Below are 108,927 nucleotides of genomic sequence, written 5' to 3'. Positions count from 1 at the left end.
CCTGCACAACATAGTAACTAAAGCTGCAAATGTAGTAAGTACAAGGAGTTAAGGCCCATTAAATTCATAGAATAGTACAAACTCAGTTTTTTCTTCATCATTTTTGTTGCCCCAAAGGACTATGGGGTGTAACTGGGAACCAGCACACTGCAGACTCCAGAAGTCTAGTAAAGCTAAGTTGGCTGAATTTAAGAAAACTGATGATGAGACAGCATCTTAGACACAAAAAATAGTTTGTCTTCATACTATAATTGGTACTTAACTGTGAAAATTGGTATTTAATTAAATTATATGTTTTGAACCTTTGTATAAACATTGGATAATTCCCATCAGGCTTCATATCACAGATAGTAGTCAGTTAAAAAGTATGTTTGTCAATAGCACATCTGTCAGGAATGTTGTACTCAACTTGGAAGAATTTCACCCTTATCACACATCCGGAGTTTTGTTTAGTGACTCAGATCTTGTCAAGTATAAGCTATTTGTGTGGCCCAGCAATCATTTATGCATCTTGTTAAATGTTAAAATAGATTTCAGTGTTGACATTATGATAGATCAACATCATGACCTTACTTGATTGACAGCGGTTCACAGGTTACACCGTTCTGTTGTTAGATGCCTTATGAAAGCGCATCCTCTGACCGGAACATTAGTGTCAGCTGTTAAACAGCATTGATTTACTGTGTCCTGTGAAAGTCAAACTGAAAAAGATACAAAAAGATGTTGATGACAACATCAGTGAAAATTTCCCCAGCTAGCTCACATCTTCCCTGGATAATGCTGATTTCTTTGATTATTGGCATGTTTACAGGTAACTAGGTTTACACATTTCATGGCAGAGATTTAACCAAGGGAAAATAGATAGGCAAAACAAAGTTCACCTCGTTTATTAGATGTGTGTGCTCAGTTTTGTGTGTCTTACTGTGCTTGAAAATGTGTGTATATGCAGAACTCCTCTTGACCAGTCATTGAAACAATTCCTTTTTCATCTTGTTTCAATGGTGGAGTGCTATCAACATGTTAGTGTAATCAGTCTACATGGACAATGATCAGTTTTGGTATGTGTTATTTCTTTATCTATTTATTGTTCTGTTCAATCATTGTCCATTGATTAAAAAACAACAACACTAATCCCTAATGTATGAGCTGCATTTATTTACTCACAGTCTCACTATGTTCTCTTGTAATAACTACTTTATGGTGCCATGAAGTGTGGACAAGGCAGCAACACATTAAAAAATGAGACTTCAGTAAGTCAAGACTGTGTGTGATTGGAATTTTTCCCACATGCCTGCTCAGAGAGTGATGCAGGATCTTTGTCATTTTTAAAGTGCAATATTTTTAGAGGGTGGTGGTTGTCCAAATCTAGTGTTTTTGATGTGTTTCTGTAAGTGTGTAAGTGTTACAATTCTAATATTTGCTTATTCATTATGTTTTATGACTTCACTATTTATTTGTAGACTAATATTTTTCATTTTGCTGGATTTTAGTCATAAACCAAATTATGGGACTAATTAAAGTTTTGACTTGATAGTTCTAGATGATATGTCATTATGGTTCCTCCCATGGACATTACAGTGTCTGGGTGGTTAACACTGTTGCTGGGTTCGCAACCTGGCCTTTCTGTGTGGAGTTTGCATGTTCTCCCTGTGCTTGTGTGGGTTTTCTCCAGGTAGTCTGGTTTCCTCCCACAGTCCAAAAACATGTATGTCAGGTTGATTGGTGACTCTAAATTGCCCATAGGAGTGAGTGTGAGTGTGTGAGGTTGTTTGTCTCTATGTGGCCCTGTGATGGACTGGTGACCTGTCCAGGGTGGACCCCTGCCTTTCACCCAGAGAGAGCTGGGATAGGCTCCAGCAGATCCCTGTGACCCTGGTTAAGGAATAAGCGAATATAGATAATGGATGGATGGATGGATGGATGGATGGATGGATGGATGGATGGATGGGTTCCTCCCATGACGAACATGAATATCTGTACAAAATTTCATGGCAAACTGTCCAATAGAACGGTGTTTCTAGTATGGCTATAAATTAATTTAATCTCCTGTGTCTTAAACAGTCCTTTTCCTGAATTTTTCTGTATGGGAGTCCTTTGTGTAAACAATAAAAACCACTAACTGAACACAGCAGTTCCATGGATGAGAGGACTTGGGTGTGTATGTGTGTGAGTGTGCATACATCGTTTATGGTACATTCAAGGAAGTAACCAGACTACTTCAGGGCTTTAAGTTCCTCCCTCTTCCGGCTGGTTTGACAGCTGAAAGCATTTTCTTTGATACTGAGCAGGTGATGACACTGACAGAGAAAAGCAGTGTGCAGTAAAATGAGGAGAAAAACAAAGGGAGGTAGAAAGAGAGACAGAGCAGGGACAGATCATTGTGGTGAAAGAGAAAAATGAAGACAAGAGGGAGGAGGGAGAGATTACGGAAATAGGGAGGATACTCTGGAGGGCTTTGGTTATATAGGTAGAGAATACAAAGAGGAAGGAAAGGTCACTTTAGCCAAAGAGACATGAGAATCACTGTCACAGGTGACACTAAAAAGAGGTGTAACAGATAAAGGACTGAGAATTTATACTCTGAAAAAAGGAGCCCTTCCCTAGTAACAAGATGAGAAATGATCTTACACGTTGAAATTTTTATGTAGATCCCAAAGTGCTGGATCTTCCTTTTTTTTTTTTTTTTTTTTTTTTTTGCTTTTGCTAGAAATTGCATATTTTCCTGTGCACCATGAGATTTTATAAAGCCCACGAGATGAGCTTGATGTTGTAACGGCAGGTGCACCCTTGTGTGTAGCTACAAGTTAGTACTGTGAAGTCTTATCAAGGGTTTGGCTTGTGCTTGTTTTCACTGCATCTGTGCTCATAGTGGAAACAGAAACTACGAGCAGCTTGTCCAGTATGACTTTCCACAGTACTGAGCCTTCAAAATGTAAAGGGGCTCCTTTAAATAACAATAGGCCCATTGGTTGGTCAAGTTTTTGTATCTCACACATTTGAATCAGCTTAAGTGTGAACTTGAATGGAGACATAGAACAAGTTCTTTTAGCTGCACAGAAGATAAAAGGAAAGTAGAAAACATAGCAGGTGACAGCTTCAATGGGGAAGAGGAGTGTAAAAGACATGTTTCTGGGTCGTGTGTGGTGTCCTCTGACTACCAGTCACATCCTCAGGGCACAGGAGGTGTTGAGAGGGCAAAGGTCAAGGCTATCTGTCAGGCTTGGGTGAAACTCATTCACCTTCATCTGTAAGCCTTAATCTGATACTGTTCAGTGATTCACAATGACACCCTGGTTAACATTTTACCACCTTTGATGTCCTCTGAAAACAACCCTTTCACTTACACTAGGTTTTAAGTTTTTTTCCTCTCAATCAGTCACTACAGATAGAACCATTTTAATAAAGGAGGAAAATCTCACCAGAAGAAGTCTGATGATGGGGTGTGTAGTCTTATTTTTCTTCTTTGTAGACAGTGTTAATACAATACATACTCAAAGCAAACCACACAGATGAACTTTACTGTGTATCATAGACACCTTTCTCAGAAGTGTTGACTTTACACTTATGTTTGTGGCAGGGCCTTAAACACAAATATAAAGAATCATTCATCTGTTGCCAGACAATTATGGGGTAAACATTCCTGATGTGGTTTGACGTCGACTGTACAAGCTGAGTGTGTCCATATTCACATTACAATTCTTTAACTGATGAAACTTCCCAAACTGAGTGACAATGACACTGTGTACATAGAAGAAATGGCTGGATGACAGACAGAAGATATTGTCAAGCATAAGATCCTCCGGGGGTATAGTACAAAACAATCCTGACATCCAGAATGTGCATATAGACATACGCTACATATACATATGAATAAACACACACATTCAATCGACATGCTTGCATAGACATACAGAGGCATGCACACCTACACACAAACTCTAACAGAGGACTGTTACCTTTCACTGCTGTTGTTTTGTGAGATTGTCACAGCTTGTAAGATGAGATGTGCTGATTTTGGATTTTTTCCAAGAAAAATTGTGTGTGTGTGAGTGTGTGTTCCTACAGAATGTGTGTGCTTCCTTCTATGAACATTTTGGCATTGTGAGGACATTTTTACTGGTTCTCACAACTTCAAAGGCCCAAGACTTGGTTTTAGGGTTAAGTTTAGAATTCTATTTAGGTTAGAGTTTGGGTCAGGCTTAGGGTAAGGGGCTATGCCAATTAGTGTCCTCACAACTACAAAAGATCAGAGTATGAGTGTGTTACCTGTTCGTGTCATCCTGCCTGTTGCAGAGTATATGGTTTCCAGTGTGGATGATCTGCCATAGGAAACCAATGAGACCCATCTGTCTGGGGAGGCCCTGAGGCATTAAACCAGAGAAAGGTTCCAGTCACAACGTTGAGCTGTTGTGCCTCTGGGGAGGATTAATGAGGTTGCACCAGCCAAAGGCAGATATCACGTCTGTGATATCAGATACAACTTGTGTGTAATTTTCAGTCATTAGATTTAGCTGTTTCTCTGTCTGTCTGTCTGAACATCCTGTTTGTGATGTTTGTTGGTAATAAGACTGGAAACTCAACAGGTAGTTAACACAAATACTAATTTCACACAGAAACCTTTGAGATATTTTGGAGCCTTTTTAAGTGGTTTTCATGTTTAGCTCAACATATAATGCTTTTTTTTGCACTTTAGTTTTTTAATGTTTTAAGCAGTATTTGTTGTTTTGTGGTAACAACTGCAAACATTAGCATTTTAAAACAGAATACTTTTATTTAAAGGCAAACATGTTACCAAACTGGCTACTTGAGCTTTTAGTAGTAGACTAAACATTAGCATTTAATTGCAGTGTTGGGCAGTAATAATTACTATTATGTGTTACATTAATAGTATTATTTTATAACTACTGTTATACAAATAGTGTCCTAAGTGGGCAATCTCATGACATATGCTTGTGCGCAGGTTGATGTCATCCAAGATTTAAAAAGTATAATGAAGTCTGAATTTCAGTCTCACAGCTGAGAGATGTTGGGCAGGTAGCATGTGTGGGTTTAATGGGATAAAGTCACAGGCCATGACACTAAAATAAAGCTGAAAGACACTCAAATGTTGTGCTATAGACTGTAGCTGGGTGATAATTCCTTTGCATGCATTTATCACAAGTGACAACTTTCACATCATACACAGTCATTTGATTGTTCATATGAAAAAGTTGATTTATGCAGCTTTAATTTTTCTGCCACTTAACAGATTTGTGTATTTACTATAGTATCTCTAAACATGTCACTACAAATATGTGCAGTGAAACACCAGCACAGTCACATTTGCACCATGAATACAGTGTCATAGTTTAATATAAATGGGTGTGTTTAGGAAATTAGGTGTGTTTTACTATATGCTGCAGCAACCCAAACAAGAATGTCGATGTTGGATAATTGTTAAACCCTGGGTTATAATTCAGTGCCAGCTTTTCTCACGATTCTCGCTTTCCTCTGTATCTTCATGGCAACTATGTTATGGTTACAGCTGTTTGGTTAATTGCGTCAATCCAGCTTTAACACATAACTGTGGATGGATTCGTCATCAGTAGGAACATATTCCATGATGACATCGATCATAATTACTACCGCTATAAAACCTGCCTATGTAATATCTGCTTTCTTCTGCCTATGTGGAATGTTTGTAATTGAGCCTGTCCCAGGATGTGTTGAATGAGAGGCAGGGAAACATGCTGGACAGGTCACCAGTCACAAGTTAACATACCAGCAAACACTATCACCACTCACATTCACAGCTAGAAGCATTTTAAAATCGGCCCTACCTTCAAGGCGGTAAAAGGAAACAGAGAAATGGCAGTACCTTCCTTATGTGAGCCGGCATTACTAACCGCTGAGTCACACTTCTGGCCCTGCTGTACACTACTGCATATCTAAACTAACAGTCATCTATTAAGACTAAAACACAGGGCTTACATTTACTTTCAACATCAAGGACTCATTTTTGTTTCTTCTGTAAAGATATGAAACAGAAACTCAAAAAAACCCCAGAACCTTTCCAGTACCAGCAGCTTGTATAAAAGTAAACAAAACGAAAGCACAGTAAGAACAAAAATAAAAGTAAAACCTAAAATATGTCATGATGATGAACACATGAATGTCTGTTTTCTCCCAGAGACTGAGCCTTAGCAGATTAAAATGTAAAATGGTAAAAATAAATTTTTTTGCAATTTGCATTTTCTGACATTTCATTGCTGGCCCCCTTGCCCCTCGGTAGATCCGCCCCTGCCCACCCCTTCCCATAGTCCAGTTTCAGTGCAGTTGTGTGACAGTGATTAATCGTTTTCAGGTGTATCTGATTTATACAGTAGGATGGAAGTGGAAATCTTCACATTTAGCAAGAACAGTCATGTTTTGCTTTTTTCTTTGACTGAAATGTTTATCTTCACTGTGGAGTTTCCTTGTCTCGAATGACTCATCACTGACAGATGACATGAAAGAGAAGCTCTAATATGCACAAAACTGCTGTTGTTAATATAAAATATTTTATTTTCCTTTTCTTCTTTGTTCTTTTGAAAAGGGTTTATATTTCAGCACTCAAAATGACAGTGAGGCGAGGATAGACATAGCCAAAATAATGTTAGTGAAGTAGTAATGCCAAGTATGCCAAAGTGACTCACTTTTAATGGCAGATCTTTTGCTCTTTTGTCTATTGGCCTTTTCTCTGACACTTGATTTCTGCACCACCCAATAGTTTTGGAACAAAAAAAGTGTCTTTTTGTTACCGCTGTACATTCTGTACAGTTGTAATGTAATAATTGAAAACAGTAAAAGCAGTTTCGATTGGCTTGTACATTGCACCTTTTGTGCATTGACTTTATGGTGCATGCCTTTGAACTAGCTCACACCGTCACCCATCCTACAAAAGTCAACTTAAAGCTTGTTTTAATGGACAGTAAAGTGTCAGTTGCACAGTTAGTGATGGTAGTTTTAGACGGTGTCTGTCATTAACATGACTATGATTACATCAGAGGATGGTTGCTTTAAATACACGAACCTCTATAGTTATTTGTGCAGGTGCCTATAAATGCGATATCTGTGCCAGCCGCTTCGTGCTAGTCTGTCATGACCCTGTAGACTTAATTAAGTGTTTACCCAGTGGCTGTGAATGCTGTCATCTGCGCTCTAACACTAATAGTGTAAGTGACTTGTGGGTTTTTTTCTTCATGTGGTGGCAGTGAGCGATGCTATCTGAAAACCACGGACGCCATTTCTGGACTCAACCAATAAAAAGGAAGAAAACTAAATTCGCTATTTTGTTTTATGGCAAAATGTGTGTTCTGTTAGTGTAACAATCATAATGTATTGTAGTGGACTCTGGAGCGGTGCCTTTTGCTGTAAGTTTGTGGGTATGTAACATAGATCAGATAGAACAGTACTCAAACATTATCACTGAGCTTCAGTCTCTAACATTAAAGTTACTCTACCTAACACAAACTACAAACACATGGTTGTGAGAAACTTCAAAATTCAACCTACTGTTAGTTGAGTAAATTTGGCAACCGACTAGAAAGCTCTACTGTTGTTGTGACACATCGGCTTTTAACTCTCCAGGTAAACCGATGCCAATCCTGCTTTTTTACGGATCATATCATGTCCAGTCCTCAGATCTTGGCATTGGCATTTTTTTAATTTTAAACTTCTGCTGTTTATTAGATTCTGAATTTTCTATTCTGCTACTTCATTATGAACAATCCAGGTCTCTCAGGTGGACTGGGTGAGACAAAATTTGTTTATTTTATTTATTTACCTTTATTTAACCAGGAAAATCCTGTCGAGATTAAGATCCTCTTTTTCAACGGAGTCCTGGCCAAGATAGGCAGCGGCAGTTACAAAACCCAGTTACATAATTAGCACAGTTAAAAAACAAGCAGTAGACCAAAATAAAAGGAAAAAGACAAGTAAGTTATAAAAAAAAAACAAGTATTTTATCGAGTCGAGCTCAAGAACTCAGTTTGGATTTAAAAGTGCTCAAAGAAATTAACTCAGGTAGTTTCCAGTTTTTCTGCAACATATTCCATACATAAGGTGCAGAGTGGACAAAAGCCTTTTCACCCAGTTCAGTACAGGCACATGGAAGAAAAAGCCACACGTGATCTTTAGATTAGATTAGATTAGATTAGATTCAACTTTATTGTCATTTAGCAGAGTACAGGTACAGAGCAAATGAAATGCAGTAGATATCCAACCAGAAGTGCAAAGAAGCATTAAGTACTAAGTGCAGGTAGAGTATGGTTGTGTAGACAGTAGAGATGATCTTGTGAATGGAGAGAATATGGAACAGCGGTTCTCTGCGCAAATAAGGTACAAATGTAGGTAGGCAGGAGTCCAAGTAGTGCTTTATGTATGAAGGTATAGCGGTGACTGATCCTTCAGGTGGCCAGAGAAGGCCATCACATGCAAAAGTATTACACAATGTGGTGTGTCATCACTTCACAGTTAGACATGAACGTCAGAGAAGCATGATAAGCAGTGTCAACCATGCGAAGACAATGAGCAGAAGCATTCATATACAAAAAATCTTCATAATCACACACAGATAAGACAGTCACAGCAACAAGCTTCTAAAATAGGTTAATAATGTGCTTTACACTATTGTGTCATAACTAATTTGTTGGTCTTTTAGCAAAGATTAGGATTTATAGCTGTTACTTAGATTGATTAATGTAAATGGGTTTGTTCATTCAAATGCAAATAGTTTTATTTTCATTGCAGATAAATGATCCAGAACTAAAGTATTAAAATAGTGTTGGTTCAAGTGTACTTCTGTTCCTGCTGCAAGTTGATTTTATTAATGGTGTTGGTATAAAACATGATGTTGAATAATCATCAAGCCAAGAGTTTTATCGCCCTTTATAACAAATATAATGAGGTATCAAAGACTGCAGAATAGATCTGTTATATAACATTGTTTCATCTGGAACATCACTATGCAAGTACGCCTATGAATACAATCATGCTGCATCATTAACCACAAACATTTGACTCAACCGTGGTAACTACAGTACATGTGTAGCCAAAACAATTAAGCTTGACAAGCAGATACTGCAGTTTCTATCAACAAACATATAATGTTTTTTTAATGAGGCAACACCAAAAGCACTGTTTAAACAGGACTTACCATGTTCTACCTGGTTGTGTGGGAATCACATGGAAAATTGTGCACCGCCAACGTCAACATGATTCCTTTACAGCTCTTATTCTATCTTATCACATCACACTCTTTCTTTTAATAAGAACACATTTGCACATGAGCTGCTATTTCCTCATGCTCTCTGTGATGGTGCATTAATTGAAATAGTTAATTAAATAGTTTACAAAATAAAACCTGTAGGCTGGTTAAGCAGTCAGTTTGAGGCCACACCTGTGCCCAACTCAGCCATTTCATTATGACAGTGTACCTGCTAGCCCCAAAATAAATGGTCAGGTATTTCCTACTGGTGTTTCTACTCAGGGTCAATGCAAATCAAGTTTACACTGGTACGTTTTGCCTCCGGGAAACAACCGTGACACTGACAAAAGCTTTGCATTTTATATATTTCAATAAACTAACTACTAGCCTTATTAGCAAGAGCAATACAGTATATAAATAAATAAATAAATATTGTCCATAAATATAAATATGACTCCAGTAATGGCATATCGTAGTCATGACCAGTTATGGCTTACAAACACAACAATTATCAATTCATTGGTAAATTCTTTAAAAGCATCATATGTCTATATCTACATGCCCATTTAGTTTGAATGCAGTTTATGTTGGTCTTGGAGTCAGATTTCATGAGCGATAAAAGACATCTCACAGGAAGCTCTAGCTGCAACAAGCCAAGTTCTAATTGTTTTTTGTAAAAGTAAAAACAGAAGGATAAAACATCTGAAAGCAGAAGATCCAGAGCTGAACAAAAAGGAACAGAAATGAAATGTACATAAAGAAAAGTAGAAATTCAATAACCAAATGAATGAATTTTTAAAAGTAGATCTAAATGTGCTCTCCACCTATCTGTGGTGGACAGGTCAGAGAAGCTAGAAGGCTAGTTAAGATAGCAGCTTTGTTCTAACGGAAATGCAAGAGGTCAGAGTCTGATAAGAACTGTGTGAACTTGTCTAGCCCTTGCATGCAGTACATGGATGATGTGATAACACTGATCAACACACAGGACTCTTACAAAACATGATGCCAAAGCCTCATGTGCTGATATGCACCAACCCCCTCGCCTATAGGCTGCAGCTATAGAAAACATTGTGTGGATATTTATTTGCTGTTTTCTATTGAACCTAAAAGAGTATGTTGATCAGGAACATTGACAAACTGACCATACATGAGGAAGAAATATCTGAAGCTTGCAAAGTTGACTAAAGATGTAACTTACATACTGAAAATGAACTCAGAGTGTGCCGACAAGCAGAAAAAAACAGGGAAGAAATATGTCAAACAGAAAAATATACTACTATCACAGACGATGAGCTCAGAAACACAGTGTGAAAAATGTTGGTTGTTAAAGGAAATTACTTGAGCTGCTTCCAAGAGTCTGACAGAAGTGAGTGTGAGTATGTGAGCGATAGCATCCACAAATGTGAGGTTTTTAAAAGCATGTTTCACTTATGGGAAAAAAAAGGCTTAAGTGATGATGAGAATTCTGTTTTCCTTGGATTAAGGGTAGGTCAGCTTTCCCACCAGTGTAAAAGTATTTCATTTTCTCAGTGTCTTTCTCTCATCTCCAAATTAGTCATCCTATGTTTCAATGACATGGTACTTAACCTCAAATTAATAATCACAAATTTGCACAAAATAATTTACAACATATGATACTATCAAAAATCTTGAGTAGAAATATAGAAGTAAGAAACTTTAGGAAAGCCAACAGAGGAGGGCTCTGTCTAACAGACAGATATGCAATAGACCTTAAATGTTTAATGTAGTGAGAAATAATTACAATAAAGTATGGACATGGCGATAACAACAGAGCCTGGGAGTGGACCACTACCTGCATCACAAAATGCAACAAAATTAGGGAAAACACTTAATAAATCAAACTAACTCCATTTTTTGTGCCAAATATTTATATATCAGGTGAACTGTTTGTTCAATGCTTAACCGAAATATGAGGCGATTTTTTGCATGACTCAAAAACTAGAAATACTTCATCAGTGTTTGTGTAAATAATTTATTTGGAACAAATGAGAAGTTGCCAGCAAATGGCAAGCCGTGTTATTACAGGAAAGAGGTGAAAATGTGTCAGTAAGTATATGCATATGTGTCTCTGTGTGGATTTCCATCTTGGTGTGTGCAGCTATGTGGTAGTGCAGTGCACATTACCTCTTTGACCATATTTGTTTTTGGTGCTCTGCTTGTTGAAGCAGACTATTAAAGGCTGGAGACAGACTTGGTCAAACAACAGTTATCTGAAGTGGACTCCATTAGCTCTCCAGAGGGGGCCTGAGTATTTAGCAAAGTCAGTAAGCACATATGATGACAAATTAGGGGTGAGAAAACTTGTCGACCTGATTTGAAAAGCCAAAAGATGAATGCATGTCAGCTAAACCTTGTGCAAAACATCTAAAGACCGCCTCAGGGTTTTCATAGAGGCTTACACAGCAGAGAGGTATTAGCCTGTCAATGTTATATAATTACATCACTAGCCATAAATAATGACAAATTAAAACTAATATGCTAGCTTTGCTGAGAAAAACAAACAGAATAATAAATGGTCCTAAGATACCCCAAGATGAGTCCACAAAGTAAATCTCCCTTTCATTATCAGTGAAGCAGCTACATGGTTTCTCTTGATGACAGTGCAGATAAAAGTCTTAGTTGTCTACTTCCTTGAGAGAGTGGAGAGCATACCCAGACTGAAAACGTAGCTTACAAAACAAACAAAAACGCTGTACTTTTTAAATTCCTTTCAGCCATGTCTCCACCTCCCACAAATATAGTGTTGGGAGGAAACAAACATACATGTATTTTATCATAAAAACACACTTAATATCAGTCATAGGAAGTTGTGCCCCCAAACAGGTAATCTTCAAAATGAACATTTTAGCAACCACAGTAATCCTGATGAGAGGGTAATCGCTTGCATTTTCCTTCTGAATACATGTTCCATGGAAATATACCACTGTCCATTGTCAATGTCCTGTAAAAAAAATACCTCCAAAACATAAAACCTCTAACGAAATAATAAATACAGCCAGCATATCCACTGCAGATTATCCAGCAGGTTTTATAAGTATTTAGTTATCTTAAAAGGAAGGATGGCTCTAAAATCAACATGCATTCTGTATGAACAAAGTGTAGGTATACTGAATTTGCATGTATTATAGGTCTAGCCAGAACAGTTAGGTTTGAGATTGTTTGAGAATCTAACGCTGGCACTTGCCTTCTTCAAAAGAGGCCCTGCAGCTGTGCAGGCAGTTAATTTCAGAGGCCTGGCAGGATTAATGCAGTGTATGCCACAGTGCATTATGACAGCACAACAAACACACTACAGAACAGGTTATGAAACATCATACCTCAGCAAAAAAAAAAAAAAAAAAACTAAATTAAGCAGTAGGCCTAATTATGCAGTATTTGCTGAATAAATGTAGTGGAGTAGAAAGTACAATAATGTCACCTGAATTGTAGTGCAGATTTATAAATAGCAGAAAATGAAAATAAGTCAGGTGCAAGTATGTCAAAACTGCATTAAGCACAACCATACAGGACTTGAATAAAAGCAATGAGTTATTTTCCCAAAATGGAGTATTCACAGATGAAAACTCTTGAAGTGAGAGCTAGAACTCTGAGCAGCTGTTGAGGTAACAGTGTGAGTGACACTGATGAGCAACACTTGAGAAAGCATGCGGCATCACGGTGGCTGGGGTGGCATCATTAGCTGACATTACATCTGAGACACTGTCTTCTTCCACACATATATTTCTCTGCCTTGTGACTGTCATTGCCATTTTCTTTTTGGTTTCGTTTATTTCACTGATGTGTTTGCATATTTAGAGTTGTGCTTGTGTACCATTAGCAAGCTCCTGTTCTGCTGCACCAGTTTGAATCCATTTCTTAGTTGAGTGTGAGTCTGACAGTATTATTGGAGTTCAATACCAAATCAGCTGAGTGGAGTATAGTGCAGTTTATCCCTGCAGACAGGGATTTTTCTTAGGGTGGTACAGGACGCACTGCTTTGAAGGCCAAAGAAAAAGGTAGTTCATTCTGTAGGTTAAATAAAAGACTGTAACATGTAGGGCTACAGCCTCACTCTGTAAGATACAATACAGTAGCTATTATTAGGTGTAAGGTAAATCCTCAGGTATACCCACCAGTGTCATCCAGAGGTGGGTATACGTGTGTACGCAAACCACCACATCACTGTACTGCATATGCAGAACAAGCAGTATTTCCAATATGCCTGCCTGACTGACATGGATTTCTTGCAAAATTACAAAAGAGATTACAAAAGAAATGATCTCTTAAGTAACTGAATAAAGCAATACCGATCAGTTCAACTTTACAACATAGACATAGTGATTTATTGCTTGTTTCCATGCTTCTAATCATGTTGTCATTCTGTACAATCTCATTACATTTTTATTAGATATGGATCATAGCATTTTAATAACTGGCAGGTGTTGCAAAACGAACCAAAACAACCAAATTAACTGGAATGTTGCTTACATCAGTATTCAAGAGTCAACAGGTAAAAGATGGAAAATTATAGCACCAGGCCAAAGATTTTGCATGATAGGATTTTTAATTTGTATCTGCCACACGTAAGGGCTTAAATGAGTGTCCTTAAGTACGCTCCTTCTATGGTTGTGTACGCAAATTGTAGTTTGATTGTGAGGACACTGCAGCGATTTTGGCCTGTCCTCACAATGTCCAGGGGGCTGTCTGAGCATTAAGACTTGGTTTCAGGCAGGCGTCCCTGTGTGTCATATGAATGTGCCCATTAGATCAAATGCAGCAGACTTTCTGCAGGTTTTGATGTTCAGTGTGAGAATATTCACACACTTTCACTGGCGTTACCACATGCATTCCACAGAGGAGGAATCTGGGTTCTCTGCCAGAATTTGGGTTAAAACCACATAATGTGATGTGATACCAGCAGACACCTGCAGCAATACCTGCGTGTGTATAAAGCCTCCCAGTGGCTGTGTTTGTGACTATGTCTGAACCTGTTCACACACCTGAAGGCACAGAGGAATGTCGTTTTACCAAAACCAGCCAGGACACCATAAATGACAAATATCCTGATTGTGTTTTACTAAATAACTAAAGCAACTATAATTCTATAAAATATATTAACTGATGAATGTAGTTAATGCTGATTTTCATTTCCTTGCATCTACACATGGAAAAACATAGTCTTCACATGACTACAGAAAGTCTTTCTTTTCCTCTTCCCAAACACACTCCTCACCCCTCCTCCACTAATGAGGAAGCTCCCAGTCTGGTCCCAGTCACTCATCCCGCTCTGCTGCCCTTTGTCTCTGCTGGGGGTGGGGGTTAAAGGGTGTAATTGGCTAAGCCTGCTCAGGTGAAAGCAGACCTCTTGTCTGGGGACACAAAACTGTCTCTCTGTCTCTCTCTCTCTCTGTCTACAGTGCAGGGCAGGTCAAAAGGACATGCCGTGTTCGGACACAAAAACGCATAGAGCCCCCTTCACTCATCCTTCACCCCCAACAATCAGTGCAGCTACCTGGGAAAGGTCATTATTTGTTCTCCTTTCTGTCTTCTAGCTTTTAGAGCTCTCAGCTCCCAGGTCTGAGAAGAAACAGAGGCAGAGAAAAGACTGCACAGTGCTTTCTCTTTCATGTTCACTACCTGATTGTCTCTTTTCTGAAAGTATCTGATGAGATTTCAGTCTTTCCTGGATTGTCAAAACCTTGTACTTGAATATATAATGTGTTGGCATGTTCAATATGTCCTGTGCAGCTTTGTATCCTGTAGCCGCTCCCCATGCTGTGTTCAACAAAACACGCGTTCAGCAGGATGCACGTGTTCCCACATTGTGTTCTCTGTAGAACAGAGCATGATGTAAAATATGCAGTCAGCTGACAGAGGTGTAGTTTCACCTGTATAAACATGATCTGAAGGCAAAGCTGGTCTAAGGGCAGAGTTAAAGCCAGTAGGTTAAATCTAACCACAACTACTAAAGGTACTCCAGTTACTGTAGTAAAAATATGATTGTGACTGGCCTCTTTTCTTTATAATTACAGCCCCAGAAAAAGTTTAGGGTAGAGATTAGTGTTTAGATTTTTTTGTCTTAAATTTTAAAAACCCAAACACAAATCAAACGTGTTAATAGTTAAATACTCTGGATGAGAAAGTTAAAGTTCTACAGTCTGTTGTTCTTTTTAAATGAGTAGTTCCAGTTGTTTATTATAGTTTTGCATTATAAGGTAGCTTGGATATGTCCAAATGTTTAAAAATAACACTAAGTTTCAGGTTTATAGGGGTTCTATGCCAATCCCAAAGCTTTTTGTGAAAAATATAGTCAGTGCTTGATTTGTTTTGGTTCTAAACAGTCACTACCGGTAATTCTTTTATTCTAAAAAATTTGGTAGTCTCCTCAGCCAACATTAACATTTATAGTTACTGGGCTCTGCCATGCAGCTAGACTAAATGTCAGATGTGGTGGAAAATTATGTAAAGCTGTTTTTCTATTTTCATGCTGCATTCTGCATGTTTCCATCGTTGCACTTTGTCCCTGGCATCAACCTTTTTCAGTAGCTTGTGAAACCTGGTGTTTCCATTGTTCTATCTGGCATCATGTTTTTTGCCATAAAACGTGAAATTGCATTCATGCTGCTACTTGTTTCTGAGCTCTTATCATACTGGGAAATAACTTAAAAGGCAGACAGGACCAACTGCTGCTGTAGTTCAAACTAATGTTGTGTACCTGGCTGCTAGTGCTGCATTTTGGGAGTGGAGATGTCATATTCGTCAGCACAGGCCACCTGCATATTTTTCAGCAGGTATCACGCCAATGTTTATCCAAACCATTTCGAAAGCCTTGATGTTCTGTGACCTCTCTTTGCTACAGTATCATTGTCCTATGCAGGCAGCTCACTCTCCTCATGGTCAATCATTTTTATGTTTCCAGCTGCATGTATGTTCTTAACCAAGATGCAGATACATACATTTATCGATCAAAAATGAGTCAACTCATTGTAAATCCTTTACAACCCAGCCTTACACAATAGTCATTTCATAGGAGGTTTACTATTAACACTTTGTTAACCAAATAATATCTTGTCTTAACTGCAATAGTGTGCAGCAAATACCTACCAGGATCCTGCATATTTCAGTGATATCCTCATAGATATACAGTGGGTACGGAAAGTATTCAGACCCCTTTAAATTTTTCACTCTTTGTGTCATTGCAGCCATTTGCCAAAATCAAAAAAGTTCATTTTATTTCTCATTAATGTACACTCAGCACCCCATCTTGACAGAAAAAAACAGAAATGTAAAAATTTTTGCAAATTTATTAAAAAAGAAAAACTGAAATATCACATGGTCATAAGTATTCAGACCCTGTGCTCAGTATTGAGTAGAAGCACCCTTTTGAGCTAGTACAGCCATGAGTCTTCTTGGGAATGATGCAACAAGTTTTTCACACCTGGATTTGGGGATCCTCTGCCATTCTTCCTTGCAGATCCTCTCCAGTTCTGTCAGGTTGGATGGTGAACGTTGGTGGACAGCCATTTTCAGGTCTCTCCAGAGATGCTCAATTGGGTTTAGGTCAGGGCTCTGGCTGGGCCAGTCAAGAACGGTCACAGAGTTGTTCCGAAGCCACTCCTTTGTTATTTTAGCTGTGTGCTTAGGGTCATTGTCCTGTTGAAAGGTGAACCTTCGGCCCAGTCTGAGGTCCTGAGCACTCTGGAAGAGGTTTTCTTCCAGGATATCTCTGTACTTGGCCGCATTCATCTTTCCTTCAATTGCAACCAGTCGTCCTGTCCCTGCAGTTGAAAAACACCCCCACAACATGATGCTCCCACCACCATGTTTCACTGTAGGGATTGTATTGGGCAGGTGATGAGCAGTGCCTGGTTTTCTCCACACATACCGCTTAGAATTAACGCCAAAAAGTTCAATCTTGGTCTCATCAGACCAGAGAATCTTATTTCTCATAGTCTGGGAGTCCTTCATGTGTTTTTTGGCAAAGTCTATGCAGGCTTTCATGTGTCTTGCACTGAGGAGAGGCTTCCCTCAGGCCCCTCTCCCATAAAGCCCCGACTGGTGGAGGGCTGCAGTGATAGTTGACTTTGTGGAACTTTCTCCCATCTCCCTACTGCATCTCTGGAGCTCAGCCACAGTGATCTTTGGGTTCTTCTTTACCTCTCTCACCAAGGCTCTTCTCCCACGATTGCTCAGTTTGGCTGGACGGCCAGGTCTAGGAAGAGTTCTGGTCGTCCCAAACTTTTTCCATTTGAGGATTATGGAGGCCACTGTGCTCTTAGGAACCTTGAGTGCTGCAGAAATTCTTTTGTAACCTTGGCCAGATCTGTGCCTTGCCACAATTCTGTCTCTGAGCTCCTTGGACATTTTTCCTTCGACCTCATGATTCTCATTTGCTCTGACATGCACTGTGAGCTGTAAGGTCTTATATAGACAGGTGTGTGCCTTTCCTAATCAAGTCCAATCAGTTTAATTAAACACAGCTGGACTCCAATGAAGGAGCAGAACCATCTCAAGGAGGATCAGAAGAAATGGACAGCATGTGAGTTAAATATGAGTGTCACTGCAAAGGGTCTGAATACTTATGACCATGTGATATTTCAGTTTTTCTTTTTTAATAAATTTGCAAAAATTTCTACATTTCTGTTTTTTTCTGTCAAGATGGGGTGCTGAGTGTACATTAATGAGAAATAAAATGAACTTTTTTGATTTTGGCAAATGGCTGCAATGACACAAAGAGTGAAAAATTTAAAGGGGTCTGAATACTTTCCGTACCCACTGTATGGTCTGCATGGGTGGCCCTTTTGGAAATTGCACTTCCTACCTGGCCATGAGACACCATATTGACACAGTACGTTATACACAATACAACACACCACGGCCTCTCATTCACCCAAACTGCACACAAACTTTCTTTAGTTTCCCTATGGCCCATGACAGAAGGCAAAGAAGCATTATGTCATTTGACATCTATCAAAGATATTTGATTTTCCCTTGATTACTATGCTTGCGACTTTCTTAAAGTTGAGCAGGTTGGCTGAATTATTATCAAAGAAATTATGGACTTGGTTTTGAAATACTCCCGAGAGTTGGTTTCTGGTATATCGTGCCCCGACATAACATGTTGTTCATTGGTCCCATCGTTACACGTTTTGCTCCATGGCTGAAACTGGTCCACGTAGGGTAGAAGAGAAAGAGAAAGAGAATGCATGTGTAATGTGATATGCAGAGATGCAGAAATGAATACTAGTATGTGACAAACACTAACCAAAAAATGTCAAGCATCATGTGTTTTTGTTATGCCTCCTACAAAAAGCACAACAATGGGTGTGATTTTGTCCCTTTGTCATGTGTCTATCTGGAGAATAATAACTGGTTAGGACAGTAATGCACTCAGCCGCTGAAAGATGAGCTAAGTAGAGCAGCCAAGATGGATGAAGTGGTCCCCCTTACTGCCCAAGAGCACAAAGATTGCTCCTACACAGATCATAAAGACATTATGCTGCAAGAGCAACCCTAAACCTTCCCCCTGTTTTAGAACACAATATTTCTTTCCATTACCTATTGTCAGGTGTTTTCTTTAAAAAGAAACCCACTTGTAATGATAGCTGCTTATTCAAGGCACAAAGTTGGATGACTTACAATGGTGTCAGGTCCCAGAGTTTATGACAAGACCTCCTGCGTTTCCTGACATTTAAAGATTAAATGAGAATAGAAAGACTACTGTTTCTTTTTATTCTGCTTTGTTTAGTTCAAATTTGTCCGTCACTATGACCTTTAAAGTCGATGTGAACCTGTAGTCTACTTTGATATGAAATTGTATATTGTTTGTTTGTTTGGACAAATTTTATTGACGTCAGTGTTCATAGGCCTGTGCAATATGACATGCTCTAGTTGGTCCTTGCATCACTGGGCTTCTGATGTCATTCAAACACTGCCATGAAACCACCCAGAGGATTGACAGACAGACACTGTTTCCAGAAATATGTGGAAAAATGGTAAATGGAAAATAAATACCAGTGTATTTACATGAAATCAAGGTACATACAAGTATCTTAAAAAAAATAAATAAATAACAACAACAACAACAACAAAGGAGGGAGAATGTGTTTTTGGCACTTCCGTACCACCTCATGTCTATAAACTACAACAACAATCATATCTGTTTAAAAAAGCACCTTTCTGTAAGTTTTCCAAACATTTTTTTTTTTTATCATGTGGGATAAAGATCCCGTGTTGTGATAAGTGTGGGTACACTGCAATGGCAAGCACACACACAAAAGAAATCTCAACAAGTGGAACAGGTAAATGGCTTTTCAGGTGAGGTGGTAGCCAGAACCTGGCAGACTTTCAGCTGCTGCTACAGGCTAAAGCTGAAACTGAGGCAGAAAGAAGTGAGACCAGTTTTCAGTACACGTGTCACTAGCCTTTCAGTAAATTTGTTACTCAAACTCAGGTCCTCTGCGCTATAATTTTTGATGGTAATCCTAATGTCATGTGCTAAATGTTGGATCCCAACACGTTTTTATTAAAAAAAGAACCCCTACAAACTATTTTGCCATAGTACTTATTAAGGATAGTGTCTTTATAATTGATTGACATTATTCAGTAATATAACATTTGAACAGCATTATCCAAACAGACTGACGTATGAAATGCCAAATCAACACGTTTTGGTGCAAAAACTGAGAAATCTAATGCCAAAGAACATTAACAAATCTTACTGAAATGAAATCTGACCTTTAGAAGTGACTGTTACCATAAAATTGGCTCTTCCTGCCAAGGATGAATCATAAAACAAGCCAAACAATTCTAGAGAAACCAGAGAGAGATTGTTTTGGAGATTATTCAAAATCAATACATGACTCTTAGGTTTTCCTAGATGTTTATCTGTATCCTCAGGACGTGCATGCATGCAACTGGTTGAAATCTGAGTTGATTTGGTTTTACAATAACATTTTCACTTAGACTGTGTTCACATCTTTAAAACTGCCAGATATTAAAATTAAGGACTGCAGTAAAATCGGTTTTAATCCATGTGACACATAAGAAGGGACTAATTATAGGTTAAGGCTACTAAAATGAATGAATATCTATGTCTGTATCACTCTACTGAGCGGGCTGTCGTTAACACTCTAGAGTCACTTTTAATCCCGATCTCACACACACCAGATATGTAAATCACCCAACATTCAGCTAAGAACTGCTAAGTACATAGCACCCTGATCTCATTAGGCTAACAGTTAGCTGCTAATGGCTTCATTAGTGCTGAATGCTACTAAACCAGCTTGACATCATGAGCTTTATTTACTGGAATGACAGTAAACCTTTCAGCATTGTTGGTAGTTAAATGCTGGGTCAATTATGTTTTGTTTGATATAACACGCACCTTGATTTGCATTTGGGATTATGAAAAATTTTTGTCTTTATGCCAAATTCAAACTAATTCTCTGTCACTGTTTATAATATTAGATATATATGAGTAGGTGTAATATTTTGTTTATATTAAATACACCCAATATTAATTCAGTCTGGTCAGACAGCAGTCTTCCCTTGCAGTCAGACTGTTTGACCCAACAGGCGTCAAACTCTGGCCTCAGGAAGAGCCGAATTACTGATTACAGGCCTCAGGCCGATTTTGTTGCTATTCTTCTTTCCCATGATTCTTCCTGTCGGTTTGCATTTGCGCTTATTTCCTCTACTCCCCATCTCCTTTTGATAGCTTTCTAGAAGGTAACCAGCCAGTCTCTACACTGTTGGACTTTATTTTTTTTTTATCTTTGATTACTTTGTTGCTTTTTCATGCCATGCAAGACGGCGTATTTATCAAAGATAACAGCTGGATTTCCCCTTACTTTGAGGGTGATGGAAGATAATTGCTTGTGTGTGTGTGTGTGTGTGTGTGTGTGTGTGTGTGTGTGTGTGTGTGTGTGTGTGTCTGGTATTGCTCATATTATGAGGACCAAAACCTGTTTATAATCTCACGTTGTGGCATTTGGGGGACTCACCTTCATTGTGGTCTCCCACATGTAAATATCTGAATTTTAGGGTGATCATTTGGTTAAGGTTAGGGTTAGAGTAGGTCTCCAGGAAATGAATGTAAGTAAGCTATACATTGCATTACATTGATATAATATCATCACAAGCAATGAAAACAAATGTGCATTGTCTACCCACAGCACTTGTAGATGAACTCAAGAACCCCTTGATGCAGATGACTGAGAAAGTTATGTTTAAATAACAGACTTAAAACTTAGAAACACAAACATTTAAGCAAGTTAAAGTGTCTTTTTTGTCTTCACTTGAAATGCAAGCCATAGCTTTGTCTGGCTGTAATCTTAAGTAATTGTGTTAAGAAAACATTCGTACTGGGAGACTTCCTCTCTTTCAGAAAAGAAAGTCACAAAAGGAGAAACCTGAGCTGGAGGTGACTTTATCTCTGTCTATCTGTTCTTGACTAGTTGGTTTTTACATGACCTGAGTTTGATAATGCCTTTAGTGGAACAAGATAGAGAAGAGCTTTGATTTTGTTTCTAAATTCTATTTCAATAAGTGAATTTATCAAGGACACAGAAACTCTCCGGTTTGTTATTACACCATAAACTCACACAGTGCACATATTACCCTAAACACAAATTTGTCCTAAATACATATTAGCTTCGGTCATGAAAAACGTCAGTGTTAGGCGATGCAAAAAAAAAAAAGAGCTGCTCCATGTCTGCATCCTTAGTGATTACAGCTAAAGGTGACTGCTGCAGAGTGAAAGTAGAGGAAGCAAGTGCCTCGTTTTTCCTCAGGAAAGAGAGTCCATTTCCACTTGGCTCATATACAGTACCGGAATTTGTTTTGCGTAAGCCATGGCTGGTTAAAAATAACAGAGTATAAAGGCAGAAAGCTGCGAGGCACATGCCTCTCACAACACCTGTAGGAGCAGAGAGAGAACGAAAGGAAAGATTAGTCCATGTGCCTTTGTTGCAGTTTGAAGGGTCTATGTGTAAATCAAACCAGCTTTAATATGTTTTAGGCTTAGGGCCTGGCAAACCCAGTTTATGCGACTCTTTATGTGGGGAAATAAAAATGTACATAAAGTATAAAGTGAATAAATAAAATATGACAAACCCAAATATCTAAAGAGCTGTTTTCTGTGTAAAACATATTTGGAGAAATACAAAGCAGTTCTGGCTATAGTCCTGCTATTTTATAACTCTGCATGAAAAGCTTAATAAAACGTTGCCCAAGCAAAACCAATACCAACATTTTATTTAAGTCTTTCTGTTTTCCCTCTTATCTTTTTTCATAGTCATATCCTGCCAACTGCTCTCACTTCTCCACTATCGACACCCATCCACCTGTACATTACCATAGCAATGACTTCAGGGAGCGTTACAGGGCATTTAGAAACATGTAGTCCTTTGTTGACATCCAGATTAACAGGTTGTTTCGATGGGCCCGGGAATGAGCCGCAGCTTCACACGTTTGTGTTTGTGCAAGCATGCAGGGATTAAATCAATGATGTGTGTGTGTCCTGGTACTTCTGTCTTCTTGAGGACCGTTTTGAGAATTATTCTATTGCAGTGAGGACATTTTGGTCTGTCCTCGCGTTGTCTGAAAACTGCAGTTTAGGTATTAAGCCTTGGCTTTAGGGTTAAGGTTGGAGTCAGGCTGGGGTTGGGGGCTGGGGTCAGAGGGTTGGGGTTAGGTGCCAGATGTAATAGAGAGGGTAGAAATAGCCCATGTGTGTTTGAAAACTGGGGCGAAACTTAGGGGGCATTTTTTGTTTTAACAACCCCCGTAAACACAGCACGCTCCTGCGTCTTGAACGATCCTTTACGGCGTGAAGTTTTGACTCTCCGGGACTTTGTGGCTCTTGCCAAGTTTAGTGTCGCCCCCTGTGTCCGCCTCAAGGGAAATGTCTGGAGGGAAATGAGATTAATTCCTGCAGCGGCGGTGAATTTCATACCCTCACACTTCAGCCGCGTTTTCCCTAAACTTGCCTAAAACTGTAGGACTTTGGAAATAATCCTCCGGAAGAGGGGAAATAAGTAGATGTGTTTGAAAATACGCGTCTTTAATTTCAAATGCCCCATTTAAATAAGATTTATTGATTCGTTTAAATGAGATTTATTCTTTAATTCTTATAAAGTGGGAAATATCTTGGTGATATCTGCACTAATTTACTTGCTGGACTCACCTCAGAGCCTTCTTATGTTTGTTTGCGCTTTTGGCCGAAGTGGGGGAGGTGCGTGTGTGTGCGTGTGTGCGCGTGCGTGTGTGTGTGTGTGTGTGCGTGTGTGTGTGTGTGTGCTGGAGGGGGAAGTAGAGGCCACACCTCCCGGTATGAGTACAGGACCTATAAGAAGGTCCGTAATTTCTGTTGACACTCACATCCTGAATCCTGGAATACTCCAGAGTTAACGCCAGGCGCTATATGGACAGAGAGGACAGTGTCTGTTCGCTTTCACTGTTTTAAATTTTCGCCTTTTTATTTTGTGTTTGATCGGCACCATGGCTGTGGCTGAAGCAGTGATGCCTGTCATGACATCGTTTCCTAGTGTCCCAGCGATGGAAGGAAAGCAGTTCGACAATGTAAGTAGATGGTTTTTAATGTGGGTGGTGTAAAAAGGAAATAGTTTCTTTCTGGTGAATATTTATTTGGTTTTAGTTCAAGTCGTTTGTTCACATTAGGCTCATGCGGTTTTTCGTTTGTTCTCCCGCACAGCTGTGCAAGGTGGATGAGCGTGGAAGGAGCAGCGCAACAGGTGGAGCAGACAATCCGCTCATCGAAGTGGAGTTCAGCATCGTACAGTCTCCTGCGTTGATTCCCAAAGACGACGACGAGCTGGGGAAATTCTTGGACCTCGAGTTCATTTTGTCAAACACAATCGGCTCCGATGTTGTAAGCAACAGCAACAACCCCGGCAGCATTTCTCCGGCTCAGCAGCAACACTGTGCGTATTCCCTGCCGGAGTCTCCCGAGAGCTGCAGCGGTGGTTCTGTGCCAGACTGCAGCGATAACCCCTCCCCTCACCTGACCGCACAGAGCTACCACGGCACCGCGAGCTTCACAGAGTCCAGTCCAGTCCGCAGTCTCATGGCGGAGCTTCTCACTCCTGAGATAAGCTACCCGGGGGACGGTTCACCGGAAAGCGCAGGCAAGGCGAGAGACAGACGGGAGTACACCGAGCTGCGAGCGTTGAATCCGGTCACAATTTCAACTCCGCCTGGCCATCACCGGGCGGCCGCATCACCTTCACCGCTTGGATACAAAATTAAGACCGAGCCTGCGGGCCAGTCTTGTATGATGGCTGCCTCTGGTGGGGACTTTATGGGACAGATGTTTGAGAAACACCAAATGCGCTCCGTGCATCCGGCAGCTTTTACGCACCATCAGGCTCAAAGTGCGTTGTTCGGTGGGCACCCATTGCAGCACCATGCGCATCAGGGACGCACAGACTGTCATTTGGCACAACTTAACTCTACCATGAGCTCTCACTCTAATCAAAGCCAGCTCCAAAACCAGTACATGAACACACCCTACCAGACGCACTACGCACATCAGACTGTGCAACAGTTTCAAGGACAGTACAGCATGCACAGAGAGCCGGTGCGCGTTCACCAGCAGCATCACGCAGCTTCCATGCAGGGCCTGATGCTCACCCCTCCCTCATCGCCGTCGTTGCTGGAGTTTTACGCTCAAGATGAACTCGGGAGCATCAAGCAGAAGCGAGGCCGCAGGTCGTGGGCCAGAAAACGCGCGGCTACACACAACTGCGAGTTCCCCGGCTGTGGGAAAACCTACACTAAGAGCTCCCACCTCAAAGCACACATGAGGACACACACAGGTAAGCATATTTTACCTGGGGTTTTCAATCAATTACCCGTCTTGGCTTTAGAAGTTGTTGTTCCTGGACTGAAAAGCCTTATTCTAAACATGTCTTTCCATTTATTTTTTCTCAGGTGAGAAGCCATACCACTGTAACTGGGAAGGCTGCGGCTGGAAGTTCGCCAGGTCAGACGAGCTGACCCGTCACTTCAGAAAACACACTGGACATCGACCTTTCCAGTGTCATCTCTGTGACCGTGCCTTCTCCCGCTCGGATCACCTAGCGCTCCACATGAAGAGGCACATGTAGAACACACTTATGGACACATCAAAATCAATCATGGGATTATGGCCAGAGTATCCCAGAATAAGCAGGCGCTGGTGCCATTTAACTCAAACAAAGTGTTACTCATGTACGGTGCCTTAGTTCATGTGTGGTGCCTTGACAGAGAACAGCAGCTATATCATGCTTCATGGTGTTGGATTTCCTGAAGTGCCACAGATGTATTCCTAGTTGTGGTGTTTCCTGAAAGTGCATCACGTAACACAAATTGAAGTGCCTCTCTGGTGTTTTTGTACATATCTGTGCATATATGAATAGTCTAAATTATACTAGTCTGATATTTAAGACATTTTCTCACCATGTCTTTCAACTAAATTATTGACTGTTGGCAAGCCTGTGTTTGCTTCCCAAATGACAACACTGACTGTGGGCAGGACCCATTGTACATATGTAAACTGTATTTTTGTAATGTTTACATCTAATACCTTTGATACTACTCAAATCAGGTCTGGGTTTTTTAATGGACAGTTGTTTATTCTATTTTCTCAAGATTTTGTTTGTATACAAATAGATGTTATAGGTTTGCTAAGCATTGGAGTCTATGTGCTCAGATTTATGACTTCTTTGGTTTTGGTAAAGTTTGCAGTGCCAATAAATTCAGGTTCTAAAACTCCTTTTCAGAATTATCCATTCAGTGTTTTATAGAGAGAACATGGTTTGACTATGAAAAAGACAATTTTTGAAATGCTGTACTTGAAACAAAACCTCCACTCAGCTGTAACATTCTCCAGAAATGCTATTGTTTTCATAAGGGCTCAAAAATAAAAGTGCTTTTATAAAAATGATTGTCATTGCCCCTTTTTTTACACAGCCCACAGCTCTGCCTTGAGTTGGTTTGCAGGTTTGTCTCCTGCGGATGACATGCTACTGATTTTATTTTTTGGCACAGCCAAATCCCACATTAAAAACATAGTTGTAAAGCATCAAAGTACAAAGAGGTTCAAGATGAAGGGTTGAAATTGGTAACATAAATATGGTGACAGTATATCTTAGAATCTAGAGGTCATTCATTCATCTAATAAAACATGAATGTTATTTGTGGTTTCATCTTACTTGAAATCTCACATCTTCAGTAATTTACACAATTTGAGCATTTTACTGCAGAATATGAACTAAACTAACAGATGACAGAAACTGAGCTGCTCTTTTATAACTGCAGAGGGTTTAGATAAACAACTTTTAGATTAAGGCTATTTGACAGAGTATATACAATACTGAATTGAAGACTTTTCACATCATTACAAGTATTGTTATGACAATATTCAAAGTTGTTAATTCCCATTGAGTAGGTTTGTTTGTTAATGAAAGACTGCCCTCTAACGTTCATCCATATAATTACATTTACCTAATCAGCAGTGTTTACCAGTTTGAAAGGATGAGAACATGTCAAGTATATACTGTTATATTTGCACTATAGATATAGTTTAATTGCATTTTATAATTAATTATTTACGATTCATCCCACTGTATAAATCATTCAAATTCTTCCCAAACTCATTATCTCTTCTCGCAGGAATGACAAGCTCAGAAACTTCAAGCTGCATCAAAACGCACACACACACACACACACACACACACACACACACACACACACACACACTGTTGAAAACTGTTGTTTCTTATTTAAAAGTCATTTAATAAAAAAAGAGCACAAACACAGACTAAAGCAGTTTACTGCACAACAGGAACTGAATAAAAACTACTTCCCCAAACTGAAGCACTGATAAGCATTTATGGAAAATACACTGAGAAAGACTCACTGTATAATATCCAAATATTGTAAGAGTGCTAGAGTTATGAATTTAATTTATTAAAGTGTAAATTTACATTAGTCATTCCTGCCACTAAGTACATTTCTAAAGGTATCTGAAATGATTAATTCGTTAAAAAATAAAGTAAATATATCAATTATTAATATTAGTCAGATATTAAAATATTTATAATTTAGGTAAACTGAACAGATTGCTAATTGTTTTAACCTGGATACGTTAGATGCTCAAACAGTTTTTCCTGTATTTCTCTGAATACTTTTGTTTGAGCTTATTTTCTTGTCATTCCTGATTTTCTCCACTAGATGTCCTCTTTGTTTTATTTTCCAGTGATGGTCTTCAGTTTGTGTTTTCAGTGGAAACACTTGTCACTTGTGCTCAGGATGTTACCTCTATTTGTTAACCTTAGATGTTGTCATTGGTCTGGTTACAGCTATCTGTTTTCTCCAAACAACCAAACAGGCAACCACGTTGGTCTGTTTTTCTTTCTTTTTGAAGTATCTTTTCTAGGTGAGAACAAATCTTCTGCAATACAGTTACACACGATGATTTTTAAATTCCTTTCAACAAAATGAATGTGAATAAAATATGTTGGGGACTTTGAGGGAATTGCAGCAAAATTAGGAATCTAATCACTGGTGTTTGATACAGGTAAATCATTGTACCTTTAATGAGCTGTGTTTGACTTGTCTTCTGACTTCATCAGTTGCCTTTATTCCAGTCAGTATATTTTTTGAAACCCATGATGTGAAAAACAGGAGCTTTTGTAGTAGCAAGAATAGTCACCACAATAGTTATCAGTAATTTTCCACACAGGCAGAACATTGACTTCAAACTGGACACTAATGAGAGGCTGGTTTAACTTAGTGGTGAAAGAGTGAGACTTCTACTAAACTGTGATCTGTGAGCAGGACACTCAATGAAGTGACATGGCAAATAAGCCAGTTGAAGGTTAAAGTAAAAATAGCCCTGCTGTAAAGCAGAAGATGTCCATTTGGAATATTCAGAAATACACAATTACAGGGTGTGATTTATACTTTAATCCAAAAGTCCCACCAACAGCATTTCATATCTAATCTGGCTCCGACTAAAAGAGAAGTGTGCCTGAAAATGAGCGTTCTAAGGAATACTGCATTATCATGACTCCTTTATCTACTAGCATGTAGTATCAACTTTGATAGACATAGTTGTTCAGTACATGATTATTTTAAACAGGCTGTTGTATTGCAGTATGAAGAAAAACAAACACATTCCGCAGCTACAAAATGAGGTAGGATGTACCTTAACTATTTACCTGCTCTCATTCCATATCTGTAATATTTTCTTTGTCTGCCACCTTATGTATCTGCTCAATGCATTATGCCTGTGATCCTGTGAAGTACTTTTGACAAGTCGCAGTTGGGAACAACTTTCAGCTCATCAAGCTTGATCGATGCATTATAAAACAAGTTCCAGATTTGGAGTACAAATCTCCAGTCTTCCAAGGACAAGTCCAAGTCAAGTCACTGTGTTTGTGACTTGGGTGCGACTTGAGTCCAAATCCCAAGTCCGAGTCCCCATCTCTGATTTCCACGTGTGTTAAATACCAGGTGAATCAGTATGGGAGATTTAGAGGCACCTGACGAAGCTGAGGAAAGTCATTAAAATGAAGTGATGAGTAATACATGCTCTAAACAATCTGTAAAGTGATGACAGTTTGAGACTTACTTATCCACACTATACATCTTCCTTAAATGTATTAATTATTTATTGTAAATACTCCTCTTTTTCCTAAAGTGCTAAAAGGTACAAGCCAAAAGGAGTATTTTTCATAAGTATTTTTGTGCAAAATCTTTTGTAACAATGTGACACCCACACAATGCCAGTTGCGTCATTAGAAGCATGCGGGTTAGCACCCAAGCTTTGATGGAGTTTTGATACAGCACTTAACAGATAAGATTTATGGGTGCTGCAGTTAGTGAGGGAGCTAGAAGGAGCCAAAGTTAACACCAGAAGTGGTGTTTGTCTCCCCATTACTCCATCTTGGGTTGTTGGACTGATACCAAGTGACACCATGATAAATCAGTACAAGGTTATTTGAAAAGAAATTCTCCAAACGATGTCCCGGATCTGTATCAAGCCCTGAGAGGTCAACAGTATACAATAAACTTTACACCATTCATTCTTTCATCTCATATAAAACAACCCACTACTACAGTAATTCATCTGGTAACTACAGTTTTTTGTATGTGCTAAACTGCAAATGATCTGGCTCATAAAGTACATGTGCATATACTCTTAAAGCAGAAGGGGACAAATGAGTATTATAACTATAGACCTGATTGACTGATTAAATAATATCAGAAAGCATACTACATGTAATACAGCAGAGATATGGAAATGTACCAGTCATTAAGTTGCTGAAACGCATAATTATTATAGTTTGAACATAAATAATTGGCAATGTGTATAATACATTGTATATAAAAATGTAATATTTAAATATAGTTTACATACTGTGAAATACATTTTAAAAATAATTATTTTCCAACTGTTTATTGCTCTTGCAGTGTGAATGATTTCCCACACATAATGGATGGAAGGGTAAAATATTTTTAATTGAGGTATTTGTTTTTGAAAGCTCAAACTAGCTGGCACCCATGCACCTCCTCATCCATCCTCCTTATGTGTTGCAAGAAAATCTGACAGCCTTTGGAGAAATTCCAAATTAAATTTCAGAGTGAGTGTGCAATACATGGACAAGGACAAGAATGGAAGAACATTCAGACAATAGCAAGGAGCAAAAAATGAACAGCTCTTAAGTATATGCCTTGATCTTAGTTATTGGCAACATAGACAAAGAAATGAAAAATGGACTGTTACCTCATCAAAAGCCTGCATTATAGCCAAGTTTTGATTGTTTGTGCTTGGTAGTGTTATCGGTGCTGGAATGTCTGAGTGATGGTCCAGGGGTGCACAGCTGGAAAAGTTAGTACTCAATTTAGTACTCTATTTAGTTCTTCACCTTCCCAAGGGTTTCCTTTTCTTGCCACTGTCGCAGTGAATCACTTTTTGTCTTATTTGTACAACTTTCTGCAGATGATTTTTTTCCTATATCAAAAAAGGATTTGAGGGTAGCCAGACAAACTGCTGAACAATAAAGAGACTGTAATGCCGACTCCCAAAACAGATGGCATAAATCAAGAATAGCACAATGTGATAGTCTTATAGAGCTATACAGTCTGCAGAGGGACAGTGTCAAGGTGGAAAGATTGGTCCAGAAAATGTTAGCTTTTAGAAGAAAAAAGTTTCTGTGATGGAAAATAGCAATAAATTGCCACTTGATGCCCATCCATCCATTATCTATATCACTTTTCCTGTATGGAGGCTGTAGTCAATCTCTTTTGACATTGAGTGAGAAGCAGGGTACACCATGGACAGATCTCCAGTCTATCACAGGACTGACACATAGATAGAAATAAAACGTTGTAATTTAGAGTTGCCAGTCAACCTAACATGCATGTGTTTGGACTGTGGGAGGAAGTTCGAGTGCCCAGTAAAAACCCACGCAGACATGGGGGGAACATGCAAACTCCACACAGAAAGGCCTTTGGTCTGCCATGCACTCAAACCCAGAACGTTCATGATGTGAGGCAGCAGTGGTGACCACTACCACAATACTATCATGCTGCCCACCAGTAGATACAACTTTTGTTTCTATATGTGTCAACCTAGTGTAAAACTGGTGGCCTGTCCATGGTGTACCAGTGCATGCTGTCCCAGCTTCGTAATGTTTTAAGGTGGAAATGTAATTCTTTATTTGTGCTTGACAAGTACGAGACAGCAGATGCAGCCATTTGTAACTTTGTGTTTCTAAATAGCCACCAAACTGGATGACAAAGATTCTTTAGAGGCTTGCTTTGTGCCATTGTCTTTGCATAATTTATAACCACAAGCTATACCAAAGACACACACACTCACACAGTTGTAAAACTGACGTGTAACTAACACAACGCTAAGTGATATACAAGGAAGCCTAGTATCTGTTGTAGGTCCATCTGAAAAGTTGTCTGTAGATGACAGCAGTGTGCTTGAAAACACAATGTATTGAGAATATGACATAAAGACTATCTGTACTTACACTGACGATCAACACTGTGTACTGAGGGACACTGTTATAACTGGTCATTCCCTTTAGTACTAGTGGCAGATTAGTGTGTGTGCTGTCAACAAGCTAAACTCCTGTAGCCTTGTTTACCTAACCAACCGGATTCTGGGTTTTATCAACTGTTTCTAGGTCAGAAGTCGTACTCCACATACAGCAGATCTCAGCACAAATTAAGGCAAACATTTTTTTTTAATTATTGAACTTAAATTGCCAGTATACATTCATGACATTCTCACTCAAATCTTTATTTTTACAGGGTGCTGCAGACCAATAATGTAACACAGGTGATGAGTCTCTTCTCAGTCAAAAAGGATGTTGTTTTGAGCAACAGCTCTTCATAAAGACAGCAATGGAAACTAATCCTTTTTATCTAAATCTACTGCCATCTTGAATTCTGATTTTCTTTTGCTATATGACAATCATTATCCTGAATATAGTTTATAAAGTAATGTATTGCATAAATGTGTTTTTTTTTTTCATTGCACCATTACTGTGTCTGGCAGTTGTGAGCAGACATAGGCTGAATGAAGTAGATTTGTGGTTTTGTCATAGATAAATGGAAGAGACAGAAACTAAAGCATTTGGAGGACAGTATGAGTCACTTCCTTGCTACCCCTCAGTGTGATTTGAAGGGAACCAAAGGCACGAGGTCGTTTTGACTCACAGTAGTTTTGACTGACTTTGTTTTACAGGAATCCATTCTGTTCATGATGCTGCAGTGGCAATCCTGAGATGAAACTATGTCCTATACAATTCTGAAGTTCACAGAGGAGCCCAGATTTGAACAAACTACATTTTTACCTGCATTACAATTGCTCCAAGAATATTGGGTTTTGAGAGAAGTCTGCAGCCTGAAAGCCTTACAGATCTAGTTACATTATGTCCAAAAGTCAATCCCAGTTATACTGTGGTTCTAAGACATTGCCACATAGATACATATCATTTTGTTGAGTGCTAAATTACAACTGGCTTTATAGGAAAAATATTAGATTTAAAATATCTCACAGAACTTATCTTGAAAAATCACACTGCATACCAGATTTCTATTAAGGTAAACACTAATCTTTTGTATTAACGAAGGATGTATCCCTTGTTTGAGAAAGGACACTGTTGGATGTAAATCCAATCCAGAAATAGCTTTTAAGTGTTGTTCAAAGGGCATACAAACAAACAGACGTACTGTAAACCTACTGTATGCTACCAGCATGGGAAACAAGAAAAAGGTAATGACCAGCTGATGAATTATAGCAAAATTCTGCCCGTAAGTACATGACAGTTGTTGGAAATAGCTACAAAGGTATCAAAACGATCAGGTGGTCAATGAGCCTCTCTCCGAGCACCATGTGCTTTTGGAAATCTATATCTTAGTTGCAGCTATCTGAAAAATGCCAACTGTGTCCAGGTTTCTGACATTCAGGTATGCAACAAGTACATTTACTGGAATATGTTTCTTCAGGGCAACAGAAAAATCCCCAGCTCCATTTGGCTGTAACAGGAACAGATGAAATCAAACTATTCTAAAACTAAGGTTGACTGAGGAGCCAGCATGATGACACTGACACATGGAAAGAAGCGCCCACAGCTTCTGAAACCTGAGAAAGTTTCTGGGCAGATCTACCCACAGAACTCTGAGGCATGAGGTCTCTTTCTGTTGCAAGCAACAAGCACAAAGTGCTTTCATCTCTGCATATTCTTGCCTCTTTGATGGCATTTGATTCTCTTTACATTTGGGTTATGCATCCGTTGTACACATGGTTCTGCCTGCTAGATGTGTACTTGTGATATGTACTTCATTGTAAGGAAGTGGTGTTTTTGATGTTTGGCATTGGTTTGTTCATTTATATGTTCAAGAATTTGGTTTGTTTTGCTAAACATGGGATGAATTATGTTTTCTGATAGAAATTAAGGAGACAGTGCTGCAATAAATATTCAGACCCTTTCCTTTAGTGAAAGTACCACTATAACTATACGTTTTTCAAAGTAAAAGTCTTGCATGTACCACCCTAATCTCTACTTCCTATGAACAAAATTAACTTTGTAAAAGAAACATGGAGTTGCTGTAAAGAATACACTACATTTTACCATTGTTTCAGGGCTGCCAGGATCATGGTAACAGCCTGTTCATTTCCGATCTTGTTGTATTAGGCTGTTACTTCATAGAAATAACCTCCCATAGTGCTCAAGACAACAGGCAAAGTAATTTACATAAAATTACTTTAGTTTTTCATTTTAAAACAACTAAAGAGAGATCAGAAAATCCACAAACGTGTTGTTTTTGTGGAGTAACTGAGCCTTACATGCTGTGCATTGTTTTGCCGTCCTTACCTCCCTCCTCTCACCCCAGCCTCTGACCACCACCCCGCCTGCATGCGTGTCTCCTCCTCGGCTTTCCCAACAGCCTTACAACCTGATCGCTCCAAAAACCAAGGTAAAGCCTGCATCTGCATGCCTAAACCTCCGGAGTGCTATTACGGATCTTCAGCTCCATCTACCATCCTTCACACATCCACTATTCTCACATAACTGGTCGCCCCGAAGCTGCCATCTGTCACCGGTGGCACATACTGTAGGCTCGGCTCCCACACCTGTCTGGATCATCGCGTTGACTCACTACCTCCGCCTTTACATTAATTCGCATTATCATCAAAATACACACAGCACAGCGGATCGGATTAAATCACACCAGACTGCACACACACACACACACACATCACAAAGCATCACAAGGGCTCCTGTGAGGGATCCTTACCGCGACACAACCATGAGCAACACATCCATCCATCCATCCATCCATCCATTCATCCATTCATTCATTCATTGCGCTGAGCACGTGTTGCCAGGTAGAGACACTAAAATTCACCACGTCGACATTTAATCCAGCTTCATAATATCCACAGCCTCGTGCTGTTTATGCTGTTTATGTTTTTATATTAAAAAGAAAACACTGAATTAGTCAGGAGTAACATCTAATTGCTTTTCCAAATAATCAAGTAGCAACCGAGAGCATCGAAAGCAAAAGCCAAACACTGTGTAGGCCAGCAGGGAGCGGGCAGCGTTAACAGACAGGCTGACAGGCTGCAGCGCCTGATAGGTAGTGTGTGTGTGTGTGTGTGTGTGTGTGTGTGTGTGTGTGTGTGGACGGACAGCCCTCACATGTTACTGCCCCGGGCCCGGGGTACGAAAAGTGGGCGGGGTCATAAGCTGTGACCGAAGAAGGAAGGAAAGACCAAGGTGATGCAACTTCCACTTAAACTAATTCTGGCGGAAAACAACCATATATGTAGAAGAGAGCCGAGCCAAAAGAGAAGAGTTCACCCTCACGGTAAGACGATGCCCTGATAAAACACACTCACAACATATTGATAGTTAATTGGTTTGAACTGAATATCAGCGGGAAAATGAACTTTGCTTCAGGTTTTCGCTGTGAATGAGCGTGTAGCTAAAACACTCAGCATGTGTCCTAATGAAGGTGGCTGAGTCATTTTAAAAGGCAGTGTGCGAGGTCATGTAACTAATGTTAGACCTGTGGAAACAACCAGCGGGCTGCTGCTGCTGTCAGTGTGAGCAGGGACAAGTGGCTGCAGGTGAAGATGAAGGGCTCTACGAAGGGTGCTTGGCTTTCACTGTCCAGAAACTGTACGATACATCCGTAACAATTCACCACAAACTGTGTTTCTAAAAAAAGTCAGAGTAGCTGTAATATGAACTAGCCGTAGGTGGACTGTAGTGCAGCCCACAGCACAAAGGCTGCCCCTTTACCTTTAAATACCATTTTGCTAAGCACAAAGAAAAACCAAGAAGACAGATATTGCTGTTTATTGCCACATGAACATTACCACAATAAGCATGTTACAACATGTAACCCAAGGTGCACTTTGTGTCATTACACTCACCGCAAACTTTTAAAGGACTGAAACAAGTCACCAGTGACTGCAGGCTTAGAAATAACTACCATCTGTTGCTTGACATGAGAGTTGTATCACCAGTACTACACTGTACTTCATGTACCCATGCTGATAAGCTCAGTGAGTTGAGGTCTGCTAGTAATCGAAGAAAGTCAGCTGTGATGGGCTCTGGAGGAAAGTGCATCCATAGTACCTGGGCTGTGATGGCGGTCTGTAGGGATGTCTTTATTAAAATGGGGCTCCTAAACCACACTAGAAATAATGAATTACCTTTAACAGCGATAAGGCCATCTTATTGAGACAATAGCAGAGAAGTGAAAGGAGAGGAAACCTTTGCCAATGCAGAAGTGAAGTGCCTCACTTCCACCGTGAGGTGGCTAGAGCTGTCATCAGCTGTTAGTACACACAGTGGATCAAATTATAATGTGCACTGTTGTAGATGACAAACCAAGAAAACAGCTAAAACTGCTATTGTCTCCAGCTTAATAGAGCATTGTACTGTCTTTCTGTTTTTGTTTTGGTTTCTGATGTACTGTTTCAGTTCTTGCTATTTTTACTAACCTTGTTATCAGCAGCAGAAAGCAGCTGTTTTCAACCCCCACCCCCCAAAAAAACAAACAAACAAAAAAAAAAAAAGACAAACCAATTGCATGCTACCCGCCCAGCACCAAACAGCAGCCTGACAAAGTTATCAGCCAGCTGATGATGGTGATATGTAAATCTTGTGCTTACAGCTTGTTTTGCTGCCCTATTGTCTAAACGTGTTCAAGATTAGGCAACACCAATACTTAAACTCAAAGGACACGGTTGTGATTGTGGTCATTGTTGAATATAGCCAGAGTTAGTTTTTGGCCTGGGTTGTGAAAAGAATTTGGTTCCCCAGCATGAAATTTGAATATGGTTCTTGTCCATTCATCCTCCCAAACTCTATACTGAAACTTCAGATACAGTATTACCTATAATTGGAGCCTGGGACACAAATCATGTGGACTAGCAAATTGAAATACCTGTGGTATCAAAGATGATTTATTACTTAACCAGCTGTTTCAGACAGGAAGTATATATGATTAGGAATGTGATGCATTTACACTGCAGCATATTGCATTTATAATAGCATCAGATATTTGTTTGGGTGGAATTTTCCCATGGCCTGTATCAGACAGTTTGTACAACAGGGTCTCAGATATTTCATTGTTATTTTTGTGAAGCATTAGTTCAGACATGTCTGGACATCTGGAATGTCCAAATGCTGTGGGGCTCGGGCAGAGGAGCTGAGGGGCTTAGGCAAAACACACTGAAAGCGTGGATGGAAAAAGAAAAGGACATGGAAGAAATAATATAGCTGTATGTAGAGTATAGATATAAGATATATTATGGTGTCAAAGATCTCTTTCATTAATAGACATTTTTTAGTTAACACATCTTCAGAGTTGAACACAATATTGGTGTTGCTGTTATGCATAAAGGCCTTTTGTTTAACCCAGTGTAAGGAGAACAGGAGACTGGAGAATGGTCATAAAGGAACAAGATGAAGTGTCTCTTTATGTTTTTAACCGCTTGGGGGCCCCATAGCATAGTTAAGTAGTTTCTGTATGTTGTAGAGCTTCAGTTTCAATTATGAAACCTCAGGAATGTTTTGTATACTGTCTAAACAGACTGCTGCCTGCTACAGCATCAGAGCATAAATATTTTACGTTGCCAGCAGAAGCAGACCAGTTAGAAAACCACCCAGTCCTTGTCCTTCATCTTCACAGAGTAAGACATATGGCATTGAAGTAAAAGCTTCCTCATGTCATTCAGAAGAAAAATAATGAAGGTAAAGTCAATTATGGTAAATTTGTTTTCTCTCCTCTTTCTCCCTCTCTTAAAAGAGAAAAAACTGCATCGCCTAATGTACTGACACTTTTTAATATCTTTAAGTTATGGTCTATTGATTTCTTTTTTTTTATTGTTATGTAGAATCCAGCACATGTATTGTTACACAGTTTTATTTTGTTATTGTATTTTTCTCCCTTGAATGGAGCACTACCAATGGGTCAAAACACATAAAGCAAGAAATACATTACTACCTGTGAATAGTGGCCGTGTTTGATTTGCTGTGCCTGTTAGCGTTGCAGAGTAATTAAAGTGTCATTTGGTTGGATGGTTTGGGGATATGTCCACTCATTTGTCTCCTTTTCAGCACTAACAAGATATCATTTAGCACAGATATTTCAGCTATGTAGTGTTTTCTTTTCTTGTAGAATAGATGTTAACATGCATGAGTTTGCAGTAATAGCAGTGCTATTTAATGTGCAGTGGTAAAATTGTAGTTTTTTTTTTATTTACACTGTATGTTGGTATTTATTAATCTTTATTTTGAAAGTGTCATGGAAGTTGCAGTGCTTGACTTAATGTATAATTTTATTATGTACTGGGATACTACCTCAGTGCGTATTTTCCAGGCTCTTGAGTTATATTGTAGCAGCAGAAAACACTGTGAATAAGTACAACTGAAGTTATGATGTGAATAATTCTTTTAAACCTTCATCATTGGAGTTTTTTGTCAGCTCAAGTAGAAAAAAACTGTAAACAACATTGAGATATTATCACATTTTAAAGTTCAGTTACAATCAGTTATGTTTTTACACATTCAGCAAGTACAGGGCTATATTAGCATTTGTTTAGAATTGTGTTTCTGTCAACCCACGACATGCAATATTTACTCACCTTTTTAGCTGTAGGTTGGTGTCGACCAACTCCCAAGGGAAATATTTAGCTGTTACCTAGTTAACCCTCCATTGTGTTTTCTCAGGGGTTCACTAATTGTTTGGTGCTCAACAGGTACAGTACAGTGGCTTTATCAGCCCTGCTTTGCTAAAATGGCTGTCTGCTAAAAATAGTGATGTAAAAGATGCTGAAACAGTGTGTGGATCTGAGGGGGATTGTACAGTCACTCATTGTTTATTCTGATGCTACTATATACTGTAGATCATTCATATCTGAACTGAAGACAGTAGGGATGGGACAGTGTATCAAAATATGACATATCGTGATACAAAAATGTCACGAAATGTATCGCGTATTCTAGTGTGTAGATTCCATACACACATGAAATTATATTTCTTGTAAATAAGATAACGTACGGCAAGTTGATCCTTGCAAATATGGCAACAATACCGGGAGGTGAAGGTGGCAATGCCACTAATACAGAGATAGAACATGCTTCATCTGCATTTAAGTGATGGGTATAGTGTTACTTTAGTTTTCCTGTAAAATGTGAAGAAAATAAAGAGTCTCCGATAAGGTCCCGTAATGGGACCAAACAACGCTGCTTAGATCATTTTCTAGCCCTCTAGCCACAAACTAGTGTGTGGCTAAAGAAATAACTAAAGCAACTGGCAAAGTCATTGTTTAGTAATTTAAGTATACATAGAGTAGTAACTCAAAGCTATATATAGAAGAGGACATTTAAGGTTACTATTTTAATTAGAGATTACTTTGAGAATTGAATTTTCTTTTACACTTTTAGCAAAAACAGCCTTGTTGAATAAAAATAAACATATATAAGTTGCTTCGTGTGACTTATAGTCCAGAAAATACGGTAAATCTAAGCATATTAGCATCAGCATAGCTGGATTAGGAGACATTGGGACCCTGGACACTTGTAAAAGACCCCCACTTACACTCCTCAGTACAAGATGCACAGATTAAACAACCAAATGACTTGTAGTCAGTTTGTGTTTTCTTGTGGTTGTTTTGTGTGTTTTATCAACCATTACTTTTTAGTAATGTATTTTATTTGTTTTGTGTTTAATTTGGTTGTTTTGCATATCGCTACAGTTTTTCTGTCTTTGGTGTTGTTTTTTAGAGCTCTACATCATTTTTTCTCATTTTGTAGGTTTTTGCAGTCAATTTGTAGACATTAGTTTGACTTTCCAAAAGAAACTGTTACTCTATGGTTCTCAGGTCTAGGGGCCCCTGACCCCTGGGGTCCCTGAGACTTTGGCCGGCTGGCCTGTTCAATAAACCATTTATGAGCATGAGGCTACATATTCAAGCAAACTGACCAGCTGTTAACCCCATGGCAGAAGTCACTTCACCAAAGACAAACCTTGACAGACATAGACTGACGAATTTAATCTGTAGTAAACTCTGTGATCCAAACATTAATAATAATCTTTTTTTGTGTTGTGCCAAATTCAGCAATAATTCAAAGTATCAGTATGGACATTTGTTGTGTGTACCCTGCTTGGGTATGTGCATACATGTATGTGGCATCTGTTCATTCATTATCATCTGAGTATGCTTTTGAAGAGTTTTTTCTACTGTATTCAGATATCTTATTGCAGTATTTAGTTTGGCAAGAAAGAGTTTTTTAACTGGTAACTGTACTGCTATAGATTATGTATGTGTTTTTGTAGCACTCTCCGCCCTTCCTAAATCTTTTGCCATAGCAGTTACAAAAAATCTTGATTTGTGCAAATCATAATAAAATCCCTTATCTGCTCATTCCCGCTGCTTGTTTTATTGTAAAAATTCATATTTTTTCAGCAGTCCAACGTGGCTGGCTCTGTTTGCTGGGTGCTGAACAAAGGCCTAAGAATGGTTATTGCTTCTTTCAGTACAATCACAGTTTCTTAGTCATATTTACCTATTTGTGCAGTGTACACAAATAGGTAACAGAGCTTGAGTCCCAATCATTGCTGCTGCATATTGACACTATCAATAATAGACACAGCTGCTCAGCAAGTGCAACAATATGACGATGTATTGTAAATATGGGCAGCAATGAAAGATGCTGTCATGTCCAGAATCCACCATGTTGTATATCATGTCAGACGGGGGGCCAAGGCGATTCCACAAAGCAGTGTGAATCTTCAGACTGTGAGCAGAGGAGGCTGGTGTTGCATCCGTCTGTTAGGTAAAGGAAAGTAATTAAAGACTCCTACTTGTTTTGGCCTAACTCACACACATGGAGTCCACTTCACTAATCAGCTCCTCAGTTTATATATACCTGGCTGTTTCGTGGCAGAACTGATGTGCTCCCTCTAGTCTGAGTTGTATTCCCAATGTTCCCTGTAACTTAGTTATGTTTTGCCTTTGCCAGTTTTTTGGGATTCTGCCTCTTTCCTATGCCCCCGGAGTGATTAGATTGGGCTACCAGTGTGTTTTCAACTCCTGTTTGGACTCTGATTCTGCATCTAGTTATCCTTGCCTGGGTTTCTTGCCAGGTCTCACAATTAGCCCTTTCTCTCATAATAACTTGTGCTACTGTGCTACAACAGACGAGGCAGCCTGACTGCCCTCTGTGTTTGCACTTGGGTCAAATCAAATCAAATCAAATCAAATTTTTTTATATAGCATTTTTAAAACAAGTTGACCAAAAGGCTGCAAAATATAAAAGGCACTCAAATGTAAACAGATTTCCCTGCTCTGAGTGTTGCTACTTTGCTATTTAATCTGATCTAAACTCTGTGATCCAAACATTAATAATAATCTTTTCTTGTGTTGTGCCAAATTCAGCAATAAGCTCTGAGTGTTGCTACTTTGTGGCTGCTTGTGGTGGCACTTAAACACATGAATGAAGGAAACTGGAGCGGAAATTACCAATTCAAAGAAGAAGAAGAAGCTTTCAGCGAGAGAATGACAGACAGAAGTTTGCAAAGCATACGAGACGCCCCAGCCACCCTTAAGTCCAAAGTCTGGATCTAGTTTGGTTTTAGCACCATTGATGGGACAAATAAAATAGACAAAGAGTACATGATATGCAGGTAGGGCCTGGTAAAAGTGAAGTATACTGGCAGTACCACGAACATGCTAAGTAAGCCACTTGCAATGCCACCATCCTGATATCCTTGTTGAGAAAACAGCAAATGATAACATGAGTCAGGTTTATATAATGCGAGTTCTGAAAAGCACTGAAATGTTCCCAGGTTTATTTCAAGGATGCTGGTAAGCACTGGGGTGTCCCTAGGTTTAAATTAAAGAAGTTGGTAAATTTCAAAATATCCACTGTTTTTATAAAACATGACGAGTAAATTAAATGTGTCTTGGAATATAAAAATATACTTAAGGAGGTAATTTGATACTAATCCTTCCATGGGTGAGCTAAACAGGATTGTTGCATTAGACTGCATTAATTTTACACAGGTTGGTAGGTCATCTTATCTTAGCATTAAGAGTGAAACAAGGGGAAATGGCCAGTCAAAAAAGACAACATATCAGCACATCCAATTCTCAGTACTTGACATTACATCTTTGTGTAATCGGTACAATCATCAAAATGAAATGGAAATAAGAACTTCCAGCATTTTGTGGTTTGGCACAGTGAAAAGAGAAAAAAACACATACCCTAGTTTCAACCTGAGTAAGCATCAGCTGTTACACTTTCCTTTTAGATTTAGACTTGAAGATCTGAATGAAATGTGGGCCATGTTGGTTTAAGGTGTTAAAAGCAGCCTTGTCAAGATCTTGCAACTCTTCTAAATTCTGCAAAAACCTTCAAAAACAAAACAATGCAAACACAATCATAACATTATTTTTATGACACATGTACAATCATCTGCAAGTAGTTTTAAAGTACTTGGTTTAGTACTTGGCTTTACAAATGACCCTCTTGAAGAATTTGCACTTGCCTTCAGCACTTACTACAAGTTGTACAGATACACGAATCAGATGGAGATAGTGGATGCCAACTAATGGTTCTTTGGACACCTGTAATCTGTAATTTGGGAATGCTTGCAGAAGTAAAGCTCTACATTCTGAATAAACATCTTTCAAGCACATTATCACTTCCCAGGGGCATAATGATCAACCATCAGGGAAAGCATCCTGAACACTAAAAAATTACAAGCTTTGTCATGGTTCTAATCAGTCATTTACTTTAATGCCTTGGCATGGCGATAGCATCTCACATTGAGACTGGCTTGTTATTACACAAACTGCACACAGCTGCTGGGGTTTGACTGTCGATGGGGTGGCACATTTGCAAGCTTTACTGTTAGAGCTAGAAGACTGGCACAAGAGAATATCTGTGTAGTTGGTGATTTGGTACCTCTTCAAATGGCGGAAAAGATTTGCTGTGTTTCCAGTCTTCCTTGGCACAGGTTACCTGCATATCTTGTTCTGTGGCTTATTCTGCTTTAGAAATCCAAATGACTGATATTGTGTGACCTCTGCCACAATTTCCTTCTGTTCTTCCAACATCTGACCCTCCTCGTGGTTGCTCATTTCTGTTTGTTTTTCTCGTCCCTTTTTTGTCCAGTGTTTTTGTTCTCTTTTTTTTCCAGTGTCAGCTGTGTAGTCCTATTGCTCTGGCCCGATTTGGTCAATGTGCATCTTGTGCACAACCAAGCTAATTTTAATTGTGTATATTGATTGGCAAAATACAAGGTGTGCAAAAAGTAAAGGGCCTGAGAATTTTCTGAAGCCATGGTATGTATGTTTCATCTGTAGTCTCTCTCTGTATTATCAGATGTGCAGCAACATTACATGGGGCTGAACGATTTTGGAAAATAATCTAATTGCGATTTTTTTTTTTTTTTTTTTTTTTTTTGTTACCAATATTGCGCTTGCGATTTACAATGCGATTATTTTTTCAAAGATTTTCCTGTTCTGTATTTTTCAACAATGACAAGCAATAAATCACTGAAGTATGAAGAAAACAATATTTAGATAGATTAAACATAAATGTTCTTTTCTGTAGACCAGGCCTATATGTTACAATGAAATCCTGTGATGCAAGAATTGATATAAATTAAATTAAATTTAACTACAATCACATTAGTACTATAATGACTGATTTGTTGAACTTCCGGCCTTGTAAGCATGTAAAACTTACAAGAAACATAAATAAACAAATGAACATAAACCTGGTGTAAACATTAATATAAAAGTCAGTAACAAATCACACAAACTAAAGTGTAGGTTGAAGAAATATAAAAAAAACAAATTTGTGGCTTTACCACATTGAAGTAATTCAAAGTTACTGTAATAAACATGTAAACGTGTGGATTGCACTTTTTAATCACTATGAACGTTACCAGACAGACTTTAAATAAATAAACAGCATTTTTTCCATGCAACTATCATACAGTACTTCGTGGTGTTTTTGTAAATGCTGAATCAGTTTAGTAGTATTGCCCCCGTGAGGTAGCAAGACAGGTTTTGCACAATACCTGACGCTGTGCAGCTTCTTCTTTTTTAAAACCAAAATAGTTCCATACTACGGACCTACTGCTCCTCTTTGACACTAAAGCAGTTTCCGCAGTGTCGGGTTCTGTCGATGCTGAAGCCATTGTTTAGCAGATTAAGTTGTAGTGTAGCGTGCCAACTTTATTCTTCCTCTGCAGCCTGCTAAACTCTCGCATGTCACTTGACGGAGTGTAATCTCACTCTACGGTTTAAAAATCGCGTTTTTTCAAATCGCGATTTAATTGCAAATGCAATTAATCGTTCAGACCTACCATTACTCACACCTGGATCATCCACAACCCAATCTGCTCCAAAGCTGTTACACCTCCTGAGCCCCTCTTGTTAACCACATTGCTGTTCGAGTTACATCTCTGTTTGATTTTGGTGCTGGTATGGCCAATGATTTAGTTGAAAATGTGGCTGCAAATAATATTTAATTCCTGATTTATCAAATAATTGTACGGAAAGTACAAATCTGTCCAAAACCAATGATGTTAAAACTGAAGATGTCACATTTTTTAAATGATGTGAAACAGAGAGCATCACCAGGTCCTTAGACTTGAGGATGTGTAACTAGAGAATATTTTGCTGACTCACCTGATAGAACAACTGAAATTGAAAAATTTAGTATCAAACATCAGCTAGAAAGCTTTGTGGCCTAAAATCACAGTATTCTCCTTAGATTCAAGCAAACCAGCAACCCCAAAAGCGGAGATCACTTTGAAACAACTCATCATTAATTATTTCAAAGATGTATTATTGGACTTAATAAAACCTCTGCCTACAACTAAACTAAATGTCTGGATACATCTCATTGGTTCTAATGAACACATCAGGTCTCAACACTACTCCTGGAATTGCCCAGCAGGCATTGCTCTGCTCTTGACTTGTAAAAAAAACATTGGTGGAGTCTTCTCACTTTTGCACTGCTTCCCTTTTCTGATGTAGAAGTTGGCATTTCCAGTAATTTTTACATAATGTGGATGGGAAGGTTCAGTTTACCCTAGTTTTGTTTCTTGTCATCTTATTTTTATATTTGTGTGCAGGATGCTGCGTTTTATCAATACCCAAGGGTATTTTTGAAATCCTGTCAACGTCTGCTCATAGGAGACAGTGAATGAGTGGCTCTGAATAGTCAATTTAGACACATTCTGTTTTTGGTGTGATGCTTTTAATATATGATGTAGGGCTTTTATTCATTCATTCATTCATTTATGCTCAGACGTCCCTCTCATTCTCACACAAGTGACTACAGGATGTGGAGATGAACTGATGGATACCCTTATGTCATTTTACTTAATATATTTCTAAGGTTAGTCATGGGCTGTAATCTATCAGCACCAAACAAATGATCTAATCAGAGGATGGAGAATGCGTTTACTAGATTTCAAAACAATAAATAGATCAATGGAAAATCTGTCAGCATCTACATTTGGTGAAATGACTCATTTTTCATCAGTGTAAGGATTTGATGTTTTTCACTGCTTTAAATCACAGGAACCTAAATATCTTTGTAATTTATAGGCCGTTGCTTGAACACGAAGAAAAATGTGAATGTTACCTTGAGCTGTGGGAAACTGTGTCAGGTATTTCTTCCTTTTTGCTGATGGTTTTTAGACTCAGGTGATTGCTGCAAAAAAACCTGCACTTTATTCTGCAATGAAATAATCAATAGCCTTAGATTTTACCTAGAGCTTGGACTCTCATAGGGACCGAACAAAAACTACTCACTAGATATAAGAAAGTGAAGTAACTTGAGCGTTTTAGATACATTTCACTCTATCAGAAGCATTTCTGCCAGCTTCTTCTAAATCTTGGCTTTTTTTTTTTCCAGTTTGGCTTTCACACAGCAGTAGTCAATGGGTAGTCCAAACGTCGCCCTAACAGTTAATCTCCTTACACAAAAGGGCACTTTGTTATGGCAGCTGCTTTGCTACAAAATGCATATCTCTTACTAAATGTTTTCTGAGTTCTTTCTCTACATCTTTTCTTACAGATTCCTTATAAGTTTTATTTTCACCTGATAGCTTGTTGAATTCTCAGAGCACAAACACTTGTTTAGCATTTACCTCAAAGCAGGTACAAAGCCTGAGGAATTGTTTTGAACGTGACCAAGGGAACAAGTAACTAAAAAGTGTTGCCTTGCCTCCTCCTCCTCCCCCCACCCCTCACTTCCCTCCCTCCTCTCTGCCTGTCACATGTTCTTTTCAGAGCATAGAAAAGTTTCTGGATTAGGGCAGAATTAACACAAAGCAGCGACGCCACTCACGCTACACTCGCAAAACAACACTGACGAGGCAGGAGGGGGAACCGAGATAGAGAGAGCAACACAGCGGGGTGAAGACTCAAGCGAACCTCAGCCACCTCAGACAAACTTCAAACACTGATAGCAAGAGGCGGACCAGTCCATCCCAAAGAGAGAGTGAGAGGCAGCAGAGGCAGAGAGACGGCAGCAGAGTGGCAGGGGATCTTTGCTGACGAGGTCCTGAAGGATGGAAGAGAAGCAGTTTGCCGGGATCCTGGTGAGTTTCACTTTTGTTCGGTGAACACGTTCACACACCGGGCAGTTTTTGAAACACTAACACAAGTATATAATTGAATAAACACACAGAGGTGTCATACAGTGATGCAGCCACATCTCTGAGTTCACTGTTGGGATGCAGCTGTAGAACAAGTCACTCTGCCTTTTCCCCAGTCTGAGCAGAAGAGGCCAGGTGATCGCTCACAGGACTCCATCAGGCTTATTTGCTTTCATTTGCTTTAAAAAACAAAAAACTCTCAAACATGTAAGATTTTACTCACTATTTTCTAAATTACTGTGGTTTTTGAGACCCTTTTATTTTTTTTCCATGTGGCTTACAGCTTGCCCCAAATTGCTTTTATCATGTTATTCTTTAAAACAACAAAGAATCATACAAGTTCAAATTGAATAATAAGCCTGCAGTGTCTTTCTGAGCGATCATTGTGTTGGTATTTGAGTTCAGTGGTCATTGCATGTTGTTCATTATGGTGCACAAATCATCATCTGAGCACTGTCCCAAAAGTCCCCAATGTTTCCCCGTGCTCGTATTCATCACACATAACTGTTTAATCTGACCTTTACAGCTGCAACACAAAATCAATATGTTTTCAGTGTTTGTTTTTTTCACCACTGTGTATAAGAGATGAGCCCAAGAGGTAAATGCCGGGCCTCTGCTGTTGGTGAAGCTTTAAATAGAGGTTTGGTATCATTGGCAGTCAGGTCACTTCTCCCTCCCTCTCTGCCTTAAGTCTATCTAAGTTCTTCAGTCCATCTTGAGACGGGGCTAAACACAAACTCAGAACTCTCCTGTGACATTTTGGTGTGTTTGAAGCCTTGCCTTCCACCGCAGTGACATTTTTTTCCCTGCTGTGTCCCTTTTGAGATGCATATCCACGTTAATGTGCATCTGTGCCGTCTGAAGGTAAGAAGGAGGGGCGGCGTTATCTGCCTTTTCTGCTCTCCCCATCTCCCTCAGAACATTTAAAGGTGGTTGGAGAATGGAGATTTGATTTTTCTTCTCAGAATGAGGTTTGAGCTCAGTGACAGACTGCCACTCAAGCTTTCCTTTAGGTAGGCACAGCTAGAAGGAGTTTAGATATTGTTTTCGATGAGATTCAGAGTAATTTAATGAAAGTCAGAGGAGGTGAAATTCAATTGTTTCTCCATGGAAACAATTTTGCTGACCCTGTGACCTTTCCAGTTGCCTGAAGGTTTCACTTCATCTGGTGAAGAAAATTGTGGTGTGCAGTGAAATTGGGGATTCTTTTCATATTTCACCATCATAAGGTTTTAGTTTTTTACTTTCAGTTTATGAAGCAATTTGTATTTGAAAGCACCATCTGAAACAACATATGCATTTTGAAGAAAAAAAGTGGTTCATAATTCAGCATAGTCAAAAGTATTTTTAATAAAGTTCAGTTTTGTTAAAAGTTTTAATTGAGTCTGATTGAGTGATGCTATATAAAAAATATGTATCTTACTGTGTGACAGCAAACTGTGCAGTTGGCATTAGGCAGTAGTTTAACTGTATTATTAGGGTTTTGACAACTCTTCACTCTTTTTATCTTCGCCCTAATTTTGAATTATGTTTAATTTTATGCAGTTTATGTGTGGGTGCTTTGTTCCCTAAAAAACTTGGGCAGACACAGACACACACATCTTATCTATAACAGTAAACATGCCAAAGAACTGCAGGTATATTGTACAACAACTCCAGCAATGACAATGGACAACCGCTCATGCACAATTACACACATTTCACCTCTCGTGATTGGTCAGCTCTCATGGCTGGGATCATTGTCTTGTGGTGGCAGGCAGCGATGTAAGCTGTGGCTTAGAGACATCAACAAAGAATAAAAGAAAGTTTGTGAGTGAGTGAGTGAGAGAGAGAGAGAGAGAAAGTTGATTGCAGAATCTTAGACCCTTGCTCTCCCATCGTCAAGTGTCACGTATTTTTTTTTTTTTTTTTTTTTTCATTCCATCCTCTCCTTCTGCCTCTCGCTTTGGTCTTTACCCACTTTACCTCTTTTTGAGAGTGAAAAATTTCCTTTTCCTGTTTTGCTTTCTCAACATAGTGTTACTTTTTTAAGCCCTTGCCCTTTCTTTACAGTCTGGTTAAATTTATTTATGTTGGCCCAGATGGTCAGTGGATGGACCCGTCAACGTAAATCTCACGATACACAAGGCACTTGCTTCCTGCTACCGCTTGGCTCGGCTGGTAGCCTTCTGCCGTCACTGTTTCTGTCCAAACTTTAATTCCTGTGCTCGTTCACAGCAGTCAAAAGAAGCCCCAGCTCTTCAATCTTTCTGCGCTGTCTTTGACTGCCCTGGAAGCCACCACTTCCACTGAGCGGATGAGCAGATGGTGCCCTGGCACAAGGTTTTACTGCACGGATAGTTGTCTCTTTGTTTTTACTTACTCTTTAGTTATTTCTTTTCCACTCATTGTCTGCTGTTTGGATGTATGTATGGAGATGTAAGAGTAGGAGTAGGAGCTGGACTGAGGTATTGCTTATTTGTCTTCTGAGCAGTGTATTCATATGTCTAGCTGCACACACCATGGCTCAGTCTGCTCACATTGTACAGAATGGAGGTTGTCCCCTCACAGAGAATCATTGCCTAGTACAGCAGTTTGAGGACATTTCTGGCCCAACAACAAACAAGTTGAATTTTGGCCTGATGTCAGTGTGCTCACAGTAGAGATGTTAATTAGCAACAGTTGATATGACTGCTTTCACATGAAAACACTAAAGTCATGCAGCAAAATGTTCAAGCCACAAGGTTGTGGTAAAGAAGAGCAGCTTTGCAACTCTAGATTGACAAAGCACAGTAAAGGATGGATCTGCATTTATTATATCTTTCTTTGATATTTTATTTTTTAAAATTTGATTTTGTTTGACAAAATAATTGCTTCTGGCTGAGCTGCAAAAATGTTCTTCCTCATATATGCAGGTTGTAAGTTTTGCATGTGGCAGGTATGTAATGAAAGTCATGTTGGAAAAGGTGCACCAACACATCAGCACACACTTTGTTGTTAAAAACGAATGTGGTTTTGTAAAACCATTACCCCACAGGTCTGTGTACTCCTAGTGGGGAGCCTTTGTGTGTTTGTGTGCGGGTGCATGTGTGAGAAAAACAGCGTGTCACTCAGTATCTTTGTATGTGTGGATGCCATTTCCCAGCGGTTGTGTAACTCATGTTTGCTGTAGGCTGTGAAGGGGAAACTCAATTGAAGGAAACCCAGAGCCACAACCTCCCCGAGGTCAGACACACAGTGACATAGGGGGACATAGGGGACGAGACACCTATACATTCTAATATTACATCAGTGCCTAAACATGTTTACCTACAGATATGTAAACCGACACATAAACACATACTCTACATATTTGACAAAACAAAACATGACAGACAAAACATGAAGATACTGCAGGACAGACACTTAGATGGATTAAAGCAGAAAAAAGTATTTACTTGCTTTATTTGCTCCACTTTATTTAAAAATGTTATTTAAAAAAATATGTGTTTAGGTCCAGGGGATAATTATGGTCGCAGTAGGGATATGTTTAGCTTTTTTAAAAACTTGTTTGATTCTGGTACCTGGTTTGTTTGTAGTCATTTCCTGTGTACATCTATCAGTGTAACTTTTTTTTTTTTTTTAATTGTCTGTTCCCTTTGGAGCTTTGGATTGTCAGTACACTGTTACTTCTACTTAATATGAATACATTTATTACAGATGAAGCTAGACTGTTTCTCTGCCCCTGTCTCTGTCTCTCCATATGTAAGATGTGCTTTGACATGCATGTCGGCCAGTTTAGTTAACGGCAGTGCTCAGCTACCTTGTTGACTGCCTCTGCGGTGAAGGGCCAACAAGCAGATGTGAACCAAGAGAGCATGAAACAGCCATAAGGGCAGGTGGTGGGAGAAAAGTCAGACATAATTTCTCTTTTCGATTTCAACCTCCAAATGACCAACTAAAATAAAGGGGGAAAAAAAAAAACTACAAGCAGCCATACAGGGCACAGCACCCAACGACAGCCACTGTGGCGAACACACAATTGAGGGACCACAAAGGGCCACAAATGCCAAACACGTCCACTGCTGGGCACTCTCTAAAAGGTAAGCCACCACCAACCAACTCCCCGCTCACACACACACACACAAACACACACAAAAAAAAAGGAGTTCATTGTGTTTCGGACCTTTAGATTTCATTTGGAAAAACCGCTCAGGCTGAAAATTTCGTTTTTCTGATTTTCTTCCTTAACACTTCTTTTTCTGATTTAATGGATCTCCTCCCTGCAACTCCATAAAACATTTTTTTCTCTCTCCTCTTCTGAAGTCACTGAAATTATGGACAGTCCCATTGTGTACACACAACGGGACTCTTAAATCTCCCTGGGTTTCTTTTAGTATTATTATAATTTTTAACGGTTTCCAATTGAACTCTTTTCAAAGGCCTTTTCTGAACCATATTTAGGTCATTTGTTGCGCTTGAACCCAACCTGCTCCCTGGCTCTGTGTGTTTGGGAGTGTTGAATGGCAGCTATAAGCCTGGGACATGGGGGGGTCTGCATTTCTCAGGGCTGGACAGCCCTGTATTGCTTGGTTACACACCTCCCCTGTGTTATTTACCACTTTTCTTGCCATTCTCTCATCTCTTTAGCTTCTTTCAGACATGAAATCGTTGACATTGTCGGGTTAATCTGACTGGTAAACTAATGACTTTTTGGCTTTTAAAACATGGAAAAGTTCCATGTTGACTCTGGTCGAACATGATGGCCAATAGAGATCCAGGTGCAGCTCTGCTGGAGAACAGCCGTTATTTGGAAAATAATGACATCAAAAAAGAAAAGTGATCACACGGGTTGCATCATAGGCTAATTTAGACTAAAATTAGTATAATTAGAAAAGTGAGTTGTACTCCGAAGCGATTTATATATGTTTTTTTCTGTTCAACAAGGTCATTTTTGCTAAAAGCGCCTAATATTCTGGTGCAACTTATAGTCCGGTAGTGACTAGTAATTGGATTTCCTCGTTTGTGGTGTGTTTTATCAGTAATATTTTCATGGATGAATATATGTAGCAAATGTACAACCAGGCTTTATAAGGTTGGTGTGTGGAAGGTTCATGAAACCCTAACCCCTATGTTCTACACTCAACCATGGCTACCTGAACTGAAGACACAGGCTCGAACCATTACACTCTTACACACAGTCTTTTGATCTGCTGTTTAAAATCGTGGTTAGTGCTATTTTAACTGTCATGTCCTCAGCCTACTTCCTGTCAACTACTTTTATTTTGTAATACTTGTTTCCTGGCTGCTCCCTTATTATCCTTTATTTTTGTAATTTTTTCCCCCTTAATTGGTTTTACTTGCATCTTATTTTCTCTTCCAACACCCCTGTCACTTTCCCCTCATTGCCAAGTCATTCGTACACCAGGCCGTCTCTGGCTAGACGGACTCCTGCCACAGTCATTCTTGCCATAATAAGTCTCACTGAATTTATTCTCATCTTAGCTGGAGTTCACCAGCCACCTGCCTGAAGCTCGCATTCTTGCCACAACCTGGACCTGCTTGGTCTCCTGTTTTCCCTTCACTGTTTCCTGTTTATTCCTCACTTGACTGGCCCACCTGAACCTGGACCTGTCTCAGACATAATCTCTTGTTTCCCCCTCACCTTCTCCAGTCTTCTCCTCGGTAACTCACCCTGATCGGCCAACCCACCTGACTCCTTCTAATAACCTGCCACCAGACACTGTTTCGACCCAGCCTGCCTGATCTGCTTTTCCCCTTCTGCTGTTCCTAAATTACTCTGAATCCCTTGATTAGCCTGCTCTGACCTCTTTTTAACTTCTGATCATCAGATCTGGTACCTACATCATCATCTTCCTGTTCCTGCTCTGTCAGTTGACTAGTTTTCCTGCTCTGGTTATTGGTAAGCCACTCAGGCCTGAACATGGATCTTGATTTTTGGACTTCGAAACTATTTTGGTTGCTTGTCTGTGATTCCCAGTGTTTTGTGCTTTTGATCATTTTTGTCACTTTTCCTCACTGAGCCCAGGTGGCATTTTAATTGAGTGAGTGTTTGAAGAGATGTATTTTCCATGTGTGTGTGTGCTTCCTGTATCCTGTACCATGCTCTCAGCCTCAGCCTGGTACTGCTCCTTTATTTTCTTCCTCAATAAAACCTTGTCAGCATTGACTCAATCACTTTGTCTGTGTCTAGCTTTTGGGTCAAACCTCAAAACTCTATTGTAACATTAAAATTACACCCCACATAATAAAAAGTATGAGATGAACTGTTCTTTAACGTCAAATTAGCTTATTCACAGTACTTTGAATCTTTTTTATTTAATTGAAATACTTATTTTACTTATACATTAGATGAGAAAAGTGCCTAACTTGGAAACTACTCCAGTATCGAAAGATATTTAGACTAGCAAATAACAATTACCTAAATTGCATGTTTTGTCCAACCAACAGCCCAAAACCCACATATTAATGTAGAAGTCTAAGAAATGTAGCAATGATATAGTTTAGAAACAGAAAGTGAAATTATGCAATTAAAATGAGTTTAATTAAAAATAAAAATAATATTAAAATTGTTGCTCAATCCAATTCTATTCACTCACCCCATCTGGTCACGACAGGTGGCTGCCCAAACTGATTCTGGTTCTGTTGGAGGTTTCTTCCATTAAAAAGAGTATTTCCTCTCCACAGTCGCCAAGTGTTGCTCATTTGTTGGGTTTTTGCTTTTATTGTGATTTCATTATAGCGGTATACAAATGAATTGAATTGAATTGAATCTATACATTCCTTAGAGTACTTTTAGTTCAGGCATTGGGATTTTTTTTCCCCAGGTGTCATGTAAATGTAGACTTCAGATTTCCAACTTCTCTTAGCATCTTAATATGCACTCCCTGAATGCATGAATGTTGAGATTTATTTATTTTTTTCTTTTTGAAAAGGACACTTTGACACTCAATTTGAGAAAGTTGTATAAGGTAGTGATATAGACATAACCCTAAGTGATAAACCCTTTTATTTTTAATTCTCTGCCATGGATTTGTGGAGAAATCTAACACATTTTGAGAGGACAGAATAAACTTTCTTTCACTCTTGTTTAAATTGGCACTCAGAGACAAATATTCAATGTATCTGTATAGTGCCAAATCACAATACAGTCATCTCAAGGCACTTTACAAAAAAAACAAAAAAAAAATGCATTGCTGATAAGTTACTACATGAATGATGAAGATATATTTTATATCTGTTTCTGTCTCTGTTTTTGCTCTTCCTCTTTTGTCACATTTCAAGCGCAACAGTGACTTCTGCCACGTGAGGCCAACTTTAGTCACATGTTCCTCACTTTCATCCCCAGCAATGGTCCCATATGTTTGTCAAAATGTGTATGTTGTGTGCTTTTTCCGGCCCGATTTGTTCCCATGCCTTCTCTCCAATGAGTCCTGTTGTCCCCCGGGGTCTGAGCCGAAGCTTCACGCTATTTATACAGACCGAACAGCTGGGGCCCTCCCAGCCAAAGCAGTGAGGGATGAGGAGGTTGGGGGCTGTGGGTAGAGAAATTATGGAAACTTCAGGTTAAACCAAGCGTAAGAAATGTCTCTCTGTTGCCTCTTTTTTTAGCCTCCTACCTTTCTCTCTATCATCATTTATTTTCTCCCCTGAGTGTCCACAATAGCCGGGTCAGGACATGCTCGCATCAGGTCAGCTGGGCTGCCGGACGCTTACACTCGATCATTTGAATCTTCTTTTCCATCTCCCTTTGGTCTCTTCTTGATCTTTCTGTTCATTTCAGGTTTTTTTTCTCCCTGCAGCTCATTTTTTCCCTGTTTTTCCTCTATGAAACACACTTACTTTCCCTTGATCCCAATTAAAGAGCTCGCTGTTTTGGACTGAACAAGAAAGGTTTTTTTTTCCCCTCCAGCTGTGCCTCAACACATTTTGTTCTTTTGTTGCGCTGGACAAAGCCAACCTGCTGTTGCAAAACTGAGCTTTTTGTATTTCTTTCCTTTTCTTCAGCTCTGTGCCTCCTGTGGTGCGTGTTCCTATTGTGAATCTCAAGCCTGTGAAGTTCTCTCTTCACTGCTCTTCCCTTCACTTTTTTCATCCTGTCCTCACTTCACTTCTCTTATCATGTCTTCTCTCAACTGCTCTGCCCTGACCTCTCAGCTTTTTTTTTTACATGATCCCCTCAGGAGGGAAGAGAAAAGTCAAGCTTATCGATGCTTTCTTCCATTTGAGGTCTCTTTCGTGAGATGTCACATCACAGGCATGCCGAGCTAACGAGAGGTGAAGAGATATTAACCTAATGGCTGCAAGGGACAGATATATAGATCGAGAGGGATGTAACAAGACCAGACCTAATTTTTAAGCACACTGTCAGATGCCTTTGAGTGTAAAAGCAGATTGATCCATTTATGAAAGGACAAGAAGTCATGCCATGAGACTTTAGAATTTATTTAAAAAGCACATATATTTACTCCTTAATATCACCAAGAACACAAAAAAGTGATTTTTTTAAAGCCCCTTATATTATCTTAATGTCATTGTCATATCAATAGCCTGAGTAAAAATCTAGACTAGATCTTATCTTGTAAAGGATGACAATATTATACACAGCAGTTTCTTTTTTAATTAGATATTTAAGAGAGAGAATATAATGTTTTAATTTTAGCCATTAAAATTAAACCTGCCCTCAGCCTCAAAATTAAATCATGTTTCCCCCCAAATAGTTCACATCATCTCCTCATCAAGGTGAAAGACTAAATTCATTAAAAAATACAGAATAGGCTGCTACAGGCAGAAGACAAGTACGTCTTAAAATTATCCCTTTGTCTTGGGAAAAATGAGGTCCAGCAGAAAAGACCATTGCCTTTTCAGATTCAGTATTAAGGTCAGTTTTGATGCCGTTCTCCATGTTGAAGTTCAGTTTGTTTGACCTCTGCTTTGGACTTTGGGCTTTCTGATGTATGACTGTCTTGTTTAAAATCAGCATGCTCACTTTAAAGTGGATTGCACAAACTATCGTACTTGTTTAGGTATAAGAGAGTAGTGCAAAGTGGTTTGGACAAGTATCAGGAAACTTACATATTTAATTTTTTTTTTTTTTTACATACACAGCAAACAATCCTGAAAGCTTTTTCAGATTTATTCAAAGAGCCATCTGCTACTGTTTCTACAAGGAAACAAGGAAAAAAACATCCCTTACAGGCCTAACACAGACAGTCTTGTACAACTTGTACTTATGGCCATCACATGAGACTGTGGAAGGACCGATTGAAACAATATTCTGTATAATTCTAAAGTTTAGTAGATTACCAGGTTTATTTATTTATTATTTTTACTAACCTTCTGGATCACAAAGCTGTCTCAGCCCAGAAAAGAAAGGCATCGGAGAGGTATGTCTTTTATCAGTATGCAGTGATATTTGAATTTATTTGTCAATACAGATAAGAGGGCTTTGAAAAAAAGAAAGAAATGGGACCACATGAAATCAACAGAACTCAAAGAAAGGATTAGTTTCTTCTTCTGACTTGTGTCTTCATGATTGAGTGGTGTGTCTTTTTGTTAACCTTTTTCCTGTTTTCCTCTGCCACCTCCCCACCCAACCTGCAGTGTGTTCTATTATATTTCATGCACCGTCAAACTCCTTCACGGTTCAAAACACACCTGAATACTACCTAAGTAGTTGTAGATTACTATAGAGTCATAGGTACGCATTGAGATTTTTCTAGAGGAACTGTAATTATGACAAGTACTACAATCACATAATCACACTTATTTATTTACTTAAAATACATTATATAAGACAAATTATGAAGAGTGCTGCAACCATCAACTGTATCAACACCACTATCAGAAAATGACTGAAAAAAGTGCAATAGTTAGTTTAGATACTTTAAATAGTTAGTTTTTAACCATCCTCCAGGCAAAGTATAGTTTAACTGCTTAACATAATTAACATAGAGTTTGCTTAGAGCTGCCCCAGTAGTAAACCCTATATCAGGCTGGGGGGGTGCTGACTCCGGTCTTCAAGGGCCACTGCCCAGCCCTACCCACTGCTGATTACCTGGATCAGGTGTGTTCAGTCAATGAGAAGTTGAAAGCGCAGGGATAGTTGGGAAATAAGTGGGACAATGGTCCTCAGGGGCCGGAGTTGACCACCCCTGCCCTACATTGTTATCTGATTGCAGTTCTTTCTTTGCTCTCCCTTTAAACACTGGTAAAAGTCATCATCTGTTGTTTGTTTTGTATGTTCAATGATGGAGTTTAGGATCAGGATTTTGGCCTCAGGCTTACTTGTAATTGATTGATTGATGTGTTTGGAAGTTAATAGAAATGCCTTGAGGAAGGAGGAGATTCATTCTGACCTTATCAGTGATCTGCACACTGCTCTCCTGGTTGTTTGTCTTTCTGCTCCTGAACATTGCTGGTGGCTTCTTGTCGTTCACAAGTAACAGAAAATGGCAGTTACACTAAATTTGTTTGGATCATTAAAAAAAAAATCATAGTAGGAAAACAATGGAAAAAATTACAGATGCCTTGATTATTTTTGCACATTTGAAATGTATTACATGGTCTAGAGATTGATTAAGAAATGGAGTTTGCACTGTTCAAGGAAATGGGGATGTTGAAATTTCTGTGCACTTTATAACTTTTTAGTTTAGTATTACAATTTATTGTTGATGTTGAAACAAAACTGCAGTGCCACTTAAATGCTTCTTCCAGTTTTCCAAAGTACTGCAGTTGCTTTGTTGCACTTGTAGACTGTAATATTTGAATTTGATATTTTGAAAGTTTGATTCTTTCTTATGTTTAAACTGAAGTGATATCCAAACAATATCCAAACATTAAATTGAAGTTTTATAATAGCTAACTGCTGACTCTTCAACAAGCTGCATAATAATTTCAGCTTCAGCCAAATCATTATTTTGCAGAAGCATTAGGCAAGACAGAGTTGGCTTCTTAACGTTGGTGCTTTGCAGTACCTGTGCCGTGTGTCTTCACAACACAAGACCATTGTTTATTGCAAAAGTAACATTTTGCCATTCGATACACTGGCTTAGTGTGAAGGGAAGCCAAAACAGCTATGATAAAATAGATGTGATCTTCAGTAATGCAGAACAGTTGTTGTAATTAACTGGAATTAGCTGTAGACCCAAACTGAACAAATCCTCAGCCATCAGTGCAATAGAGACTTAACATGTATGCAGTGGGTGGATGTGGAGTTGCACTCAGGTGCAGGGTGTGAGAACAGGTGAGGTGCTTGGTGTCAAGACCATCAACAGGCTTTCTAACCTTGAATTTGCAGCGTAAAACAGTGTGCACTTTGTTATTCTCCCTCACAGGCCATTTTTTAGCAAGCACACATACAAAGAGACCGGTGAGAACTTTAACAAGTTAGTGTTATCAGCAGCAGCAGCATCTGTGCTTCTCTAATTAGAGTTAAATGACCTAACATAATAGGGCAGTTAGTTAACGAAACAAGTCCTTTCCTAATCCACAAACAGCACAGCTGCAGCCACAACAAGCATTTATTTTAGGATGTTTGTCCACACCAAATTCATACAGTCTTCACAGATTGTCCCCTAACTTAATGCCTGCATGTTTAAACCATTGTTTAGTGTGTGTGCATGGGTGGGTGTGAGTGTGTGTGTGTGGGTGCACTTGTTAATCCTTTCATTAGGTTTGACCTTATCTGAGACCAACAGCCCCCTCTGACGCAGAGCTAGTAAGTGGCTGGATCCCTGTGGAGGAGCTAATGATCTGCCATAGTTTAGGGAAACCTGTCTGCATTATTCTATGGATGGATGTGACTTCAGGAAGAAACTATGAGAGAACCTAGATTGAATGATACATGTGTGGGATTGGTTGTTATATTTTATGCAAAAGTATAAATCTGTCTTAGCAAAATGACAAAGCATTTAGTGTTGGCAGAGCTACTTAGAAATTTATTTATATAGAAATGACTATAAACCACTTTTCCATAGAATTAAGCTACAGCACCACTGCACTCTAAAGACCAGTTCATTCTTTATGTCCGCAAGGGTCTGCATGATGTACTGCAATGGGAGTCCACATGCACCAGACATATAAGCTGGTCACACGTTTGTGAATCGTCTGTATACTTTAATTGCCATTAGTCATTTACGTGGTTGTACAAATAGTTTTTTTTTATCTTGCTCAGCCAAATACAAGAAATATCAAAGCTCATATTCTTGCTGTCGAGAGGTCGCCATCATGTTTTCCTGTGGAAATTGCAGTAATAGTGTTCATCATTATTAAAGAAATTAGAGCATTAAAAATGTTTTTTAAATATCTGTTACTTTAAAGTAAAAATACAAATGTGGCTTCGCAAGTGCAGTAATACCTCTTAACAACAACTTATCTGTTCTAAATGTGTCAGCATGTATGACTGTTGGGATAATTTGTTTTCATTGTACTTAGTACTTCCTCTCAGCACACTGAATACGACGGGTATATGGTAATGATTTCATTATTGAATCCACTCTGAGATTCTAATCCTCTGAATTGATAGACAAATGAATAGCATTCTGTCTACGTTGCTCGTCCCGTGTTAAACATAACTCGAGGGGTTCCACTCAAGCGGCAGTGGCCATTGTCCCCGGCTATCAAACACCCATTAGGCTCAGAGCCAATAGCTTGTCAGCTTTTGACATTACTCGTAACACATCCAGTGAGAATCAACACTGCATGACACACTGAGCGACAGAGTTCTCTTTCTGCTGCATGAGTGATGTTTTTGTTGATCTCTCAATCACACCCCTATTGTGGATACACTTTTACCTTTTTTTAGGCTCACTTCCTTGCTTTCTTCTCATTCTTTTTGTTTTGCATAGCCATTAGCCATATGGTGGCAAACAGGCACAACAATGTGTGCAACAAAACACAGGCTCAGGAGGGAAGCGCTTGAATTTCTAAGGATGTAACTCTGTGTATATGTCGTGGACGAGGCGAAAGAGGAGGGTTTTGGCTTAGCGAGCCTCTTGGTGTGACACAGCAGAGGAGGGGTGGGAGGCATTGGCAATGTCAGGGTGTAGAGACGGACGAGGATTTGGAAGAGTCAAGTGCCGCTGAAAGGGAAGTTGTTGGTGGTCTGCAGAGTTGCAGCAGCTGCCTCTGAAAACAAACGGAAGAAATAAGAGAGACAGACAGAAGGGGCAGGGGTGTGGGGGGCAAGGGAGTCCGGTGGAAGGCGTGCAGACTCCTCACTTGTGGGCTCCTCACTTTTTTTGTCTCCTCACTTTAATCTCTTGGGAGACAATCTGAGGGAGAGAGAGAGAGAGAGAGTTTGGCTGCACCCCATGGGTGCTCCAGACCTCCCCCCACTTTACTCCGGCCAGCTAAACTAGAAGTTCAACACCCCCCTGTCCCCTCCACCGGCATCGTTCTTCCTCTGTCCTGCTTACTTGCTCTGTATTCAGCCTAGGTGCTGGAATGACAACGAACCATTCATTGTGGAGGTAGAGGTCTGTGTCTTTTTTTGTGGAGGTGGTGGGAGTTGGGGAAAAAGGGGAAGGTTGACTACTGAGGAGAAGGAGGGTGGGTGCATATTCCCAAAATGGTGAAATACGACAGAAAGACGCAGAAAGAGAAAGTAAAAGAGTGAGAGGAGAAAGAGCGGGAGGGGAGAGTAAAAAGTAAGAGTGCAAAAGAGGGAGGGATGGAGGGGAGGCACAGAAGGAAGGGAGGGGGAGAGAGAGAGGGGAGAGAGAGTGGGCTACCATGCCGAATGAGCAAGAGAGGCGGAGAGGAAGCAGAGCTCCATCAGATGAAATGAGGTGAAAGTAATTCAGGCATTAATCAAGCCAGGGCAAAAGGGAGGGTATACTGTGTTTTCTCCCCCTTCTTTCGCTGCGGAACTGAAAGGCAAGGTGTGAATGAAGGAGCCAACAGTGGCCAGCAGAGAAGCACCACTGGGTCACAGCATTAAATCATGTCCGATTCGAACACCATTGCTGCTTCCTCTGCAGATCAGGTCAGTTCACTCTGTCATATTGTTTTCCTGTTGTTGTTTATTTATTTATGTATTTATTTATTTATTTTTTAGTTGTAGAGGAAACATGCTGTTGTTTCTTCTTTACTAGTTGTGCCACACACCAGCTTATGCTGCAGGGCATATCTTGTTAGAAGACTATCAAAGGAGACTTCAAGGAATAAGACAACCGAACATTTCCCAAGTTCCGGGCAGATGTATATCATCTTTAGATCCTAATTCGGAAGTAGTTAGAAGGAGTTTCTAAGAGCAACTGATTGAGTGTGTGTTTCTTGGACTATCAAAGCAACGATTGTTTTGCCCGGAGCTGCCTGGACAACGGTACAGGGTCCTGAAAGAATTGAATTCATCAAGACGAGCTATTGTCTGTGCCGCCTTATTTTTCGGTGATCATTCAGGGGGTCTGTGACGACTCAATACCCCCCGCACCACGTGAGGAGGGGGACGCAGCTCTTTAAAAACCCAACCACGTGTGGTGGCCCTGAAAAGTTTTTATAAGTAATTGCAGTGGGAAGTCCGGGCAGCACTGTGAGAGATGTGGTTGGTAAGGAAGTGGGCTGGTCTGCCGTGTGTGTGAAAGAGAGTGACAGAGTAGAAAAACAGAAGTGTCCAGAAAAGACCGATATTTATGCCCACCATCCCCATCCCACCCCCACAAGCTCCTTTAATCGCACGTTCGTCACATACATTCTTCGCTCAGCTTTCTTTTTTTAACTTTGAGTCACTTTGAAATAATTACTGTAAATCTGCTGAACTGTTTAAGATGTAGAGTTATTTCTATCACGGTATAGACAAAAAAGTGCACGTGTGTGCGTGCATGTGTGTGCAGATGCATATACAACCTTGCTGTCGGCTTAAATTGTTAGTCAAGTTTTTGTCTCCTGTTTCCGACTGGTACTGTCGAGGCTGAGTCAGCTTGCTACAGCTCTGTAGGCAAATCCAGAGTTTTACACACACACACACACCGAGACGTCAGATGCTCAAACTGCTCACACAGTATTCAGGAATGGAAGGTTGTTGTGGGTGGAAGGTTGAAGATATTTTAGAGCTTCTTATTGTGAAAATGTGTACATGCATGCAGCAGTACCGCTTACACAGTACCACAACTGAGAGCCCACTCACCATATGGGGACTTGTCTTTTTTGTGAGGACTAGAAGGTCATTTGTTTTGGTTGACGAGTTGACGTGATGTTAGGGTTAGGGTTAATAGTTATGAACGAGGTTAGGATAGGTCTCCAGGAAATGAGTAAGTCAATGTAAATATCTTTGCAAGTAATTATTATTATTAGAAAAATAATGTGTGTGTCTGTGTAGAATCAGAACAATTATACAAACCCATTCATAATATACAACTCTACAGCAGTTAATCCTCTTATTTTGGGTCACTTAGATTTGGTAACATGCCCACACATATTTCTCCCAGTAGTTTGGCTGACAGGAGTGGCCGTATTTATAGTTTTAATTGTGTAGACTACATAATTACAAGCAGTGGCTCCCTGTGCGTATGGATACAAGTTTTGGTACATTATCTTTAACTAATCAATGAAATCTGTTGTAAATGTCGAATGAAATCTTCACTTCAGTACAAAAACTGACTGCAGTTTTCTGCCATGAACATGGCAGAAGTTGTTGTGCTCCACACATTTACTTATTAGTGTTGTTGGAATTGTAGTTTGTGGGTGTGTTTTGTTTATCTAAAAATTCAGCAGTTAAACCTTATCAAACACAAACAGGTTGCACCCTTAAATGGTCCCTTCAGTCACCTATGGAGGAGGAATTTACAGACATAGTATATGTTATCTATGCATGCCAGCTGGAATATTTTGAACTTTAAGGTACAGTTTGCATCTTGCTTTACTGCTAAAGGAAGGAAGAGGGGTTATATATGTAGCTGTGTCCACTAAGAGGAAAAGAGCATATTGGTATTGTGCATGAAGTTGTTTTGTTTGAATAGAAATGCATCATCAAAGCTCTGCCATGGGAAAAGCACAATGCATTCAGCACTGTCATCAGTTGATACCGATCTCAGTACCAGTGGAAAGCGTATGATTACTTTGTAAATCTTAATTGAGCTATAGAATCATTTCAAACCATTAAATGTGTATATTCATTCCTCCAGGTTGTGACAAAATGGATAATGAGTTCCTATAAGGTGTAAAAATATGTTTACATATGGTTACATAATGTTGTTGTTACAGATCTCAATATGCTATAATTTAATGTCATAAACATAATATAAGCTGTTTTGCCAGGGCTTCTCAGGTCTTATGATAGATTGCTATATTGTCTTTAACTGCCTTGTCGTGATTGTGTTTAAATTACAGTTCAGCAGTTTTAACTGTTTGTTTCTTGCAGCATTTCCATAGAGGTGTTGAAGTGGTAATTAGGATGTTCAGGTGAAATCCCGCAGTTGTGACTCATGCAGACTTGATGAAGACTAACGAAGCTGAGCACTTGCAAGCTCTATCTTCTTATGCATACATCTTCCTCTCTGTTAAAAGTCAAACCAAGACCACGAAAGGGGAATAAAATCCCTAAATGGTACAACCCTGTCTTGTCTTAGTACTAAGGTTGTTTTCACTCAGACGTTTTTGAAGGTGCTGTATTCTTTGGGGTATGCTGTTTCATTTTATCATTGAGTCAAGGAAACACTATTTAACCTTTTTAAACATTAAAACAGAGCACTTGAAACACTCACAGTGGCAAATGTTGTGTCTTTTGTTATTACAACCTTGAGGTGTGTGTGTGTAATGTGTGTAACAAAATAATCCACTAGGTGTGCCGTCTTGCATGTATGTGATTTGCCAACGGACCACATATCCAGAATACTGCATTGCATAAAGAGTTGAGCTGGATTCAACTTTTTTCCTCTTCAGGACTGTGCGCCCAGTCTGACAACACACAGATTTAGTGCTAAGAGTAACATTCTTATATGAGTGAGTGACACAAGTGTTACCAAGTACTACCAAAATGCTAATTGTTGTACGTTACATTTCACATTCATATTTTTTCTACTGTTTATCACTAAGTATCTCTGAGTAGTCATGACAGACATACTTGAATAGTGACAAGCTCATGGAAACCTTGTGATGTACTGTAGCAGCTGTTTAGCATCCCTTAGCCAAGAATAGTTTAAAGTAAGAATGTCACATTTTGCAAGTGTAGTTCGACAAATCTAGAAATAATAATAATAACTATAAATGTATATAAATTATATAATTTGAAAGATTAAAATTACACACAAATACTTTGATTATTTTATTAATCTAAAATGAGTTCCACAAGTGGGCGCCTCGTAGACCCTTGCTATCTTCAGCACCCCAGCATTACCTCCATTGAAGCATTTCCATGATCTCTATCACCATCCACAAATACTTGTCCTGTGGTGAAAATCAGCCAAAATTTCAGAGGTAGTTTTTCTGAAAAGTGCAGCTCTGATCAAAGACCTGTTCCTTGATTTCTGCTGGATCACATCCGTCCTCTCAGCAGTAGACCAGCCTCACTGTGTTGCAACAATAGTCTAAAGCCATGGTTAACTTCAAACCATGCTTGACTAATAATTGCAGTAATAAGGAGTTCCGAAGGATCGGGTAATTGCTAAGGGAATGAAGGGGATTGGCTTTGACATCATTTTACTGCAAAGAAGGATGAGATTGGATACCATTTCTATATCCAGGCAATAGCTATGATTGCACTGTCACTCCTTTAACATCATCTAGTTTCAGCAAATTCTTCAGTGATTCATTCATTTTACAGTCCAGATATTTGATGTAAGTTGTATGTATTATAACAGTGCAACAGTGAACTATGTTTTCTTGTTTGTGAATCTCAGCAGATCACTACTTAGTCTGAAATATTCAAAGATAACAAATAGCTTTAACAGATGGACCCAAAATATTGCTTTGTATGTAAGCAGATTTCTGGATCACATATTGCCTTGCCAAGGAGGTAATGAGGCCTGTTTTGTAGAAAAGTACAATTTGTTCCACTGTAGATGCATTCTGCCTGAGTGCTGTCACTCCAACACCTACCTTTTTTGTTAATGCCTCCAACATGATTTTACATAGACATATTTAGCCTGTCTGCCCTGCAGGCTGTCACGGTTTTATTTATGTTATTGTAGCTGCTAATATACAGTGCAGTACATTCCATCTAGTGTAGGATGCCATCAGGGGCTCACACCACACACTTGCACACAAAGTGGGAGCAGGTGTTGCAGTTTATGGAGCAGAAGTGCAAAGTGGCACCAAGCAAGCAAGGCAATAAAAAAAGAGGAAAGAAAGGCAGCAGTAGATATATAAGAAAATAAATATATGTGTGTGTGTGTGTGTGTGTGTGTGCTTGCATGCGTACGTGCATGTCTGTGTGCACGCTCCTTGTCCATCTCCTAGTCTCCCTATGACTTTCCTAACCCTAAGCTTCTGGGATCTCATCTGCCTCACACAATAGACAGTAAACTGGGTATACTATATCCATGGACGGGTGGATGGGTAGTAGCAAGCTTGACTGATTTGTTTACCTACCCCAGGCCAACCTGTGGGCGTGAAGCTGTAGAAACTGTGTTTCCAGATGTATTACCAAAAATCCTCAGCCAAATTTGAAGAGTCACAATAAACTAGAAAGTGTTTCCTTTCCAATGATACCAAGCTCATCAATATAACACTTAAAATGTAAGTACAACAGCTAGTTTAATTTGGGTGTGCAAAAGGAGGGTAGGTATTAATTAATGGCTGACCAGGTGGTTGACAAGCTGACCAGAGCTTGTCGGCTGAGGAGAGCGATAAAAGACTGGAGGGAAATGTTTCTGACTGTGCATAAGTAGACGCAAATATGCAAATGAATGGTGATAACTGAAGAACCTAACTGTAGCTTTTGCCAACATTAATGAGGTTAGGATTGGGGTGAGGGTTGTGAAGAATTGCTTCTCGTCAATGAAAGTCCTATGTGAACAGTTTCTTAATACAGGAATATCTTGGACAATTTGACAGTTCATTAGATTAATGTTTTGACTATTAGTTTGTATCATTTCATGTTTATCACTGCTTCTGTGTAGAACAAGCCAGTGGTGGCACAAATCAGAGCTACAGTAAATTCAAAACATTTCCCCATTGCAGTTCATTTGCAGTCATAGCAGTTACTTACTTTCTTACAGAGTTCGATGAGAAGTGATTCGGTGATGCCCAGAGAAAGCTATGCGGTCCTTCACCACTGGATCTCACAAGTCCATTTTCAATGCGTATGTCAACACAATCAGATGAAATGAGAATAACACCATTTTTCTGTATATTAGTTAATATAAGCACATTTACATGGCTTTTTATGGAACGATTCAGTTTTTTATCATTTTTGGACTTTATAAAACAGATCATTTTGTTTTAACTGAACATGTATATTGCAAATTGTATCTGTGATGAACTCTATATGTAGCTCAGAGCAGCAAAGTAGTTAAAGGAAAATAAGAAACTGGGATCACTTCTTCAGAATGTGTTTCGCACCATGGGATCACTAAAAATGACAGCTGCTGGAGACAAGGAGAAAAGAGGCAGTCTGGCTGGGGTTAAAGAGGTCTAACCTTCAGATCTTATTGCAATGAATGGATGTTATCTAGTCACATCCATCTAAGAACTGTCATTTTTCAGGTTTTGTGATCATTTCTTGTCATTCCTATCTTTTTTGTGAGCATAAAGTAGTGGGAATGCCAGGATTCATAGCTGTCAAAACAAAAATAACAACACGTGACAAAGTGGTTAGTCATAAATGATTTAAACCCAGTGAGCATGGAGCTGCTATTATCAGTTTTAGACTATTTAAAGGGGCGGCACAGTGGGTAGTAGCCAAGCTATAGTGTTACTGTCCACAGGCAAAAACACCTCACTGAAGAATCTTGAGGTCATGGCAAAGGTGAACTGCCTGAATGTTTTCAGTGGCATAGTATTGCATTTTCCAACCTGATGCTTTGGGCCACTGGTATTAGGATTGATGTGAATAGAAGCTATATACCGTTATGAGGTGCAGGGGTTCCAGAGAAGGCTTTTATGGTCCTGACTTCAGGATAAAAGACTTCAGGACTTTTTGTGTCCGTGTGAGGTATTTCCACAAATATACTGTAGTGCTAAGTTGTATTGACACCCCTTGACCTTTAACTGCACCACCGTGTACCATACCCATATAGTCAAGATATTCTTTAATTAAAATGAGATATGATATTTTTGTTTTGCACTGTAACCTAGTACTTCATCTTGCATAATTCTCAAATTATACAAATTTTTATTTGAGTCCATGAAGCTGCACCAGTAAGGTTAGCTTAGTATCTAAGGGTTAAACCACTGGTTTCTGTTGCTTGTTCTTAGCTCTATCAACAACTCACCTTGAAAGGTCTTCTTTATTTTAAATGCAAGATGAGAGGGATCAGCAATAATGTGTGTCTTCTTCTTTTCCTTTCGGCTGCTCCCTTCAGGGGTCGCCACAGTGAATCATCTGCCTCCATTTAACCCTATCCTCTGTATCCTCCTCACCCACACCAACTATCCTCATGTCCTCCTTCACTACATCCAAGAACCTCCTCTTTGGTCTTCCTCTAGGCCTCCTTCCTGGCAGCTCTAACCTCCTTTTACCAATGTATTCACTGTCCCTCCTCTGAACATGTCCAAACCATCTCAATCTGGCTTCCCTGGCTTTTTCTCCAAAACATCTAACATGAGCTGTCCCTCTGATGTCCTCATTCCTGATCCTATCCATCCTCGTCACTCCCAGAGAGAACCTCAACATCTTCAGCTCTGCTACCTCCAGCTCTGCCTCCTGTCTTTTTCTCAGTGCCACTGTCTCTAAATCAGACAACATGGCTGGTCTCACCACTGTCTTGTCCACCTTTCCTTTCATTCTTGCTGACACTCTTTTGTCACACATCACACCTGACACTTTCCTCCACCTGTTCCAACCTGCTTGCACACGTCTCTTCACTTCTTTTCCACACTCTCCGTTGCTCTGGACTGTTGACCCTAGGTACTTAAATCACCTTCCTCACCTCTGCTCCCTGTTACCTCACCGTTCCACTTGAGTCCCTCTCATTTACACACATGTACTCTGTTTTACTTCGGCTAACCTTCATTCCTCTCCTTTCCAGAGCAAATGTCCACCTCACTAGATTTTCCTCCACCTGCTCCCTGCTCTCACTACAGATGACAATGCCATCTGCAAACATCATAGTCCACGGAGAAAGCCGATCCTTGGTGCATTCCCACCTCCACCTTGAACTCCTCTGTCACCCCTACAGCACACCTCACCACTGTCTTACAGCTCTCATGCATGTCCTGCACCACTCGACCATACTTCTCTGCCACTCCAGACTTCCTCATACAAAACCACAGCTCCTCTCTCGGCACCCTGTCATACGCTTTTTTCTTCTCCATCAGCATTCTCAAAGCAAATATTGCATCTGTGGTTCTCTTTCTTGGCATGAAACCATACTGCTGCTCACAAATGCTCACTTCTGACCTCAGGCTAGCCTCCACTACTCTTTCCCATAACTTCATTGTGTGACTCATCAGCTTTATTTCTCTGTAGTTTCCACAACTCTACACGCCTCCCTTGTTCTTAAAAATGGGCACCAGTACACTTCTCCTCCATTCCTCAGGCATCCTCTCACTCTCCAAGATCTTGTTAAGTAGCCCAGTCAAAAACTCTACTGCCACCTCTCCTAAACACTTCCATACCTCCACAGGTATGTTTCCGGACCAACTGCCTTTCCATTCTTCATCCTCTTCAACGCCTTCCTCACTTCATCCTTACTGATCTTTGCTACTTCCTGCTCCACAGTCACCTCTTCTACTCTGTGCTCTCTGACATTTTCCTCATTCATCAACTCTTCAAAGTATTCCTTCCATCTTTCCATCACACTTGTGGCACCTGTCAACACATTTCCATCCCTGTCCTTGATCACCTTAACCTGCTGCACATCCTTCCCATCTCTGTCTCTCTGCCTTGCCAACCTGTACAAATCCACCTCTCCCTCCTTAGAGTCCAACCTATCATACAAATCCTCATATGCCCTTTGTTTGGCCTTTGCCACCTCTACCTTCACCTTATGCTGCATCTCCCTGTACTCCTGTCTAACCTCTTGTGTCCTTTCAGTGTCCCACTTCTTCTTAGCTAATATTTTCCTCTTAACACACTCCTGATCTTCCTCATTCCACCACCAAGTCTACTTATCTGTTTTCCTCTTTCCAGATGACACATCAAGTACCTTCCTACCTGTCTCCCTGATCACTTTAGCTGTAGCTGTCCAGTCATCTGGAAGTACCTCCTGACTGCTCAGAGCCTGGTTCAGGTCCTCCCTGAAAGCCACACAACACTCTTCCTTTTTCAACTTCCACCACCCTCTGCTCTGCCTTTGTCCTCTTCATCTTCCTCACCACCAGAGTCATCCTAAACACCACCAACCACCAACAACTCCTATGCTGTCTACCGGGGTGGCGAAGTCTACCACCCTCTGTCCTTCTACATAACTGTCCTGCATACCAAACTTACCCATCACTTTCTCGTAGCCTGCTTCCATCACCAACATGTCCATTGAAGTCTGCCCCAATCACCACTCTCTCACCACCAGGGATACCCTGAATCACCTCATCCAGCTCCCTCCAGAATTTCTCCTTCTCTTCTAACTCACATCCTACCTGTGGGGCATAACCACTGACAACATTCAACATCACACCTTCAACTTTCAGCTTCAGACTCATCACCCTATCTGACACTCTCTTCACCTCCAGAACATTCCTAGCAAAATCCTCCTTCAGGATAACTCCTACTCCATTCCTCTTTCCATCCACACCATGATAAAACACCTTGAACCCTGCTCCTAATCTATAGGCCTTGTTACCAGGTCTCCTGAATGCACAAAATATCCACTTTTCTTCTCTCCATCATATCAGCCAACTCTCTAGTTTTCCCTGACAAAGTCCTACATTCAAAGTCCCTACTAAGTCCTACACTCCTGCCCTTCCTCTTCTCTCTTTGCCCATGAACACGTCTTCCTCCTCTCCTTCTTTGACCAACAGTAGTCCAATTTCCACTGGCACCCTGTAAGTCAACAGCACCAGTGGTGGTCGTTGTTAACCCGGGCCGCAACCAATCTGGTATGGAAGTTTGATTTGGCTTAAATTTTACGTCGGATGCCCTCCCTGACACAACCCTCTGCATTTACCCCGACTTGGGACCGGCACATGAAGACACTGGATTGTGCCCCCCTGTGGTTGCATTATCAGCAATAATGTGTGTATTCTCCTAAATTTATAGTCTGAAATGTGGAGTGAATTGAGGACTTGTGTAGTTAGAACAGACAGTGATCATAAACTTTGATTAGGTGTTGACATGTCACTCTGGACGAGTTTCTTCAGGTTTCTGAAAACTGGGATTTGAGAATATCCACATTTCTGAAACCAGTATATATTTACAAATACATAACACTTGGTAAAACTGCAATACTGATGATATTGCAGGCACTATGTGCTCATGTACTAGTTCTTTTTTCATTTGATTATAATAATTACAATTTTCCATATCTACTTAGCTTACAGACCACAGCTTAGAAATTGGCATAGAAACTTGGAAATAACCATCAGATAGAATTAATCATTGAAGTCAGTTTTTGCTTTTCAAACACTTAAAGCCTACGCAACTAGCATTGCTTCAGAATGAGAACACACATTAGTATATCTGTGTTCGTAACAATCTGTATATCAGAAAGAACTATTGCTTTAAAAGAAAATCTAAATATATTATGTGTGATGTGCAGAAAATAACCTAAATCATTTCTAACCTGTGTACTAAACGTGCAGTGCACTGGTACAAATTTTCAAAAGATGAAGAAGTTTAAGCGAGGAGAAAAGGCTGATGAGGCTTATTCATCAGCTTTGTCATGGATTTGTAGGAAGCAAAAACCAGGGGAGAAAAGAGCTGATGATGAGGCTCGTTGAGGCAGCATGCTCACTGTGTTAGCAAGGAAAAATGAGAAGGGGGGGGGGGGGGGGGCTGATAATGCTTGTCAGGGCTGCGTGTGTGTGCGTGTGTGTGCGTGTGCCAGTGTTTGCACACTCTTGTTGAAGCAGCACACTTGCAGTTTGAGGATTGAGGGCAACTCCGCAGAGATGATAATTGTTAGATGCTGCCTCAAGTGAAGAGGGCTTAAACAATGTGGGCAAACAAGGACAAACAAAAGATGGAGCAAAACCGATGATATATGTTTGTGTTGGAGATAATGAAACAAAGAACAATAAAGCACATACAGTAAAATTTGAATAACTCACCAAAGTGGGTGTCACCTTTTACATGCTGCAAATAATCTGCCCAAAGAGAAAGTCCTACATCCTTATAGTGTTAAGGTGAGTTTCGGAAGTGGTGCATCTGTATTCTTCACTTAAATTTAGCTGAAACTTTAACACAAGTCCTATTCCATTAAAGTTAACCTTGAAGTTACCAGCCTATACTTCACCTTTGCTAGAATTGGACTGGTAATCTGGCATACTGGGCATTTTCCTATTATATTGGGAAAATGCCCAATATAAAGTGGTTTTGTAGATGTCCAATTAAACTGGTACATTTGTTTGCAGCATTTAATAATTCACTCAGCTTAGGTGGTATCTGACAAACTGGTGGGTCCTGCTTTACAATCTAGGGATATAGGCAACACTTTGGCAGGGAAGCTACATGGCTGTCAGTCGCTCTCCAAACTTGATTTGATGGACCAAAGAAGTCGACTTCATTCTTGACATTTCAAATTTATTCCTGACATTTTGACTTTATTATTACCATGCAAAATTAAACAAATTGTGACCTGAATACTGCATCATATAAACAGAGAGTCCTGAAAATGTTGTGGAAGCAAAAGTATTTGTGTGCAGAATTTAATAATTCATGTACTGGAGTAATAATTTGTGATTTCAATTTAAGCATAACTTGTCTTCTGAGCGTCAGTGGCCTTGTCTTGTGTAAATGGCTTGAATTTAATTGTTCTGTTTTTCCTGGACTAAGACAGCAGTCTATTTATGAGCTATGATCACATTTCACACCAGTTTTGACATCTAACAACAGTAACAGCAAAATATGTAAATGAGAAAAATTACATTGTTGCATGTAGGTAATTTGGATGGGCTCTAGCAGCATCATATCTCTCTTGTTTTTTTCCTTCTATTTATTTGTCACCCTCAATAATTATTAAGAAAAAAAAAGTAAGTAAATGAAATTGTGTATTAAAATTCAAGTAAGTGTCATTAACAGGCATTTATCTAAATTTACAAGTGAAGTTCACACTTCAAAGACACTGTCTGACAAAAATAGGCTCAGCACATAAGTGGGTAGCAGATCGACTCCAGCAGCCACAGCATAGCCAGAACATCACACTTGCTGTGGAAGGTTGAATTTGTTCTTCAGGATCACAGACTGTTTTGCTGTAAAAATGATGATTGTGCATCATCCAGTTTATAGCACAGTGATGTCTTCATATTTGTCTGACCATCAGTCCAAAACTCAACTACATTTGGGTTAGTAAGAATTTCAGCAAGTCCTCACATTTTGGAAAATGTTGCGTATTTTTGATAGTTGCTGATTAAATTCTCAGCTTATCATTAGTGCATTAATGACCAACCTCTCTGTACAGTCAACAAAACATTAAAAAAAAAAACAGTTTCAGCTGCACAGCTGATACTGTGGAACTGTTGCAATTTGAGCTCAGTATTCACACACCATTTGCTCACACTGCTGGCCATATTGGATGCCGATGCTCTTGTGCAAGCTGGAATATGTGTGTGTGTTGGTGTGTCTCGACTGTGTGTGCGTGGGTGAGTGGGGGGTTAGATGCATGCAGGTGAACAGCTTGCGAGGTTCCGCAGGCCAGTCTCGCGCATCACTTGACAGCCATACCCAATGAAGGCCTATGCATAAATGAACTTATTAAGCAAATGAGTGAACAAGCGAGGGAGGGTAAAGGGGTGGAGGAGTGGGAGTGGGTGCATGCGGCTGCAGCGGCTTCGCCTGCCTGTCTGCACACATCAGTCATCGCTGCTCCTCATGCCCGTCTCTAACTCTTCTTTCTGTCACTTTGTCTTTCTCTTAAAGACCTTTGAGTATATGTCTTGATTTCACTTTGCCTCTTACCATCTCTCTGGCCCACTCACATTCATGTAATCCCATTGTTTCATTAGAGAACAGCTTATTTCTGAACTGGGAGATAATCTTCACAAGGCTTTAATAGGGTGCTGGTGTCCAACACTAAATAATCAACTGATGCTAAAGGGACTGTCAGATCACATTAGTCCTCTGTGGATACCACATAGGTAATGTTAGATTCATGGTATTTGCATGGACCTTGCATATGATACACAGACACAAAACTAGTGACAGTTGTGGAATTGCCATGATAATTATCTTATATCAAATGTATTTAATGAATTCAATTTCAAAGCTTGTTTGTCAACAATGTATGAATGAAAATAAATGAAAAACGCCTAAATCGCAAACTTCAGATTCTTCTGTTGTCACGCCAGCACCAGCTCTTTCTCTGGACTTGCGACAGTAACATACACTGTTGCTGTTTTTTTGGAGATGTCTGAACGACTCCTGAATAATGACTGCTGGAACTGCTAAAGATGACAAAATAATACTAAAGAAAGCAGTTGTAGTTTAGGTGGCTCTAAGTCAATACCCAGCAGTGAGGTGGTATTTTATTTAGGATGATCTTTTTTTAACAAATAACCCACAGTGACACCCTTGACAGTGCTACTTTTTGTTATTGTTGCATAGTTGCTACTAGTGTTTATGGTGTTTGCAATAGGTAACAGAACAAACTTCCTGGTGATAGTTTTCTTTTTTCGATGTTGCACAAATGGATCTAGTTACTGTGTAGTTACACATCGATTTGATAAAGAAATCTGTTTTTCCATCAGGTTTTATCTTTAGGTCATGTAAACAGAAAGAAAATTGTTTAATATTATAGATTTTCTGTAACCATTAAAAAAAAATTTTTCTGGCCCTATCACTCTGCTGGATTGTGAGGTGCACAGTTACATACAAATGTGAAAATGTAGAACACATAAATGAACATAAAAACCTGTCCACAGCCATATACACATGTAGAAACTCACACAACTATGTCAAATGTCCACCCTCTGTCCTTTGCCCTACCACACCCACCACTCAGCCCTTCTTGGTCCTACTTAGCCCTACCCCCCATCTTTCATTTTTACAAAGACGTCTACACAACTAGCCCCCTCCTCCTCTCTCTGGGGAAGGTATTTGGGGATTCCAGTCTGGTAGGTTTAGTGCTATAAGTGTCACAGAAATAGAGAAGTTGGTTAGTTACCAGGCTATTGGAACAATTTGAAAGGCTGATGCTGCTTTTGTGTCAAGAGTTCTACCATGGAAAATTATGTCAAGGTATGTTGTGGTTGATGCAGTTAAGGGTTTTAGTTTGGTGGAGGCAATGAAGTGATGGTCGAGCCGAATGTTCTATTATTTAATGGAAGTATGTCATATTAATTCTTATTTATATCAAGTGGTGGTAGACCTATCATCAGTATGAGCTTTTGTTAGTGTTGATTTTTCTCTTATAAAAGTTTACTTTGCATTTGTGCTTTTCAATTAATAACTGGCCTTGCAATGATCCATCTGAATGACTTGCAGGTCTGTTTTGTACACATTTTACTGATATTTCTCTTACCAATCCAATAACCAATAACTAATGATTGTTTTGTTGCTGGTTTTAACTCAAAGACCATTTAACAAGTGACATGCTGGCAGACTAATATGTGAACTGTTTTTCCTCCTTTACTGGATGACAACCTCATCAAACACTGTCTTATTCTTGCAGTAGATGCTATGCCGAGATCCAGGTGAAAGGAATTGCAGTTCAAGTCAGATGTCAGAATAGATCCCAAGTGCCGCTTCAAGATCAGATTTCACATATCTCAGAACAGCTGTGGGGAGATACTGGTGAATAGAGGGACACTGAATTGGTCCATAATCATACAGCTAGACAAAATAATTTTGGTTTGGTTATTTGCATACTGGGTGGCACCAGAAGTAAAACTTTTAATATAAAAAAAGTTCAAATCTGAGTTGAGAGTTATGATACTGCAAAATCGAGGGAGGAACAGGATTTTAAGTTCTGTTGCATATTGTACAGACTACTCCTTTTTTTTTTTTTTTACTGAAGAACAGTATTTTGGCAATTAAACCTCAATGTGTTATCAGTGCTGTGGAAGGGCTTGGGTTTGTTTTAATGCCAGGTATGCACAGGGCCTCAGCTGTGGAAAAGAGCTGCAATATGTATCTGGTATTTTGCCTTGAGTGCAAACTTCAAAACTTTGTCTCAGGTGTTAAATGGTTCAGTATGCTGCAAATAAACTAGTTTATACACAGGTGAACATGTTCAAACACAACACCTATTTCAAATGGCCCCATGATGGGTTAGGGGTTTGCCACAGAGACAATGACACAAACTTTTAAACAATCTCTCCTGTAATTCATGGAAGAAGTTGTGTTAAGATTGGAAATAGAATTTGAAATCCCCAGTAAAACAAATGCCAACTGCCCAACTGACTGTGACATTTTAAAGTTTTGGAAGAACAGATTTCTGATGATTTTCAATGACCCACAAAATTTCATATTTTGCAAAATGTAAACTCTGCAACTCTTATTTTCTGCTGCTAAATGGCATCAAACAGAGACATTATAAATACAATATAATTACAGCATAATATACACTTTGTCCATTCACATGCATAATTGGTTCTTGTGGATGCGTATTTTCAGAGGATGGATGTGACCATCACCAACAGATGCACTTGAATGCATAGTAGAAAACAAGTGCATTAGCGCTCTAATACCTTTTAGAGTGAACAGAAGATGCCTGACATGGTGATCAACTTTCTTAGTGTGTGCTGTGATGTAACCTGTCAATGACCCCTACCGTCTGGGTGCCCTCCAGAAGCTAGGGGTCTGACAGGGCTCAAATCCTTCTCCTCCTCTTCCTCTTCTCTTTTCCTCCTAACACTCTATACATTAGTCTCATTTAATCAACCGTGGAGGGGGATTCATTCAGTCGCTGCCCAGTGTGGGACCAGTTGGTATGTGGCCCCAGTGGTAGCAGGTTGAGAAGCTACACTCTACACTGTCTTTAGGCCTATTACTCTCACCTCAGAGCCCACTCATAAAGAAAGCTTTGAGCTGCCTGCTTTTGGTGGGATCCGGTGAGCTCTTTGTCCCATAGCTGCCGAGTGGATTCAGTCTCCACAGTCAGACATGTTTGCTAAACTCTGTGTAGGTGGAGCAAGGGAGATTACGTGTGTCACACTGAATAACTGAGCCCTGATAATTGGCTGGGGAAAGTCTGCAAAATGACAACAGGTTTTTGTGCCTGTCCCAGAGGAGAGACCACTTTGGTTTGGGTTCCTTTTTAAGCTAATTGGTTTACTGGACATACAGTAACAGTATCAGGTGTGACTTGTGTAAAGATCATTTAAAGGGTTTCACACTTCCTGGTTGCATGTATATGCATGATTGTGATTTAAATATAAAAGAAGATTGAGCAACAGGAAACAAAAGACAAGGCCATGATATGAATCAGTGGATGCACCTTGGGGGTGTGGTAAATAGGCAGCAATCATGTGAAGGAGAAAGTTGAATATCATGTTTCCATCCTTATTTGTTGTTTGTTGTCATAAGGCTCTCATGACTCTCTACAGGCATAGAAAACATGGTCCTGTTCACCTTTGGCAGTATTGTACCAACTAAAATTCAGTGGAGGTGAATTAATATTGGACTGCTGTATATAGTGAGCAGTGTAAATGCAAATGAGTCTTTGACTGCATTAAAGGTCAACCTTGTAGTTGGCAAAGAGAATAAACACAGTTGACATCTTTATTTCAGCTGAGACATAAAATAATTTCACCACTTCTCTTATCTCTACTTACATCACCATCAGCAGTTTTCTTAAAGCAGAAGATCCATGTTCATAAAGATGAGATCAGTAATGTGAACTGCATCCAGACCCATATATACACCCTGATTTGACTCTTCCCATTTCTAGTGTTAGGACAGATGTCTCCAACCTGTCCTAACAAGACATTTCCTGCCATTTTTCAACCCTTTCTTCATTCCCATTGTATCCAGGTCCATCCCAAGTGAACATCATATTCTAGTGTCACATTTTTGACCCAGAATAATTTGTTCGTGTGACCACAGCTCATTAAGGTCTCTTTTAACCATAGCACATTCATATCACAGGTTATCACTTTATATAACACAGTTTGTTTGAGGGTACACATGCTTGTGCAAAAAGTTTGCATGTTGTGGATCAGGTGTGAGCTGTTTCTTCTTCTCCCTTTTATGCCACCCTTCACACACATGCCAATAAGGGTCAGGTCTAGTTAGTACTTGAACTGAAGACTGCCTCAAAATACCAGGTGCTGCAAGTAAAGTTTGGGTGTCAGGCTAGCAGTCCTTCTCTGTAAAAACCTCACTGCTGCAGAAACCATGAGCATTGCATCTAGACAGGAGGAGGAAACACATGTACACACTGACAAAACAAACACTTGTTTATTTATTACCTGGTTGGAAATAGGGATAAGGAGAGAGAAAGTGTTTAAGTGAAAACATGGAACTATGTCAAAAATGAAAAAAAAAAACAAAACTTTCTGCTGGTGTTTTGCAGAAATTCAAAGATATTAAAGATGTCAAGAGTGGTTGTTGGTTAAAGCTTAAATGCTCCTGTCTTTAAATATAACTAACCTTTCTTTATATTGGTAGCTGATTTAGCCAGAGCACCATGACAGGAAATCATGAAATGTCCCTTGACTACATCGACCCATTGTCCCCCATATAATCAAGTGCAGAATAAAAGCTTTTACTGGGCTTTTCATTCTTCTCTCTCTCCCTCTCTTAAATGTTCTAATCCACCTATTTTTGGTGAATTAGCCAAAGCAGACAATTACTGCCTGCAAACCCATTACCTGTAATCTTTACCGACTTTTTAGGGAGAGAAATACTACAATGTCACACTGTGACATTTGTTTGTTAAAAAGTTAGTCTTTTGGAGCCACGACAGTGACAGTTGAACTTTGGCAGTGAAAAATGGCACTTGGCATTGAAAATCGTAATTGAAAACTAAAACATTGGCTTAGAAAAAAGTGTTAATACTGAAAATAATTACAATCTTCTCAGCTTTTGTTGATGTAAGTTATTTTTTCACTGCCAGTCTACAAATTGAAGTCGAAACAGCACAGCTCATGTCTTGCGGTTCAGTTTAACTACTATGCTGAAAACATCATCAAATACAGTTTCTACTAGTATAAATGTTATTGGGGATATCTTCACTTACCTTTCTGACTAGTGAAAATACACATTCACTAATATTCAATTATTCTTTAGGTTCCTTACAAGTTTATCAGGATGTCTGAACAATCAGAGCTGAGAACAAGCTTGGTGGTGAAAACTATAACATTAGCTAGTGTAACAGCAGCTCAGTAGGAGAGACTGAAAGCTGTGAACAGGATAAATGTAGAACAGGGTAATTAATTGTGGAAATCAGGTGTGGCAGTGTATACAGTATGTGGGAATGTCTAAGGTATGTATGAAATCAAGTCTTTATTACATAGCTTTTTTATTTATTTATTTTTTGCTAAATTCTTCCAGTTTTTCTATATATGTTACGACTCAAGCATATTTCATGTACAAGTGGATAGCTACCCGAAATGTTCATATAATGATATAATTTTTTTTTCCTGCTTAAAAAAAGCAACTGGAACTGTCACCGAGGGAGAGTTGCGCATATGCAGATAGAGACAGCTTGTCAGGAGAGGGGGAGAAAGTGGTGAGATGTCAGTAAAAGGCCACTGCACACCAGGAGGTGTCACCAAATAAAATTATTCGGATAGAAAATGGCACGCACAGTCAGCAGTTGCACGATCTTAACAAATTACCTTCTGTAGCTGAGATTATCTGCCCTTTGCAGAGTTCTGCACTGTGCTGCCTGCCTTCTTATTGTAATTGTATGAAGAGCTGTGACCTGCTTTTTTTGCTAAGGAGATAACTTAATGAAGTGCATGAGAGCAATGGAACTGCATGGAACATTCAAAGCAAAACACTATTAATAAGTAGTAACCTGAGCATACAAGGCAAAAAGCTCACTCACCTTTTTTATAGTGTACATACTTAAGCTCAGAGATCATCAAAGGAAGGGACACAAAGCTAAAGTGTGTGTGTGTGTGTGTGTGCTCCCATAAAATAGTGAATAATTTTTGTTACACTCCAGTGAACAGTGTCTCTCGAAGCTGTCAGGCGAGTTGGTTTGTAAGGTTTGTGCTGATGTCTGTCAGAATGGTCTTGTGTGTGTATAGAAATTCATATGTGAAATTGTGTGTATTGGCTGCAGTGGTGTGTGAGTGTGTGAGTGTGTGTGTGTGCGTGTGTGCGTGTGTGTGTGTGTGTGTGTGTGTGTGTGTGTGTGTGTGTGTGTGTCTACAAAGCTGAGGTGCTCTTTGTGAGGGGAGGGACGATGAGAAACAGCAACAGCAACATAGATTTTTAGATTTCATTTTTTCCCCTAATATTTAGTTTATGTGTTTATAAATGTGACACTGCTACATGGTCAAAGTGTTTAGATGCAATGTGATATAACAGTGTAACTTTCATCTGCAGTAGGGACAGCTGATGTATGGTCATTATACTAAACAATATTGAACGTGGACAGAGTGGGAATGGAATTTTTTTTTCAGGAATAACGTATGCTTGCGTTCTTTAGCAGTGGCTGACTTATTTTAACATTTTGACAGGGTAGTACAACAGTGTTTGTTGTCAGTGAGCAGCTTCATCAGAGTCATTAGGATCTGAGAACTTAGCTCAAAGGAAAGTACGCAGTAGTTTTTAAGTGCTGCACAAGAGAACATCAGTTCTCTTCACACCTGCAGGCCTTTGTAGAATGATGCATTCTTTGACTCAATAGCACTGATCCAACCTTATGTCACTTCCAGCCTGAGACGGCACAACGCAGATCAGCATTTCCCTTTGCGTTCAGATTTTGGCACCGACAGGCAGGCTTTTCAAGAAGAGCTTAGCAGAGAGAAGAGTTAGGGACTCTTATTTTCTCAGCGGCTGTTTGACAGACTGTTGGACTGCAACCTGTTATGATTATAGTTTCAGAAGTCTGCTGTACTGCTGCCAGCAAGAATATTTTGTAGTGGTGAATGTAGCAGTAGGCGCAGAAGATGAAAATGGGATCGCTGCTAATCAGAAACCAACCAGGAACAAAGCTTGATTTAGACAATACTTCAGCCTAAGGAAAAGTTGGGGCATGAAAAATAAAATAAAATATTTGCCTACCATCCGTATTTATTTATTTTGTGATGAAGCAGAGCAGTAATCAGTTATTTCTTTGAAAACAGCAAAACAAATTAAATGACCAATTTGAACACCAATGTTTCTCTCAAACTTCATCATCTGACATTTAAATGACAGCATCACATATGTATTTTGTCGATGATAGATGTTCTGATATATTCAAAATGGCATTTTTAGTAGTTTGGATGATGAATTCTACAGGCTGTGTGCCTTGTTGCATGTATCTCTATGAAATGAGACTTTTAGGGAGAGATATAGCACACAGTCTGTGGCATTAGGTTGTTTAAAAAGTGTTTTTGTTGTTTCCAAAAAGGGTCAATAAAAACCTTGCATTACTTGCTTGCACAAGTCGTTTTCCACCCCAGTACGTTGTAGCTTGTTCGTAAATAGTCATTTGACACCAGTAGTTGACATATATGCCCCATTAATGTCACTTCCAGTCAACACAGCCACAGCTGCAAGGATCAGTTAACAACTTAGTCGTGTTAATGTCATGCTCTTGCTGTTTTGTAGGATTTTTTGGTTGCTGTCTTTCGCAGCTTTTTCCAAGTGAGGATGGAGCCGCCAGTGGGCACCACACCAGACCATTTTCTATAATTTAAAAAAATGAATCTTGTTAGAAATGTGTAATATTGATGAAACATTAGCCCAAGTCCTACCTCATAAATCTGTCATCAAAGTCAATGTATCTTGCTCTAAATTTGTCAACACTTTCTGAAGTCGTAGTAGCAGCAAAGACAGAGACAAGTTTCAACCAAGTCAGTGCTTTGACTCAAAGAGATCTTGGAAAGAGAGGAAAGCTGCAAACTTAATAGATAGATAGATGGGTGGGGGGCATGTGTGGTCTTATATAAAGCCCAGATGGTTCCAAAAAAACCATGTGACAGAGAAATGGAGGGATGTGGAAAGAGGAGTATCTGTCTGTATGTCTGGCTGACCAGAGGGCATCTGGGAGCCAACACCACAGGCTACAACACCTGGGTGGAGGGAGGCAGACGTCAGGGTCAATCAAGGGACAGAGGGATGTCATGAAAAACAGAAGATTCAACTTTTGCCCGGAGGGTTCAGTCAATAGATGGTGTTTATGAGGCTGATACTCCTCTGATTTCTACTGTGGCTATTTGTCCACTTCTTCTGTCCAGTAGATTCAGTTACTGTAAAACCTGTCTACAGACTACAGAGAATGTGAGATCTTGTGAGCCTACCTGTAGCTGGAGGATCAACCATAATAACACAAGAGCTTTTCATGTCAGAAGAAATGGATGTGCTCCTCTCTGGTTGACTGAGGGTGTTGTTCATGGAGGATTACATGTGCCTATAGTACCTTTTTTAAGACATAATTTAGGTAAGCCTAGAGAAATGCCCTTGATCTTTAATATATACTCCAACTGGCCAACTGCAGCGTCTAAATGGTAAATATGAAACTCTACAGCCAGCTTAGTGTAGCACGAAGACTAGAAACAGCTATCCCAGCTCTGTCCAAAGGGAAAAAAGTCTAACTCCACACACTTCTTGTTTGTTTAATCCATACAAAACCCAGAGTATAAAAACAACACGTTAAAGTGTTTTCACGGCATTACGTGCTGGACTATGTCTTGGTCAGGCCAAGTAACTTCCTGGAGTCCTGTTAACACTGTGAGGTTGCCAAGCAAATGGTGGAGTTTCCAAGAAACTTTGCCAAGAAATAGCCTGGCACATAACCCTGCCCGACACCACAGTGTGTTGTCTTTACACTTTTTTTTTTTTTTTTTTACACATTTTTGTGCTAATTAAACAAATGAGACATACTTCCTAATTAGGAAATTTTAGAGATGCTAGTGTATTGTAATTGGATTTTGTTACATTCAGACAGAGCCTAGCTGTTTGCCATGTTTCCAGTCTTTGTGCTAAGGAGATTTTACTGTTTGCTCTTTGTCTATTGATATTTAGCATAATCTATTGATCTTGTTTTCTAACTCACATCTGCTAATATTGAATACAAATCAAATATCTGGCCTTTATTTTTAAATGAAATAGGGTAACTTTGAAAGTTACCCAATGTACTGACATTAATGAAACTGTTTTTAGTGTACCTGCATCTCTATTGGAAATACTTCAGGGAATGAGAACATAAAGGCCTTTATAACTTCAGCTGCTTTTTGACTTACCACTTTTTTGCATTCACTCAATTTCATATTGAATATGAACTCCATACATCCGACAGTGTGTCTGTTTCATAATGTCAGGTTGATTTTTTTTAGAGAGTGGACACCAAAGATCCAGAGGTCATTGCTATTCTCAGTGTTTTCTTTCCTGCTCTGTTTGTCAAGTAGCAGACCTGAGCCAAACTGTCAACATGTGTGTTTATGAATGCGCATGTGTGTTGTGCATCTTCTGAGGGGTCACACCTGGTTGATGATAGGGAAGTCAGATATACAACACGTGCAGCAAGAGCACACACAGCTGCACACTGTCTCAGTGTCTACTTCCAAAGTCAACTAAAGACGGAGATGTTGTAATGTCCGTCCCGCTGCGATGGTGGGCTCACCACATGGGGTTTCTCCTCACACACCACTGTGACCGTGGGTTTGCTATGAGCATCTCCCCACACTGAACTCCAACAACACTTGTGTTTGTTGATCTTCCTGTTTGTCCCACCTGCAGCCTTCAGTTGTGCACAATGAAAGGTCAAGGATGCTGGAGAAATGCTCTTTATTTGAACCTCCTAACATGCAAGCACAGCCAGACTCAAAGACAAACTACTGAGTTTTGGGGAAACTATGGCAGCTGCTTGTTTTGTGTGGTTGTTGCTGTTTTGCAGATTTTCTCTTTCTCTCATTAGTCATGCTTGGCACTGCCTCAAAGTTAAACTATGGCACCATGGGGACAAAATGTTGATGTTGTTTGTAGCTGTTGTGGTTGATGCTGTTGACTTTTTTTTTTTTTTTTTTTTTTTTTTTTTTGCTGATGAACAAGATGTCTCACTCTGTGTTGGAAGCAGTGTGTGTTCTTCTCTAGTGCCTGGTTTGTGTCTGTGCAGAATCCTATCCCCAGGAGTTGGTGTCCTGTGTTTTATAAAACAGAAATATTGCTGCTTTTATAAACTGTGTTGCAATAGCTTGTTCACAAACAGCTCTGTAAACAAATCCTATTACCGTCAGCTGAACTCTAATATTTTAAGGCATGTTCTTAAAGCCGTTTTGTCTTTTGGCGAAGTTGTCAGTACACAGAAAGTTGTTTGAGAATTAACAGTTTGCTGGAAAGACGAAAACTGCTTTTATGACCGGTATTCACATTTTGTCAAATTCAAAGCCTTTCCTATTGAAAATATGAGGCCATTCATTCACTGAGCCTATGAAACACCAGCTCTGCTAACCAAAGATAACACAGGCAGCATAAATGAATAAATGAGTGAAGTTTTATTATTATTGCATACATCCAACTATGTCCAGACTGCCTGGGATTAGAAAACATACATTTACAGAAACGTGCACCAGACCTGCTGGATGTACATTTTAAAACATTAAAGAAAACCACAACCCTTACAGTCTGTGATTATCTGCAAGAAAATTCAAATATCAAAAACATAAACTATATTATACTGGAAAAATCAAAATATATATTTAATAGCATATTTTGCCTTCTTTTCCACACTTTTGAGACTGGTAATTAAACACATCAAAATTAAAGCTCAGTTTAATATTTAAGGGATTGGTCAAGCCTATTTATATAAATATAATGATTAACTCCCTTAAAACACTGTACACTGTAAAAAGGAAAAAATAATCTCAAAATTCTGCATTTTAAGGTGACAAGCTTCAGGAAAAACTTCACTATGTTGTGTTTTATAAGTACCTGTGTAAAAATGGTCTAAAATAGTTGTATTTAGTTTTCTGCAAGAGCACGACTGTCTTCATGTGCAGCCACACACAGCCAGCCAGACAGACAGAGCTGAGGTTACTGAGGAGGTCAAGAGAAAGGGACCATCTGATGCCAGCAGATGGAGTGATGGAGGGAGGAAGGGAGGAGAGGATAAGCTGGAAATCAGGACAACACGGCCAAATGCTTATGGGCTGTTCTTGAGGCGCTGATTTCACTTTACATCCCGTCTGCTCCAGTGCACCCACCTTATGTTAGACTTACAGGAGCCAGTATTTTAAAGAAAATACTCAATAACTTTGAGTGGAATCTTGGCACATGAGTAATTCAACTCTACAAGACTATTTAACAGCTTTGCATGATAATGATGAGAATAACACTTAGTGACCTCAGAGCAACAAAATCCTCTCTGTCTCTCTGTCCATTTCAGATTTAGGCTGGTAAAACCATGTGCCCAGTGCAGGCGTAGGACTTGCTGCAGCGGCACTATCTCAGTGGCACACTCGCCAGCTTGTCACCTGAAGTCACCTCTGTCTCTCACTCTGTCTTTGTTGTAGAACGGAGCAGTTCCAGGCGAGCCAGTGAAGAAGGATGAAAACTCTCGAAGAGGGAACTGGGGCAACCAGATTGAGTTTGTCCTCACCAGCGTGGGCTATGCTGTGGGCCTGGGCAATGTCTGGAGGTTTCCCTATCTCTGCTACAGGAATGGAGGAGGTATGCATTACAATATAGAGTCGAGCTCATTTGTTTTGGTTTATATGTCATTTGTTATTGTTGTCCAAAGACACACCAGGTACATGAAGCTGCTTTAAAATACATTTGAAGAACGGGACAGTGCATAAAACAATATTCAGGAAGTGAACAATGCACTAGATAAATAACTGCTCCTGCACTAGATAAATATTTATATTTTGTTACACTGGGTTTCACATCTAATCAAAGATCTATGAGCACAAAGTTACTAACATAGCAAACACTACATACAGTTTGCTAGAATTAAGACCTTTTGTTAACACTTGTTTCAAATCTGATATATCGCACAGCTGCTGGCACAAAAATATGTTGACTTTTATTTTAACAGTCAAAATATTGTTAACTGGGCTTCATTAAAACACAGTACAGCTGACCACAGAGAGGAGAGACCAGAGGTAATACTGGCCATCCAGGATAAAACAGCATCAGAAGCTGGTTATTACCTGGCTCTGTGTAGACTGGGTATTTCCTATTCAGCTATGAATGCTTAAATGTGACAGAAGCAGATTTGACAGTGTGAGAACCATAAATTACAAATTTGTTTAGAGCAAAACTGGCTGCTGAACTGGTAGGAACATAGAAATAATTTCTAAATATTAAGGTAAAGCAAAACAAGTAGGAAGTCTGATGATGTATTGTGTATATTGTGTATAAAAGTTACAGTAATGTCCAACTGTTTCTGATGCTAAAACAGAGGAGAGAGGAAGAGAAAAGTAGTTAATGCCTGATATCTGTCTATTTATATTATTGGTAAATATTAAACAGTGTTTGCAATGGCACTATAAAACACACAGTTATCATCACAGAGTCTGTAGCAGTGATGAGGTGTCGGTGTAAAATCCCCGACACAGTCAGGAATCCTGCTGGGAATTAATAACCCAAGCAATTAAAGTGAATCTGTAATAGTCATTATGTAGTTATTCAGTATGATAGACTCGGTTTATTAGTAGCTCTGTTTTTAACCAGAGTGACTCATGCTAAGCCAGGAAGAGCGAAACAGTTTAATTGAGCTTTAAAAATAGTGCCCTAGGTTACCCAGTGATGATTCCTGATTAAAAGTGAACCAGCATTCTGGTGCTGGAAAGCCTGACTTTTGTTCATTTAGTGCAGCTTATTAACATAATATTTAGTAATCTGATGTCTTTTGTGTATATAATTTAAAATTGTCCTAACTGACATCTTTCCATGGGTCCAATGTGTTGACCATAATCCATATTCATATGTTTTTAACTCAAAGCTGATTATTATTGGCTGTAGGATGAAACAGGTGTCCTTCAATCCTAATCAATGGAGCAGTCTACTTCTTCCATAAAACAGTTCACTCTTTATTCTTGCAATACAAAGTGTATAATAAGTATGAAGCCTAGATTTGGTTAAGTGTGTTATTGTTTATTGAGCTGTGAATGCTGTCAAAATGTAAACATAGAATTCAGCTGCTGTTGTTGTGCTTTGTTCACTACGCAGCCACTGTTTTCAACCATTAATATCATGAGAATAAAATATATTCAAGCTTTGTCAGCTTATTTTGGAGTCTTTCTGCCCTCTACTCCAATGTGTCTTAAATTCTCTAGATTCAATGGACTAAAATGTTTCCTAAATACCATTTTATCCTGCGTAGAAAAAGTCCTAGAAAAGTTCCAACGCATAGTGAAAGTAAGTCGCTTCAGTCAAGGTGATTCAGACCTTTCCTTGGCTTCACTCACAACTGCAACTTTAGTTTACACTGCAAATATTTGGAGTGGTAATACATGTAAAAGACCTGCATTACCATACATGGAATAAGTATATGTAGGCCATATGTTCGCTCCCACACAGCTGAAGATAGTATAGAGCAAACAGGAGAGCTGAGCTTTACCAGCATGTCACACACAGTGATGAGGTTTTGGTATTGTTCAGTCTCAGCTGGTTGTGGCAGCCTAGTTTACATGTTGACAGTCATATAAAAACACACACTGACGCATGCACATACACACCAGACGTTCCCTTAAGTTCACTGTCTGGATTCTTGTCCACTGTGCCCCAACACAGAGTTGCTGCACCACTGAACAGACTCAGCTGCACATTCAGTGACCTCTCTGCTCACTGAGGGGAGGTTATTAAAACAGATGAGGTTTATGGATTTAACTTGTTTTTCTTTGCAGTTTTTTTTTTTTTTTGGATTGCTATATGCTTGATATTTTCTATGTAAGTGGTATGATCACCCACTATACAGCATAGTAACAATATATATATATATATATATATATATATATACATCGTTATATATACATCCTAACGATTATACATCATTATTACATGTGTATAACATGTAGTGTATTTGTCTTGCTTACATGTGGTACTGCTGTATTGTGTGCTTGGAAAACATATATTTATAGGACTTTTAACATTCCCACCCTGTCAGGTCTGACAGCTCTTATTCTGTTGGTGCTAATGGATCCGGCACCTCCACATTTCCTGACTTCATTGTGCTCATTTAGCTGTAAAGTAGTTATTATCTCCTTCAGACAGCAGTATAGGAGGGAACTGATATTGTATGTGCCTGCTAGGCTTAAATTTTTTTGTCTGGACTAACACAAAGGTTGAAAAGGATATAACAGCAAATAGCACTTCCACACTTGCACACAAATTCATGTACAATTTCTACTTCTCATTAATTGCAAATCATGACAATGACTGAGTTTCTGTCCTGTTCTTCTTCCCTGCAGGTGCCTTCATGCTACCATATTTTATCATGTTGGTGTTCTGTGGCATTCCTCTCTTCTTTCTTGAGCTATCATTTGGTCAATTTGCCAGCCTGGGGTGTCTGGGAGTTTGGAAGATCAGCCCAATGTTCAAAGGTTAGTTGTGTGTCTATGCATGTGCATATTTGTGTCTCTGCTCTTCTTGCTGTCTGTAAAATGATGTGTTATGAGAACTCAACTTTAATATTGTGACAAAAAGTCATACCCTACGAGATTAAGGTGAGTGTGTTTGTATACGTGGCACAGTGGTTTTGAGCAATAGAGCTCTGACTATGTAAAGATTAACTGCATTATAACAAATTGAAGTGTGAGGTGAGCTCATTAGGAAGTCTTTCATGGATATGATTATCAGTCATCACTTGCTTTCCCACAAAAAAAAACAAGGCTGACTACATTCAGCCACTGTATGACCAAATTAGATGTGTTAGTGACAGGACAGTGAGGGATTATCCAACCACCTAATGCTTGTTTGTCTGCAAACCTTTTTGATTATCGTGACCTATACATATAGCTATACAATAAAACAGAAGACATAAAACAGACTGTAGGTTAGTAGTGGGAAACCTGTTATTTGCTTCACATCAAAATTATAATCCTTTCCTCCATCCTGTCTCTCTCCTCCTCCAGGCGTGGGCTATGGCATGATGGTGGTGTCCACCTACATTGGGATCTATTACAACGTGGTTATCTGCATTGCATTCTACTACTTTTTCATGTCCATGACAAACCTGCTTCCATGGACCTACTGCAATAACCCTTGGAACACGGCCGACTGCAGCGGAGTGGTAGGCAGTGGCCACCAACTCAACGCCAGCCTGGCTAATGCTACGACCAGCCTGGTAGCAGGGGTGTCCGAGGTAGTGAACCGCACCAAGAGGACCAGCCCAAGTGAGGAGTACTGGAAGTAAGTACAGGAAGTGAATCCTGGTGACAAACAATTCACAATGCAACCTAAGAAGTGGATCAGAGGCGTTTTGTTCATCAGTGGCTGAGGACATACTTTAGTGCAATGTGGATTGATGACTTTAGCTCCATTTCCAATTTGACATTACAGTTAAAAGTAAGTAAAATAAAAGAGTAATAATATTAATTTAGGAAATGCAATACCATTAAGTAAAACTAAGTGAAAATATTATATTTTCAACTTTACAAATAACATTGAACTATTTTATTTTTTGAATATTTTTTGGTTTGATATGTGCAGAATATCAACTGCAAAATTCCCAACTTTTTAGTATCTAAACTCAAACCAACACTTCAGGAAATTATTAAAAGTATGATAATCTTAAGTTGAAGTTGTTTTTCAATGGATGTAGTAATTCATAACATGCCTGTTACCAATGTTGCCCAGTTTAGAAATCATCCTCATGAAGAAAATCATGGAAGGATTGCTATTTTACAGTTTGTTTTGACGAAGAGGTCCAAATTGACTCGCACTTGTAAAATGAGCTTGCTCAGGAATACCCTATGATTGTGGAAAGCATTTAGATATTTAGACTAGACTTGGCTGGAAGTGTGGCAGCCTGTGAGCAGTGTGGGATAGGGTCATAAGCGGTAACAGTCAGGAAGTTATCCCCTGTTATTATTCAGTGTTTGGAACAATTCAGTGAGCTCCTTTCATCAGTGGAGCCTGAACTATCAGCATTAAGTTCTAGTTAAGATCTAAGGTTATTGAGCCCAGGTCCAAGTCCACCTGCTTTTTACCTTAATAAAGGTGCAGCTGCACTATGTGAAAAGAGTTTGATGATATGAAACGTAAATCAGTGAGGTGCTGTGATCAATTATCCTCTCCATCACATTACACATCTGGTTGATGGGGATTGAATGGATGATTAGCTCTATGGGAGAAGTGAGCAAGAAAGAGGATATAAATGAGACATCTGTAATTGTCTAAAGATTTTTTTTCCTTTGAACCTTCTCTGGCTGTCACAGCTCCACCAGGAGAACACAGAGCTTCTGTGTTTAATGTGCCAGGAGCACAGGAGTTGCTGTGGTCATTTCAGAGCAATCTGGTATTGTTTGCACATGACTGAATCAAGGTGCCCACAGTGGATCATCGTGTGCAATTGCCCTGCATTTCAGATTCTGCTGCGTACAGCTGGCTTTAAGAATTTAATTGGCTGCAGGTTGAAGCTTTCATATACTCTAGTATAACACCACTTGAATATTGTTCAGATCCAACATGGAACAAACAAGAAGGATATTAAGCAAATCTGTCCTCCAGCAGCTTATTTTCTGGTTTCAGGGGTCTGTGTTTGACATAACTTTGATAAGTATTTTGGGCAGTTATAGCACTGAGACCCTCACAGCTCAGTTGCTCGTGCAATAAGAACTAATTCTAATTATTCCCTACCACATTACGAGAGCTATGACAATTAGCCACATTGTTGGGGCACATCTTAATTGCTTGTTTGTAATGGAGCAATAAAGGACACTGAAAAGCTACTAACAATGCAACAAAGTGATTACATTGCAGTAAAACATCATTGCCTTGTGAATTTGTTGGTATCTACTGTAAGTAAAACTTACACTGCAAAGACAAATCTTTTTGAAAAGCCAGACCTTTTGCCAGTAGTGACAAAATAAAAGCCTAGAGCCCAAATTGTATCATAGATGTGTAGTAAAAGTGTAAACCTGGAGAGATCTTTTAGTTTTTACTTTGAAAAAAAAAAGCAACAACTTTTATAGCCTGGAAAAACAAAATATGTTAATATTTCTCTTTCTCTCAGACATTACGTGTTGAACATTTCTGATGATATTGGGAACTTTGGCGAGGTCCGTCTCCCTATCCTGGGCTGCCTGGCTGTATCCTGGTGTGTCGTCTTTCTCTGTCTTATCAAGGGTGTTAAATCCTCTGGAAAGGTCAGCTTCACACACACAGACACACACACGAACACACGAACACATTTACATACACTAAGGCTTGAGTGCTGACAAACAGAAGAAATATTAAAATTAGACCTATACACTCTATACACTATACACATTATTTACAGTAATACACTTATATGAGCACTTAAAAGCTTGTGATTTTAGTATGCTTTGTTATGAAAAAAACCCAATTTTCAGCTTCACCACTGGGGGGTGGCAGTGGCCTCAGGAGGCAGATCAGGTTAACCATGAATCAGAGAGTTGGTGGTTTGATCCTTGTCTTCCCTGGTCCACAAGTCAAAGTGTCCTTGCACTGAACCCCAGGTTGTCCCCGGTGGCTGTTCTACTGGTGTATGAATGGACAAATAGTATAAAAGTGCTTTGAGTGCACTTGAGTGTAGAAAAGCACTGTATAAGTATAATACCATTTACGACTACCACTGTATGTACCTAGGTTGTGTACTTCACAGCCACATTCCCATATGTGGTTTTGACCATCCTTTTCATCCGTGGCATCACCCTGGATGGAGCCATCAATGGCATCAAGTATTACCTGACTCCACAGTGGCAGAAGGTCCTTGATGCAAAGGTAATCACTTACCTGAACAGACAGATGGATAGGTAAATCAGAAAGAGGAATAATTTTTTACTTTGTTTTTTTGTTCTACTGACTGTATGTGGGTTTGTTTTGTAGGTGTGGGGAGATGCTGCATCACAGATCTTCTACTCCCTGGGCTGTGCTTGGGGTGGTCTCATTACCATGGCTTCCTATAACAAGTTCCACAACAACTGTTTCAGGTTGGTACTTCAAGCAATAGCCAAAGAAAACGGACTTAAAGGAAGTCCAAAATTAGATGACAGGACAACACATCAGCCTCACATAATCTTAATCCTACATTCCAATTGTTATTTGCAAATACATATTTCATTATGTTTTATTTCTATAGTTTGTGTTGAAAAAAAAACAATTCTTACATTAAAATCCACAAGAACAGCAAAATACATAGCACTAGTCTGTGTGACTAGTGCTACATATACTAAGTGGACACAGTAATTAGTATCAACAAAAACTGGGCAATATTCAGTACTGGTCTCCACAAATCCAGTACACAACCAGCATGGCTGTCATTCCAGCATCATGCTGTACAAGTCCATTGACACTAATTTTGTCTGCAGCAAGACAACACACGAGAACACACCGAAATACAGGCTGTGCACATACGGTGTGCTATCAATCATCATATGGCCTCTTCAGTCAGTCGACCTCAATCCCATAGACCTTCTCTGGAACAAATTGGATTGTAGGGTTTGAAACATGCAGCCAACAAATGGACAATAGCTCTGGCAATGTCTGCAGACAGCCTGGGGAGAGATCAAAATACCTGGAAAAACACAGAGAATGGTCAGAGTATGCAAAGCTCTGATCAAAGATAAAGGTGGATATTTTCAGGAATCAAAGATCTAATGACTATAACATTAACACTCATGTTGTTTTGTGTGGTTATGATAAGAAAAAACGTTGTAGCATTCCAAATAGTATTGTACATCAGTAAACTTAAATAAAACCAAAGCTACATTGTAAAACTTAAAAATCCGGGGAGGTATTCACATTTTTGGAGATTGTGTCGTCTTCTTTTCTTTTTCTTTTATTTAATCCTTTTCAAATAGTCTATAGACTGTGAGTATTTCAGCGAACATTAGAATATTTGAAGGTACAAGAGTAGAAAACAGAACTATACAACATTATTCTAAGTAAACTTAGACTAGCTTCCTGCTGTCTTCTGCCTACATCTTATGCTGGAAAATATAACTGGTGTTTATACAGGACTCCCTGACACCTGTGGTCTGAATCCAGTTTTTGTCTTCTTTATGTTGTTTGCACAGTTACTGCATGCTACTGCATGCAGCATTTGGATTTTTCTGGATTAAAGCTTCTTCTTGCTAGGTTCCACATTTCTTTAACTTTTTGGTATATGTAAAGCAAGTCAGCAACAATATCCTGCTGCTGCCTCTCTGTTTAAAGGTGATAAAAATACCAATGGATGATGGAGTTGCTGTAGTTAGGTGTGGAGGGACACACGAGGTCATGGGTCATGACACTGCCATTTCCTTCTGCTTCCATACTAAGCTAAACTAATCTGCTGCTGGCTATAGTCAGTCATGAAACTTTATTTTCATTCTAAAATCTGCACAAAACACATGGTGGACTGAAATTTTGTTCCTCTACAACCCAGTGTCAAATAAAACCACACATCAACAAATATATATCTGAAGGTATAAAAATTACATATCTAGCATAGCTATGTCTATGTTCAGTATAAGAACAACTTTTTAATTATGGCAAGTTGCATATAATCTCACAGTTATTAAAGTGACAGTTTCCTTTGTGGCAATTCTTTGGGTCTGTGTGGGAGTTGGTGGTAGCATTAGTGGGCAGAGCATTTAGAAGCAGAGCCTGGGGGAAAAAGCTGTTGAGGAGTCTGGTGGACCTGGCACGGACGCGTCTATATCTTATTTCCATATGGCAGGAGTGTAAAAAAACTCTATGAGCGGTAGGAGGTTCACCCGCGCTTCTGAAGGCTTTGTCGTAACACTGTGACCAAAATGTGTCCCCTGAGAGACAGGAGCCAATGATTTTCCCTTTTAGAGTCACAGTTCTCTGCAGTAGCTAGTGGTCCGAGACATTTACATTTCTTTACAAGACAGAACTATTCAGGATATTTTTGAGTGTGGCGAGGCCCACCATTAGATGCTTACAGTATGTAATAGATATCTCATGTTGAGCTAGAATGTGCTTAATCATAGTTCTGAAAATGTAAAACTAGTAGTTTAAAAGATCAGCTAATATGTTAAAAAAATCTATTTTTTTATGTTTGTGATCTGAGAAAAGCCAGGCAAGTTGTCCTACTTGCAGCTACTACATAATGAAAGTTTTTCATTAGTATAGTATAGTATTAGTATGCACTAATACTAATACTAATACTGTTGTCAGGAAGAAATATATTCATAACATGTTTACTGACACCAATACTGTTTGTTATGAATGTGAGTTACACACTAAACTTTAAGCTGAAGTTTCAACATTAAAATTATATGAATTCTGATCTAATTTTAGGCAAAAGCAATGCTGTGTTGCAGCAGCTACTGTGGGAGTGTCTGACTCCCTGTGCCTGTATGAATATGATCATGCTCATTCTGCATCAGACTGGGTTGCTGCAATGTCTCAGCAACAGACCAGCATCTTATTATTTCCACTAATCAGAGAAAATAGACAGAGGGCGTGATGTGATGTGATGTGATGTGATGTGATGTGGAAGTGCAGGAGAGGGGGAGAAGTGAAGTAGAAGGACAGAAAAGGTGGAAAAGAGCCGATATGGAGAGAATAAAATGTGCACTAGAGGGAAAAGACAACTGGTGAGAGGGAGAGGCGAGTTATTTCAGGTTGTGCTGTCCGTGGTAACCCCTAATGAGTCAGGGCTAAAGAGGGATGCAGAAAGTGAACGGAGGAGGGTAAAATAGTCAGGAGCTAACTTTGAGGCTGCAGGTCTTAAAAGAGAAGGAGGAGAAGGTGAGGTATGGTAGGGTAGGAGGAGGGACAGCAGTAATGGTTTTTTGGACTTGTGTCAAGAGGCTGGTCACACTGTGCCTGAACACCAAACGAGCAATAAGCCGAGAGGGTTAAGGTGAAGGGGGATAAAGAGACGAAAATATGTCATTTATTCTCCTGAGCTTGTCCACACTTTCTAACAGAGGGAGGGTGTTGGGGTGGGGGTGAGGAGAAAGGCTGAAGATATAATATGTTCCTCTACCAGGAGCCTGAGGTATGCTATCTGCACCTGCAGCTGCACAGTGGCCTAATCAGCTTTTGCAGCTCGATCCCTGTGGAGTCGGTCTCTGTACTGCAACTATGCAGACAGCGTAGGACAGAGTAGGAGGCTATTTGGTGGGTTGGAAGTAGGTGGGAAAGGGACCAGCATCAAAGTCATCAAAGACATCCTCTGTGATAACTATCAGGAAATGGGCGGACACTAAGCACTGTGCAAACATCTAATTCCCTTGTTAAATTTGAGCAAAGTCAAAGTCCAAGTCTGAGTCAAAGAGAATAAAAATGAAACGGTGTTCTCCATGCATCGTGCTGCAGCATGCAGTTGAAACAGCAAACTTTCAAGAGAAAAGGGAAGTAGACTGATTTAGTCTGTAACAGTGCAAACAGACTAAACATTTTGACACTAATCATCCTGACTCAGAGAGAGTGACTCATTTCAGGTCGAATCTGCTCCAACTTAATCTTTTCTGAGAAATGTTAACGTTATGCATCATGAAAAGGGATCCAGGATTAACAAACCCTTTTACCAAATGTATGTTTCTTCTGTTTTCTGAAATTGTATAATTTAGCATAGGCTACTTTCCGAGAACACAAACAGGCTATACTGTTTATCTATGGTTCTACCACTGTATCAAGTAATGTTGTATCAGTTCTTTGCACAATGTGTTTTCCTTGTCTTTTCGACAGAGACAGCATCATCATCAGTATAACCAACTGTGCCACCAGCGTTTATGCCGGCTTTGTCATTTTCTCCATCCTGGGCTTCATGGCACACCACCTGAATGTCCCTGTGTCAGAAGTGGCTGACCATGGCCCTGGGCTGGCATTTGTGGCCTACCCAGAAGCCCTCACTCTGCTACCCATTTCTCCACTGTGGTCTCTGCTCTTCTTCTTCATGCTTATCCTTCTAGGACTGGGGACTCAGGTGAGTACACTACAAGTATATGCAGCATTAAGTGTTTTCTTTCTGCATTTGTGATGTTTTTTTAAAATCTGACCTTGGAGCATTATGACCTCTTATTTAGTGGCATGTTCCATGATGAGATGAAAAAGCTGTACAGAAACACGAGTAACTTGTAACCACAAAACCAAAGACATTGTCTTTTCTTTTCTTAATGAACTTTTTAAAATGAGAACACGAAGAGAATATGCTGCATCAGGAACTTAAGATTAGTTCTGATTTAGATCTGCAGCTCTGATCTAACTACATACAGCTCACTCAAGTTAACTATTAGGCCAAGTATCATTTACCACTGATTAAGGTAAGGCTCAGGTATAATGCACAGGCATGATGTTCCACATTATAAGCCGTATGGTAGCAAAATTGGCTTGCTCTTTTAATCTAGTCCTTACCTGTTCACATCACCAACAAAAAATCCATAAATTCCTTTTATCCATTCGTTGTCCTTCAGTGTCAAGTTAAAAGACACACAGAGAAAGTCAAGTACATTGGTGTATTTCAAGTGTGACTCCAGGGACGACAATGATGGATTGCCACAACATTTTGTACAGACTTTCATTGTTCATTGTTCAAGGATGATGTAAAGGAGTGAAATATCTCAAAGACTGTTGGATGTATTGCCATGAAATTTGGTACATCCCCTTCAGTTTTAATTGTAATCACTTTGGTTAACAACTGACTTTTTGTCTTAAGGTCAAATTTTCATCCAAGGTTTTTGTCCGAATTCCTCCAGAACTAATGATATTGTCAAGATTCTAAGTTTAATGTGAATTAGCCCACATTATCATGGTAACATGTTAAAAGAAGATGAACATATTTCAGTTTTTCCCACTAGCTTTTTCTTAAAATATCACTTTCAAAGATAATTTTTTAAAAATAGTTAGCCATTTATCATAGACCTATAGTTCATCAGTAAAAGTATATACCTCTCCCAAACCTGTTAGCAAAAGTAAATCCTGTATGACAGTGTCAACCCTGACACTGAAAATGAAAGGTTCCAGTACCATTGCAAAAGTCATGGTTCTCAAAATGTAGCTGTTTTTTCAGTAGGAAAATGGTGCACTTAAATTTACAATCATATATTTTCTGTAATATGTATACAGGACTTTATGTTACAGTAAATGTACAGTAATGTTTCAACAAATCTATGGACAGTGGAACCTCACAGTAGATGTCCCCCAATGGGAGAAGAATCTTCTGGTGTGTTGTATGCAGAACAGTGGGATGTTTCTGAATAGTTTCTGACATGTCTCTATCTATGCAGCTGTGGAATTCATAACCGTTAAGAGCTTGACACAATTTAACAACTGCAAAAACTTCATGCATGTGATGAAGTGAACAGAGAAATAATGCTTAAATGTCCTGAAACATAAGACTGTGCAACTGAGAACATTTGCTGAAATGTAATAAACAGTTGGCATTTGTAGGAAACAAACAGAAATGTTTTGTTGTGCAGAAGGACTAATGTTGTAGACAGTGTCAATATTATTTTGAAACTATCATTTAAAATGTATTACACTGGACATTTAATGTACAACAGGAATTTTTTTCCATCTCAGTTTTCAAACTTTCTAACTTAGAATGATGTTATTATTAGTCTTGCCACTTCATCACTCAGCAATGAATAGTTAAATGATAGCATGGAAAAAGGCTCAAATCATCTGTCAGGATTAATGTAGGACTGTGGGTTCCCTGTTCTCATCACATAAGAAAAAAATGTGAGCAACAGCTATCTGCTTTCATCTCTCATTTAGTTTACCATAATCCATTTTGTTCCGTTGTAGTTCTGTCTGCTGGAGACTCTGGTGACAGCCGTTGTTGATGAGATTGGAACAGACTGGATCATCAGGCACAAGACTATAGTAACACTAACAGTGGCCATTGCTGGTTTCCTATTGGGAGTGCCTCTAACAACACAGGTAAGTCCCAAACACATGCAAGAACACAATTACCTTCTTTGCAAACAGTTTGTTTTCTTCCATGGCTTTGACTCCTTTTGGTTTTCTGTGTTTTCAGGCAGGAATCTATTGGCTGTTACTGATGGACAACTATGCTGCTAGTTTCTCTCTGGTCATCATTTCCTGCATCATGTGTATCTGCATCATGTATATTTATGGTAAGGGGGGAAAAGATTTAGTATAGCTGTGGCTCAAATGTTTTTATCCTGTGAATTTTTCTCATATATGACATTTTGCAGTGTCTTAAATATAAACAACAATATAGTCGACGCAATATTGTTACAAAAAAATGCAGACAATGTCGTATACAATTTGGGCTTTTTTTCTGGATTGGTGATTTACTTTTCTTATCTTTATAGATAAGTAGCCAAGCCAGACAGATTGCAAAGAGAGATAGTTTCAGCAGAGCTCTAATAGGGTCTGAAAGCAGAAACAGTCTGTCACCAGAACATCAACAGTAAATGTCAGTCTGTCTGAACCAGCAAGACATTCTTTAACACTTTGAGAATACATGGTTCCTACACTTTTTAATTGGAGTTTCCTTCACTATTCTACACCAAAATTAAACAGTCACAAAAATAAATAGATGGGTGGCTGGATAATTGGATGGATGGATGGACAGATTATTTTGATTATATTGAGATTATATTGTCTCAAGTGTAGATGTATTTTTACAGTCTGTACATAGCACAGTGTGTTGTTGTGTGAAATGGAGTGTTTCATTATTCATTATACCAAATTTCATTATACCAGAGGCGGAGATGCTGATTTTTCTCCACCAGTGGAAGGGTAGGCAAGCACACAGTGCTGCCTTTGGATCTTTTCAAGATGTGCTGAACTTTCCCTTTCCCACCTATTACATCAGTACACCTAAATCAAAAATTAAAACAAAGTTAATTTATATAGCACTTTTTTTAACAACACCATGTTAATCAAAATGCTGCACATAGATAAGACATTGATATAAAGACATATGACAATATGAAAAAATGACAGACAAACAACCAAGAAGGTTGTATGGTTCTAGAAGGTCTATGCCATTTCAAAAGCTCATTAAGGTATTTAAAAATCTTAAAATCAATCCTAAAAGAATATGAAGTCAATGAAGATTGAAGACAATAGGCATCACATGGTCAAGCTTGCGAGTGTAAGAGAGCAGACAATGAGAGATTTTTGTTAAACGGATCTGTTTCAGTCCAGATTACAGTGACGAGCAAATTCATTTCAGCACATTTGCCACAAACTCAGCGTGATATCTGCACTGATATGACCAAGATCAGAAAAATATAAGAAGAAAATGCCTGAGGATGTTATTAAAGTGGTAGCCAGATATCTCCCTGTGGATTTCACTCAGACAGCCATCAGTGCAGAGTTTGTGTTTCAATCTGCTTTCAGATAAAGCAATCTCAGGTAATCCAACTTTAATGATCACCTCAGATATTATGTATAACTTGCTCTTCTTCTGGTAGGTCACAGGAACTACTTCAAAGATGTTGAGATGATGCTGGGCTTTCCTCCTCCTCTCTTCTTCAAAGTCTGCTGGAGATTCATCTCCCCTGTCATTATCTCTGTAGGTGAACACACACGTAGACATACAAACACAGTGGCAAATCGTACTGTTGTCACAGTCTTTTAAGATTTCTTGTTGGTGCAGGATACACACCTACAATGAGTGATTTAAGGGGCACTGAGTGCAAGTTTCTCAACTTTCCTGAGTTGCTGACACATTGTTAGGGACCTGGCCTATTTCAGGGCTGCCATCAACTCTAATCTGTTTGGCTGCTATTGGCACCGTGGCCAGTATAAACCTCTAAAAACAAATCTTTCTGACTAGGAAATGGACACATGCAACTGCTGTCAATGGTATTTCCCAAGCCAGCGTATTAGTCCACTAAGCTGCTGTGCCAACCAAGAAATTCATTGTTGTGGATTACTGGTCAGATTTCAGGCACTATTGTTCTGTCTTTCATTTCATTACACAGACTAATGCCATGCTCTTCAGGGTGTCTGCTAAAACTGTGACTAAACTCACGGCTGTTGGGTACAGTCAGGATTATTTGCAACTTTAAATAAAAAGAAATGGTATATGCTGCTGTCTGCAGCTATTTCACCTGTATAAGCTTTCCTGTGAAATTGTATGGGAAGTTTTTACTTTTCGTAACAGCTGCCATTTGTTTGCATTAATTATGACCATCAATTTATTGATTCTTAATTCTTAATCGATTCCTAATCTTTTTTCTTTATTTATTCATTTATGTTCACAGTCTTAACTGCAGATGATCACATTATGTTTTCTAATTGTTTAAAATAGTTTTTATGATATTTTTACTTAAGCACCTCCCATTAAACTCTAACTTTAAAATACACTACATGAGTTACATGTTTTGAAGGACAATTTTAGAATAGTCTCTGTAGTTTATCCTTAGACCTATTCCAAATATCAGCCTCTACTCATTCCCTGTTTCTCCTCCATCTGTGTAGTTCATCCTGATCTTTACAGTGATCCAATACAAGCCCATCACCTACAATGACTATGTGTATCCTGGCTGGTCTCTGGCAATTGGCTTCGCCATGGCTTTGTCTTCAGTGATCTGCATACCCATCTATGCCCTTTACAAGATATCAAGGTCCCCGGGTGCCACCTTCAGAGAGGTACAGCCTCCTCCTCTGCAGCTCTTTCTCCTCCACAGTTCTTGCAAACTGTGTTCAATTATGTCCTGTTTGCTTTAATTAGTCTAGAAATGTGTCCAGAAACTGACTGGACTCCACCTGTGAAACACTAAACTGACTGAATACAGAAAGGAACACATCTGTGTATTTAAGGTCTCATTCAAAGTATGTAAACAATTACTGACCAATTATGAATTTTTGTATCATTTAACACATGAAGAGAAAGTTTTGCAATTATCTGTTCTTAAATACAACATAGACATGAATAATGTTCATCACAGCCCAACATTGCTTTGTCTAAAGTCTGAAAATTTCTAAAGCATGCCGTATAATTTCAAACCTAATTTGAACATAGAGTGAATTGCCAGTGTTTGAACTAAAGTGTGAAGACTAAGAGCTGTAATCAGTTTAAGAGTAAGCACTGAAGGCAGTTGTGATGTCAGTTGAAGGTGAAGCACCAGACCAAAGTGTGTGCACTGGTGAATAAGCAGTCAGGGTAACCATGTTTTAACTGTTAATGGAGAAGGTGAAAACTTTAAGCTGTAATTTAAAGAGAAAATGAAACCCATTAAAAGGTCAGTTAAGGGACAGTTGCCATAATGCGTGATGAGTGTGTGTTAGGTGTTAGCTGGTGTAGCTCTGGAAACAGATTTCAGATGAAATGTAACATTGACATTTTGTGACATTTTATTTTTAATTTTCTTTAACTAGCATTTTAGACAGGTTACCTTACATTAATAGCTGGTATAAAGCTGGTATATTTTACATTATGCTTCTGATGTAGCGCCTCAGTTGATTTGATGACTGTGGTCCTCTGATACATCCTTCTGGACTCTCTGTCTCTGTGTATCTCAGCGGTTGAAGAACGCATGCCGATCACATCCAAAATGGGGCCCCGCCCTGCAAGAGCACCGGACAGGCCGCTATGCACCTATGGCCTCTGAAGACACCGTGGAGGCTCGTCCCCTCAAGGAAAAAGAGGAATTGAAGGAGGAGTTGAAGGAAGAGGAGAAGGAGAAAGAGAGGAAGGATGAGATCAGCCTGACCATCCAGGGAAGCAACGGCTCCACCAACACACACAACAACCCAAACCCCAGTGCATAGAGGATACCCTGCTCTGTCAGCACTACTGGAAATGGCCCCCGCACCCCACGATCTCCTCAGTGTCTTTCTCCTTTTTCCTCCCTTCTCCTCCATCCTCACCCCACTTTCCCACAGTCATCTGTGGGGGAGATCCCATTCACTGGAGACCTTTACATATTGTAAGGGCTTATTATATCTATCCTAACCTCTTCTGTCTATCTGTGTGTTGTCTCTTGATAAATGGAAAAAAAAAGAAACGAAAGGAAGAAAAAAATTGGATCATCATCCAAAAGATTTGTGTGTATGCTAGGGTGTGTGTGTGTTTGGTAATTTGTTCCATATAATTTAATAATGCAGTTTATTTTTTCCTTTCATTTTTTTTTTTTTTTTTTGCAAAACTTGTTTATGTCATCTTCATATGCAGTTAGAGGTACAGTAGATTGTGAAGCTGCATGTGTTTGTTTTGAGACACACACTGTTCTTTTTTCTGTTGGCTGGGTCTGTTTGAGGATTGGTGACTTTCTAGCAGCAGTGATTTGACAGCTGGTGCTGTGATATAGAGGAGGAGGGTGAACTGTGCCTGTACTAGCCATTTACTGTTTGATGATGCTGAAAAATGGAAATAGGCTCAATCTGTGGCCAGAGAAAGAGGCATCCACACTCATTCACACTCACACTACTGTGCATTTTACAGCACACAGTGACCTCAACCATAGTTGATCTCAGCTCAAGACTAAGCCTGTTGTTGTTATGCTGCTGCTTCTTAAAAAAATCCATAGAACACAATCACTTAGGCCTGAATTTCTGTGGAAATTTCCTCCATTTCTAACATTTTTCCACTAAAGCTGCTTGAAAATTCAGCAGAGAAATATGAGTGACCTTTAACCGTACTGTAACTCTCTGCCTCTGCATTCACACACACACTCACACACACACGTGCACACACACAAAGCATATCTGTTTCCATTTTTTGACAGAAGAGATCCCAGTGCCCATTTCTCAGGGTCCAAACAAAGTTAAACCTTTTGGTTTGTTGTTGTTCCTCACCTGTGGAAACCTTGTCTCGACTTAGGTCGCCTGTTAACACTGTAGGGACTGAAACCACCTCACTGTCAAGAAACATCTACGCAAACACACAAAACAGGTGGATGCAACTCTCAATATAATATGCCATCTCTTCGTAAGTCTTCCAGGCATTCTTTTTTGAGGGAAATGCATCGTAGGATGTGGTCAGTGAAGGCTTGAGGAGATGGAGGAGGTAGTGAAAGGATCGGAGGTGTGTTGTAGTCTCTGTCTCCCGTGGGTTATAGCAATCTGCCACATTCAGGCATGTTACCAAAAACATTCTGTTACAAAAACATCTACCTGCACATGTTTTTGGTAACATATATATCTCAGAGACTGATCTGGTGTCAGTTTCTTACGGTCAGTGGAACCTTTAAAATATTTAGACACTTGTTTTAGCGTTCTGCATCAAGCTGTGCTGTGACTGAGCGAGAGACTGAACGCAGCTTGTTTCCAGAAGAATACAGAATAAATATATAAAATGGATTATGTAGTTTTAAATGTAGCTGTATAGTATTGTTCTCTCAATAGAATTCTCCTTTTTACCTCTCATTATTGTAAAGTAACTTAGTAAATAATTATAAAGACAGCATATGTTTTTTTTTTGTTTTTTTTTGTACAGAAAAACTACAGAATCATAATTAACCATGTTTACCATTCCTCATCTGAGACTTTGTTGTGTTGTTGGACAGGGCTGACAGGAGAGAGAGGTGTCTTTTTAACATGCGGAGTTGGGTATCCCAAAAGTTACTGATTAGAAAGCATCCAGGACAGTATTATAGTAGAGTGATTGCAGAAGTTTATGGTGGTATAACAACAGAACAAATGCATGACAGCTGTCTGAATATCTGTGCCACTTGTTCCTTGTATTTATATTCTAACATGCTCTGTTGGACAGCTGCTTAGGAAGTGAGACGCTTTTATCTTCAGAGGCGAGGAGGATTTTAGGATTGCATCAGGTCGGGCTCTGTTTCGTTGTTCTTGTGTTTTCATGGTTTGTGAGCTGTCAAACCAGAAGGTGAAGGTACAAGTATGAACATGGAACATATTCGCAAAATATACACAACGTTATGATGCATACAGGGCATTTGAATGAGTATACATTTTGCAAAATATGCATATTTTATTTTGTGCTGAGATTTAGTTGAGAAGATGCTAAATATTCACCTGGAGCTAGCAACTGATTAGCTTAGCTTAGCATAAATACTGGAAGTAGCAGCTAGCCTAGCACTGTCCAAAACCTACAGCTCACCAATTAATGTTTTGCTTCTTGGTTCATGAATTTGGTTGTTGCTTGGCAACGTGTTCCAAACAAGCCGCACACAGTATTACATGTGACTTGGTGAGCTGTAATTATGGAATGTGCTCGGAACAGATAGCTCTTTCCCCTCTTTGTGGTTTCATGGTAAGAAAAGCTAAACCATGACTTCTACCAATGTTTTCATTGAAATGACAAGTAACATACATCCCAAAATGGTAAACTGTTGGTTTTACTCATTTAAATACGCCGTGTCTAGTTTCTTGCAGTATTGAACTTTAAGCTAAATCTGCACATTCATTCAGCACCATTTCCTACCACTATCCCTGTCTTTAAAAGTGGATAGTAGTTTTTAACGTGACAGTGCAGTTGCTCCAAGGATCCACAAGATGGGGTAATGCTGACACTCAGGGTAGTAAAGGCACATAGGTCTAAATGGGAACTACATACAAAAAGACACAACACTTCCTCTGGCTGAGAGGACTAAAGAAGGAAGCTACAAAGATTTAGAGTCATTGATGTTAAACACAAAACCACAAATATAGTGAAGTTATTTATAATCACAGTGGTAATTCTGAAACAAGCACACATTCTTACCCAGGTATTCTTCAGGCTTTTCTACTGGAAGCTTCTCAGATCATAGAAAACTATACAGGCTGCACCCACAGATGAAGGTTGGTTACTATATAGCAGTTGGTTTTGACGGTTACTATATAGCAGTTGGTTTTGACCTTGTAGCTCTGATTCATTCCTAAAGTATTCACACAACATATGGTATATTTTGTAATACTGTTGGTTTTATTAAATTACTCCAAAACCAGGTGCTCTATGAAACCATACATTACTACCATCTGCTAATTTAAATATATTGTACTGCTTCTTCTGAGTAGACATTTTAATCTAAGGATTGTTTCCCTTTCTAAATGAGCTTTTAATTGCTGAAAAAGATGAATCTAAATTATTGTTCATAGTGTATACCGGAACAGCTTGTGGCATTGACTGCTTCCTGTTCGTGATTGCCTGTCTCGTGCATTCATGCTGTAGTATGTGAAGATTAGCCATCATGCTATCTTGCTATATCCCAACCCTCTCTGCTTGTTCTGGCCCCTGTCTCTTCCTTTCTTTGTAAAGTAATGTAAAAATTATATAATCGGACTGTGTGTTATGCGTGTTCATAATTGCTTTCATTTTTGGGCTGGGTAAGTGTGTTTTTGTGGGTGTGGGGAGGGTGGGTGTTATTTCATTTTGCTTTTTGATTTGTCATTTCTCTTGTAGTGTAATGTAGATAATATGTTGTGAACTCTGTATGTAGTGGATTAGCTCGTGCTGCTGAGCCTGCTTGTAGAGTAGGCATAGTGTCGGTATTGATGTCAGTGTACCTCTAATCTATCAGAACTAGCCAAGTCCTATTCTGCTAATAATATACAGTATCTTTCAACAAAAAAACCTTTTGTACTAAAAGAAGAGGAAGATAGCTACATATTTTATCATCAGATTTTAACCTCTGTTTATCCATGTCCAACTACACTACTTTTTTTTTTTATTATTTTTAAGTTTTATTCTTAGAAACTTAAGATAAAACCAGCTGATATTAAAAGCATTGCCAAACAAAAAGCTTTGGATCAAAACTTGAACTACAAAGGAATGGTTAGTTTTTACTGTGAATTCTGGTGTAGACTGTGGCTGCAGCTACATGAAGATGCTTTTTAATAAAACCAGTATTACATGTACTTAATGCTATATTTTACACAGTGCAGTGTCAGCAGTCTTACATTGCTGTTGCTCGTTAATATTCTGTGGCCCTTAACCCAAGCAGTTTGGTATTTTCTCTCTAGTTGTTATATAAAATATTACAGATGAGCACAACAAAACACCACAATGATTCAGAATGACTGTATTTGCAACAGGAACCACTAAGTCACATTTTCATTCTTGTGAAGCTCTGATGCATAGAGGAATATCAGTACAGATAATTGTGTTGCATTGCCAGTGGTGATATAAAATACAGGATCTGCATCAGACAAGGATCCAGTTACTATTTTAAATTGATATATTTGTAAATTTCTGATTGTCTAGCTACCAAAACAATAAGATCTGACCCATTTAGCCCTCCATCAAGGCAAAAATAGGTGTGAATAAATGATGCACATCTTTAAATACTAATACCTTACTGAGATGTCTGTAGAGAAAGTCACTATTGTTAGACAGTATAAACCATGTGAAGGTTCTGCCCATGTTTTTACACATATTCACAGCACAACTGCTCCACTGTACTAAAAACAAAACTGTGATTTTATCTTGTTTCTGTGGTTCTCTGTAAATTACAGAACATTACCTCTTGAATTTCTTACTATTGCTCACAGTCTCAAGTTTCAGCACTTTAAAGGAATTATTAGTTTGATGTATAAGTAACAAAAAAAATGTGTAATTTCAATAATAATTTACCCTTCCATTTTGAAAATGAAAAGCATGTAAAGTTAATGTCTTTTTCAGTGATCTGGCTATAAGAAAGGCAGACAAAATGCCATGTTTTTGTCTATGCTGATGTAAATTATTTCACAGGAGACGTAGAGAAGAAAAGCACAAGTGAGAAAAGAGAATTAAGTTCTTCTGGTACCTTCATATCTATCTGTCCGTCTATCTAACCGCATCAGCTCTTCTTGTTCTTCAACCTCTAGGGCCAAAATACATTGAAATGTCTTAGTCCTGTCAGCTGTATATCGCAAACTGTTGAATTACAAAATGGTAAATAAAATCTATTTTAAAGATCAGTGTGTTGCACTGTTGTCAATTGTTAATGAACAGTCTTGTGCCTTGATTCCATCATCTTAATATCATGTACCTAAAACAAAAATATTTTTAGTTGCAACTGTTATTAGCCGCTCTTAGTAGAGACAAATATGCAGTATTTCTTATTTTCAACAATTTAAATACAAAAAAAAAAAAAAAAAAATCTTTTAAAACAACACATTATCAGTGAGCCTTAGGCCACAATGACTCAGTTTACTGGTTGTCCTTCCTTAAACAGCTTTTGGTCAGTACTGACCACTGCAGACCGGGAACGTCCATCACGACTTGCAGTTTAGGCCCAGTCATCTAACCATCACTGTTTGGCCCTTGTCAGTCTCACACTTGGCCGTTTTTGCAGCTTCCAACAAATTAACTTTGGGCACTTAATGTTCACTTGTTATCTAATTTAGCCCACACACTGACAATTGTCATTGTAACGGAATCAATGTTATTCACTATACCTGTCAGTAGTCGAGTTCGGTGTAGTTTGTGGTATAAATTACACCTTACTGTGTTATGTGGGGAAAATTAATCTGACATGAATATTATGTCTTAGTATATGACAAGTTGAAAATTAGAGCTTTAAATAGCATATGAGGGAAATTATGCTTCAGTATAGTGTAACATGAAGTTATGATTGACTATAATATGTCAAGAAAATGAATATATTCCGTGCTATAAATCAAAATATGCTTTAGTGTAATATTTCATGAAAAGTGTGCCTTGGAATAGCATGACTTAAAAATAACGCTTATAATAATATATGGGGAAAATACCTTAGTGCTGAAAATTATGTCACAGCATAGCATGACATAAAAATTATGGCTTAGTATAAAAGTTTATACATTTTATGTTTTAGTGCAGTACTTTCAAAATGATGCCTAGCTATATAATGTGGTGAAAATAACAGCTTAGTATTATAATGGTATGAGAATTATGCCTTAGTATAGTATGGGGTGGAAATTATGGTTTAGTATATGTCATGAAAATTAACAGAGTATGTGGTGAAGTTTATATCATAACATACTATGCATTGATATCTACATCCTGGTGTAATAGTAAATTTCTGCCTGGTAAATTTCTGCCTTAATATATTATGTAGTAACAGTATGGCTTGTAGTGAAAATTGTATTTCCTTTTAGGAATAATTGGTGTTCAGGCTAACTTTTGGCTAAATGCCTTACTATATTAAGTGGTAAAATTATGCAATAGCAGACTACAGCATGCGGTAGAATGATTCCTCTTTACTGTATATGGGAAAAACAATGCCTTACAGTATGTCATGAAAATTATGTCTTTTGATAAAAAATAAGGATGATTATGCCTTATGATTTGCCTTTCACCCAGAGAGAGCTGGGATAGGCTCCAGCAGATCTCTGTGACCCTTGTTGGGAATAAATGAGTATAGATGATAGATGGATTATACCTTAATAGTGAAAATTATACCTAAGAACAAAGACAAAGGGAAGCCTGGGCAGGACGGGTAAAATGGGGAAACACATAAGGTGAAAAAAAGTATACTATAACAAAGTAAAGTATAACAACAAAATAAGACATGAACAATAAATGCATGTTTTTCATGACATACTATACTAAAAGACATTTTTTATGATATAATATATACTAAGTAAGTTTTAGATAACACACTCTATACTAAGCACATTTTTCCATAATAAAAGTATGTTTCATCACATATAGTAAAACACATTTCCATGACACACTATACTAAAGCACAATTTCAATGAAACAATATAGCACATTTCTCATGACAGTATACTAAGATAGATGCATCTTTTATGACATACTATAGTAAAACATTTTTATTCACATAGACATATTGTCCCTGATATGCTAAGGCACATTATTCATGGCATAGCGTAAGTTGGATTTTACAGAACATACTAAGGTACTTGTTAATTACATACTATACTTTTTTTTTATGTAATAACATATAAATTTCTACATTGTGTGAGAGAAACTGATCTCTAGATGGTGAGCAGCAGGCACAGTATAATGAGATTGGGAGCTGGATAAACCCACTTGCCTCTATAATGTCTTCTTTCAAATATTGTTGGAAATGACCTATGACATAAATGGGTTTTATATTTGAGGTATTCCAATGTATGGACAAAACATCCTAAAAAATCAGCTGGGAAGATTGTGCTAAGTTGTTAATTATTGCTGCTGTAGTGTCTGGAACACAGGGATGAAATAAATATGAATATATCTATCTGTCAATACCAAATTGTATTATGTATACATGTAATACAATCTCTGCTTCTAAAGCAGTACAGTATGCACAACTCTAGTAATCTGAAGCCAAATGCACATTGTTTTCAGTAGCTTATAATATCTTTATATCTTCACAAACATTGTGCAAAGTAAGTACAAAATATTCTCAGAGGGTAGCAATGCATGCACAACTGTGATTCTAGTGACACACAAAATCTTAAACAGGTATGCTTCTTCATAGATCTGTGGTCATTTCACATGTGTCTTATTACCCCCTCACCCACCACCACCACCACCACCACCATACACACACACACACACACACACCACCACTACCTGCTCTCCTATTGAAGGGTTCCTGTTTGTACTGTACTGTGCCCCCCCCTTCCTCCGTAATCCCTCTTCCTGACATCAGACAGCCTGACTCACTTGAGCCTCAGACTTTTATGCTCATCTGTATGCTTGAGCTTTCAGCTAGTGGCATAGTCTTGATAACTTCTTGCCCTGCTGTCTACCATTCTCCTGCTAATTTCACTCTGACTTAATCTATTGAATTTAGTTAGATACAGGATAGTCGATATTGCAATGCTAACAGGTTCTGCTGCTTGTTTCCCTCAGGCACGGTGTAAAGTTCCCAACTATAGAGCTACTCTATTGGCTATATAAACAAACGTTGACTTCACCTGAAAACTTGTAGGCTGAGGTTACATGAACATTGCATAAAAAACAGTATCTTTTTTGAGGGCAACAGTGCAAGTACGACTACCAGATTGAAGCTACTTGAATTTTGTCTGCAGTAGCTGCCAATAATAATTATTTTCTCTCATTTTCTGTGACCTTTTTTATCTACTAGTCAATTCATATGAACAATTAAGTTTCCTCCAAAAAAAAAAAACAAAAAAAAAAACAAACAAAAAAACACTCTTCCAAATATCTTGGCAGCTGGGCAAACAACTGGATTTTAATGATTTAGTATCTCCAAGATCAACAGATATTAATAGAGCTCTCTTTACTTATCGAAATTCAACAAACATTATTGGACAACACCTAGGGTGGTGTTGCCTTTTTTGGAAATCATTCATAGCACCTGCGTGTTTTCTTGTCAGGTGTGCATGGATAGCATTAATGCTGTTGTGGTATGCCCAACAAATTCTACACAGCGTGCAAGGCACCTTTTTTCCCATAATTGTAATTCCACACTGAAACTTTTTTTTACAAACATTTTATATTCTGCTGCAGCAATAACTTACTCCAGCCATATTACTGACTGGAACCAACCAATGACTGGAGCCAAAAACGCAGCAACAGTTGTCCATATACTTCTCTGCCTTAGAACATTTGTGAGTATGTAAAATCCCCATGGGTCATAAGACATAAGACAAATTGGGTTGCCGCCTGAAGTGTGAAAAAAATATAAAAATAAATACTACCTACAAACTCTGCCAACCACTGAACCCAAAACTATAACAGTAAATGACATAGAAACACACATTATTTATCCATCCATCCATTATATGTACCCACTTA

At 39.2% G+C, this 108,927-nt stretch overlaps 2 protein-coding genes and 1 long non-coding RNA gene across 4 annotated transcripts; all 3 read left to right on the top strand.

The window, feature by feature from the left end:
• Positions 1-23,584: 23,584 nt before the first annotated feature.
• klf17 (Kruppel like factor 17) lies at positions 23,585-26,172 on the top strand. Its single transcript, XM_026314551.2, has 3 exons — positions 23,585-23,809; positions 23,943-25,065; positions 25,181-26,172. The coding sequence occupies exons 1-3, from the start codon at positions 23,729-23,731 to the stop codon at positions 25,354-25,356; spliced, it is 1,380 nt and encodes a 459-aa protein (XP_026170336.1). The 5' UTR covers positions 23,585-23,728; the 3' UTR covers positions 25,357-26,172.
• An 8,362-nt stretch (positions 26,173-34,534) lies between these two features.
• Positions 34,535-105,149, top strand: slc6a9 (solute carrier family 6 member 9). Of its 2 annotated transcripts, XM_026312714.1 has the most exons (14): positions 34,535-34,627; positions 45,597-45,907; positions 83,750-83,906; positions 86,651-86,782; positions 87,314-87,590; positions 89,416-89,548; positions 90,012-90,146; positions 90,252-90,355; positions 94,071-94,308; positions 96,129-96,263; positions 96,361-96,460; positions 97,772-97,872; positions 98,784-98,954; positions 99,828-105,149. In XM_026312714.1, exons 2-14 carry the CDS (start codon positions 45,878-45,880, stop codon positions 100,074-100,076), a joined length of 1,962 nt encoding a protein of 653 aa, XP_026168499.1. In that variant the 5' UTR covers positions 34,535-34,627; positions 45,597-45,877; the 3' UTR covers positions 100,077-105,149. The 2 variants fall into 2 exon arrangements, with proteins under 2 accessions (XP_026168499.1, XP_026168498.1); XM_026312713.1 differs by lacking the exons at positions 34,535-34,627; positions 45,597-45,907 and adding an exon at positions 59,697-59,930.
• On the top strand, positions 61,527-62,645 carry LOC113133804 (uncharacterized). The gene is made up of 2 exons (XR_003296018.1): positions 61,527-61,783; positions 62,304-62,645. It is a non-coding gene; the product is annotated as an uncharacterized LOC113133804 (long non-coding RNA).
• Positions 105,150-108,927: the final 3,778 nt, after the last annotated feature.

Source organism: Mastacembelus armatus, chromosome 17 (assembly GCF_900324485.2).
Source record: "Mastacembelus armatus chromosome 17, fMasArm1.2, whole genome shotgun sequence".
NCBI classification, from domain to species: Eukaryota; Metazoa; Chordata; class Actinopteri; order Synbranchiformes; family Mastacembelidae; genus Mastacembelus; species Mastacembelus armatus.
Note: the sequence above shows the minus strand (reverse complement) of the source record. Positions and strands in the feature narration are given on the sequence as shown.

Excerpts from the sequence above, each read along its gene's own strand:
- slc6a9 (XM_026312713.1), top strand. The coding sequence starts at position 59,889 with ATGTCCGATTCGAACACCATTGCTGCTTCCTCTGCAGATCAG. Across the intron at positions 90,147-90,251 it reads AGAAGGTCCTTGATGCAAAG|GTGTGGGGAGATGCTGCATC; the intron begins GTAATCACTTAC and ends TTTGTTTTGTAG. Across the intron at positions 94,309-96,128 it reads TTCTAGGACTGGGGACTCAG|TTCTGTCTGCTGGAGACTCT; the intron begins GTGAGTACACTA and ends GTTCCGTTGTAG.
- klf17 (XM_026314551.2), top strand. The coding sequence starts at position 23,729 with ATGGCTGTGGCTGAAGCAGTGATGCCTGTCATGACATCGTTTCCTAGT. Across the intron at positions 23,810-23,942 it reads AAGGAAAGCAGTTCGACAAT|CTGTGCAAGGTGGATGAGCG; the intron begins GTAAGTAGATGG and ends TCTCCCGCACAG. Across the intron at positions 25,066-25,180 it reads ACACATGAGGACACACACAG|GTGAGAAGCCATACCACTGT; the intron begins GTAAGCATATTT and ends ATTTTTTCTCAG.